Here is a 144179-nt window from a genome sequence, read left to right as displayed (position 1 = left end):
CATAGTGTGTGTATTTGTGCACCACACGCAACAAACACACACACTTACACACTTCAGTTACTTAGCTCGAGGCAGGCTATTAAAATTTTCATTTTTATGATAATCGTCTGCGAAAATCCAAAACAATTGTGCTGGTTCACACGGCGTGAAGCAGCGCCAGGACTAGAAGCTATGCGAGAATTGTTCTAAATACCAAAGGCTTCAATACCGAACCAGTGTGTGTGTGTGTGTGTGTGTGTGTGTGTGTGTGTGTGTGTGTGTGTGTGTGTGCGTGTGCGTGTGTGTGTGTGTGCGTGTGTGACAATGTGTACTTTGGCCATAGAATTACATTTAATTTTCAATTACTGCATTTGGCATGGGGCACGGCCAAGGGGGCCTGACACGCCCGCGCACAGAACCTACCACAAAAACGACCCAATTTTAAAAGCGGGCAACCGAAGAAAAGTGGGCAAACTTCACAGGTGACTGCACAGCAACAACAACAACAACAACAACAGGGTAGTTAACTGGGCAGCTGGTGGTTTGCATAATGCTGACAAAATTGCTGTTGCTTTCGGCTATTAGCCGCGAGCCGTTCTCTCCCTCCCTCTGTTTAAAGCCCATCTGCTGCTGGCTTCAATTTGCAGCAGCATCAAAAATTTACTACACTTTGGTGCTGCCAATTCCTTGGCCCATTTCGCTGCGGGCAACACAAGCAGCGGGCTGTGGCATTATCCAGTGGCAGTTGCCACCACGACGAGACGCAGCAGCAGCAGCAGCTGTGTTTTGGCATACTAGCTTCTGGCCCTTTGGCTATTGCTGCTGCCCGAGCACTTTGGTCCTCGTGTTTTCAGGTGTCTTCTAATGACGGTAAAAATGCGCTTTGGGGAACGCACAGGCGTCGCAATGCGCTGCAATGCGAAGTGTTGCAAACTTTTTCGCTAGCCACTTAGCGGGTGAGGGTAATTTACCACGAAGTCGCTATTTCATGTAAATTATTTTTGTTGCCCACTTGCAAAGTAACGCACATCTAGCCAACTGCCTTATCCTTAAACCTCTGATTTTTATTCAACTGCATGTTACGTACGCTTTTCATAGTGCATACTTTCTGGCGTTTTGCGACAAGGCGCAAATATGACGTTATCTGAAGTAAGTTGAAACCTAAGGGAAGTGCTTGGAAACAGTGAAATTTTCACATGAATATTTTATTTAGAAATATTTATGTGTATAATGCACTTTAAGAAAATCATTGTTTTTTATTTTTTATTGGTATTATGTTCCTGTAACTAAAATAATATTAATTTAATAATTGTAATTTCGAGCATTAAATTAATTTTGTTTATATCAAATCTGCTTAAACTTATCATTATTTTTATTATAACAAATCTAGAATTATAACTTAATAAATAAATTAATTTTATTAATTTTTTTCTTGATCCTTAGAAGCAAAGTAACTTTGTGGAATTGCATTTCTTAATCTATGTGTAAAGCAAAGGACATAATTTATTTATCGAGAACGTCAAATCTATAAATCTTTAGAGCAACAGTTTTGCTATTCTGTTGTTTATTAACCAGTAAAATAATATTAGTGCTCATAATGTCGTTGGAGCTGAGTTGAAATATTTTATAATTTTATATATCTACTTAAGAACTTTTTGATTACGGCTACTTTTAGTTGTCATAATTTGTCATGAAAGAATAAATGAGGTTCCGTGAAATATAAAAACAAGTAAAACAATCTAAAACTTGGAAATACCCTGTTCCCAGGACCTTTGTTATTTCATAAATTTCTGAATAATCTCAACTGAATTTGTTAAGAAATGTTTTTCAACACACATATTCCGTAGAAAAGGACAAGTATGTATGAGTAAAATAAAATTGCTATTAAATCTATGAATAAATTCTGCAGAATATTTATTTTTTACATTATGCAAATGTGGCATATGTGCTATAGTATCTGATTTCTTATGGACAATATATTGTATATTGTCTATTAATGCAGATAATTTATATGCAGATAAATTATATAATTATTAGGGCAGGCGGCAGTGTCATCTGTCTGTTATATTTGCATAACAATATTATACAATTATTAATTCAGTTTTGATGAGTTTAATTATGGTTTACTGCCAGAGTTCACGCATGAATTTTATATTTATAATGTTACTGTTGCCGATGTCTGAATACTTTAGTAATGCCATCTCTTATTTAATGCTGTCCCCTGATTCCGTATTCCTGCTGACCAACTTAGCGTATTTCTTAATGCGCTTAGTGAAGCCCTGCAGCTGTCTATATCATCATCATTATTGTTATTATTATTGTCAGTCCGCCGCAGTCTAAGAGCGCCAAGCAGCTGGTCATATGCAAAGTTTTCAGAGCTATTAAGTGGGCAGGCGGTTGGGGTGTGGCATTAAAAATTAAGTTAAATGCGACAATTAAAAATTGGTTCGGAGTTTGGAAAGGACAGCAGCTTGGTTACATGCATGTGGCGTGGTTGGCCCGTGCAAATGAACATGGCTCGCACTGACGCAGCTGTCAATCAACAGTCAGTCAGTCTGTCAGTTAGTCAATCAATTTGCGTGCATATGTAGCTGTATAAATGGCATTTCGTAAATATTTTATAATGTGGTCCTTGGATATCAGTGTGCCTGTCTGTATGTAATACAAATATGTTTATATATGCTTAGTTAGCCTTGCCTTATATCCTTACGTATCCTTGCGGACGCCTCGTTTGAGCGCCGCCTACCCTCGCTAAGTGACAATTGTTTTGGGGTAGGTGTTTCTCCCGCTGTTCGCATGTGCCTGAATTTAGCTTTACCTTTGCTGCCAAGTTGGCATTAAGTGTAATTTTTTTGTTGGTAACAAACATTTCATGAATTAAAAATCAGTCGGTGTGCGTGTGCATATATGTGTTTGTGCGTGTGTGCGTGGTTGTGTGGGTGTAGTTCTTTGGGGGTGGCTGGAATAACTGCGTTCGCTGCGTGGCTGTCGCCGCTGGCAGTTAGTCATTCCCAGGCTTTTGGGCGAGTGCCCAAAAAAATGAAATGTTATGCTGCGTCATTGTCACACGGCTGACGTGGGCGTGGCAATCAGCCCACATACATAAAGGCAGTTACGCATGTTCAGGCCCGTCGCCGTTCGCCATGTCATCTAATGTAATGAAGCATGTCACGGAGAAAGAGAGCCGAGCAAAGAGAAAGAGAGAGAGTGAAAGGCAGAGAGTGGGAGGGAGAGAGAGGACCGGCGAGCAAAGATACATTTTTAGACACGCTGCGTTTTACTTTTATTACTAAATACATTTTGTATGCCAGCGCGGTTTTGCTCATATATATATATATATTATCTGGGGATATATACTTTTGATATGTCTGTCGTGTTGAGCGAGTCGCATGGCATTTAAATGATTGCCGTAGGGGCCAGAAGCAGACAAAGGCTAATTGAATTTATGATATTTAATGTGCCCCAAAAAGTATGCAACAGAAAAATGCAAACAAATGGAGTTCCGGCATTCGCTTGCCGTGATTTATCACTCATCACTTGCTAAGTGAGAAATTGGTAAAATGTGTTGAAATCTGAAATAAATTTCATGTATTTGTGTTAATATGGCATATATCATATTACTAGATTTTGATTAAGCTCCCTCAAATGTTACTTGAGCTTGTTGAGTAAATTTTGCTGTCTGCTGAACACATCCTTTTATCGGCTTATCAGTGATCTAATGCCTTAATCACAGCTCCAATTGGATGTGCTCAAAGTGAGTGTACCGCCCCACAGCTCACTCCTTTAATCCCCCAGTTTCATTCGCATTCGCATTCGCTTGAATTTCGGCACTTGTGCATTTTTATTGCTCCCTCGAGCTGCAGTCGATCCCAGTTGAATCGAATGGTCCTTTTTGCCTCTGTTTCTGTTTGCATTCAATTTCATATTGACTGATTTGTAATTTAAGATAAGCAAATGGAGCGTTGCAGTCGCACCGAGCAACTCAGCAGGAAGCTCGCAACGAAAAGCAGCGCAAATGTTTTGTCAATATTTGCCAGCCAGTTACTGGGCGTGCCACTGGGCGGGGCGCCCCAAAGCAGAGGTAGCTGCGTCAAGGTGAGCGACATTCCGCGGCTGCTTTAAGCGAAAAAATAAAAACAAAAATGATTGTTTTGAGTTGTCGACGTTTTAATGCCCTTGTGCAAATGGACTCATTTCTATATATTATTTCGTTACAGAATCAACTGAAATATTGTTAAATATTGTTTAAGTACATTAGATACATTTAAATGTTTTGCCTAAGAAATATTAAAATAATTGCTTTTCTTGTTGTCAGCAAAAGAGGTTTTGATTCTATTCCGCATGGTATTAAATATCAATAGACATAAAAATGATGAAACTTTATTATTTATAATAGCTCTTCGATATAATTAGAAAAACATTTGTATTTATATATATACAAAATATGCTTTACAACCCACTCTCAGAAAGGGTATAAAAACAGAGGCAAGTACTTGGTTAAATCATTTCTCTGTATCATTCCCAGTTCCCAGGTCAGTTGCTGGTCTGATTGATTTTTTGTTCCTTAAGCTACCTCGTCTGATGGCTGCCGCAGCTCGCATAGTCCATTTGGAAATGTCAATATGTTCTCATACGAATACAATTTTAATGAGATTACCATGGACAAACAACTGCAATGCATTATAGTCTGCTATAAGTTAACAGTTATGAATGGAGCCAGAGTTTTATAAAGTTTTCTCTTTCTATGACGCTTTTGTTGTTCTCCCACATCTTGGCAATGCGGCGCACTGTTGAGCAGAAATCTGTGTCAAGTTGACATTTTGACTAATTTAAATATATAAAACCAAGGCGAGACACAGACTAAGTTGCGGCGAGAGGGATACAGAAAACAAGAAATGTTGACGAAAAAGAAACGAGGTGCACAAAAGTATGCTACACTTCTTAGCAGAAAGCTACACAACGCAAGACACATACCTACGCACACAATGATATGTATATGTACACTAGCCTGTGGCTGCTACCCATATTGTGCAACTTTGTGTAGCATACTTCGAAGCGCAGGTTAAAATCTGTCGCCGGCAGCAGCCTCTCTTACTTCGGCAATGTATGTGACTGTGTGTATTTGTGTATGTGATTATATGCGGTGTGTGTAGTAGCATTTGTTTAGCTGCGCCACATTTTACGGCATTAACCCAAATTAGCTCTTAACATAAAACTCATTTGCAATTGGGTTTTCCTTGGAAGTCCCTTTAGCCTCGTACCCCGTATTCCAACAAGTTTAACTCCAACCCGTAATCCCGTTAGCCTCAACCCTCGTTGGTACCCACGCCATAGACAAACATGTGGCAGGACAATGCTTGTCTGCACTTTGTTCGAGGAGCGAGCATTAATCAAATGATTTTTTGATTATCATGCAAGTGAATTAATTATGCTGGGGACAAGTTTACCACAAACTCCTAAAACCCCAGAAGCCCCATAGCTTCAACCCTAGCCATAGGTAACATAGAAATAACCGGCAATATATTTTATTGATGACTGTCGCTCTTTTTGTCCTTGTGCCTGACGGCCAGCACGACTCACTGCTTGCCCGGCAAAAGGTTAGAGTTCCATTGTTTATATTTTCAACACCGAAGTTGAATTTACTTTGACGTTTCTCCGCGTTAGGCCCGCCTCTATCACATCTAACGCTAGGTAACGACCTCCCCCAGAACTGATGTTATGTAATAATTAATATAGTTTTTAGGGCTATATAACCAGTTGTTGAACATAATCGTTGTATCCTGGACAAAGGTATCGCCGCATTGACAACCCATTTCACATACCATATGCTTACAATCAGATCGAATTTTATTACTATTCCAAGCATACATTTAATTAGCTGTGCTTGAATGACACTTGCTAAAAGACTCTAACCGTTGCAGATGAATGAGAGTGGATATGTTAAGGAAGTCGGAGTTTGTGAGGTTGTGAATTGAAAAATCTCAGGTTTCCTTGCAACACTTACTTTACTGTAATTTAACTTTACTCAACTCTTTTATTGCAATTCCTAACAAACACTTTTTTTGTTAAAGATCTAATATCACTTACTTGTGGAACAAAAAGTGTTGATAGTGTGCGTTTTTGAAGAAGAACAAAATATTTGTCTTCCCACACTTGCTTAAATTGTAATAGCTAGTTTAATTCACAAACAGAAAACAATTCATTTACTTTTTATACGAGCTTTCCAACACTTTATGTAAGTACTGTCATTTTTAATTTTTTGAAAATAAATATTTGTATATTATATTATATTATATTATATTATATTATATATTATAATTTGTTAAGGGCTTTGTTGTTCATATGTGGTTGCATATTGTTTTTAAAGAACTCGTAAATTTGATAACTTTTTAATTGTATTTTAAAACAGAAGTGTTCCCCTTGCTGGCTATTTTTCAAAACTCTAAGCCAAAGTTGCGAACACGTATGAATTCTAAAGATTATAAATATATAAAGTAATAACTTTAACTATAAAATTGAACTAAACTATTCAAATGTAATTTGGCTTAAATATAAATGATAAATAATCGCTATATTTTTTATATCGGAAACAGCTTGGAGAAAGAATTTAATTCTTTTTGCACACGCTGCATGTTTCACGTTATGTGCTTTTATGCAAGATTGATCCACTGTTTTTTGTTGTCTCTTTGAGCCAGTGTCATTTACTTCGGGCCAAGGAGGGTATAAGAACTTCCACGTGCCAGAAAACTGCTCACCTTTTGTATTATTTTTTATGTAAATTATCGACCGCATTTCATGCGGCGTAGTGGGATGCAGGAAGAGGCCTGTCACGCAGGCGATGTCGTTGGCTGCCGCCATTGGCCGCCTTGGTGGGCGGTAAGTGGTTAATTTTATTTGCCTGCTGGCCATTTGTGGGCCAGACTCAGACTCAGACACGGGCATGGGCACAGAGCCCATGGCAGACGCAAGGATACGAACACATTCAATACTCGCACATAGAGTCTCATGCGTGCCATTAGCCCGCAGGACATGCGACTGTGCCGCCTGTCTCTTTGACTATGTATGAGTGTATCTGTCTGTGTCTGTCTGTGCGGTCACGTATTCATTACTATTATCTTAATGAAGCGTTATGTAAGGTGCATTATAATTATGGATTTTTTGCGACCAACTAATGAAGAACTCTTAGTGCCTCAGCTGTTCGTTGTGGCGCAGAGTCAATAAAATAAAAGTCATTAAGTGGGAATTACGTGGACCAGAAGGGGCTTTGATTTACTCGACACACAATATACATGTATATGCGTATATATATCCTGACTCGATGCGTCTTCAATTGTGTCAATAAAATGTCGGGATATTACATGGGCAGAAGCCAACTCTCTCTCTCTTTCATTCACTGTCTCTCTCCTGCTCGGTCAGGTCAGCCTTATAAAATGCACATGTATTGAATTATGACAACGAAACGAGCGTCCTGTCATTTGAGGACTCATCGTTATGTGTATCCTTGTGAACAGATTTTGCCAGCGCATTTGGTAAACAATTAAAATTAAAAATTCATACACATTGGCAACTTTGCACAGGACACACGCAAAATGTTTGACAAGCCTGACACAAAATACAACAAAACACACACATACACACAGAGAGAGAAATAAATAAAAAATATAAAACAGCCAAACACACATATACACAAATTTATATCTCAATTTGTTCCCCTTGCTGAGTGCACTCTGGTATTCCATTTAAATTTTTAATAATTTTCAAAATTGATGAGTGACAGACAGTCGGACGAACAAGACAGACAGACGGACAAAGTCCGACTCGGTTGTCAAGAAAAGCTGGACGCATGGCATGCTTTCCTATTTGATTTATTGTGATGTACGCAGGCGGGCTGGTGGAGGGGCGCCAGGGCTGCAAGAGGAATGCACACAAAAACGCAGGAATAAATAAATTTGATTTGCTTTCAACTAGATACGAAATCTCAATGGTCAGCTCAAGCAGCTGCCTGTGCGGGAGTTTAATTTTCGAAAGTTCTGCTTGCTGTTGAAAATACAAATAATTTAAATAATTTATGGCACAAGGACATGCGCCTGTCCCTCAGCCTGTCAGCAATTTCCGCTTATACGCTTTGTCAAATTCAACTTAAGCTCGAGTTCTGTGAAGTACGGGGCCTGTCGTGCACAGATCCCGGGAGCTGGCAACTGGTAACGGGCAACTGGCAGCGACAGGCTCAGCCTCAGCCCCAGCCTCAGCTGTCAATCATAGTTTTCCGTGACAACTTCGCCATGTCGCGCATATCCTTTAAGTGCCGGCAAATGGCAAACGGGTTAAAGAACGACAGCCGTTCGCCGCGCTTGGTTTTATGGAAATTCACGAGCTCGTCACGCGCTCACCTCCTTTCATGTCGCCTAATGAAAATTCAATTCGATTGGCGAACGCTTAAGCTGAATTTGATTTTCACTTTGAAGTTCGCAGGGTCCTGCAGTTGACACTCGACACACGACACTCGACAATCGACAGTTTACAGTCCACAGTCCACCGTCAAGGCCCGTAACTGTTTGTTTATCAATTGTAATTTATGCAATTAGCACGATTAACAGGTTACGGCATCGGACAACAGCCGCTGGCCACGTCAATTTGTATAGGCCAAGTCGAAGGGCATGGGAAACGGGCCACCCATAAGAGATCGATATCATCATCATAATCAACTGACTAGTGGCTAGAGGTGCCATTATTTTAATGAAATCTATTGGCAAAGTGAAACTTGTGGGCGACTAAATTAATTTTTTTAAGCCCTGTACCCATTAATTTATACTTAATTACAATTAACTTTGCAAATGTATTTATTGAATAATTAAATAAATAAACCCCCACGCATTAGCTCAAAATTTTTATATGGATTTTTTCGCATGGAGCGAAGATTTTACTTTAGATATTCGAAGTTTTAAACGGTTTGAAAAATAAGTACAAGAGTTATTTAACAACGGAATAACTTTAGTGTGTAGCAAAGGAGAGAAGAGCTAGAGCTAGAGCTGGGCACAGGGTATCTGATATTCAGGCATTCTCGACTAGAGCCCAGTTTGTCGCTTGTTGTTGCCATGGCAACAGCCTTAACGATTTTTTGTTGGCCAGGCCAAAACAAGTTGGCGGCAACGCATGCAGACGAGGGCTAGGCTAGCTCAGCTCGCTTGAGAGGACTCGCTCGCTCGTTGCTAGCACGAAGGACTTGTGACTAGGCACGCAAAATTCCACGACATTGCTAGGATACGCGTCCGCAGTGGGGCCCAAACAATAACACGCGTTGTCCTGGCACGACAGTTGGCAATAGGACGCAGTGGCAAATGGCAGCAGTGGCAGTGTTTGAGTGTTATGTAAAACTATGAAAATACCAAGAAATTACCATTTAAATACCAACACCAAAATACTAACACACAATAAACAAAATGGTGACGTAATATTCAGCGAATGACTATGGCAAAATGTCCTTGGGCCAAAAAATTTACAAAATCAAAAATTTTACGCAGAAATTTTGTCATCAGCTCGCCAGAAAATTGCGCAAGGATGCGCACCTAGCCGTCCGATTTGACTAAGTGAAAACAAAAAAAAAAAAAAATGAGAAAATAAATTTAAAAACCAGGAGAAGAAACTCGGCAAATTTCATAAAACTTTCACCGAGCATAGAGGGCAGAAGCTGCGAAATTAGGTAAATAACATTTGCATTTCCGTGGAAGCAGCACAGAAAAAAAGATATAACGCAGCAGGAAAAGTATATATATATAAATATATCATATCATATATATATATGAATATGAGTACAGAAATTAAAGTGAAACGACATTTTGTGTGTCCTGGTACAACGCGGCGTATACGTGGTTTATTGACGCGTCGCCTGGCAACGCGTCGTGTGGCCAAACAAACACGCGGCGTAAGTAAAAATATGGTACGAGCATATAGCCAGCATATAATTATAGACAGCCCCCAGGACATGGACATGGACATGGCGTTCCCACCTAGCTGCTATACTATGTACATACCATATACGCGTATGTACTGGGTAGGGTATGCGTTGGATCCGGTGGGCTGGGTGCAGACGCTGGCAACAATTTACTCGATTTGTTTAATCGATTTTTACTGCCAGGCGTTGGCTTTTGCTCGGCTCAAGGGTCGAACTGCTGTGTGAACAGCAGGCAGGGGGTGTGGACTGGTTTTCCAAATTGCCTTTATTATAGATAAATATGGGCGATTTAGTGCCGCACGCAACTTCCACTTGGCCACTTGATGCCGGAGAGCCAAAGCTAGCGCCAAAGCCGTAGTCAGCGAGTCCAGCGAAGCGTCATAAACCATGCGCCGCTGGCTCTCAGATTTATAGGCGCCACGCTCTAGACTATTAATAATAAAAACAAAATAAAGGGAAAAAAAACAACAACAAAAAACGAGCAGAAAATGCAGTAAGAAATTAACATAATTGCCTGTCTGTTGCCTTTTGCAGCAGACCCGCACAGTCAGGAGGGGCTCATCATGGCCCGTTTACGGTACTTGCGAAAACTTGCGCTTCATTTTGACGGGCTTTAGGAACTTTTTCGAAGAACAACAACAAATTAACTTCTAAAAGAATTTAGACTCGAAGTTATTATGCCCTACTTAACATTAGCTCTTAAGCAAAAGCATAAGAAACGATTTCGGTCTTTAGCTGATGAGTACTAGGAATATTTAACACCCGCACAGCTTTTAATAAATTTTACTAATTACTTAAGTAACTATTTCGATTTTAGCTTATCACACATTTAAAATCCATTTTTTTATAAATACTTTACTTTCATGCATTTAATGAAAAGCTTTTGATTATTATATTCAATTATTTTCTTTTATTAAATATGTTGTCATCCCCTTGTAAGAGGTATTATAATTATGACATGAATTGTGTAACGCACATATGTAGACCTCTCCCAACAAGTTTATATATTTTTGTAAACGGTTTTGGTAATGAGTTTGTTATAGTCAACACATTCAAGTGTATACGTACCAAATATGATCAAATTTAAATGAATACACGTTTTTAATTACTTTTACAATTACTTCAGTAATTAAAGATGTTATTTATATATATATTATATATATATAGTATATATATTTCTATGTATATATATAATATATACATACATGTATATTTATATAGTATTTATTTTTGCTGAAGAATTATATTCGCATTATTTAATCAGTGTATTCAGTCGTATATTGAACCCATAAAATAGAGAGGTTTTGCGAACTTGTTTGATATTGAAAATATTTGTATTTGGAAAAACAAATTTCATTGCTAAAAAAAATAAAAATTTGTAACAACTAAAAAAATTAAAAGCTGTAAGATGTTGTTATATTAACTGTATATGCAAAACTGGAATAATAATTAGCCTTACTGATAAAATTAATTACCAAAGTAATTAATGGCTATAAAAGGCAGTTGAAAGTCTTTAAGAAATTAACATGCGAACAAGCTTTTAATTTGGGTTATCAGACTAATTGCTGGAACATGTATTTGTATTGTGCAAATTAATTATTAAATTAAACATAAAAATTGTTTAAATAGTGAAAGTAAGATGGTATACATAACAAACTAGTTAAGGCAAATATCTGATTTTAATACGAATGTGCAGCATATTTAAAGCGCCACGTACTCAATTGCTTGTTAAAAGTATTTTATTACAGCTAATATACTATATTTCCACTTGAGGTGTGAGTGCAAGCTATGAAAAGGGCAGCGGAACGCAATGCGAGTTTGCAGAGTGTGTTTTCTTGCCACCACCCTCTCTGCCCTCCCCGGCTACTTTTCACCTGCCCACTCCGCACAGCACTCACTGTTCGAGTTGGACTGCAATTGCAGCAGCTGTTGTTGCTGTTGCAAAATATTTTGTTTGTGCTCTTCATGGTCTGTCAATTAACACGCTTTTTGCATTTATTCAATACAAATCGGCCGGTGGCTCGGTACGGCGCGGGTTGCAGGTCGATGGAGGTAGCAGCTGAGGCACGCACACCTGTGCATAATATTAGTTTTTTAAGAATGGTCAGCTTGGTAGAGGAAGAGCTCGTTCTCTCTCTCTATATATATAGAAGCATTCCATGCTCAGTGCCCAGTTCATGGCGCATTGTAAATCCTTGAAATGCGCCTAGGAGCAGCGGCCGAGCTGCAGCCATTTTCATAAAAGTAAACGAAAAATGTAAAATGGGGAAAAGTGAAAAATGCCTGCAAGAAAATACAGCACAGATGGCCGAACGGTTTCCAAGAGATCTTTGTATATTTAAAATCCCAGCCGTGAAGGGCTGATGTGTGTGTGTGTTGGGCATAAAGTGCTTTAGCCAGGCCTAAAAGAATACGAGTGGCTGCCTGGCAACGTTTGTCCAAATTGCAGCGCACAAAAAAGGCACGTAGCCACCTATACCTGTGAGTGTGTGTGTGCGTGTGTGTGTGCGCATGCAGAAGTAGACATTTTATAGAGTTGCACATAGAAATGGAGTCTCTCGCAGCAGTCGCTCACACACAATGTGATGTGCATTTCATGTGGAGCCTGGGCGCCAAAATTGGGCGGCACACAAAGCTTAAACAAGCTGCCAGCTATTAGCCATGCAACTAGCAAATCATGATAGGAGCATAGAGGGGGCGGGCAGTACTAGAGGCTGGCAGAAGCAGCAAATTCCTTTCAACAGCAAAGCGAAAACTAAATACGGAATACGAAATACAGCATGCATGTATATACATATGCATATGTATGTGGCATATGTACATATTATACTCAGGACACGTATTCGCGCTTGCAGTGGAGCAAGTGAAAGACACTACTAGACTACTACTCTAGATTTCGTGACTTCTGGCTGAAGACTTCAATTTGTGGCACAAATATATCTACATGTCTGCCTCACTGTCTGTCTGTCTGTCTGCCGCTCTATCTGTCTGTGTGCCACGTGCAATCAGCGTGGAGTTCGACTTGGAGTGGCTGCTGCTGCTGCAGCTGCTACCACTGAAGCGACAACGTTGCCAGGGCAATCCCGGCAACGGGATGACAGCACTGGGTAAGCGCTCCCAGCTCCCGGTATTGGGAGCCAAATTGGGTCAAAGTTCAAATGTGATAAAAATCAACATGAAAATGCAGCAGCAGCAGCAGCTGGAGAAGCTCAATCAGAAGTGCACTCGCTCAATGGTTGGCTGCCTGGCTGCCTAATACCCGGACGCTCCTCTAACCAACTCTGGCCAGACTGCTCCAAGAATGGCTTTTTTGGTTCGGCCAAACTTAAACATTTCCATTTTAATTGACAGCCTGTCGATGTCGGCTCAGAGCTCGAATGTTGCCCAGCACTCAAGTTTATTGTGACTATGCACAGGAATATTGCAGCAAATTATGGGAAGCTTTTTCTCTTTTCTTGTTTTTTATTTCCTTTTTTCTTTGGCATCCATGTGTTGTGTGGCTTGCCGCTCTGCTGTGGACCTTAACTGGCAGACAGTTTGCTACCAGCACGCAAAAAAAATACCAAAGCATATAGCACTGCATATAGATGTGTGTATAGGTATGAATAAAACCAAATATAAATATCTATCCAAACAACTCGCTAGCTGAAGACTCGTAAGAGCTAAAGCTTTGGGCTTTGTCCAAGATTTTAACAGCATTCTGGACAAGAACTTAAGTGCAAAGTTTAATTAACTAAGAGAGTTTTAGGTACGTGATTTTGCTAGCTCTTTAAGTCTCAGAACTTGTAATACTTAATAGGTAGATCTGTATAATTTGATATATTTGTCTTCTGCCAGTTAGTCTGCATTCACTTTATAAAAAGTGCATGCTAAATTAAATTATTTAACATTTGGTTTCAATAAACAACCACGCTAATTATGTTCATTTTGTATTTAATTTCAATAAACAAAATTATCTCGCCTTTAGCTGCGCAATTACTTTGAGGAATTTTTTGTTATTTACTATTTATAAATTGTTTTTTTTATGTAACTAAATTTTTATAATAATAATGCATTCCTTAACAATTAACAGACATATTTATCCGAAGCTCGTTGTTTGGTTGCCTAATGTAATGTAAATAAAATCATTTGATAAATAACACATTTTATTTGTATCCGTCATAAGGCCAGGCTCCTCCCCTACTGCACCTGATATAAATAGTCGCTGCTTTATAAAATAATGTGATGCTTCTATTTGATTGACAATAATATATTTAAATCTATTTTATAAATTTGCACTTGCCCCAGTTGCATTTATTACATTTTCCGACCCTCAACTTGTTTTATCTCAAGCTTATCGGAATGCTTTTTATATTTATTGGGGCTAACTTTCTCCTTTTCCCTGGCAATAAGAATCAATTGCGAACGACAGCTTTGGTTATTCCATGAGATTCCACTTTGCATAGTACACCACACGGGTTCCTAACCACCTCGCTCCGTCCCTCCCCTGACACCTTTTGTTGTTTGTTTGTTGTGCTTGAAATTTTGTACATTGACAGCGTTGTGCGACTAAATTGGCTTAGAAAATTGAGCCTCCACTTCAGCAGCAGTAGCAGCAGCAGCAGCAACAATTGCTGTGGAGTGTGCAGAGTGTGCAGGGGGTTCGGGGTACTCCCCGCGGTGGTCTTGCTTTAAAATGCAACTCTGTGTTTGCCACTATGGTGGATTTCATTAAAGATTTATAAAACATATGGTAAATTTTGCTCAGTGTAGCAAACAACAAGCGAGTGGCCAACAACTACCTGGCTAAAAAGCAAAATGTCCGAGTGTAAAAATGACATTGTTTTCAAAGGGTGGTTGGCGGGTTGTTGGTCGGAGTCAGCTCTATTCAGTTGGGGGCTCTTTGCTGTGGCGCTCTAATAAAATTAGTTACCAGCTCGCTGTTGTAGTTGTTGCTTTTTGCTGGGCCAGCGACAAGTTGAGCAGTTGAGCCTTTGCATAAATGCAGTTGGCAGCACCAAAGGAATTTAGGAGTGCCAAAGCGAAATTTACAACACTGCAGCAAGAGGAAGAGCACAACAAGTTTAGGCATTGTTGAGGTTTTTCACACTGGACCCATTGCGAATGGCTAAAAAGGGTATATTAGTTTTGTGCACACACATGTAACAGACAGCAGAAGGCTCAGTCCCAACAGCTGAGTTCATCTAGCCATGTCCTTCTATATGACCGCATCGATCTTAGAGCATATACGAGCTACAGATTTGAAGTTTAAAATGTAGCGTATCCTATATCCCATGCAAATTATCGATAAACTTTGCTGTTTCCATTAAATCAATAATGATCGATAACGAAGTCCTGTTTGTGAGCATGTCTCGGAGGTTATTAGAGCTAGAGACACAAAATTGCACTTTGCCGAAATAACCTGTTTCCAATTCTTAGGCTTTGGTATTTACACACATTTGGATGTTATATGAGTGCCCTAAAAGTTTTATAGAGTTCGGACAATAAATACCAAAACTATTCAGGAACTTATTTCGCATATTGTAGGGCTGAGGAGAGATGGAGTGCGTGATGTTCTTGAGCGCATGTGAGTGTGTATGTGTGTGTATAGAAGGAGGTTATTATGATTGCAAGGACAGCTTGGCGCTAGATTGAGGGTATCTCCTAGTCGACTACTCTCGACTAGAGCACTCTTACTTGTTTTGAGCTAAGGATGTGACAGAGTGGGCAGGGCCATTGAGCTTTATGTGTGGTGCAACAAGCGAACAAAATGAGCTTTGTGGCTGCGAAACTTCACTGGGGCACACAAAAAGGCAAATTGAATTGGCGGCCAGGTGTTTGGCATTGGTGGGCAGGAAAAGAGGAGCAGCTGCTAATTGCCAAAGTAATTTAGCAAAGAGTAGCCGGACAATGGCAGCGGCAATTGCTGCAATTAGATGGCCCATTGAGCGAGACTGGAGAAAATTTAAAGCTGAGCTAAGCCAAAGTGCACGATGCGCCAAAAACATACAAAATTAATCAAATTGTGTAGGTGGGCAAGGAAGGGGGATGGGGTGGCGTCGATGGGGTTGCATCAAGCGAGCAAAATAAGCAGTGAAAATCAAAGATAAATTGAGTTGAACTGCAAGAAGCGCATTTTGCAATTGCATTGATATCAAACTAAAAGCTAAATAACAGAAGCTAGCCAGGAAGATAGAGAGAGAGAGAGAGAGAGAGAGAGAGAGGGAGAGAGAGAGAGAGAGAGAGAGAGAGAGAGAGAGAGAGAGAGAGAGAGACAGAGAGTGAGTATGAAAGAGGGGGCGTTGATAGCCGCCTTCTAGGGTTCCTTGGGAAGGGTCGACAGCTGCTGCTGCTCCTTGACTGGCTCGTACGTTCTTATATGGAATGCATAAATTTGAAACCATTGCAATCAAGTGTTACATTTTTTTCTTTACTTTAATCAAGGATATGCTGTTAATACTAAAGCTCAATATTTATCTCATGCTCGTATTCTCTGTCTCTCATTTACAGACTTACAATTTGCCAGAGCAGACGATAAGTGACAATTTGTTTAGCTTTTTGAGACAAGGTAAGTAACAAGTGATTGAAGTACATTATACTTAAAAGAAAATTAAGGTCTTAACATCTCATTTGTTCAGCAAATATAGTTAATATGAGACTCTTGCCCAAAAGCCATCCAGCAAAATAAAAATAATCCGATAAATTTGTTTAAATAAATTTCCTTAATTAATTCATTTATTAATATACTTTTAACTAGCCTTTGGCAAAAATGTCTCAGTTCTGGTTATTTTTCCACAACGTTTACATATGGCGCTTAGGCTGGGAGTTAAGAAAAGGTGTCGCCTAGGCGATACATTTGCGGTAGCACCTAGCAATTCTATGCGCTAAAACGTGGCACAAGGCATTAAGGCGTCATTAAATAATTGTATGGTGCTTCTTGCTATCGCTAAGATTTTGCTCAGGAAGTAATAAAGGCGTTACTATTATAAATTATTTTCTATTAAACTATATACCCCTTTTACATATACTTTTTGGTGTTGGAGATAATACTTTTTAATATGGGTCGGGTCAATAAGGTAATTGCTGACAGGCAGCTTTCAGATTAATCTCTTCGTTAGTCTAAGAGGCACATTACTTCTGCTTAAATTGAAAATATGTGTCAACTTTGTCAAATCTCTACAATATACTTCTCTGTCTATTATACAAATAGTTTGCGTCACATAGCGACAGCACTCACAGGTATTAACTGCTCAGGAATCACAAAAAGATGCGAACCGTGAAAGTATAATACTTAATGATCCAAATAGATAAAAATATATCTTATTGTGAAAATGCTTCTCACGAAATGGACACGGTATATGCACATTCTGCAAATGCAATAAAATAAAATATTGATTATGCTCGACAGGCCATGAAGAGATTTAAGATTTAAAATGCATTTATAAAACGAATATATAATATACAGTTTAAGTCAAGCAGCTAGTTTAAATTACGAAAACTAAAAAATTAATTAAATAAATATAAGAAACACATTTCGAACTGACCTGATGGCAGACAAAAAAAAGTTTGTATATACTAGATGGAAGTCCAGCAGCTAGTTTAAAATATGGAGAAAAAATAAAAATAATAAATAGAAGAAACTTCTGGTGAGTAGACCTGATGTTAGCTTAAGTCGACGGGTTATTAAAAGTAGCAGACTTACTTCAATAACAATCCAAATATAATTATATATTAAAAGTTATAAAATTCCTTTAGGAAGATCTTATTGATAATGCTGCAGCAATAGCTGCTCATTAATTAATGAAGGTTCCATACAGCGACTCGCAATTATTTTAGCGTGTTTAGCTCTCACGTCTGTCAAGTCTTGAGATTGAAATCATATCATTGACATGCCATAAACTGCACTCAAGATACCCGACATGCGCGATAGTCGTAGGTAAAGTAGCTAACAGGCGCGTCGAGTGCTCAATTAATTTAATCACATTTAAGCAGCGCCAAAACAAATATATAAATTAATTTACATTCAATGGCATTGTAATTAAGCGCAGCGGCTTCGCGTTTTGATATTTTAATCTTGAATGCAAATTGTGCAGGAAATCATAAATTACAAAAACAACCGCCGGAGATACATGCATATGCATATGTGGCGACACATGTGTCAGGTTGAAAAACCGCAAGTCAAATGCATCAAATGACCACCTCAAAAGATACAAGCTAACACGCACACGCTGCATTAATGATGCACTTGAAAAGCTGCATTATTTCAATTGCTGGCAATTAACCATTAAGTGGACATTCGCCGCGACTCTTGGCCGTTAAGTGCGCGGAGCTTAGGCCTGTCAATGGCTCAAAGTCTCTGGCTAAGCCCAAAGGCTAAGAAGAAACCGCTTAACATGGGATTAGATCGGCTTTGCATTGGGATTCGTGTGCTTGCAGCGAGCCACTTAGCCAAATTCAAATATATATATATATATATATAGCTCGCAGCTGGTCAGAGGCCAATACATTGGAGCATAGCTATCCCGTGGTGCAGTTGCCACAAAATTGTTGCACGTTTAGCTGGTCAGTCAAGCGGGCTGCAATTCCGATTCTATTTGCCCCCCGGTGTTGCTCCACATTCTGGCCACACAAAACGGGAACATGAATCAGTGAGCGGTTGCCCAGAAGTGCGTTTCAATCGCATAACAAATTAACCGAACACAAGGCTCACATACGAACTTAAAAGACCTGGGCAACTAAGATATTCTTAGAAGTCTTGGCGTTAAAGTGAAGTTTATTCCTCATGTTACAGCTGACAGACACATTAACAGTAATGTTGAATTTATTTCATAATTGGAATGCTCACAAAACTCACAAGTTGTAATTTTATCTTTAAGAAAGTTAACATCAAGTTCCACCTGGCAAATATGACATCGGAATAAGTACATCAAAGGCCCTATGCACCTAAGCTGATTTTCTCATAAGTGTTTGGCTTTAAAGTGCGGTAGATTCCTCATGCCACAGCTTACAGACACTTAGTGTTAAATTTATTTTCTAATTAATTATTTTTCTCGAACTTGTTAGCTTATCTAGAAAGTATTTAACATAAAGATTCGGCCTGGCAAATATGACATCTGGACGAGGACATCAAAGACCCTATAAGCTAATGATTAAAAATTGAGACTTGAAAGTTATGTCAAAGTGTGAAAAATTAGGAATTTCATTGATTAAAATATTACATTTAGCTCTTTACTAAATTAAACATGAGTCCTGAGTAAACAATTCAATAATATGCCCAATTCCATGTAATAAATTTCAGTCAAGAGAGAAACCCCTAAAGCATTCGTCCAACTAACTACGTATGAGTGTGTCAATCAAACTTCATTTCATATATATAAATGGAGTTTTTACGCCTAACCAAAGAACGTTCAAAGACAGACATATCGATGGTCAAAGTCGAGCAGTTGGCAGCGCGCGTTCGCTTACGTAATCCACAGAAAGAAGGTAAATATGAAGCGAATGTCCGCTGTAACTGCATGACTGACTGACTGACTGACTGACTGACTGACTGATTGACAGTACTCAGTTGTTGGATAAACTAAGGGGAATACATATCTGCCTGTATACAGTACATAATGTGGCATACTGGTATACGCTAACTATACAGATATGAGTGTGAATGTGAATGTGAGTATGAGTGTGAATGTAAATGTGGCATATAGCGTTTAGAAAAGTGGTTGGTTCGTCGGTTGGTCGGTTCGCTGGTGGCTCAGCCAACTGAGACGCCTTTTTTTTCCAACTGCCTCTGTGTTTGTGTGTATATGCTGCCCGTTTTGTCTGTTGTCTGAGCCGCCCGCCAACTCAGGTGTGACAAATAATTACACATACCTGTCTATATACCGCATTTCTGTGTGTGTGTGCGTGTCAAAAGTATAAAGCCAAAGCGCGCACAAAATGCGCAGACAGTTAAACAGCAACTAAAGCGGGGAATACGACAGCGCGGGGAAGAGGGAAACCTGGCGGGCGGCAGCAGGCGTAAAGTTCATTAAAAATGAGTTGTTTTTGTCGTGGCTGCCAACCCCCTTCATCACCCCAAACCATGGCATAACAAACGGGAAACCTCTGGTGACACTCTTCTGACTCATTAAGTTGAGATTCTTTTCAAGTTCTCAATTTATTCAAGTTGTGCTATCGAGCAAAACAGGAAATTCAACTATATCGAAATCGAATCAAACGATTACCAAAGATCCTTCAATTCATCAGGTTTATTATAAGCAAGTAAGAGGTTCTAGTCGGGAGCTGCCGACTAGGGGATACCCTGAACCCTCTACATCCAACACCAAATGCAAATATAATACTATTCTAGAAGCTACATATCAAGTTTGGTGACTCTAGCTCTTATTATTTACAATATGCCCAAAAAACAGGATATCGATATTGATTTTTATCGATTACTTGGAAACGGATTATCGGAAACAAACTCGATCTGCGCAGGCACTAGGAGCACCTACATCTAAAATTAGTCTTATAGGTTCTGAGATCCTTGCGTTCATACATACGGGCAGAGGGACAGACAGACAGACGGACATGGCTAGATCCACTCGGCTATTGGTGCTGATCAAGAATATATATACTTAATGGGGTCGGAGATGCTTCCTTCTTCCTGTAACATAAATTTACATTTTGCACAAATACAATATACCCTTATACCCATTTTAATGGGTTCAGGGTATAAAAACGACCTAAAAATAAATAAGTAAAAAAGTAGAAGCCAATTCAGGTGGTTTTCGAAGCAAATCGACTATTCTATTTGGGCTCAGCCTTAATTAATATAAATGGTTTTTGTAACTTGCAATTTTTTTCATCACTAATAAGAGTACGAGTAGAGTACAAGGAAAATCTGCGAAATGCAACAACAAACAGGCAGCTTGTCGAAAAGAAACATAATATAAGAGTCTGATTTGTTTGTGTCTTAATATAACCTGCATATTTATTTGGCTCAGATGAAGATTCCACGCATTTCCGCCTTTTCGCACGTATTTTAGAAAGTAAATTGAATCAATCGGTGCACATAACCATGAATTCTTGTTCTTTACTAAACATACAAATTTTCCACCTGTTTTTCACAACTGCATTGTTTCATTAAACTTCTGTGAATCTCCTTGACTGACAAATGTCAGCGTTTCAGTTTTATATTTGTAAGCTATATTACAGATAATACCCGATTACACATACTTTAGCCTCCGACCCCTATTTTGCCGTTCTTAGCCCCATTTAAAATTCTCTTTGCATTTTGCGTTCACCTTAATTGTGCTCATCGTAATTTTTGTGATTTTTTTTTTACATTGTATTTTTTAATTTTTTATGTTGTGTATTTTCATTCGTGACGTTGTTTTTGCCCTTTTATCAATGCACTTTTAACGCTGTTGTAATTCCGTAGATTGCATTTGCTTAATGTTGTTGTTGTGGTTGTTGTTGTTGCTGTTGGGTGCTGCTGCCACCGTTGAGTAAATCACAATAAAGCTATTAAGAACGGAAACGGAAGCATTCGCCGCTGCGCACGCATTGAAGCATAGCCGTCCCCATCGCCTGTCAATCTGCCACCCCCAGTGCCCTTCCCCGCCCGTGCCCCAGCCCCTCCCCTGCTGCTGGTGACTGCCTTTCCTTTGGCAAGCCCTACCCAATCATTCAGCCTGTTTGCTGTTTATTGCATTATGGCGGGATTGCGTCTCGGTCGTGGCAGCTGCAGTAACTTCTGCATAATTCATTTCAGCTGACCATATTTAAGAATCGTATTTCTTGGATGCTTCGTCCGATCCGGAGAAACGGTCAAAGTGCATTGAACGTTGTTCCAAGTAATTCACAAAAAATTCACCAAGCAGAACACGCGCCCCTCGTCGCCCCTCCGGCTGCATGGCGCAATTGTTGTTAGCTAATAATTTTTTAATCTGCCATGCATAATGCATTTCTATGATTGTTTATATGCGCCGACATGGTCATTGTCTGGGATATATGCATCCACTCTGTACGCACAGTGGTACGCAGTCAAAAAACCGTGAATATGCCGCATAGAATATTCTATTCCAAGTATTTATTGAATATGTCTGCTATATTAAATGATTCGAACTTGCAGTTTAAAGTTAGCTCGAACTCTTGGTTAAGGTTTTAGTTTTACAAAATTAATTTTGATTTTACAAATTTAGCTGGAATAAATGCATTTTAGGTTTCGAGAAGTCTCACTTGCCCGTTTTAAATGAAAGCGTATTGATTCAGAGGAAAAAAATAATTGAAATAAAAATTCCAAAAAAGTGGAAGTTAGAACAAATAAAATCTGTTGGAAGCATTAAAATTGTGCTCTTGGGAAATGCGAAACGTTCACGGTTCATAATTGGCGAGAAATTAATATATAAGTATGATACATTTCAGGAAAGCATTATCGTTTTAAACAAGTGGTTTTTCTCGTAATATTTTTTCTTTGTAGTGACCTTATTAGTGAATTATTCTTATTGTAGTAGACGTACCAAACATTCCAATGGAATCAAGTGTGAATCGGAAAGACAGCTTTTTTTTTTTTTTTAATAAATTTAATTTGTTTTTATTCAACTTTGAAGTAAATGGAATTGCCTAATACCTAAGTCGAATTTTCATAATTTCTTATTAAGTCGGAAATAAAATGGGAATAATGTTATTATTCCTCAAAGAATATTTTGTCTTCAGCTTCCAGCGGACATCTTTTGTTTGTTTTTTGAAATCAGTTCTGAAAACGGGCTGTCAATTCTTTGAATACGCAAATAAATTATGATGAGTAGAACAAGAGTTTTGTTTACCTCAGCATTGAGCTGTACCTAACCAGTGTACGGAGTTTTTTTCTCCTTAGATAGAAAACAAAAAGCTGGCAACTAGCAAGCTCATGCCTATGGCCAGTAAGTGCCGCAATGACTGGCCTGACTGGTCGGAATTTGAGTTGGGCCTCTGCTCTGCAGCAGGTCACTGGTCTGGGCATGTCTGGGAGGGGGGTTCGAGTTGGACGAACGGACAGGGCTTAGAGGCGTTTGCCATTGTCATTGTCTTGCTGGCATTTACGAGTGCAATTGCAATTGCTTGAATTACTCTAGACTGGTTTTCGAGTTGCTGCTGTTGTTGTTGTTGTTGTTGTTGTTGTTGTTGTTGTTGTTGGTACCACTGCCACCAGCCGGTGCATTCACCTTGCCCAAAAAAAGCAACCCCAAAAAAGGTGCGCAAAGAAACAGCTGAAACACCTGACTTTATGCCGTTCACTTGTGTATTTTATTATAAGCAGCAGTTGGCCAAAAGGCGAGCAGAGGGGGTCTAACAGCAGCAGCAGCTGCTGCCAGCGCACATGTCTACTTGGCCAAGAGTGGCGAGCCCGGCCAAGAACTAGAGTCAGCTACCTGTGCCGCTATGCTGTTGGGCACATTGAGTAGATATTGTTGTGGATGCCATTTGATAGAGACAAAAAAGAGTGCTCTTTCTGTCTAGTTGACCAGAACTGTTACGGGTTTTGTTTTTGACTTGTAAACAAGAATTCGTCTCTCTCTCACTCACTCAGTCAATCTCTCACTCTCTGTTTGGGCCATGCAAATGTGAGGCAATAAAGTTAGCCAAGTTATGACTGCAAATCACGTCAGCTGGGCCAAAACGACACGTGGCGACCTACAATGCAAGCGCCCTCCTCAATACCGCCCCCTCCAACTCCATGCACATGCTGTGCCCACATAGTAGTTAGTTTTCGCCAAAAATTTCCATAGTAATTGCGCTCTGACATGAAACAACAAACAATGCAACAACGCGACCAAAAAGCAATTTGTTTTGTTCACCAAGAAAATATAAAAAACTCAAGTCAAAAGAAATGCCAAATATTTGGGGTAACTGTCAGTTGACGATAACATAACAAACTACATCTCCCTTCCCCCCTCTCCCCACGCACCACCCCCGGCCAGCACCTAAGCACCTAAACGGCGCTTATTATGCGGCAACAACAACACTGTAGAAAAATTGAACAAAGTTATGAATAAATAAATATTGTAAATGGGAAATCGTGACTGCCTGTCATTCTAAGGCAGGCAACTAAAGCACCCTCAACCCGCTGTTTATACCATAACTAGTATTACACACACACGCATGTGTTGTTAGTCAAGGATAAATTATATAAGGACTGGGTTGACATGCAAATTGCATTTGCTCCGCATTTAATATTCGCTTGTTTGATCAATTTTTATGACAAATTATCTAACTAAATTACCAACAAATTTATCGTTAAGGGTGCGGATGGAGTAAATGCCCAAAAATAGACAGTTTCAACAAATTGACTAACTATATTGCTTGCATTGCTCTATTGATTGTCCCCCACTCTCCCCCGTCGGCAGCCGAGCGTTAAGTGCACCATTTGCTGGCCAACAAACATTCCATCGAATAGCCAGCTAATGAACGTTACTTACCGAACGGAGAGAGTCCAGGTCCAGTCCATGCCTCGATTCCAACTCCATTCCACCCCAAAGAGTGCAAGTTGCAGTGGCGGCAAAAAGTGACCAAAAGAAAAACTAAGAGTGGAGTGTTCAGTTTAGCTAGCCGACTGTCTGATGCCCTGCAATCTGATACAACAATTGCCTAATAAACAGGTTCAGTAGTAGGAGTATTAAATTAAATATACTTAAAATACTTTCGTTTCTTGGATGTAGAAATCAAAGTTCTATTGAGTATATATGTTATTAATAACAATTTCTTCATTGCCCAAATATATGCTTATATTTTATATAATTGTTTAAAATTTGTAAGGTTCAGGTTAGTTTTAATAACCCTTACCCAACAAAAATGGGTTAAAAAATGATTCAAATAAAGACAGAATCAGACACATACACATAAAAGCATCGAATGTGCTTTTGGCGATTTCATTCTGCATACAGGGTTTCTTCGAGTCAAGCATTTTTACTGCTCAATACACTAACTAAATGCACGCTAAGGCATATCTACCTCATGCAATTGCTCTTACAGGGTATTACCAAAAACGAAACTAAACTCTGCGCTCAGTTATATATTCGTGGGCAGTTCGAGTCAGAGACAGCAGACGCGAGTCGATGAACACTCGAACTTACATGAAGTTTCAAGTGTTGTTGTTGTTACTTTTGTTGTTGTTACTGTTACTGTGGCTGCTGTTGCTGGCAGTGGAGGCAATCCCAGGCAATTGGCTAGAGCCTGTCTAGGTGGGTTTCAGTTTCTGAATCCAGTTCGCCACATAGCTGGAATTCCTATTCGCAATAGCAATTGTTGTCTGGTTTGGCCCAGTGTGAGGCTAGGTTTAGTTAGTGTTGCATAATCTCGCAACTGTGTCAAGTGGTGACGTTTTTTAAAAATGGCAAATGATTTGTGAACGTTTCTTTGCGACAACTTTTGCTTTTGTCTCTGAGCTGATTGGGGAAAGTGGATGAGCAGCAGCTGTCTGCCTTTACAGGGTACAGGAGAGCCAGTCGTCACTTGACGAAGTTTGAGGCGCACGTGATTTATTGTCAGTGTGCCCATTTTTCATTTTGTTAGATTCGCAGTTGTATTTCGAGCAGGACAGCAGCACTTGCTTTCATATTTCAAGTATCCTGCGAGGCAACTAAGTTGTCCAATTGTGCCAGTTTATGATGCAGCTTGAAGTGTAGCGAGCAGCGCGAGTAAGTCAGCAGCTGCTTAATGCTTCCACTCTCTTAGCTAGACGCATTCCATAAGAGCGTGTCGCCGCTCTTAGCATCCACAAAGCGCGCGCCCTTCGCGCTGCGAACTGCGAAACCAAAACAAATATGATGAAAAGTCTGGCTCCGCCGACGACGAATGTCTGGATCCCGGCGCCGATGTTGTCAGCCGAACTATTTACCGCTACGCTTCGCTACATGCACGAAACCAAAGAGCGAATGCCAAGAGAGCGCGTGCAACGAACCAACAAACCAACCAACCAGACAACCAGTCACTGCGTGTTGCGAGCATAACAGCGCGACAACAGCGCTGTTAACGCTAACAGCGTGTGAATATCAACGCGCGCGCTCCCACAACAACAACGACAACAACTGAGAGAGCCGACGTAGTTGCCGAGGCGCGCAGTTAAGTTCAGACCGCCACAGTTTTTGGTTCGGGCCATTCAGTCTAATGTCAGAAACGCAGTTAGCTGCCTCGTCGTGCGCAAGTTTAAAAAATCGAAAGGCACAGCTAATACAACTATCAGTCTAACAACACAAACAACAACAATAGCAATAACAATATCTACAGCAACAACAAGAAGCGCCGTCAGTAAAAACTTGGGGCACTATAAATCAAAATACTCACTCAAACACACACACACACACACACAGTTAACGTTTTGGCTATCGTATTTCGCAAGCTAAACAATAACAATTTCAAATAAATCATAACAATAATAAAACAACAATTTCAACAACAACAATTGCAAAGCGGAAACCATTTCCAATTAGTTCGTGTAATAAGTGCATAAGATATTTAAACTCGATTTGTATCTCAATATTTTAATTACAGTAAATACAACCAAACGGACAAAGCACAATTAATTGTTTATAGAAAAATATAAAGCAAATTACAACAATTGAGGTGCGCAGTTACCAACAGCAAGAACAACAACAACTACGTCTAAAATTACCGATCGTTGCCAATGTAAAAGTGCTTGCGGCTCTAGCTACCTTATTGTATCTATCAGATACAAATGAGTCACGAGCAAAAGTCGTTTAATACTTGACAATGCCAGCATAAAAAACTGAGTAAAATATGCAAAAAATAAACAAATAATTGACAAAAGAAACTTAAAACCTAGAAATTGGGTTAAATGGAAAGCAGTCTTCAATAATACAGCTCGCAAGAACGGGTCACAATTAATTGCGAACTCCACCAAAAATTGACAAAATAAATATTTAATTATGCAAATGCCTATAAACGAATGGGCAAAACATAAATAAAAGATTGACGAATATTTATATGGTGTTATACGCTGCATAGTTGACTTTGTGTGGTAGTTGGAATTCCCTCAGAAATTATGCTGAAACAGATTTCAGAAAATATTTAAATTATGCTAGAATTAATATCCATATGTATCTCATTAATAATTCTGAAAATCTTGCAACCCGAGAAGCTTAGTTGGACTAAAATCTGACATTCGTAATAATTTAGGAAAAAATATCATTTCACAATATCACAGTATTGATATATTGTAGAAACAAAATAATGTTTTTATTATAATGTATTTGACATATATGGGAGATATATACATATATGCAACTTTCATTTTTTGAAAAAATATTATATTCTCGGTAACTATTTTCTGGAATCATGAAATGGTTTATTCTTTAATAAGAAATGTTCAGTTGAAATATGAAATATTTCATTTGTAAATTTACAGTATAGATCCTAAATTCATGCTCATATGACACAAATTTTCCATTAAATCAGATGTTGCATAGTACTTAAAGAGCCCGGTCCCCGGGTTTTATGTACTAAAGTTAAGATTCAATTTCTGCACCAGCAATATTTAGCTCATTGAAATTTATATTTCTAAATATATTCAATTATATTTTGAGTTCTAATATGATGATATTTTATACAAAATTAACACAATTTAAATCAAAGATATCTTTGCCATGTTGTTTCACATATTTTCCCTCTTAAGATTGTCCATAACATTGCAATTCGATTTAAGGGGAAATCTGTAAATTCCAGCACGTAGTCGGAGTTCGTTGCAAGTCTTCAGTTCGGAGGCTCAACTGCCAATCTGTTAAGTTTTGCCACAAATCTTACACGTGAACCGCAAACATTTTGCCATTACGGCGCACAAATTGAAATTTCAGCCCAGTTAAGTTGCGGGCTAGAAAAGCAACTGCAACTGCAGCAGCAACAGCAACAGCCACAGCAACAGCAGCAGCAGAAGAAGAAGAACAGTCAGCAGCAGAAGCTGAATATCGCGTGAAAAACTGGAAAGGTCTCGTGCTAGCTCAACACAAAAAGTAAATAAAATGAAAAATGCGAATGCGAATGCGAATAGTTTTTTCTTGTTCTCTCCGCTTGCAAACATTTAATTGCGAGCCAAATTGCGTGCCAAAAGGGAATAGCGCCCATAAATTGGCCAATAGCTGGCCCCCGGCCCCCCGGCCCGCTCCAATTTGGGGGCTGTTCATTAAAACTGCTCGCAATTAGCCGCAAATTGAATTATGGATGCGTTCGCTGCCCACAAAACTATTTCATTTTCATTATATTCGCTGTTAACTATGGGCCAACACCCCAAAAGAGAACCCCCCGCCCCGCCGCCACCCAATCAAAACGAAGGAACAACTTTTTGTGACACAAGAATTAAAGTTGAACTCAATGTCGTAAAGTTGTCGTTGGTGTCGTTCGTTCTTGTATGGCTTTATTTATTTTAGCCAAGTTCAACCGCTAGTTGCCGGCTAGTTCTTGGCCATCCATCCACTTCCACTTCCATTCCCATTCCCGTTCCCATTTCCACTTCCATTGCCGTTTCCATTGGCCGTTCTCTTTGTCTTCTGCTGTTGCTGTTTTTTAACATTTATTCTATGGTATTGCCTTTCGACTGGGGCTTCTTCTTGGCCAGTCTTCGGCCAGAGAGCCTCTCCTCTCTCCCAGTCTGACTTACCTTACTTTACGATTATTTCCGCTGAAGCGTTGCGCACTGCCGACTGCCACTTACTTTGAACTTTTTGTTGTGTTGGGCTGCGGCTGACCCTTTGACCCCCGACTCACGCCCCTCCCTGCCCCAAAGGTCGCGACAGCCAGCTGTTTGCGGTCCCTTTCCTGTTTTTTATTTTTATTTTTTTATTTTTTGGGCGTGTGAAAGTCGTTGCCCGCTGCGCCATATGGAGTTGCAGTCGCATTAAAGTGCTGTTAGCTCTGCTGAGGATTTCCCACACCCGCAAATTCTATACATGGCTAGCAAATTGTATCAATTGTGCCCCCTCGTCCGGGTCTGGTTCTGGCTCCAACTGGAACCGGTTCGCTAGGCCGTGCCTGCAGCATAAATCAGTGCCAGCTCTCTGACCACAACTAACTGGTTTATTTGTTTATGGCCAAGTCGAGCCGCACACATTTATATGTATGTGCAGACCAAGACGCTTGTTCCGTTGTTTCCCAAGTATCTGCATTAAATCTCATAATGTGCTAACGACAGTTTGGCGCCCACATAATCATATTTATATTGATGGGGCACCACCCAGCACGACTGTGTGTGCGCGCGTGTGTGTGTAGGTGGCTCAAAAGAAGAGACATTTGTACAATTTTGTAATAAAATTCTGATCAAATATAACATGCGTCAATTGCAGCGCTTCGAAAAATTACGAAATATATATCGATATCTATTTATATATGTATCTATATATATTTTGCGAACAAAAAAATTGCAACAATTTTATGTGGGCGTGCAAGCAATTTTTGAAATGTGCCGCAGTCAACAGCAATCACAGTTACAACAACAACAATTTCAATTACAGTGCAGCTGAAAAGTAAGGCACCAGCAACAACAGTAAAAACCAGTTAAAAGTGACGGGCAACAGGCGAACCCCACCACAAAAAAGTATTATATATATATTAAAAAATAAAAACAATTTTAAAAGCACCGTGACAAAAAAAAAGAAAGAAAAGTAAACAAAAAAGGAGAAAAAAACAAAACAAACAAATAATTGAAGAAAAAACCAAAATCTATCTGCATATTAAGTGAATTGTAAACCGATTTACAGAAATTGGAAACTCATTTAAAGTGCAAAGCGAATATTTTTAAAGCGGATCAACAGACTCTACCCGGAGATATACAATTCAAAAGGAATCGAGAGGCCCCACCCGCCCCACCCAGCAACAGATCCTATAAAAATGGTAAATAATTTCTTTTTAATTTCTACACCCTCTCCAATTGTACTTGACCCACTAATTATGCATAGCCCCAACCGGGGAGGGGATAGAGCTGCACCACATAAAATCAGCAGCATGCGGCTCCACTTATCAGAGCCGAGGCGGCGGCGCGGAGGCACCCGCCCCGACAAAGCCGTCGACCCATTATATAATGTTTTATGGCGACGACGTGACGATAAAAGCGAAAAGCAACACAAAACTGAAAGCAACAAAAGTTCGGGTCTAGTTTGTAACTGTTTCTAGGAAGTGCGAAATGTTGCCTCAACTTGAAATTATTGAGCGATATTTACCCCATAATTTTGCTAGGCTTAGAAACTCGAGAGTTGCGGCTTGGGAATAAACATTAAAGCACTTGGGGGAAAGATTAATTAATGATTGTGGATAGCTACAAGAAAGTTTAGTTTCCAATTACATTAAATATACTTTAATATGAGAAGAGATTGGAATAGTGGGGAAAGGGCTCATAATAGTAAGTACCATATATAGAGATGCATTAACATATAAAAATCAGCCTTAAGTGTCAGAAAATATATAATGGATCAAAGAGAAAATTGCGAGCAAATCAAGATATATAATTCAATATGAAATAAAATATGTACACAGATATATGAGACTTTGATCCTAAAATAACGAAATATATATACATAAATGTGTGTACTTACAGTTTTTCAATAAATTCAAACAGAAAAATCTAAAAAAAAAATATTATTATTATTCCACAACTAGAAAAAAACCGATAAGCATATAATAAAAAATAAATAATAACTCTATAAAATAACTAAAATAAAGTCCAGATGAGCAAAGATGTGATTAGTGATATGTAGGATATAAATAGAGGATTTCGTTTAAAAAAGTAAAAAGCTGAAAGATAAAAGATTAGATTGAATTTTAAAAAGGAATGAATAATTGTATGCAGTGTGGAGTGTTATTGTAAGTAAAAGAGATTATAAGCTGAAAAATAGGACTAATGTATTAAATATTAGTTATTTTTATTATTAATCATTATGACTGCAATGGGATGATATTAGTAATGAAATGCAAGTTTTTATTAGTATTATTAATTTATTTACAAAGTTTGATATCTTAAAATTTTAAAATCAAATCAAAATCGGAATGAATTTATACCAGCATACAAATTTTATACAAATTATATAATGTTGCATATAGCTCCCGTTTGATAAGAAATACATACATATGTGATATATACATATATGTATGTGCTGCATAGTCTGGAATTTCTAGCCGGAACAACTTGGTTGGTGTTTGGGTCATGGCGAGTGATAAAAGCGAACAACATGTGCAATGCAAACAATTCAATTAAAAGCGCGTGCTAGGGCAACGATAAGGAGACAGAGAAAGAGAGAGAGAGAGGGAGAGAGTCAGGCAAAGAAACGAAGAGAGAGCTAACTACAAAGCTTATCTAAAGTTGTCTCGTGTGTTGAGCTACCTAGCGAAGCAAACAGACGACTCATAAAATATTTATCAATCGACTTATAAGTAAAGAACTCACCCAGTTCTCGAGGCGGTGCCTGAGAATCAGAGAAAGAGCCTGCACTGATTGAGGGACTACCGTTTGGCATAGATATGGGCGAGCAGGTGGTAAAAGTTTATTAATTCATAGCAAATTGCGGGGGCGAGTTGTGGGTCGCCTTAAGTCAAGACCTGAGCTGTTATCTGGTAGCCTTAAGTGGCAGCCACTTCACGTGGCTGTGAATGTGACGTAGCGACGGCCTGGCTCGAACCTTGTCTGCCCCGGAAGCATGACAAAAGGGGCCACTCCAAGGGTGCCAGAGTGGGACAACAATATATTTGCAATGTGTGCAAAAAGCTGAATATGAAATGCGAAGCGGAAAAAAACTTAAACAGAAAATAGTTTTTAATTATCGATGTCAATTAAAATGAACTGAGCGCTGAATTGTTGTTTGTGTTTGGCTTTGGCTTTACATAAGACTTTGCCGCTATATACGCAGTACATGCACACACACACACACATACACACGTACACACATGCACAGCAAGTAAAACAATAAGCTCGAAGCATAGTAACGAGACAGCGCATGGAACTTTGGGCAAAGTCGCATGCAATAAGAGGGCCGCGCGGGAGGGGGCCTTTCAGACAGCCAAGCTGCCCCTGTGCCCCCAATCTAAATACTCCTCGAATGCGCTGCTGGAATGCCAAGCGAGCAACGCCAGCAATTTAGCTAGAGAGCCACAAACAGATACAGATACAATAACTAACACTTTTAAAGATACATTTACAGCAACAGCAAAAGATACAGATACAGCTACAGATACATGCGGCAGTTGATCGATGCTTTGAGTTATGAATGAGAAAAGCAGCTGCTGGGCCTAGTCTTACCCAGCCTGGTAGGCTTTGCAAGTGGGGGTGTTGCTGGCCAGCCCCTAAATGAAGCTAATCTCTCTCTCTATCTCTGTCTCCCTCTGTATCTTTCTTTCTTTCTCTCTCTCTGACTCGCTCGCGCGCGCTTCGCTAACGAGGTTTGCTTACAATATCGATAAAATATCTTTTTTCACACAACGAAGCGTGGGGTGAGGTTACATACAGACAGATAACATGAGCCGGCAGTCATATGAATATTTCATATTTTATTTGTTTTACGCTGACAGCAAAGGAGTATAGCTACATACATACATGCAGGCCAGAAAGAGAGGCAGCTACAGTTGTGTATCAATAAACTGGTCTCTAAGTGTGTGTGTGTATTTTTGTTTGTTTGCTTGCGATTGCACAAATATAACTAAAAGGCGGAAATATTACCAATAAATATATGTATGTATATACATTTATATTTATTTATGCGGCCCCTCAGATACACAAATGCGAATCCTAAATTGTAACTTTCCATAAATAGGTTTTCCTACAAAATTAAAGTTCTCTTCAGTTGTCAGCAGCTTAATTGAATTAAAGACAATTTCATAGCTCGCCACAACAACTCTCAAACTCGCACAGACGCACACACAGAAAAAAATCAATCATCAATAAAATCTAATTGAATTTGTGCGCTGTTATTGCCGCGATCACTCTGAGAATTGTGCCACACTGAGTGAAAGACACAGAAAGATAGAGAGAAATAGCGAAAGAGACGCAATAACCATCATAATTTGTGTGAAAGAGCCTATGATCATTAGGTGGTCAGGAATGCGTGGCAAATGACTCCATGTGGGTCATTTACAGCAGGAGCAGCGGCTCAATTGCTCGTTAGGTACAGGGGCAGGGGCAGGGGCAGGGGCAAGGGCCGCGCCGGGCAGCCGTGCGGGTTGTTGTAACAATTATCAGAAACATCTAAATGGTTTTCGGAAATGTTATTTGAACTTTTCGGTGGAAATGAGTTTTCAATAAAAAATAAAAACAACAACAACAAAACAAACTAGAGACTTTGTAAGCGACAGAACTGTGACGATGTTAAGGTTCATATATGCCAAAAGCGAAGGGGCATGAGGCGGAGGAATTGAATCGAAATTGAACTTGGGAAGTTTCAACTTTACTCTGCATGTGCGCATGTATGTGTGAGTGTGTGCTTGTGGCCAATCGACAGACAAATGTAATTAAAGTTTAAAAACTTTTTCGACTTTTAGTCTGTTTGGATTTGGCTCGAAATATTCATATCAAAATAAAGTTAATCCGGAATGTTTATTTCTTAAACGGTATTCAAAAATTATTATTTTTATGTAATTTGTTTTTAAAGTTTATAAGCAAACATAGCATATTTTAAGGAAAAATGTGTGTTTTTTATATCTGAAACTGAATTCAATTAAGTTAATTAAAGTGTTATTTAATGAAATAATTGTGTGCTAGTTGCTTATTAGATAATGTTTTAATTAACTAACTAAAGCTGTTATGTTCAAATCGATTTTAAAACTATTAACACTTAAATAGACTTTTAGCTCAATTCAATTAACTAAATTTAAGCAAAAGTAAACTAAACTTTAGAATTGAAAAATGTATCGGAATAACATCATATTTTTTATCATACGAGATTGTTTAAAAAAACGAAAAGCAGCTAAATATTCACTTATTATAAGTATTAATTATAAACAGAACATTTCTTAAGAGGTTCGTTTTTATAAAAAAACAACTCAAAGTCAAGGTTTGCCTAGACTTTCAGAGAAAAAGATTAGCTTACTTTTGTTCAATTCATTGCAATTTGTGATATATGAGCTGCTAGTTAGGTTTCTATTTCATATTTTAAGCCTCTTATGGAGCATTAAATCGCACAGCTTGCCGGCAAATAGCTTAGCGTGCCAGCCCCTACCGACGCCCCCCTCCCATAATGCTCAAGCGTTGCACAGGTGTGTCAATGACTTGCCAGGGGATCGCGGATAATGAAAACGAAATGCAGCCAAAGGGACTCGTAGCAGTCACCAGGGCAATGGCAATGCGAGTGGTGAATAATTTTCACTTCCGACACAAAAATAATGACAAGACACAGTCCCAGAGACAACAGCTGGACAGTAGAAGCAACAACAACAACAATAATATGAAGAGCAGAGGAGGAGAGCAGGAACTGGTAACTGGTAACTCGGAACGCGAACGGTGACGAGGTCAAGCTAAAAACTATTAAAAGCGAACCAGGCTGCTCCCAAGTGTATCTGTGTGTGACCATTTCTCACTCAAAGTGTAGCTGTGTGTGCGAGTGTGAGTGTGTGTAGTTTTTTTAATCAAACCGCCGCTACAGTTTACTTTTGCGCCTTTTTTAAGGTGCGGTTCAGTGCCCTTTGGTGGCCATAAAACAGACGACGATGGCGACTCTGTGGGCCAAGTGGCGGAGGCAGGAAACGCCATCAGCTGTCGCTTGGCTCGAGGCTCGTTAGAGGCCAGCAAAAATGTTGCGAGGGTTGCTAGCAGCCTTTTTTCGGGGTTGGGCCGTAAATTACAAACTAGCATTGGGGCGTGAGTGTTTGCGTGTGTGTGTATGTGTGTGTGTGTGCATGTGTGTGAGCTGCACGCAAGCCACAAATGAACATGCAACCTCCATACAACCACTATGCTACAAGCGGCACTCACTAGAGCCGGGGTAATAAATTCTCAAATTTATTTTTGTAGGCGCACGTGCTGGCCAAAAGCGTAACTCTCTTTCTCTCTGTCGATGTGTGCTCCTGGCTAAGCTAAAACCTAAAATTGTTAAATAAATTATTGCAATTGTTAGGAGTATTCACATGCAGTTGCTGATTGATGACCCCAGCTACACTCTATCCATGAGCTACATTTGTATCTTGCTGTAGTAGATACATCTGTGCCAGCCGCGCATTGCGATTTATCAAAAGGCTTAACCTCAAATTTACCAAAATATGATCAACTATGCAAATGTATCTGTGAAAAATTGTATTCAAACAGTTGTCAAAGCTTGACAAATTGTGAATGAAGTTGCGGCTGAATTGCATTTGATATTGGCCATATAGATTAGCCAATTCCAGCCCGCAGACAATAACAAGCAACAACAAATAACAACAACCACCTACATTACACAATACTTACGGCTAAATGCGAAATGTGAGACGAGACGCGACGCAGTGCTTGAAGGAGCTCTACAAGTGCACAACAATACGAAACCAGATACAGTTACACTCACAGATACAGCTACAGCTAAAGATACTTTAGACTGCCAAAAGATACTTACACGTTGCAACCATCACGCGCATGACGCAAACGTCATTACAATGGCAACAGAGCCGGGGCCGCGGGCAAGTTAGCGGAATGGGGCAAGGAGTGACTTAACCATGGGCAAAAGGCAGCGACTCCAGGTTGCAAGCTTCAGGTTGCATGCACGAGTTTCCCCGGCACACAGACGAAACAAATCCAACTTGCCGCTAAAGTTGCGACTCAGTCAAAGACAATGGCTAAATCAGCGCATAAAGTAAAATTCCAATAACTGTTTCCACTTGCAAACGGTGGCACAAAATGGCAACGTGCGGCAGCAACCAGCTGAAGCTTGAGCTTTAGAGATGAGCCTGTGCATATGTTGGGGATTAAAAACAGATAGAGAATGACAGAGAGCGCGATAGAGCGTGAGAGAGAGAGCGAGGGTTTGTAGCTAACAAATTAAAACTACGTTTTTGATCAAGACTGCAAATCCCACACAAATGTTTGCTGCTTCGATTCGTGAACTGTATTTTTCAACTTGGCTCTCACATTTATTTACTAATTTTTAATAGTGCACTTTACTTTAATTTATATACCTATACGTATATATTGTTTAATTTATAGAAAGTTAAAATACTTAATAAAAAATTGTGAATAAAAGTGAGAACCAAGTTGTAAAATCAAGTCGAGTACCTGTCAAATTTAATTTTTGTAAATGTCTTCTACATTTTATCGAGTAAGAAACCCAGACCCTGATTTAAAAATTTGGTTCAGGGATTTTTCAACTAACAATTAAAGTGTTTGTATTTCGTGTGCGATTTCTTAATTAATTTATATTCGATTTGCCATTTCTTACCATGATACAGTGCAAAGCTCTCTGGCTAGATAACAGTTCAAGATAAAATTTCCGCCCAAGAGGGGTGTCTACCTAATTGGAGGGGAGTTTTCCCTGTAGCTGGCTTATATATGAATGATCATGTATTAATTGTACTTCAAACTGTGAATATACTTTGAATGATAGAACTACAATTGCATAATTATTATTTTTGCCTTTCCCGTGCATTGGCATTTGCTTTTGAAATGTATGATGCTGACATATATCTTATATCAAATGTTAGAAAACTGCCCTTATAATGTAACATGTATATAACAATATATTTAAGCATATTTCCTGCTTGCTTCGTGTCACGCGCACATCTCTAGCTTCGATATGCATTCGGCTTGCCATTGACTTACAGCCATGTCATCATTCCAACCCATTCCATCACATCATCATCAACAACAACTGCAGAGTGTGTGTTTGCGTGTGTGTGCTTGAGAGTTGTATTTTTTATTTTTATTTTTTTCAGCTGTTAGTTGAAGATCATTACAGAGCGACTGACAGCATTTGCCGGCGAGGCATTTGTTTGCCTAGCATCAGCCGCAGCAGCAACAACAGCTGAAGACCCTGCTGCCCGGGGGCAAGAGCTGGAGAAGATGTCTGTGGCATTGCCGATAACTGGGTAAACGTTGACACCGCTTGGCTATACGTATTTTCTGCTGAGATTGGCGTCTTTTGGGGTCTGCGCTGAGGTTGCATCACTTTCTGTTTGTTGGCCATCAACACAAATACTGAAGCGAACCGCGACGCACCGAGTTGAGCTGCATTTGCATATTTTAGTCAATATGAAGTGGGGATTCATCGTTAAAAATGGAGTTAAGTGGAGTGGAGTATAGCATAAAGCTGGCATTTCCTCGAGGTTGCCAATAGTTGCAAATCGGTTGAGCAATTCGAAAATGAACATGTTCAAGTTGAAAACAAAAAAAAAACGGCGCCACAAACGATACAATTAACTGAGAGACCGAAAACAACAAAAAAGCAAGTAGAAACGTTGCAATCGAGTGCAACCGACTGCAGAATATCCGCTCAGAGCGAAATGTTATATACTTGGAGTACAGAGAAATCTCTTCCATTTCCTTAATTCATTTTGTAGTAAATATGTATTTGAATTTCAATAGCAGCAAATGGTCTGGCATATGCTCAGACACCACTCCGAGAAAGTAAAATCATTTCCACAGATTTCTGTGTTACAGCTAATGTAAAATCCTTTCGATTTGCCTTGACCACTTAGATGGCATAGTCAACATATATTGTTAGATCAATCCCTTGAGCAGCTCATCAGTAGTTAATTATCCGAGAAATATTCATACCAGCTTTACAGTTTATCTGTATATATGCCCAATTTTCAAGTATCATACTTTAATAAAAACAAATATACTCGCTTTTCACTTTGTGAGCGAGTGTTAAAAATGAAAATAACAAAATGTGTAACTAAATAAATAGAATTCGCGCTATTGCTGGGAATGGAAATGGGCTCGCACCTGTTGACGTCGTCTTTTGTGCAAATTTGCGCAACTGTTGCCAGCCATGAAATGCGACCCCCCCACAACACACTAACTGCTCCCCGCCCCATCCCTTCCCCTACTCCATTTCATAGACATCAGTCCCTACTAGCGCATGGCTGAGGTTCTGGTATCTGTTTACACTTGAGCTGTGCTTTTTTGGAGCACAGGGGAGCGGGCGCGGGCGGGTGAGTATTGCCTCATTGGGAAAGCCGCCGTCGCGCTTCGACTGCAGTTGAATTTTGCTTGTTGTTGGCCAATTGACTCCACAAAGTTCATTAGCCAGCCCTGCTGTGATGTGCCAAGTGGACAGCAACACTTTCCACTTTTTCTGAGTTGAGCAGGGCGGGAGGAGTGTAGCTGATTTACGGGGGGTCATCCTAATTATGCAGCTTTGCTTTATTGACTCGTCATCTATAATTTGCATAAGCCGCACAAATTTATCAACTGCGTCTAATGATAAATGCCAGCCCTTGGCATGCCACACGGTCAACTTTGGGTCGCATCTTCAGCTGTGGAGAGCCATCGTCAAGTGTCAAATGTGGCTCCGCGTTGATTCTTTTGCGGCGAAATTTGCCCTTGAGGTCGCGCCACAAACTTGTTTAACTTGTTTAACGACGATGACATTCATAAGACTTAACTGTGCGAGTTATTTTAGCGTCTGCTGTAACTAAATTAGTTGTTGGAACAAAAAAAAAGAAAAGAAAAGAAAATGAGGAAGGAAGAATGAAATTTATGAACCAACTGTTCCTAGAAAGAACTAGTTAAAGACAGGGGGGCCCACCAATTATTTATTTTTAATCGCTTTTTAAATGAAGATATTTAAAACTGTGCGGAAGTCGGTTTCGTTATCAAATTTATGTAAAAGTAAAATGTGTTAAAAAAATTAAACTAAAATAAATGAAATAATTAATAACATATTTTTGACGATTTAATGTTGATATTAAAGTTTTCGAAAATACCTAATTGCTAAATCGAATTTATTTATCTATAAAAGTCATTAACAAGAAAATGTATATAAAATGAGATATAAAGGCATTTTTAAAGATAGTTCGAATAAAAAGTCTGAATCTGCTGGAGAGTAAATAAAAATTGCTGAATTTTTAAATTGCAGGCTTTTAAAGCCTTTTTCAACATTTTTGAAGTTAATTCTTGCCAAAACAGACATTGAATTTAGGGCTTGATGATGTTTTGCCAAGAGAAGCAGATGTTAGATCTTAAGTTAATTAGATCTTCACAGTTTTTGTTGACTTTAATTTGAAATCGACGCGGACTTGCCAGCGATTTATCAAAAAGCTCTCAAAAATTTGTTTGCCAACGTAGTTGCTGATGCTTCCGCTTCATCTTTGCGTTGAGAGACCTTCAATGTGGGCGTCTAACAAATTGTCTTTTGCTTTTTCGGCGTGGGCGTGGCACGCCTAAAGATTGTGTTGCACTTGCTGCGTTACTTTTCTTGTTGTTCTGGTTGTTATTGTTGTTGTCGTTCCAGTTCCCAACTCGAGCTGCAATTTTTTTCATGCCAAACAATTTCACGGCTCAGACTTGACTTCTTCATCACCTCGCTCCCCCCTCCACTCGACAGCTGCCCCCACTCGCAGCTACCGTTTGTTGCATTGTTTTGTGTTGTGGCCAGATTCTCATGTCTGCCTCTTACCCTCCCCACCTACAACCCTAGCCACGCGCTTGGCCAAGTGGTTGTTAGTCCGACACTTTGTCTATGTCGGCGAAAGTCTCGTCGAGCAATTGATGAACATGTTAAGTGTAGGGCGAGGGCTGGGAATTCGTATCTTTTGGTTTCTGGAGCTCCATCTCTTACATACTTCTGTATGGATGTATCTATATATGTGTGTATATACATTTTGTTTTTGTGGCAAGCTGAGGCGCCGAGCGACTCTTTAAGTATTCGCTGCTGTTGGTGTGGGCGTGTGGTCGTGTGGTTGTGTGTGACTGCGTGTGTGCGTGTGCTGCTGGGCTAGAAGTCAATTATGGCAAGGCTTTGTTCAAGTGGCTCTGATGAGCTGGCAGGAAGTGGAAACTGGAGCACACGCCGCTTAAAGCAGCCCAGTAATTCATATAGACAGATCTACATATATTCATAGCTATATCTCACTTACACTGCCCAGCTGATTATTGTTGTTGTTGGTATTGCATTTAATGCTTTCTGCTAGCCAAATTCATATATTAATTAAACGCTAAATTTAACAGACAGCCAATTATGCTAATCAGCTCGACAGTGAGACGTGCGCATAGATTAGCTGGCCCACACGCACACAAAGCAGGCATTGTAACAATGAAAACAAGCCAAGGTAGAGGTTGTACACTGAGAGAATTTGGTAGCTAGTAAAATGCCTCCTTTCAGTCATGCTTTTTCTTAAGCTTTAATTAGCCCGAAATAACCTAAAGGCGATATCTTTTCAGAGCTAGTTGAAGCTTTTAGGCTGAGAGAAAAATGTGTCATTCATTCAGCTAGGATAACCTGCCTCTTTGAATGTGCATTGCCAAATTGAAGCGCTATGAAATTTTGAACACTGTATCCATTGTCTTGAGCGTAACCATCGTCAACGTTTTCTCATTTTGATTGCCAATAAGCCACAAACGCACCCTAGGCGAGCATTAGCTTTAAAGCAGCCTCCCACTCTTGCCCCACCGCTCCCCGCCCGCCCACACACTGCCCACCTTTAGAGGCAGCCTCCCTTCGCCTGTCGCCCGCTTTTGCTGTAAATTGTATTTACTGGTTCGAAATTTTGTATAGAATCCTGAAATCTCGTTTTAACTGCAATTACAAATTAAATCAACCGCAGGCATGCCAATCAAATTGCGTGACGGATCTGATTTTGAGCTATACTCGGGCGGTGTAGGACGGGCCGATATAACAATAGATAAGCTAAAATGAACATTTTTTTAACTTTGATCTAAAAACGTTATAGCACTTAACTATGTTATGTTTTTTTTTTAATCAAATATTTTGAAATTGCCGCTTATCTATGAACTGGTCTTTATGATCAAATAAATTTTTTAAAAAAGAATTCAAAAATAACAAATTAAATATATTGTGAGCATAAAACATATATTTCGAATGCCTTGAGCTTACAATTAAATAATATATACACATAAGTATGAAAATAAACAATGGATCAGATATTTTCATATTTAAACACATTTTCCATCAATTCTGTTCAGTTTTTTCTCTCTCAAATAATTAATTCTGACCCGAAACGTGTTTATATACATGCCTTTATATCTTGAGAATTTTAGTTTTGACCATAATCAGAAAAAAATGTAAAAATTATTTTATGATATTTTTAACAATTTGTTGCCCAGCAAGCAACTATTTTTGGGCAGAGTGAAATGTTCAAAAGCTTTTATTAATCAAAGAAGAAGCGTGATAATAATGCTTGGAATTGATATTTCCATATTTAAACATGTTTGAATTGCTCTTTCAATTTTGTTAATTTTTTTTCTCACTCAAACAATTACATTTTCTGGTTTGTGATCTGTCAATATGTATTTGCCTTTACGTAGTACACAATTATTGCTATTTATTATAAAAAAATATATATAAATTCAATTTAATTAAAGATGTTTTGGTAGCTCAACATTTTTAATATTTGTTTTTTTGGTACAGATTTTTTTCTCTCCCAAAACAAATATTTCTCGGCTGCCACCTGTTTTAAGTCGCCTTCACATATTTCTAAACATGCCGACAATTAACTTGTGTGTTTCTTTTTATTTTTCTTCTGAAACGGCCAAGTCTTTCTGTTTGACGCGACTTTGCCAGGGCACCTTTCGCAGTGATTTTTGTGTGACTTTGCGCCTTCGCTTTTGCGTTCGGCGTTGCCGTTGCCATTGCCGTTGCGGCTACCTGTCGTCACCTGTTTGGCTGGGAAGCAGCTGTTTATCTTGCGTCTTTCTTCGGCGACGCAACGTCGGCTTCGACGGCGGCATCTTGGCATTAAATCAAAACCACTTCCGTGCCGACTGTTGCTGTTGTTTTTGTAATTGGCACCACACCCCTTGGTCACACTCACACATGACGCGGCTCGGTGGTTCGGTGCTGGCGACAAACAGTTTCTGTCTCTCGCTCCAAGGTAAATAAACGAATCGACTCGAGTTGAGACGTTGGAATTGGTGACGTGTCGCCAATCCTTGAGGAGGGCCAAACGGACTGACGGAAGGGGGTTTAAGTGCACCAGCATGTAATCTGAGACTTACACTTTGTGAGCAACCCCCGGCTAGGCACTAACTACTTGTCAGCCTCAACCCCTGAAGCCAATGCGTGTCCATTGCACAGGTCTTTAGGCAGGCCATCAAATAGCATGTGTAAATAAAAGCGAAGAAAATAAAACATGGAGCGAACAGCCAACAAAGGATGTGGCACAAGGTACACATACACACACACACACACACACACACACACAGAAATACACATACAAAGGGATGTGAAGGCGGGCTGGGAGCACAGCTGCTGTTGAGGGGTAGAGCTAGGACATATCAACATATCGCATTTGTAAAAGGGGTAGTCGCATGACGATGTGTGTGCCTGTGTGTGTGTGTGTGTGAGTGTGGTTGTGTGCGTCTACATCCCAACCATAAGCTAATTGAGGAGTCTTCCAAGTTCCGTTACGCTGCACCTCTTCTTCTTGTGTTTCATGCTGCCAACAACTGAGCAAACTGAGCCACAATTGTCAAGTGCTTGCCGGGCTCTCTTTTGTCGCTTTATATCTTGAAATATATATGTATAAATATATATATGTCGTCTGTATATATCTTCATTTATTTTTTTTGGTCGTGTGGGCGACTATTTGCACATCATTAGCGGAGGAGGCGACGGCTCTAACTAAATAAATGCACACAGCAACTAGAGTTTACTTTATGATATGCATGGTCGCAGAACAACAGAATAGTAACGACCACGTATATTAAGGCAGACTAGGAGACAGACTAGGCAGACAATCGGGTCAGTGCAAACCAAATTAGAGCTGAGAATGGAATGCGTACAACGAAATTATTCAATAAACTTCTTTAGTTATGCTCTAGTTAAAGACTTTTTCACTAGGGCATGCCTGGTACCAAATTATAAATCGGCACAGACCTTTAATACGTATAAACAAATATACACATCATATGCACAACATGCATAAATTATGTGTTATTGAGACATGCCTTCCTACATAGATATGGGAATTGGACGTACTTAAACTCTCACATAAACACATTTTGTTGTCCAGTAGATTCCAAATGGCTCGCAAGCTTAAAATAACGCATATGAATATCAAAAACCAATTCATTTTGGTTAGTTCAAAGTTTTAGAAACAAGAAATCTTTTAAAATGAATGCAAATTATGCCTTATAAAAAGTACAATTTCATAAATTGTGAAACTTGTTAAGCCCACATACTAGGTTTAGATGGATATAGATCTTTGTAGCCACCGGTAATATATATAAATTAAATATACGCGTATTTGCTTCAAAGCAATAGAAAATACTTTTAATCAAATATATTTAGAGGGTATATAAAAAAATATAAAACAGAGTCTCTCTTAAAAAAACATTTGCTTTTGCCAAATATGTAAATTCCAAAACCCATGTTTGTAAATAATTGAATTACAGCAATTATGCCATATATAAGTATCCTCCCTTTAGACTGTTTTCAGGCAAAGAAGCAAAAATAAATAAAAATTTTACACACAAATAGCAAAATGAATAATGCTCGATGAGATTCCGAAGTGTATGTGTTGGGCTGGGCCGTGTCTGGGGCAAACATAATTGAAATATACGTTTGTGTGTTCCACAAGCTGAGCAGCACGATGCTCGGCTAGGTGAAAGGCTTTGACTCTTCAAAACCAAATGCTGGCCACAGCATTCGTTGGCTTACAACCTAAGCAGATTTCGCCTTTCGCCACATTGAAAAAATATCAGAAAAAACAACAACAAAACAATCATCCATCAACAAAGTGTAGCAACAATTGGCAAACAAATCGAAAAATCAATGTGAACGTTTTTTTTTTTTTGGGCCAACAGGGCACTTTAAACAATACCAAAAACAAAAAGCAAAATAAAACTAAAACGAAAAGAACTAGAAAATAAAACCGGCACCTAGCTAGATGTTACCCATACCCGCAATCCATACAATTTGCGTTTTGGTGAGGGGGCCTCCTCACGGCTCAGATCATCGGCCCGGTCATCGGGTAGAGTTAGGCTAATAAACTTTCAAAATGGGCGGCACATAGGAGAAAGAGTCCGACTGAGGCAACTGCTATTCCCTGGTCTGGTCTAAAGCTTGGCTAACCTTCTATTTTTCTATAAATCTACAAACAGACTCTTTGTGCATCTGTGAGATGTATCTGTTTCTGCATCGGCATTGGCATCTGTATCTGAAATCTGCAATCTGCATCTGTAGCTGATGCTGAAATTTAAATGCATGTGCTCGTAAATTAGACTTTATGATTTATAAGTTGCCAAACAGTTGCTCGATTCTAACGTATTTTTCCATTGTCTTTTGTTTACTTTCAGGTACGTAAACCAAGACACAAACCAAGTCCACAACTCGAGCTGTGCGTAAGTTATGCTAGTTAGTAGATGGGTGACTGGACTGGGCGGGAGATTAGCCTCCAACCGAAGTTTTACCTGCTGGACCAGCAAATCCCTTCAACGCATAAAAACTTTTGTCACTTGTCTTTCCCCCAAGCACTTTATCAGCATAATGCTTTCCTTTGCTTGTGCTTTTCTTCTCATTTTCTTATGCTTTGCTTTTACTTTGCTGCTTTGGGGCTTTTTTCGTACTGCTTGAAGTGCAGAGCAACAACAATAAATCAAACACAATTTTCCCAGTTGGATTTTCATTTTATTGCATTTACTTATTATTATAATTCGCATTTTCTTTCTTGCGTCAGCTGTTGTATGCTCTGCTGGGCGTAAATGGGCGTGGCAAGCAGTCAGTTTTAATGACTCTGCTTAGTTTCATTTCTGTTTCTGTCTCTGTAGCTGCTTGGGAGCTGCTATTCAAATCTCCAAATGCGAATCCGACTGCGCGTACAGCAGAGTCTTAACTATTGTTAAGCACTTTCAAGCAAAAGTTTGTGCACATTTTGGATATTATGATAAAGATTTCAAGTTTTGCGGACAAAAGTCCCAGCAGTAGCCCCTCGCAGCCAAAGCGGCGGCAAGCTGTCCGTTCATATTCCAGCTGCCGCTCGTGGAGGCCTCTCAATTGGAAATGCTCATAAAATATGACCATTGCGTGTGCCTTTTTGTGTATATATATGTGTGTGTGTGTGTGTATGGTTGTATCTTAAAAAACATCAGCAACGAGTTTTACAACAAACTGTGCAGTGCAGCGCCGTCAAGTGCGCTTTCCGCAGCTAATTGACATCATACTGAACTCATTCACATTAATTAATGACATCATACTCCAGAATGAATGGAGGGGCCAATCCGGAATGAACTACGAGTACGAAAACCTAATAAAAATAAAAACAAGAGAAATGCGAGAAACTCCTCGTTAATGTCGAAGATTAAATGCTCTTCCAGTCAAACGCATAATATGCGATACCTTCATTTCAATTTAAGTTTGGCTGTTCCTTACTCAACTTAACTGGTTTAAGGCTAAGGTTCACTGTGCTGGCATTCCGGATGCAACCCGAGTCGGCTTAAAGAGATAAACAGGTATCTTTGTACAAATATATAATATCACATATTGTACATATATTATTCGAATATTTAATTCTCATTTTATCATCCTATGCACAAAAGTTTTTCATACGATGCCAGATTTTTCAAGTGAATATTTCGCATTATCTCTTTAGAATTCCATTTAGATCGTTCTAAATTTTGGAATTCATGCATGAATGAATGATTTCTTTAGTGTGTTAAGCGATTATCATGTCAGAACTAAATACGACCCTCTGGTAGGGTATATAAAAGAGAGAACAAACGGACACGCGCGTTTTGCGCTATATTTAACGCAATTTTCATAGCCTCCTACATATATTTAATGAGTGCTACTTGCACTGAGTTGCCTCAGAAATTGCTCTTTTCATTTGACCAATATCTTTTTAAATTTTAAAATTTATTAGCAAGTACTAACCACAAATTGAGTTGATATTGATGGCTTTTGGCTTGGCCATTTGAACTGTCCGTCTCAGGTTTTTGATTTTTTGGTATTTGTCAAAATTTATTTGCATCTCTCAAAATCCTTTTGTGGTTACGAAATTCAATAAACAGTTTGCCATATTGCCTGTCTCAGGCACTGTTGTGGTCAATAGTAAACAGAGAAATTGGGAAAACTCTTAATGAAAATAGAAATGGCAAAAATTAATTTGCTTTGGCTCAAAGGATAGGAATTCTATTTTGAAATATGCTTCAATCTATACAATATTGAATTTTAAACAGCCTTTGAGCCAGCCTTTTTATCTGTGAAAATTTTTTGGCAAAATTTCTTAAAATATTTCCATTAACTCTTGCTCAAAATCATTGCTCTTCATCCACAATCTGAGCTTATGAGTAATTCATTTTACCCTTTGCATATAATAAAACAAAATATAAGAAATGGGTTCGGGGGCCAAGCGCAAAATGCTGAATTCAACTTAAACACAGTCCCTGTGGTTGTTGTTGCTCTTTTGAATAGATAGATTGTTCTCTTCTTCTTGCATTTGTTGTGGTTGTTGTCATTGGGGCCTTCTGTTTATGCAAATAATTGAGCAGCTGACAGCTTGGTGTTGGACTTGACTCTGTGACATTGGGCCTTCATTTTGGGCAACGAGATTGTGGGCTTTTGCAATTTTAATTGCATGCAGATTTACTGGCCCACTGAGAATTACCAACAAGTTACATAGAATGAGTTATTCAAGAAGCTTTTTCATGTAAAAAAAAAAAAAAAAAAAAAAAAAAACAGAAATAGAAATAGAAATAGAAGTAAAGCTGTGGCCATAAAGCATTTCCATGCGGCATTACAAGAGTTTTAATTGAAAATGAGTGGCATGACCCTTGACACTGAACCTGAGAGAGTATCTAAAATGTGAACCCAACCAGTTTCCCTTGTCAAAGATTATGAACTCGACCCCCTCTGAACTACTTTCCAAGCTGTTGAGCTGCTGGCCTTTCTCTCTGTCTCTCTCTCTCTCTCTCTCTCTCTCTCTCTCTCTCTCTCTCTCTCTCTGGGGCTGACGCTTTAATTATGCAAAATTAACGTTAATTAATCTCGGTTGAAGCAATAAAAAATAATATGTATAGAGAGAGAGAGAAAGAGAAAGAGAGAGAGAGACTGAAACACATTGTAGATATTCATGCCTATGGCAGAGCTTAGTCGGCGTATATTATTCTGTTATTTTCCAGTGCTTTGAAATTTGCACAAATTTGCCAGAAATGAAAATTAATTGCAAATGCTAATGGACCTCACTGAATTTAATGGCAGCTCGCAGTCAAGAGGTGCCATATCATATTTCCTCTAGTATAAAGTATAGAGACTGACAGAAAGCTATTTGAATTGTTTCGTTAACGCTGACTTTGACATTGATGCTGATGATTTGTCATTTGGCTGTACTTTGATTGTGGTCTGGTCCTATCCGATTTTTTTGTTGCCTTGATATAAACGATAATCAATGACAAAATCAACTACATTTCAGCAACGAAATATATGTACACGTACATCAAACGTGCGGTCTATGTGGTTTATATGCGTAACTAGCCGAGTACTTGATGTGAGAGGCCATGGGAAAGCATGCCAAATGTGGTTGTATGCTGGATACGATAACAATGTAAACCACAAAGCAACAATTGAAACGATGCCCGATTCGATGGCAGCTTACGAAGGCTGATTGAAGTAGCGCTCTGTGGATGCGACTCTCCACACCAAAGCACTCGAAACTCGATTGGGCCAAGCTTATTATGATTGCCATTGAGCTCTATGGCTATTTATAGCCAACCCAACAGAAAAGCAAAAGTTCGAAGAGAAAAATTGCTGAACTATCAAACACCCTGTGGCTATGCATCAGTCTTTAGCATGCGAGCATGCCTTTGCCAAATGAACGACTGTAATGTACCCTGTAATAAATCATCTCGTTAACAGAGTATCATTAAGTTACTAACAGTCAATTGTTCTTTAGCTTAAACAAGAAATCCACTTTAATTATTTATTTGCATCATATCATACCCTGTAAAACCAACAAAACTATTTGTTATAAATCAATGATGGCTTAGAAGAAAGCGAAAGAATGATTGTATTATATATGAAGAATAGGTATATTATTGCAGAACTACCTGTTGGATTGATAGACTTCAATATACCCTGAGGATGTTTCAATTACATACAAATGTTATGTATGGTACAGCTAAGAGATTATTAACATGCATGAAAAAAAAAGACATGATACTCTGTAGAAAAATATGCGGCGTCTTGATATTTTATAGCTTAAAGCTTATTAGTATTGAGCTAAATAAAATTGATATTTTCCAAAAAAAAAAAACGAAGCATAGAGTGGGATTGCTCGCGTACAACAGCTCATAACATTTTTTAGGGTCAATTCCACATAACATGACAACATCTGCAAGACACCCCATTAGTTAACGGCTATAGGGTATTCTCAAGCACCATTAAACACTGCTTTTGGGCTACCTTTCTCTGGGCAACAGATCGTGCCACGCAGGGCACACGCTTCAGTTTCAGCTTGAGCCCCAGCTTCAGCTTTAGCTTCCATCTAACGTTCAGTCACTGTTCGTTTGAACTTTTGAACTAGTTTCGCACACAGTTCCCAACGTTGTGAGTGAGCCAAATCTTGTATTCAATCTGCGCATGAGTTTTAAATTTTCACATCTCGGCTGGTAACTGGCTGCCCGCCTGTTCTTTTCGGTCGACGTCTATTACATTAATGGCCACAATTGCCGTGAGTGAGCACGTCTATCTAACAATCTCTATTCAAATGTGTAGATGTATCTGTGTGTGTGTGAGTGTGAGTATCTTTCGGATGTACGATTTATGGGCGCACTCTCGACCCGACTACGCTCATTGTCGCTATCAGTTGTTGCCAGATAAGTCCCTGATAAACTGATGCGTTTCATGTAATTAAACGCTGGTGATGTTAACAAAAATTTCAGGGCGTAATAGTTCAGATTTCAGTTGAGCAGATTATCGACTTACGAATGTGATTAGGGAGCTGCAATTTTTATTATCACACAATTTGTGCATATTAGTCCCGCAAATATGTATGTATATGTATGCGAATGATCCGCAAATATCCATTAAGCAAACGGAAGTGCATTAAATGAGATTGACATTCACAATGGCAAACAGTAAAGTCGAACTGAACCAACATTTATTGATTGCATGCTGGAAATTTGAAAGTATCAAATGAAAAAAAAAGTGAGAAAAAAATTATATGCTGTCTGCTGGCACAAAAAGTCAAAGTCGATGGCTGATTGAGCCCAGAAGTTTGCCAGCTAGCTGGGAAATTAAATAGAAAGCCCTGCAAGACGCGAAAGACCAAGACGATGATGGAGTTTGAGTTGGAAACGTGGACGTAGACGCAGACGAAGACGGGGGCCCAACCTACTTACCTAGTCGAGTGTCTGAATGTTTGTGCATTGAATATGCCGTGTATAATAAAAACCAGCAGCTAACGGGGAGGCGGCTAGGCGTGGCTACTACCCTCACCAAATGTGTGCGTGCGTCTGTGCATGTGTGTGTTTGAGTGTGCGCTACATGGCGTATGATGGATTTATGTTTAAGTTGCGTGCAAGCAACTTAATGGATTTTGTAATTTTCAAAAAATGCTCAAACTAAACAGCAGCAAAGGGGTAGGTGGGAGGGAAGGCAGCGCCAAAGAGCAAGCGCCGCCAGCAGGCAAGTCACGTTGAAAGAACTTCTGCTAGCAAAACGCAAAACTAACTATCTTGCAGATACAAGATACTCGTGCTAGTACGTACTCGCAGTTGCCATCATTTCGAATGGCTGGCAGTCCCAGCAAATGGAGACCACCAAGAGCTGCTGCCTGCCGTGTGTCTATATCTGGCACTGCCACCGCCTTGCGCCAACGAATTGGAGCATGCCAAGTTATAAAAAAAAATATGTTTCTTGAGCATTGTATTTAATATGCGCACATAACCATGGCAACGCAAGCCGAGCTGAGCTCAACTGAGCTGAGCTGCCAGCCCCCTTCTTGCTGTATGTTTCATAGTAAAGACAGTCAAAATAAGATACCAAACAAAAATAGCTCGAAATGAAAATATGCCTTGTGGCCAATGAGCCGAAACTTGAATACACTTCAGAAGCTCCTCAATTTTTGCTCAAATTGATATCAGGTTGTATGTGTAGAGATTGAAAATATTTTTGCATCGATTGTTTTTTTGCTACATTTCTAGAAATATGAGCGAGAAATATTTATGAATAGGAATAGAAATTTGCTGCTATTTATGCATTTTCTGTTTATTCTCCTTCAAATGCATATCAATTAGTTTTATATGTTAAATCTCTCTGTTGTACATTTTATTATGTGAATGAAATATACTAAAATAATTCTGGCATATTTATGATGTCCCAGAAATTTTCTTTTCTTTATTTTAGGAATGGTTTCTGTTCCTCATTTCAGAACCTTTCCTGAAAAACAGGCTCGCATTTGTGCAATTGGACCTATACAGAATAAAAAAGGCCGCTAATATAATAAATAAACATCAAAATATGAGCAGATTGGCTGAAATTCAAATTTGAACTGGCCTGCTTTGCTGTTTTTTCGTCACTTGGAATTGTCAACAAGTTTAAGCTTCGGTTAAGGGATCAAGATTCTCGCAATCCTGGACTCTATGACAAGGTCTGCTGATGATAGAACAGAAGACTTCGATTTGAGCCTCTCATAAAGACAAATTTTAGAGTCATGCTTCCATGCAACGTTCCTCCATGGTCACAATTTAACCAAGTCATGACGATTCCCTTCTTTTTGACTGACTAACATATTATAATACCCATTTTATGATTGTGCACAACGTATTATGTATACGTATCTGCCGCCTGGGTATATCAAAGTCAGTTTTAAGAAAAGTTGTCTGGCTTATTAAATATTAATTATGATACAAACAGTGAGCACGATACGCTGCGCAGCAACAATAACAATGCCAACAAAAAACAACAGCAACATTTATGGCCAAAACCACTTTAAGTATTTTGTAGTCTAGCGGTGTCGGAGCCACTGGGCGGATGCCATCTCGCATTGAAGCCCCTGCTCAAGCTCGAGCTCATCTCCTCCCAGAGCCCAGCTGACGAATTTGGTCATAGATAGAAAACTAGCTACGACTTTAGGTATCTTTTGGATGCGAGCGAGTATCTGTAGCAGGGTCAAAAGATGCGGGGGGCATCTACATATATATAACAAAGGCTGAGATCACGTGGGCGGGGTACACGTAACGTGCACTTGCGTTTAGTTTATCTGCCGCCATTAGCAATGCTAATTGTTGTTGTTGTTGCAGCTGCAGTTTTTGTTGCTGTTGCAATTGGCAATTGCGCGACGCCAAACTGCTGACAAGTGATCCGCCGGCCCAAAATCATCTTTATTTTTATGGCAGCAGCAACAGCAGCAGCTGAGAAACTTGTTTTCCGCCTCTTTACAACGATCATAATGATCATTATGATAATGATGATGATGATGGGAACGTGGGCGTGCATCGATTAGCGTCTGTTGCTTTACACAACAGACTGTATCTATTACAATAGATCTGTTTAGCTACAGCACAGCCCAGCTAGCCCAGCCAGACCATTTTGTATGTAATCAGCGCCGCTGAAGGCGTGGCACCGCCCAATTGACCCAATTCGAGCGGCAGGAATCGTGGAGATAATTATGTGCCACGATGGCAACTTTCCGATTGCCCCGCACCTTCCAAAAATCGACAGAGATATGTAAATTTAAGGCCAAACTTAAGGTTCAAATCGAGAGCAAGGAAATCGTAAATTGCTCCAATTTGCGACCAATATAGGTAGGTTTTTAGGGCGTGGCATTTGTTGCTACTGCCTCCGAGTTTCGTTTCGCGTTTCGGTTAGTGGTTGGAACAACAATAAAACGCATTTGTCATTATAAAAATTACATTTAATTATATTTGCTTTGCGCCAGCCCCAACAAAAACGCGCCCAACTTCCGTTTCAGGGTTTTTTTGTTATAAATGTGTATATAGAGAAAAAATAGAAATAATACAAATTATAAAAACAATGCAAAATGGAAGTCGATTACAGAGACGCGACTTGGCTGGCTGTGAGCTCAGCAAGCGTGCGGGAAATTCATTAGCAATATGTGTGACTAGTATTTTGCTGGCTGTTGTTGTTGTTGTTTTTTTGCTGCTTTTGTTGTGCTGTACTTTTGAGTCTCTACTGACTAATTTCCAGGGCAGACCAACGATAAACAACAACAAAGGCTGCGTCATTATTGTTGCTGTCAGGGCTTTTGTTTGGTAGAATTTGTAACGCAAATTCACAATTGTTGTTGTTGTTGCTTTATCGCTGCTGTGCAAATTTCACAGCACATATTATACATAACCCCACAGTAGAGGACAGTGCAACAAATAAAAACAAACGAACGAAATATTCGACTTTTAGAGCACGATAGAGAGAAAAAGCAGATGTTCTGCGGAATATCATAAGATTGGCAATTCTTAGTTGGGAATTGATTTATTTTTTTTTTCTTTTTGCAATTACTGACAGAATTGTAAATATCGATTACAAATAAATGATGTGATCATAAAAACTTTAAGATGACCACATATATAGACATTGGCATGAGCTAATAAAAAAAAAGTTAATACAGGCAGTTGAAAATGCAAAATTATTATAAAAAAATTTCAAATGTATTTTTTACAATTTATAGAACTTTTTATACTGAAAAGCTGCTTTTGTAGGTTGACACAATGAAACCTTATCAATTATAAATGGAAATGTCAACTTAAATGAGAAATGTAAAATATAATACAATGAAACCTTAACATTTATAAAAGGAAATGTCAACTTAAATGAGAAATGTAAAATATAATGTTTTAGTCCGACTATCTAATACCAGTTTCCTAATAATTGAGCTAAAAGATCAAAGTTAGTCCTACATTATCTAGCATATAGCATTGAAGCTGTTCCCTTAACCAAGAAGTCTCATTATTCTTTGCCAGCTTTTATGTTGCTACTGAAATTTCAGTAAAAATAAGTTTTCGACCACCGCAGATTGCCTTTCATATAATATATAATATTGAACACGAGATTTTTGTCCTCAGCCGCTGCAACATGTGGCTTTCATGCATTTAAATTTAATGGAAAATTGCGATAGCTAATTGTTTGTCATCGAAATCTACAACAATTGACCGAGTTGGACACCTAAATTTAAACAGAGTTAGTAGAAATGTATGCATATTGCGCATACGCACTGTCGGTCGCTGACATTAAATTCAAAATTGTTCGCATTTCGGCCATAAATCTAGCATGCGTCGCTGGCACAGCAGCCTATTTAAATATTTGCCATCTATTATGTATCGTGTATTCTTCCTGGCGATTAGTTTTTGCATATCCATTAATTATAAATGTTAGGGGATTAAAGCAACTGACACCGCGGCAACACCCCTTGCTTGTAGCTAATTCCTCATCCCACAACCCGACCAAGGTCTGCCTAATCGATTCAAATTTGAATTATGAGTAGCAAGCGTTGTGTGCAATTAACTCAAGTGTTGCCAATAGCCGCATCCCAAATAAAAGCAACACATTTGGGGCTAGCAAGCTTTTGCTACTGGAAGTTGCGAGGAGAGAGGGTGGTGTAAGAGGATACTTATATATTCCCCTGCTCCCGTATTTATTGTCTGCATAATTTGTCGTATGTAAAGTGAGGCGATGTATCGTATCTAAGATGCTTGACGTCGCCAAGCCACAGATACAGATATAGATACAGATTCAGATACACATACAATACTCGGGCGTCGATGGGCGACAGATTCGAGTCGCTTGTTGCCGCTCGCCGTGTGTCCTTAGTGCTTCCCTGGCGCCATTATAATCCGCATTCATAGCCCTGTTTGTGTATTGTAGTCAAATATGTGCATATATTGTACAATACGAACACTCATATCTACAGCATATACATATAGTATCTCTCTGGGATCATAGCTTTAGTTATGTGCATATTTTTGGAGCGCCCGTTTGTAATACAATTTCGGTTTGTTGTCAGCTCAATTTTCAAGTTGTTTCGCATATGTGTTTATATATGTGTATAAATTGTGTGTGTGTATATTCGATTCCCATTCTGTATGTCCAAACTGTCGGAATGTCTGTCTTTTCGTTTGCTTATTTGCTTTGCGGTTGCTGTTATTCTCATTCAGCTGTATTCAGATTCTCTTCTTGACTGCGCAATTGGAGTTGCCAGCAGCTGCGGATACTGCCGATGGCTCTTGGCGATAACCGAAAGCGAAATACAAACGGAATATAAATACACAGCGCGAATTGTTGGCATCGTGTCTGGGACTGACCTACACAATTTGCATGCTGTCTGTGTTTTCTTTCATTTGCTCATTTTCTACGAGCGCCTTCCTGCTTATCATTATTCTATCACAGGCGCGTTCATTGTTCATGAACTCTGTTTTTTAAATCGGTCTCGTCAACTTTTACATTTAATGCATTTAACTGGTACGCTCACATAAAAAAAATAGAACTGGTTCAGTAGTATGCGTATTTAGCTTGTAGTTTTTTATCGAAGGCACAATGTCATTGTTATCGATAATAAAAAAGAAGCCATGATTATTTAATTTGTTCTCGTCAACTTATACACTGAATTCAACGGGTTCTTAAACTATCGAAGGCACAAGTTTATTTTATCGATAATAATAATCGAAGTGCAATAATTATTTTCATGAACGAGTTTTTAAAAAGTTTTGTGTTTTGTCGTTAAATATAAATTTTTCATCTGGTCCTCAGATTCGTTTCATTGATAGCAAAAATTCGACACCACGCTAATTGGTTTTCGAATTCGAAACATGGTGTCTCTTGTTGCAGCACATAAAGCTGATGAAATTTCAGTTTCAGTTGACAAAACAGTACGAGCACATCTCGAATGTTGCCATTGGTTCACTCGAAGCATTTAACAAGTTTGGATGCTCGGATTTCGCTCACTGTGTTATATTTTCTATTGAATTGTCGCCATGTTTGCTCTTGAATTATGCAGCTTTTTCAAGCGCAGCCTCTTGCGTACCCCTCTCTCACGGACCACCACCCACACATCTTGTGGGGTGCAAGCATTTGTATGTATGTATGTCGTATGTCAAATAAACTTACAAGTATTATTGACAATATGGAAATATTATTTGCAAATTTGACTATATTTCTAAAGCAATAATGAAAGAGCAGCTCAAATATTTGCCCAGCAAACCAATAATGTGGTTCAATCCTGCTTTTATTGCCCTCTTTCAGCTTAACTGAGTCGCCAACATAGCCAACTACCAGAATCAGAGCCTGTTGGGCAGCCATCACCATCTGATCCACATCGCCGAACCGCAACTGCAACTGCTGCCCGCAGTGACGACAACGCCGACGCTGACAACGCTGACGACAGCAACACCCATAATACCCAACACCAACACCAATACCAATACCAACACACAAAACCAGCAGCCAGTGTTTGAAAAAGCCATCACCATTTCGTCGATTGCGATTAAACGCAGGCCGACGCTGCCGCAAACGCCAGCGAGTGCCCCACAGGTGTTGTCGCCGTCGCCCAAGCGCCAGTGCGCCGCCGCCGTATCTGTGCTGCCCGTGCCCGCAGCAGCAGTCACCGCACCCGGTGCCCATTTGCAGTACGCTAGCTCGCCGGCAGCAGCAGCAGCCGCCGCAGCCGCAGCAGCAGCAGCAGCTGCGCTCAAGGGCCATCAACTGAGCTTTGCACATCCCACACAGTTTGCGGCCGCCGTTGCCGCGCACCATCATCAACAGCAGCAGCAGCAACAGCAGCAACAGGTCGCCTACGCAGTCGCTGCCTCACAGCAACAGGCAACCCATACACATCAGCAACATCATCAGCAACAGCAGCAACAGCAGCAACAGCGTTTGGCGCAGTACAATCAGGCGGCCGCCGCCGCAGCTCTGCTCAATCAGCATCTACAGCACTCAGCCGTTGCAGCTGCCGCTGCGCATCAGCAACAGCAGCAGCACGTGGCTGCGTTGCAACAGCAGCAGCAGCAGACACCTGCCCATTACAGCGGCTATCAGCTGCGTCACGCGCACGCCCAGTACGCGCCACAGCATCAGCATTTGGTGCTGAGCAGCAGCAACAGCAGCAACAACAAGCACCAGCAACAGAGCGTCAGCAGCAGCAGCACATCAGCAGCAACTGTTGCCGGCAACACCCAATCAGGAACAACTACTGCGCTAAGCGTTGCCACAGCAGCAACAGCCACAGCAGGCAACAACATTACAAATAGCAATTCCCCGGGCAGCTCCGCGCACGAGTCACAGTCGCACGAGTCAGCGTCCATCTCAGCGCCGACAACTCCCTCGCCGGCGGGCAGCGTTAGCGCCGCGGCAACAGCAGCAACAGTCGCCAGCGACAGCAACAACAACACAAACACAACAGCAGCAACAACAACAGCAATAACCGGCAACAACAGCAGAGACGCCAGCATAATGGAAAATCAGATGGCGCTTGCCCCGCTGGGACTATCACAGAGCATGGACTCCGTAAACACGGCCAGCAATGAGGAAGAGGTAAGTGCCACAAACCATTTTCAAGGGAAGGAGGGCAGACAAAACTCGAGTTTGTTGCGGCCAACTTTTGGAGTCGCCAACTAAGAGTCTACTTTTTTTCCAACTAAGTCACCACATCGATGTGGCCAAATGCTGCTCAAGTGATCCAAAATATAATTCGAGTAGAGGCCGTTGCGATAGAAGCCAAGAAATACTTTTAGTTTTTGTTTAATATTATAAAAGTGGCTCAAAGGTAGTTAACTGCAAGGGAGATCAAACCAATTGTTATTTTAAAAAAGTATCTGCAGAATGGGACCACAGAGAATACACTTAAAAATGATAAATTGCGTTTCAAACTTGAAATCAGAAGCTCTTGCAAAGAAAAATTTCCGTTCTTCTGTTTTATTAACTAGAGTCTTTTAGGAATATAAACGTTGTTAAAGTAAACGTTACAACAGCGGATCTCTGTTCGCACCTTGGGCGATTAAATTAATGAGTTGTATTCGAAAATAAAGTGAAAAATAATTCGCGGATAGTTAATATTTAGAACACATACATAAGAAAAAAAAAAATTCTAATAAAGTTAGATAAACCCTAGAACATCGAATATTTCAGGCCAATTTAAATATAAATGCATGCATAAATATCATTAATAAATCTTATTAAAAGTAATCGGCAGCATAAATTTTTTCAGAAGTACATTTAGCTCTGATAGAATTGCATATGAAACTGTTTTTCACATTAAACAAGCATAATATAATGAGAGATGCGTCATATTATAGTAATACTTATTAATATTATCCCAGCAACGTTAACGTAACATATTTGCTTCAATTTGGTGAATATTTGAGTTGCATGGTAAAAGTCCAAGCGCAGATAATAAGCCGTTCGCAAACAGACTTATGATTGAAATGTCAAGTGCGTGTATATGAACATTTATACACATAGACACACGCACACACATAAACACTCACCCACGCACACACACCCACTCACAAGCACCGACACATACACCCACGCACAGCCACACAGACATTCTAATCTCTAGCCCATTACCAATGCCACTTTCATGTGTAGAGCTCTGCGCGCTACATCAACCGGCAGCTCGGGCGTAAAATTTTTTTGAACTGGCTTTTGTTTTTTTTTCCCTTCTTTTTCGATGGAGTGAAATATTGTGTTATAAGAACCAAACGCAGCAGCTCGCCTCTGCGCCCCCAATGTAAGCGGGCATGTGCATCAGGCAGCTGAAGAGGCTGGCGGCGCTGGCTCGGCCGGCGGATTCGGCCAGCCTTTGGTTTACTTTACTTTTGATTATGCGCCCTGTCATATGCTACACATTTTTCACGCTGCTTCTTTTTCATTTGGCGGCGACTTCCCACTGAGCAACGGCGCGTTATCCGACGGCACGTGCCCAAGGTCCCCACCCACGCCCTAAATCATACTTAAACGCCCTCCTGCGAGCCCTCTCAGTGCATGTGCGAGTATATGTGTGTGTGTGTGTATTTGTCTCCGCTCATGTCAAGTGCTACGTGGCCTTTCTTTAAGCAGCCCAGGGCGCAGAGCCCAAACTCAAAGCATTCAGCAAGCGAGGCGCATTCACAAGATTCTCCTCCTTGGGCAACCTTTGCACGAATGGAAGCGATGCGTTAAATTTGATTTTTTCCTTGATGCATAATGCTCTACTGCGCTGCTTTTGTTTGCGTCCTCAACCTTTGCCCTGATTATGTTTCTCGCAAAATATTTATAATGTGATGCAAGCGAGATGTCAACTAAATTTATTTAAAGGCTTAATAATGGCGCGCAACTCAATTGCAATTTTCAAACGAATGCGCAATTCCAACATCAACAACAAAAATTGCGGATATAACCACTGCGGGCCCAATTCCCAGTCCGCGCCACCGCTCTTCACATCCCTTCCGTCAACCCCTTTAGTGTAATGCATTAAACTGCTACCCCAAAATGCGCATTAAAAATGCATCAATCACGTGCTTCCACTTTGGGCTGCAGTTGAAATTGCCAAGAGTGGAGCACAAGATAAAGATGAGCACGAAAATGAAAAATATTTGCAGCAGGAATTCAGTAAACCGAAATAACTCTGCTGTCGCTTCAAATTAATCAAATTAAATATAGGGCGAAATGGCTGAATACTGCAAAATATACTTGCAACAATAATATAAGCCATCTTAGCATAAATGTAACATATAATAACAACAGTCATATGATTAATGATAATCAATAAAATATTCACCCGAACTTCCACCTAATTTTTTACCTTTAACCAACACGCAAATAACTTCAGAATCGACCCATATCTTGCTCAAAGATATTCTGGTTTAATTCCACAAACTTTCGATTGAGACTCAGCTCTAATGATTTCATAATTTGGGCCCCAACCCTTGGATTTATCTAACCACATTCGGTAGATGCCAATTCAAAGTAGATAAAAAATTTAATCTTCAACATCTATATGAAAATATCTAAATTTTAATATGAATTGCCTTATTAAAGCTCTGTAATCATATGGGAAACCAAAACTTGGGCTTATGGGATGATTAAAATCGGATTTATGAACCGAACTCAAAGGCAGGAATTTTATTCTTACCTTAAACAAATTTGGTTTATAGACTGGGCGCTATGCTAAAGTGTCTGCAATAATATATATGAGATGAATGAAATCTGCTGAGAATCTAATGCATAAGATTTTGTAACGATTTTTGGGTTGAAAAATCATCCGAATATTTATTTTTTGCACTCATCCGATGCAACCCACCTACCGTTCAACCTACTCCCCAGTCTTTTTAGTTAAAACAAGTCAGAAACCAAAATAATATTTTTGTAATATATATTTACATAAAAAAATAAAGCCGCTATTTAAAAATCTTATAAAATTTATTAAGGCTTAAGTTAAAAATAGAATTTTTTGCCGTATACAATGGGCACATTCCTGACTGCTACCTTGCATCACTCGGCGTGGCAGGGCGTGCACAGGACATACATATGTGTATAAATATTCCAAGTCGTCGACCTGGCCAACAGCTCGAATCTCTCACACTTGTCACACCTTTCGCGTTCGCGCTCAGCCGCTGACTTCATTTGTATTTATGAATGTGTGGCGTATGTCCTGTCTCCTTCTAGCTTACCCTTTAACCCGCTGCCTCGTGTGCATACGTGTGTGTTTTTCGCATGAATTATTGATAAGTCAATTAAAAAAGTATGACTGCAACTGATGGCACTTAAATATTTTACACACCCGACGAGCTACCCTCGAGGATATGCATTACCTGCCGCTCCACCAGCTCCTTCGCTCTTTCCCCGACTCCCCACACCCTGGCGCTTGTAACCCTTAGCTTTTCTTTCATTTAAACGTTTTACGAGTATGCGAGCGCTTTAAGTGACCTTTGTCCGGCATGCGACAACTTCAGCTGAAGCTGACTCTAGCTTGCAAAGGCCATTGAGTCAAGTGTGTGTAAGCAACCTGCCTAAAAATTGTATGTGAAAGGCCAACACTCACTATGCCCCAGACTTCACTAACTTCTATTTATAGCATCCACATTTGATTTTATCAAAGTTGCAACAAAGCATCTCTTTACCCTGCTGACCACACGAACTCGCACACACAAACACAATGCAAGCCGACAAAATTGTGATAGCACGTCGTTAACCCTTTTCCTCTCCTCTGCGCACACCAGCAAATGCGAAAATATAAAATAAACTTAATAAAACTTGTCACAGATGTTGCACTCACAGCACAAACCTGCAACTTCCTCTCCCCCTCTGTCTGTATAGCCTTGCATTTTAAGCGTTGCGCACAATTAAACCTTTAACTTTTTGTTAGAGTTTGGCCAAAAAGAATTTGCCTTACTAACGTACGGCCGCAGCACCGCATTCACCGCACCACCGCATCCGTCCTGTGACATACTCTACAATTTTTGTCATGTGCTCTCGACGGAAATTGCCATGTGCCCAAATGGCGTGCTGTCAGAATGCTCTTTCTTCTGTTTCCCCATCTCGCTCTCTATCTCTCTCGCTATCTCTATCTCTCTCTCTCTCTTCCTCTCTCGCATCCTTGTCAGTGACAGTGCTCTTTTTCATTTCCTAGTTGAATGTATTTTTCAGTTGGACATTTTTGCATTTGTTATGTTGTTGCATGCTAATAAAGTAGTTCCCCAGCCGTAAAATTGCCTTTTGCCCAAGCTGACCGGTAGGTGGCGTCAACACTTAGTTAAAATTATACAAATAACAAAGAAATTTTAAAGGGAACGACTATCTTCGACACGCTGACGATTAAATATACGTGTGAAAACCTCGTTGTTGCTAATAGTAAAGATATCTTAAAAAACATAATACTTTTTCAAACATAAACTCATATTTCGACATATTCTTCCGATATAGCTTTATAATATAGTATCTCTGTATATGATAAGATATAACTAGAAGGTCCACAGTTTTGTAAAGATCTCACAATAACTTAATTTTCGACCGATCGATCCTATGACAGCAATATGATATATGGGTCCGATGTTGTTAAGATTTTGCATATATATAGAGAGCACAGTGAAACTTTTAAATACCGATTTCGCTCAAGATATATTGATGAATAAAAAAGTATTCCACACAAGAACCAACTTTTCGACAGCTTATTCAAATAGGAGCTATATGGCTTAGTGATCCGATTCGAACTATGTACTGGGTGCACCAGAAATGCAGACCAGATGACAACTTTAAAACTACTAGTTTTCATAGAAACCAACAGGAGGAGAACTCTATATCGACACGGTTGCTGATATTGATGAAGAATATATATAATCGATGGGTTGTGGGTTACACCTTTTGTGTAAGAATTAAAAAGACATCTATCGAATTAGCATCAGTAGACAGCATATCAAATAAAACTTAAGCATTAGTCTGTGTTTTAATCACACTCATTGTAAGAGCTGGTAATGCCGCGTCTAACGGCAACTGTTGCCTGCATGCGCAGCTGGCAAGGCCGCTGCCATATGAGACGGGTCGCATCTTCTCGCTTAGTGCTTATAAATAAATGCAATGTGACTTGAATTGGTTGGCGTTGCTTTTAAGCTTGGTGGTTTCCGCCACTTGCTTTCTTGGTGTGTGGCAAATTCAAATCAACATTTTCGTTCTGCTTCTTATTTTTTTTCATTTGTGCCTGGCACGTTGCATGAAATTGCTGTCCAAAAATTTATTTGTCGTCTCGACACACGCTATAACTATAAATAAACAAGCAAGCGTATGCGAGCGACAGGGACAGTGAGCGCGTGGGAGATAGAGACAAGAACATAGCAGATACTATAGACGGAGCAGGCGATTGGGACAAGCGAACAACTTTTAGCCCAATGAATTTCTAAGCAACTTTTGTGTGGTCCCCAGGGGTGTGAGCACACATACACATATATTAAAGGGTGTTTGCACACCCCCACACAACCCCCTTGATCCGTTTCGCTAAGTGAAATGTCAACGTTGGGTATTTTTTTTTGTTTGCCATTTGCGTTTTTGTTTGTGCTCAGTTTAATGCCAAATAAAAAAGAGTTTGTGACAAGGCTTTTAAGCCATTTTCGGCATCCGACTGTAGTTTCTAAAAAGAAACAAATGCCGCCAAATATACTCCAAACCCAATACCCTACTAGACGCCATAATGGCTGGGAATTTGCTGCTCAAGTGCAGGCGCCGGAAGTGCCGGCAAGTGCTTCAAAAAATTTTGAGCGCCATTAGCCGGCCACAATTGGCAGTCAGGACACAAGAATTTCTACGATTGCTTTGTGCGATAGCACACCCCAAGGCAGTCCAAAAGGTGTGTCCAGCTAGAGATGAGCTCGTGAGGTAAGTCGTGAGCTGCAACTGTTGCGTAATAAATTATAATTATTTTGGCCTGAGCTCAAAAGGAACATGAAAGCATTGGCACATTTTATGTACATTTCGCAACACTGATTGAGGGCAATGTTTAAGGATATCGCACAAAGCATAGAAAACAAGAAAAGATGTCTAAATGCGCCTACTCAAGTAAGAATTAAAAAAAATGTTTAAGGATACCGCATAAAGAACAATTGAATAGCATAAGATATTCTTTAACACTCTCTATCTCTCTTAAGGGAGCAATGGTAGTGAAAATTTCAAGACAAAAAACAAAAAAACCTAATTTGAAACACAAAAAATGAAATTGAAAAGCCAGGAACAATTTTTTTCTGCTAAGCATTTGAGAGCTGAGGGCATTCTATAAAATGTCTTCGTGTCGTGTTGTCTGACCCTCGTGTCCGCTACCCTTCTCTAAGATTTGCTGCTTCACCTTGTGTCCTTTGTCTGCGCCTTATTTAATTTCGCTAAAGACAATTTTGCGTTAAATGAAATTATGAAAAGGTCACAACTGAAAGATGTTATCGGAAATAATTTGTGTAAAACTAAGTTAATTGCGCCAACTGCTTGAAACAAAAGTGCACACAGTTTAATTGTGAACGAAACTTGCGCAGTGCCTTATCGTTTCAAGGATCAAACGATTTTCCCATGCAGTTGGTGACCTTTTGGAAAATGAATATCAACGTTGAGTATTTCAAATATATATATGTGTAGAGTACGTATGGCAGCTGTCGTTGATTAAAGTTCAATTAATTAAACAAATGCCATATTGAAATAATGCGACCATATTACAGTTGTCTCTTACGCCCGGCGCCACAACGAGTCACCTGCTCGTGCTCGTCCTCGTCCTGGCACCTGCGCCACGCAGTTGGCTCTTCCAATTGCATGCATTTAACATGCATTAACCACACGCCGTGTAATGCAATTAAAAATGCAAACTGTGCACATAAATTACACGCTTAAATAATGCAGAAATTAATAAGTTCTGTTTGCCCAGACCCACAGCACGCGCTGTGCCCCCACCCCCGCCATGTACACCCCCCTAGTGGCCATAACTCTTAATTACGAATGTGCACAATGAATTTTCCACAACACGTGTCTGAGGTGAAAACTGAGAAAATGCAGCAGAAATTGCAGCTGAAATTGATGCAGCTGCAGGGCCGCATCATTAATATCCCTTGACCCGGTTTAGCGTTTAACGTCGCCCTGCGGCCACATTTAGCACCTTTGCTATTATCCTTTTTGTGCTTTTCGTCTCCTCAAATCATCGTCATCGGCGCCAGCGGCTGTTGCGCTTCTACCGCTCATTAAGTCGCTTTTTCACTCACTTTTTATAGCTCATTAGCTGTTGCTGTTGCTCGTCTTGGCCAATTGCTGAGCAACAAAAATTTACGAGTTGCCATCAAATCGATAACATGCAAACGGCACATAAATGAGATCGCCAATGAATGGGAGGCGGCATGCGAAATAACCCAAAAGACGAATTGTCACAACTAATTAAGGCTACATCCTTTGCCTAAATTTCCAAAGGTTTCATAGCAGGCGACTCTCAAGTGTTTGCTATTTAAATGTAAAAATTACGCATACGCAACGTGTTACATAAAATACCTCAACTCTGGAGTTAAACTTGTGCCCACAAGATGAGTAAATTGTCATTTAATTTAATTTAAATTGATTTAAGGAAAGCAAAATATGAATATTATTATATCGATACCTAAACCTACATTCCCATTGATAATATTATAGCCAGCTTTTTGTCGTCCAACTATTATTATATTTAGTTCTGTTCAACTTGACAATGAGAATTGGCAGCACGCTCCATTAACCAGTTTGAATGAGCCAAATAGAAATCTATAATCTAAACACATTCACGACAATTCAAATTATTCCAGCCTAGGCAAAATACATAAATCTATTACTGAGTTTAAATTCGTTGCTTTCACTCAATGCTCAGTCTGCCTGCTTGTTGCTTAACTACAATTGAATTTAAGCGCCCTCAATTGCATTTCCATAGGCGCACGCTTCCTGTTTCCTGTATCCTGTGTGTGCTTAAATCATCAGGCTGCCCCAATGTCTGCTCTGTGCGTGTGAACAGCGTGCCGAAATTGCCGTTAACTGGCAACCCGCGTGCTTGCCCTTTTGTCCCTTCGCGCCCATTGTCACATGCAAGCTACGTATACGTAATATAATAAATAAAGTAAAATAAACACGCATACGCGTCAGGAAAAGAAAATATACCCAAAGCAAAATGAGAAAGAAAGGCTATCTTCGGCACGCCGAAGATCTAATATCCTTGCAGACCAAACCTTCTAATAATGCTCATAGTGCCTTGCCCGTATCTAAGAAGCACAGGGAATCCGATCCAGGTTTTGACTAATGTGCTGCGTGCAACAGAAAGAGGGACTTCTGCACAGTTTCATTGAGATAGCTTTAAAACTGAGAGACTAGTTCGCATAGAAACAGACAGACGGACAGACGGACATGGCTCTATCGACTCGGCTGTTGATGCTGATCAAGAATATATATACTTTATGGGGCGGAGATGTCTCCTTCTATGCATTACACATTTCACGACAAAATTATAATACCCTCTGAAAGGGTATAAAAAGAGCAACATTTTTTGCTGACATTTGCAACAATTTCCGCTTGGGTCAGTTGTTGATTCATTCGATCCGCCCCAAACAAGAGCCGCCCCTGTTGGTATGCAATGCGACGTTGACCGCGTGCTGCCCTTTTTTTATGATTATTATAAGAATTTTTTCTCCTTGGCGCTTTGTTCAGCTACCTATATTTTTTTGGCTTGTCCCGTTGGTTTCCTGGTTTACAAACGGAAATTTTCTGTTACCGATTTGCCGCTGCGGCTTTAGTTATACTTGTTCTTCTTCTTTTTTTTCTTCTGTTAAGTTTGCCTTGGCGACCGTCGACCGGTTGCTGTTTTGTGGGTTTGCTCACTTTTTGTGTTGTGTCATCATCGACACGCAAGTCAAACAAATCAGCAAACAAACAAGTGCCTTACCGGGAGGGGGTCTGCGCGGGTGTACCGGTGTACAGGTATGAGCAAGTACAGAGACACGTTGCTTTCAGCGTGGACTACTAAACGAACCAGGTTCCAGTGTGTCCCGTATCCCATGTAAACAGCAGATCGTGACCAAGCAAATGCCAAAGGAACCAAAACTACCCGTTTTCAGTTTTCTTCTTTTGAATTTTTTTTTACACGTTTTGGCCACGCCCATTGTGGCTTGCTTATTTTTTACGTGGAATAATTGAAGTTTCGAGTTTTGTCTCCTTTTTTGTTGTTGGGCGTTTTCTTTCTTCAAGCCAAAAGTTTTGCGGTCAGGAAAAAAGGTTAAACGTAATTAAATATTTATAGTTGAATGGCCTGGCCAGAGCAGAGTGGTCTATCAATTGAAAATTTATAGGCTGCAGTCTTACTCCCCGACCAACGTCTGATTTCTCATTTGAAATTTAATTTACACGCTGCGGTTAAATTTGTTTTTATTTATTTTCACTCAAATTGTAAATGTAAAGAACGGCTGTGGGTGTGCGGTAATTGAAAATTGTTAAACAAATAATAACAGGCAACATTCGTATTTTATGTGCCTTCCGTCGCCGACCCAAATGGTGCCCACCCCTCAGCTGCTAATGTGCTGAACATGTTGCCTCGTAATGCGTTGACAACACGCTAGGCACATGCCAGTGGAAGCATAGAAAGGACACACACAAAAAGAGCATCACTAGCCAATCCCAGCACAGCAACAGCTGCTAAGACAAATGACAATGTCGCATGCCACCCAGGCGTGGCGAGGCGAGTTAAGGCGTGTAGACCATGTGCTGCGTAGGCGCCGCAGATTTGTGGCCATTGTTTGGCCATTTACCAAACTCCAACTCTACAGAAACAGAGAGAGAGAGAGAGAGAGAGAGAGAGAGGTAGAGTAAGAGCCGCCTGGCATAGAATCTCTTTCAGCTGCTCGCCGTGCGAGCGAACTGAGCGTACTTTGCTCATTAGTTACGGCCCCGGCGGCCCCAAAGAGGTGATGGATTCGCAGGCATGCGTCTCACACAACACCAGGCTCTCTTCCTCTGCTATGCACCTCTCAATTTGTCTCATACTTCTGTTTAACACAACTTTGACATGCTTACATAAATGATTCGTGAAATTTGTTATATTTGCTTTGGCAATTGTATTTTGCCAATGCGTCGCCAATTTGATTGGCTGTGGCACATTTGGATCATTAAGCACTCTTCCCCCTTGCCATGCTCCCTGCCAGGGCTGCTGTTTTAAATCTCAGCTAACAATTGCAACCAACACTTTATAACGAATTCCAGCGCGTATATGTTGGTTGTGTTTTTTTGCAGGCAGTCAATCATAAAATATAAAAAATGTACACACACACACGCACACACTGACACACACACAGTTGCTCACACACGGACACCTACAGTTAGGCTGCAGGCAGCACACAATTCTCACACGAACGCGCAGGCGGCGGCCATTTGAGCGGAAACCGGAAATCAACTTTAGGGCGCCTTTTGTTTATACGATTTTATTTCACCCTCAAACCAAACAGCATGCGCCACAAACAACACCGAAAACAACAATGGAAAAAACAACAACAAATCGCAGCTGAGCTCGCTGCATGCCAAAAATAGCTGAGCATAACTCTGAAGCTGCAGGGGGCGAAGCTGTTTGAGAAAAAGGATTGGGATGGGGGAGAGGGGGGGGGTATAGTTTCAGTTACTCTTTGTTTTTTAGCGACGTATTTTTTTATACCTCATGCTGCTCTTATTTGTTTAGCATGCGATTTCGCGCTTCGCTGGGGGAGTGTTGCTGCAACCAGCTCGGGCGTGGTTGTGGGCGTTGTTGTGGGTGGACTGCGCGTAGGGACCTTTACATTTTGGCACAGCGTTTGATGTTTTATGCAAGCAGCGCTGTTGTTAGCGGCAGCAAGTTTAGTAAAAATATGCAAAGTTCAGCTTAAAGTTGGTTAAATCTGTAGAGCTTGAAATCCACAAAGAGCTTTAAATTGGTAGAGCATGTATATCCTGCATGCAGTTAATCTATTCTATGAGTACCATTCTCTAACATAAATGGAATATTTATACCTTAAAACAAATCAAGTTAAAGCTTTAAAGCTCATTAAAGCTACTATTGGAACAATTGTGGGCAGTTAAACTAAATTCTGAGTTATTTTCTCCAATATTAATAGAGTACTTCATATTTAAAACGTAACGGGTGCAAATTCAACAAGTCAAACCATAATAGGATGCATGCAATTAATAAATTTTATGGTTACTTCTCTTCAATATTAATGGAATATTTACAATCTAAAAACGAACGAAAGCAAAGTTAACAAATCAACCTAAAGTAGTATCTGACTTGATTGAATTGACTTCAATCTCAACTTGAGTTTAAAATTGAATGCTGTTCCTCTGGACGGAAAAAAAAATTTAATATTGAATACAGAATTTAAAATATATATATATATATAAAAGCCTAAACTTACACTATTTAACTTCAACTTCATACAATTATTTGCTTTTATACGTTAATAAATTAATCCGAGAAATCCTTAATTATTAAGCTGTAACGCTCACAATAGCTAAATGTGAGCTTAATTGTATTAACTAATTGCAGTAAATCGTAAAAGACAAAACTTTATGCATAAATCGATAAGTGGAATGCTTCCACTTGTGCATCCAAGGTTCCCATTACTTTATAGCTACCCACCTTTAGTGCTGGCCACGCCCCCGCAATTAAAACCTAGCAGAAGAGGGCTTGTACAGTCGATCAGCGATTCAAGTGGCTGATGCTCTGGTTATGAGAACGCACATAAATTATTCAGTAGAGTGTTTCATAGTTCATTTACCTAGCTAAGTACCTGGCGGGCAAAGGCATGTAGAGGCTGCAACTTTTTGCTGGACCACTTTCCAGTTGGTTAATGGAGGCTGCGGAACAACAACTTCCGAGCAGCAAACAAAAAGCTGGTCAAAAACCATTGAAGCATGTTTTTAATAGGGCGCCAAGGGGCCAGCAGTCGGTGAAGCTAAAAAAATGAGCTTACGGGTTGCTCGACAGCCTGAGGAGGGATGTGCGCGTTGAGCAATTCATTTAATTTGAGTTGCATGTAAGTTGCCAAATCGCAGGGCACAAGGGGCAGGCGGAGCGGTTGGTAGGAGTTTGGGTGCTGGCACAGACGTTTTCGGCTCTAATCGGAGTGCAGAACTGCCGTTTGTCCCACTGAGCGAGGGCAGTCGCGAACAATGCGCCTGGGTGTATGCCATAGAAAACCGATTTCATTCTATCCACTTTGCGTAAACATAATTTTCTTTTCCGCCTATTTACACCACAAAAGGCGAACAAACTCCAAAACAGCCAACCCCCGAACTCGAACCCGAGCCCAGCCCGGGGCCAGCTCCAAGCTCAAAAGAGCTGTGGCGAAAAGGAATCGTTGCTTAATTTCAAAATGTGGAATGCATAGAAAACCATTCAGCATTGTGTTGCATTAAAAAGCAGAAAAGGCATATGCTGCACGCCTTTTTTTTGGTCTGGGAACAACCATTGGGAAACGATTGGTTAGGCAGTGTTCAGATGACATAACTGTATTGGACAACAAGGGTTAAGTGCGTTAGCCGCCCATTGTATAGCCACATGCTCACAAATGATGCTGATTCGGCATTTCTCTGGGTGACAAAAACGAGTTATTTAAGGACCACCCAGCCTTTTAGCCCCTTAAACGTAATCTCGGTGTTGCCAAATAGCAGAAATGTTTGAAAAATACATGCACTAACACATAAAACATATAAATATATGATGTGGCTAGCGGGTATTGCTAGGCCTTTCCCGTGGAACATTTTGTGCTTAAACTTTAAGATATTACCTTTCCACTGAGTACACGCCCGTGGAAAATTGAAATCTACCCATCTTGATCTCCATTTCCGCCCTTGTTAGACTTGCGGTGAAAAACCTGGAAGCTTAAGAATAAACTTTCGTTTTTTAAACCTTATTAAACCTTTTCGCCACCCAAGAACGTATTAAATAAATTCTCACAGCGATCTTTGAAAATGATTTCGATGGTAAGCAAGAAACTTACATGCAACAGCTGGGGGTGCAATTTCCCAAATCGCTGCATCACGTATTCATAAAATTCTTTTGTAGAGCTTTGAAACTAATGTTGATGCAAATACGGAAAAACTTAAAAGCTTCGCCCAAAAAATTGTTAAGTCGCAATTCTACCGAGGAAGTCGGGATTCCGCGAAAAGTGTGTCAGTCAATCACGATATACAGTTTTATGTAGAAGATTTCGTTCCATGATTGAAAATGGGAATAACATAATATTTTTAATGTCTAAAGTACTTTCAACAAGTTTCATAATTTATGTTCGAAGCACCGAGGGTGTAGGGTTAGCTGGGTATACAATGTCACTCTTAATAGTTGTTTTCTTTTTATTTGATTATATTTTAAAATATTTAGGATCATATGTTTTCTATTCTTTGATTGCAGGTATGCATCGTAGCACTTATGTCATCAAACATTATTATTTGCTTATCTATCACGCAAGTATTCACAATTTCAAAATTACACCTGAAGGCGAATTGCAGTTCGGTCTGTTGGAACTATCAAGAATTCAATCAAAATGTAATTAGCTTAGGCAAAATCTGGGTCATAAAATGTCAATTAGGAATCGCACACAAATTATAGAGCTCATCCGCCCGCGAAATACATGATATCAACTGATTTGCAGCTAAAGCGAAAAACCGTGTACCACACGATAGATATCCACGATGAGTATCTGGGCATTATATGGAAGGGAGGGTCAAACTCCACAGCGCCATGGCTCCGATATCCGCTGAAGCGGTCAATTTGGTTCGCGTTCAGCTGACGTGCGTTCGCGTAATTACAGTCCAAAATGGTGACATGACGTTGCCCTCTCTCAGATTACGCCCCTTCCATGCTTCTAGGCATTTCACCGCCACGTTTCGCTTAAGTACATGCAAAATTATCATTTGTGCGAGCAACGCAGCCGGAGAGCGTCTGCTGGCAGGCATTTGGGCGGGGTGGGAAGTCGGTGATACACACTCACACACACACACACAAGGAAAGAGACGGAGATGTTTCGTGTGCAATTTGGAAAACTAAATTATTCTATTGTATTTAAGTTAATTACTCATGCTAATTTGGCTTGTCGACATTGTTGACGCTGTTGACAATTGCCATGACGTCCACAGTAATACAAGATTTTGCACAGCTATTTCACTTGAGGTGTTTTTGTTGTTGGAGTAATTACTTGAACAACCCGTCACACAGTCTGGGATATCAAAATACCTTATTTAAAATAAAATACAGGATTGAATTATCTAACCAGATATTAAGCAAAATGTATTGGTGTATTCAATGTATTGTATTGTATTCATCAATTACTTAATTTATAGCAATGTGGCAATTGTTATTTGTACAGAATTCACAGAATTCACAATTTTCATCTATTCGAAGAGCCGGGATACAATTTATCGCATAGTATAAATACTTTTGCACTACAAAAATACTCAATTCCATTTTTGAAAATGTTGATTATCCACTTGGAAAGCTTGTTGATGCCATAAAATATAAAAGTTACTCCAAATCTGCAATATTGTTCAGGCAAAAAAATGTTGGCGAAACTCTCAGTTAGACTTATTGTTCTAAATTTGTGATGTTGCTAATTTTAAAGCCAAAAAACCCGCACTAATTATAAAGCCGTAAATATGTTTACACTTCTTTACCTTATAGCTTTGATACTAACCAGAATTTTTATACCCTTGCAGAGGGTATTATAATTTTGTCGTGAAATGTGTAACGCATAGAAGGAGACATCTCCGACCCCATAAAGTTAATATTCTTGATCAGCATCAACAGCCGAGTCGATAGAGCCATGTCCGTCTGTCCGTCTGTCTGTTTCTATGCGAACTAGTCTCTCAGTTTTAAAGTTATCTCAATGAAACTGTGCAGAAGTCCCTCTTTCTGTTGCACGCAGCACATATGTGAAAACCAGCTGTATCGGACCACTATATCATATAGCTGCCGTAGGAACGATCGGTCGAAAATTAAGTTTTTGTATGAAGAAACATTTTGTTTATCAAGATATCCTGACCAAACTCGGCATTTATTAGTTTTACTTTACTCCTCATATATATGCAAAATCCTATTAAGATCGGACCACTATATCATATAGCTGCCATAGGAACGATCGGTCGAAAATTAAGTTGTTGTATGAAAAAATCATTTTGCTTATCAAGATATCTTGCCCAAACTCGGCATTAACTATTTTACCTGTGCTTCTTAGATGCGGGCAAGGGTAGATGGGTCTGCAAGGGTATTAGATCTTCGGCGTGCCGAATATAGCCTTTCTTTCTCGTTTTGCATGTTTTCAAATTTTTGTGCCGAGAAATGGTTATTATAATGTCAATTAGCATTTTATTTGCCCAATTACTGTAAATGTTGAAAGCTATTATTAGATCTTTTCCTACGCTTCGAGCTATCTAAATGCATTCCAGGTAGATCATGCGAGATCCCAGCTATAAATATTCTTTACACATATCCAACATACGAAAATTGCAAACCTCATGATTGTGTTGGCCTTTTGTTCTACCGCAAACTCTGACGTTGTTTTCCACTCCCACACCAACGTACACACCTTTAGATGTAGTATATAGCACATAGTATATATATATATATGTTCGTACACAGTCGTTTGTACTGGGACTTTTTATATAACCTTCACGCTCGGCAGCACACGAAAAACAGCAGCGCCAAATGTCAAAATGTCCAAAGTTGATTGTTATATTTACGACTCTTTTTTAATGTTTGACAAATTAGTGGCAAGAAGCATTGCGAACAGAAGCATTGCGAACGACAACAATTCGAGCAACAACAATTAAACAGTAAAAAACAACAGCAGTGAGCACATAAAGAGCAGGAAGTTAATGGCATTTAGCTGCTAAAAAAAAACAATGTCTACAAAAATAAAATAAAATAAAACTCTGAGGCCTCAGAAAAAACCAAAATGGTAAAATGTTGTTGTTGAAAAGTGAGAAAAGTAATAATGTGAACATAAAGCGCGGGCTTTCGAATGTGGTTAAGAGCACTCTTGGGTGCTCGCATTTCACGTCAAGCCACGTCAGGGAATCAGCCCCTGCCCAAGCTCCACGCCCCCATTCAAGCTAGATCTACAGATGTAAGCGCACTTGAATATGCTTATTAACAGACTTGACTTGACTTATGCAACTCGGACTTACCACAAAGCCTCGCCCATCTCGAGTTACCAATGCGGCAATCGTCATCGTGACTGCCTCGCCATACGCTTCAGGCCCTGCGCTCGGCTCTCCAATTTGCGGTAATGTATAGGGCACGCGGACTCAAAGCAGCCGCAGCTTGCATTAATACAAGTAGTAGCTAGTCTTGAAGTAATCAGCTTTAATGATAAACCCTTTCGAGCCACAAACAAACTATCTTTAATTAAATGCTAATTAAATATAATAACTTCTAAGTTAAGCACTTTATGTGCAATTTTGTACATAATGTAAAAAGAATTAAGTACTTATGTACATATATCGAGTGGCAATTGCAAATTTATCAAATATCGATCAGCTGAAATTGCATACATTTTATATAATTCACTGTCCTATTTAAGTCGTAACAGAATTTAGTTTGCTTATAATATCGATGTGGGATTTACATTAATTATATATCACATACAGTTTGAACCGCTTAAATTTACGTTTGTATCTTATTTTCCAAACGTGTGACTTTTTCAAAAAATTATACAATTTTGAATTTAATATACCTTTGTTAGCTTTGTTGAATACCGCATGTGGCTTGACTGTGGCATATCCGTTAAATTAAACAACTGTACATTTCAGCAAAGTTTGCGACTATCTACTTTTTAAAACTCTGAGTTTAGTTAAAAACATTTAAAAGAGACAGCGCAGACGCTTTAAGGCATAACGACTAAGCTTTTGGCAACAGTATCGATAGATATTGATATCGCATGTTGCTTGTTTGACTTTGACATTTGCAATGTACTTAACACATTTTCTCATAATTCTGACAACAAAACACATTCAAACTCATGGTCAGGCTCACTCACACTCGTGACTAGTGCTTAATTGAGCGATTAATTGATAGAAATCGTTGGCGTATCTTTAATTGATCTAATTAATATGACTGTGGAAATGCCTTAGTCCAAAATATACGAATGTGGGTGTGACTAAACATGTTCGCCGGCATGGAAAACACAGAATTTTCTTCAGTTGTGCTCAATCATTGAAAGTTTTTAGCATTTAATTACAATAAATACGCAAATGCATTTGGTCAGTAACTTTCGCCGAAAGAAAAAATATGTATTTATATGGGAAAACAAAGAGAAAAACAAAAATGCTTTCATGTTTTTCCCTCCATGTGTATTGTCAGCGCTCTCTGCTGGGAATGGCTGACGCCTCTGATTGCCATGTGTGCCAGTTCCCAAGGTACTTGTACTCAGTGCAATTCAAAGATCTGCTACCACAACTCCCCCTAGCCCAGGGGGCTAGGGTTTCAATGTTGATTTATCTGCTGGCAAATGGCATTTGAATAAAACCACGAGTAAATTGGCCAAATGAATTAGAAATTGCAACAAAACACTCGCATGGCCACAATAAACAATATCGAAGCAATATTTTATAGAACAAGCAGCCCATTTGAATGCAAATAAATTGCGCAAATGAAATAACAAGAATTTTCTCAAATGAAAATTGTGCACAAAATTATCAAATTTAAATTATTTTTTGTGGCTGATTGTTTGCACATGAAATTATGTGCAAGTATGTTTAGTTTAAAGGGGAGTTTTATTGAACTAACATAAAATTGGAATTTAAAAGTGTGTAAGTTGAAAGCTCATGAGTTGACCAAAAATATGGCATGAGTTGTTGCTGCCCAGCCCCTCAAAGATTCACTATTTATACTTGATCATGAGATGCATAAAATAATTGGCATAAAAATACATTGGCCGATTTTGCGATTCTGTGCGAATCTTGGCAAAAGGCAAGACAAGGCCCACTTAAAATTCCACTTGCAGTAATTTGATTAAATACACGAGAAAATCATTTAGAGACAGTGGCGTCAACTTGTTGCTAAGTTTTGTGTGTTATAATTAAATATTTCATTTTACAAACGTTTTTTTGCAAGCCGCAAGTCTAGTCTGCTGCTGCTGTTGCTGTTGTTGCTGCTTGTTGTTGTCTGCCTGTCATTGGGCAAACAAATTACTCTGTGCCGCCAGCCGAGTGAACGCTCAGGCAGATTGCCCAGTTTAAGATAAATCTGTGTCGCCCAACTGTGCGCTCTCGCTCCCTCAGACACTTTCATCAAGCTTATCGCGGCATCGTTAAACAAAAGAAAAACCAAGTTGACTGCCAGTGCCAACAGATTTTCCGACTATATATATATACATACTACATACTTCTATACATACTATTGTTTGGGCTTGGACAGCTGCAGCCGCATAGCCTCAACTTAAATCGTATTAGAAAACCATTTTCGTAAATGGCTCTCTAAATGCTACAGCTGCAAAGTTCCGCGAACAACACCTTGGGAAAGTACCCAGCAATTTGAGGCCCAAAAAACTTTTCCTTTACCGTAATGCGCCGCCGTTGCTGCTGCTGCTGCTGCTTTAAGTCCTGGCAGTTAAATGCGCCACAAACCGCATGCTAATGCTCATTAAAATCAAAACACCTCCATCAATCGCCAAGTTTTCTGGCAAACTTCGCATACAGTTCTCCGGCCTTCATCCGCAGCAACCTTTTGATGTGGAGATAATTTGCTGGCAAATGTGGTTACATCATTAGCGTGTGGAATTAACCCAACCCCTCACTCGTGGTCCAACACCTTACCATCTTGCTGCGTTGCGTGTCCTGGCTGTAATAAATTTATTAGACTGCCGCAAATGATGCATGGCGCCCCAGTCGTGTGTAGCTGCCCTGCCGTATATATATTAACAGAGCCAACTTTTATAAACAAACCGCAATAAACAAAAGGCGCAGACGTGTCTCCACACATCCCCACATGCCCAGTCCCTCGCACCACCCACACCCTCTCTAGCAGCCAGCCAGTTCCTTGAACTTCAACGTAGACAAATTATTTAGCATCGCGTGAATCTTTTACTTCAGCTGCCTGCGCACCTGGAGCAGGACATAGAGAGAGCTTCTCAGTAGCTCAGCGTCACAGCCAAGCAAACGCCCAATCCCCAATTTACATGAGATTATATATATGTATATATATATATATATATATATATATATATGTATGTATAAAAACTGGCAATTTTAATGAGCTTTGTGATATTAATCTTTGTCGTCGGCATATGTACGGACGGGCTGAAGTTGAGCAACTTTGCCTCTTCATTATTTTTGTGGCTCTATTCTATTAACTTTGGCATTTATAATTACATACTATATGCTGACGCAAAGTTTTCCATTTGAAGAGCAATTGCAAACTGACCCGGGGAAAAGAAATTACATTTCTCTGTTTACCTTTTTATTAAAGAATTGCAAATTTTAAAGATGAACGAAAAAAATTAAAAAAAAAAGAAAGAAGTGTGGCAATATTTTTAATGCAGCACGTGAGAAAGGCCTGTCTGGCAGCATTTGCGACTAATGGAAAGTTCGCGTAATTTGTCAGCAGACCATAAAAATCCAACACACACACACACACACATGCATGTGTGCAGTTAGCAGAAAAATATTAAATGTTAATGGCAAGGATTAAGCTTAGACGGAGAGAGAGAAAGAGGGAGAGAGAGCAAGGCATATGCGTCTCATATTTATGTATTTTCACGAGTGCCACTTTAGCTATGGGGTTAAAGTTTTTTGCAGAGTCTAGCCGCGCTAGCCCTGCCACAGGTAAGTGTTTAACTTGATAACGAGCACGTTATGCGACCATCAACTGGCAGCTGGTGTTTACTGTTAATTAACGCCGGAACAACTTTTGGCTAACCGCAAAAGTTGCAAGTGTTGAATGGAATATATGCAAATGTCACCTGCTGGCCAACATCGGCTGCTGTTGCGGTGAGTTCTGGAAATTGATTAATGATACCATGAAAAGGGTAATGTTGAGGCGGTCCCTGCTCGGGTGGCCGCACATGCACAGCAGCTCGCAGCGCGGAGTAGCTCAACTAATAATCGCAATGCAAATATTATGTATACGGAGCACTTGTCAGCTAAGGAAACTGCCAACATAAATATTCATTTCTTGACGCACACACAGCTTGTGTGTGTGTGTGTCATTTTGCCACATTAATGGCCACAAATACATCATGACTTTTCATAAGCGGCTACCTCTTGAGGCTGCTCCTTGCGCTGCTCTACAGCTTGGTTTCGCCCTCACCAAGGACATCATCTAAGCCGGCTGCTGCTTTCCTTTTGGCCCACTTCAGGCACAACTTGTCATTTTTTTATGTAACTGCGTTTAAGCCAAATTACGAGAGAGAGAGGGAGCTCCTAATGCCAGCCCGTCAGCTACATAAACGCTTCAATTTAACGGCAATAGCAAACAAGCAGACCAGAGATAAATGCCCCTCGCCATGCGGAACGTAATGGCTTATATACATATATATAAATGTCTATGTGACTATACTTATTTGAAATGTGTATTTCCGAGATGACGTCTCTATTTCCCACATTTTGTATTGACTAATGGGGGATAAATGTTATTTTAATTAGTGAAAGAGACTTCGTTGAGATACAGTTCTGAAGCTCTGACACTGAAACTATGTTAATGAAAGCTTCAGATAGAGTTTCAAATGAATCATAGGTGTGGCACTCAACATGGATAAGATGATTATAAAGATTGATATATAACATTTAACGTAATGAAAATAATATTGTAATTCAATTTCTCAAATTAAGTATCTTAGAAATTACTCGATAAATAATTGTCTTCTAATTACAATTAAGTTTTTCGCATATTCAGAGCTTCAGATTTTATGTGATCTTATAAATTGTATATGTATATTTTAAAATGATTATAAGGGAGGCTACTTTGATCCTCATTGCCCTTTAGCTTCGAGAAAAAATGATCCTCCAACTGTCTTACAATACAAAATTTGGATGTAAAAGTAGATGCATCCTTATTACAAACACCTTGTTAGATTTATCGATAATTGTCGACGCAAACGCCAAGTATAACTAGACCTAAATAGGCACAATTGATAATACCGAAAAGCAAATTAAAAAGGGGTAAATAACATTGGAGCTTAAGCTGTGATATCAACTTAAGTATTTTAATATAGATAATTAACTTAAATTTTAACTAAGATAGGCACTTAAGGCATATTTCGATAACAATAACAAACTTTTGAAACAATAATCGATACTGACACTCGGATGAGCTCACAGTCGACACAATAGGTATATATACTGCTGCAGTTACAAATACGTTTTCTCAATTTTCATTAGAGTAAATGACAGGCAGTCAGCACTTCGAATAGGAATTTTCATTCTGCCTGCCCCAGATTGTGGCACAACCAGCTCCAAGTGTGCAACGAGAGTAACTTTTCGCATTGCGAGAGCAATTACAACCACAAATTCGGTGGGCAACATCTGTCAAGTGCATTTATTTAATTACTCCAATTTATTTAATGATAGCAAAGACTGTCGTGGTAACAGTTACTTTTGCCGCAGCTTCTTTCGCAGCCAGCAGAAGTTTTTCCTGGGAAACATTTAGCAAGTACTTGAGGGAATTAAGTGGGACTTCATGGAAAATCAATGTAACGTTCTAGGCAACCGCATTAAAATTCAACTCAATACAGCGTAGTGGGAGAGTTGCGGAGCAAAAGCTATGCATATTTCATAAATCAAAGTAAAATACACGACATAGCGACCAGGATAACAACAAGGATATAAGTACAATGTGAGCGTCACCAAGAAGGAGAAAAGGCAGTTCATGCAGAGAAAAAATAATGAATTAAAGTTGACACCAATACGCACACGCGCTATTTAATGACCCAGCAAAGCATCTGCAAGCTGGTGCACACATAATCCTGCTCTGATTTGCGGTCATTAAGTGGACGGCAGATTAAAAAATAAAATAAAAAGAATGCGCCTCTCTGAGCGAAATAAGTTCAGAGATTTTTATGTTTTGCAGTGTGCAGCGCAACCGCACATTATGTTGATGAGAAGATTCTGGCCTGCTTTACCAGTTGCTTTAGGTACTTGTTAATGATGCCACCGGCTTCAGTTCAGTTGAGGTCGGGCCTTTTGTTGTGCGGCATCTCCCTGAAGACCGTGCAACAAACGTTGCCGCTGAACTGAACGCAGCATTTTTTACACCCACCGCATTCCAATCCCTTGCCACAGTCGCTCCGCCCGTTTTTTTTTCTGTCGGCGACCCAAAAACAAACATTTTCCAAGCCCGCTTTTGTATTGCCACGCCCACACGCCCGGAGAATGCCCTTTTAATGGTTGGCAAAAAACTGCGGTTTAATTATTTATATGTTTTCATTTTGTTGCATATTTTTAGGCATTTTAAATGCCTGTTTTTTGCTGCTAATTTAATAAATGCCAAAAACAGACAACAAAAGAAAATAATTACTAAGCCAGCAGAATTGGGAATTTTTGCGGTAATCAAAAAAACCTAAGCCATATCGTTAGCAACCATTAGGCGGCAGCTATTTGGTGAATCAAATTGCGGTAGTGTGTGTATGTATGTGTGTGTGGTTTAAATAACGTTAAAGGCTTAAAGAAGAATAATCCCAAATATTGGATATGCAACTAATCTCAAAAGACTTAATCGTATTAAGCTCCTTATCCTCATATTAAATTCGCTGTTAACGATTTTTTTTTAATAATATATTTTGTTTATTACAAAATCTGGTATCCCGTTACGGCAAATGTTAGAGTAAATGCATTCAGATTAATGTTAATTTTGTGATATTTCTAGGTACTTTTGATTATTATGGGCCGCTATGCATATGAAGAGAATTCTATTACTTACATATAACAGTGCGTTTCTACAGAACGTATTCTATTTCTTTACCACAGCAAGAAATATGCATTAATTGCATTTTATGGAGGGATTATGTAAATATATTGATGTCATCCTTTATATGCTGTATTCAGCAGTTTAAGGATACGCTTTGATTCGCATTAGTCCAGCATTCAGAACATTATTCTCTTATAAGCTCAGATAATAGATCACCTTAATTCACTTATGTTATGAAACTTCGATTTTCTGCTTCAGCTTTGTTCCATATTCTCCATAATACTGAAATCAGCATATCTGACAGCTAGCTCTTGCTATACCAATAGCATGTTTTTGGCATTTTGGCTTTATTGAATATTTAGTCGAAATAGCTTCTCGTCAATAAATTTGTGATTTTCATTTGAGATGGCAACTGAATTTGTCTACAACTATGCAAAACACATTGCGAAAAGCCAAAAGTTTTGACCATAAACTAATTTTCAGACTAACTACAAAAAGCAGATGACACGACAAAAACAGCAGCTAAAACCACTCGAAAATCAATGGAAAATGCAGCAAAGTTTACGGTTGTTGTTGTTGATGTTGTTTCTGTCTGTCAACGTCAATTTGGAAACAAAATAGCCCAGCGTAGCACTTGAACGTGGGAGGTGGGCTGATAATAAATTTTTCACTAAGCTGCAAACACATGAAGCGAAGCAACCGCGTGACATGCTGCAAACGGCCTGAAACTAATCGGAATTCATTTACAGGGATTTGGGGGCGGGTCTAAATGTCAATTGGTCGCTAGGCAAGGGCACGTGTCCTTGCTATCCGTTCTCGCTAATGTCGGCACAGACCACAGGCATAATTAAATGATTTGGCAACGTGATCGGCATGCCTAAACCGTGGGCATGGCAACCGCAACAGCAGCACGTTGCGTATGCGTAATATTTAAACTTTTGCAACGTTGATCTGTTGCAGCAGCATCAGCTATCAATGTCATTTCGATGCAACATCAGCAGCTGTCCCATTTCTTAGTAGCTATTTGAATGCCCTATATCAGTACCGTGGCCCTCGTCCTTTTCGACCCCTTGTCGCACAGCCTATTTGCTCAGCTGTCGCAATGAGCTGCACTGAAAATTTGCGCATGCTATGCAATTTTTCAATGTCCCCACAGCGCAAAATGTTGCTTATCTCACGTGCAGCAGCTATGCATATACACACTCGCACACTCACATAAGCTGTAAATACGTTTTCAATGTGCTCTGCTGCAAATAAAAGTCGACGCTGAAATTGCAATGCAAATCAACACAATGCCAGCAAACAAAAGTATTTTATAGGGGCAAAACGGGGGGCAAGGCAGGGCCGACGTTGACGTTGACAAAAGAAATGAGCCAAAAAAAAAATAAATAAAAGAAAAGGAAATTAGGTCTATGCAAAAGAAAATCCTTTACAAGCAGCGCAAACATCTTGCCAAAAGACAATTGAGCGGAAGAGAACTTGAAGCTAAGTAACAAACAGCAACACAATTGGTACAACAAGAACAACAACAACAAACATATTTTGCAGCATCAGCTACACAGTAAAAACTTGCCGCTGTTGCCGCCGCCTCACTTGATTAACCAAGCGCAGATATAATTGTAATTGCAATTTGTTTTATTGTTGCACAGCCCGTGGCATAAGCAGAAACACAGGCATGTTAGCTAGGTGAGAGAGAGCATGAAACAAACATCAGACAACTTCGAGAATACAGCTTTGAAGAGGTATCCATGTATTCATCGACAAGACAACACTTTCAATCTAATTTGAGAACTAATTTGGATCAACTCTTCAACATGTATTTAATTAATAAATTAATTGTTATTAATAAATTATGCATCCGTATAACACGTTTTAAGTTAATAAACCTTTTTCAAATAGTATTTAACCATTTAAAAAGCAATTTAAGGGCCTTGCAAATATTAAGCTTGGCAATATCTAAATTGCGACATCTGTTTGTAATAGAATATTGTCGATTGTATTAAGAGGTTATTCTGAAAGTCAATACTCTAGACCGTCCTTTATAACGGGCTAAATTTGAAAGCAACTCATCTATGCATTGATACACTTGTTGGAACAAGCTTTTATTCGATCCCAAACCAAATTTTAAATAGTTTTTAAGTGGATTACGGATTTAACTTGCGTATCTATTAATTAGGGCCAACCAATTTATTTAATTTTTAACACAAAGTTAATTTTATTTAATTTATTTAAGTAGTTTTACAGGCGACAAAAGAAATGCTCTAATTATATAACCACGGTATGGGTTGATAATATAAACAGGGTATTATTTAGGCCAGTTATGGGTACTGCACCCCCTTTTCATTTTTGGGAAGCGCATTTGGCATTTGCCGGATCCGCTCAAGGCGCCACCTCGCTAACTCTGCACCTGCCCCTGCTGCCGGCACCTGGCAGAGCCATTGCCAATGCCACAGCACTGTCTACACTCGTATATCAGCCCGTTAGCCACAATCGTTGCCGCTTGTGCGAAAACTAATTAGCACATATTTCACGTGGTCGACCAAGGACCAGCAACACTCGCCCCAAAAAACGAAATCCACTCAAAACGAATTCCTTTGCCGCGATTTTCATTTGCTATGTGTGTGTGTGTGTCTGTTGTATGTGTAGTTGTAATTACAATTGTAATTAGTATTGTTGCTCACTACAATCTAGATTGTTGTTGTAGCTGCTTGGTGTGCCGCATTGCGTCCGCAGTTTAATTTTGATTTGTCCGTTTCGTCTCATTTTGCGTTTTGTAATGGAATTTTTAATGCACCAACGGGGCAAGTTCCAAGCTCAAGCTCTCTCTTTCTCTCATTGAAAAGTCTCTCTCTCCCTCTGGTTCGTCTGTGCCTGCCTGTTTTTGGACCCCTTATCAGCTTGCGACAAAAATGTTTCAGCGCTTATCACACAACATCAAAAAAAAAAATATATATATTAAGCTGAAAGAAAGCCAAACAAAAATTTCAATGGACAGCAACATACCACAAAGAGTCTGGCAAACCCTACTGCACTGAGCAAAACAGGCTTGCACAATTAGTGCTTAATAATAAATAGTTAAATAAATAATGAATCTAATATCTTTTTAGATATATTTAGCTCGCCAACTCTGTGTGTTGACTAAAGAAAAAATCTTTAGAAAACATATGTGAGATAAATATGTTAAACTTGTAATTCTATCTATTATGGCCAATTTATTCTCTACCTTTGAGCAAATTTTACATTTTTCTCATTTTTAGAAACAGATAAAACGTTTTTAGATTCAAAAAGTTTATATAAATGTTCACAGGGCTCAAATTAAAAAAAAAAATATATATTTATATATAAACGAATATAAGGAAAGAAATATATATATTATTTGTACTTTTGCTAATATGTTTCGATCGCACGCTTGTAGCCTTCTTTTGCATGAGTTAATAACTATAAAGTAAACTTATTAGGATCTTTAGAACCTTAAGCTTAGAGTTCTTTTTATTATTATTATTATTATTAAGTTTAGCTTTATTTTAATTTTTCTGTTATTATCTGGAACAACTTAAATTAAATTTGTATGAATATTTACAATCTACTTATTCTACTGGTAAGTCTTATATACAAATTTACAGTGTCAACTATATAAATCGATCTGGGAGATCTATTGGGTGAGACCTTCGTAGTCTCCTCCGCGTTCGGAGTCCTCCAATTCTGCGCCTATTCAGAAGACGCCTAGCCAGTCGATTAGGATGACTTCTCAGTCGCGCTATATAATTTGCGGCCTGTATATTTATTATGTCCCCGACTTTGGGCACTCCTAAGTCTTTTTCCAAGTCGGAGGTTCTCATATACCAGGGGGCACCAGACAGATATCGGAGCGTTTTTGCTTGGAGCACCCTGATTTTTGAAAGACTGGACTTTGCAGCAATGCCATATACCTGGATACCATAACGCCAGGCGGGAGCTATGCAGGATTTATAAATGGTGACTTTATTTTTCAAAGATAGCGCATTTCTACTGTTCAGAAGCCATCTTAGTTTTCTTATTCTGTTCTTTAGGGTTACTGAAACACTTGTGATGTGCTTGTTAAAGTTCAAGCGTCTGTCTAGGTGCACACCTAAGTATTTGTGGCTGTTGAAGTGCGTCACCAATTGGCCGCGCAAGAAAACTCCCGGACACATGTCCCTCCGTAGCGCATAGGTCACATTGGCGCATTTATTTAAATTAATGCCAATATTCCAGCGCTTGGCCCACATTTCAAATTGGTGGAGATATTGCTGCAGGACGTCGGTAGCTTCGTAGACACAATCGTTTCTTGACAAGATGGCTGTGTCATCTGCAAAAGTGGCGATTGTAAGGTCGTGGGGGTCCGCGACTTCAATTGTAGAGCCAGTGGGCATATCGTAGGTAAAGAGGGTGTAGAGCGTGGGCCCTAGCACACTCCCTTGAGGAACGCCAGCCCCGATGGCCTTCATGTTTGACTCAACTCCATCGAGTACTACCGAAAATGACCGGTTTGTCAAATAATTCTGCACAATTAAATATAGTTGAGGTGGCAGTAAGGGCTTAATTTTGCAGAGTAGCTTAGAGTTCAGATCAGCATATTTTTGCGCGGTGTATTGGAGCACGGAAATGTCAAACTCCGTGCAGCTGCGTGTTTTATGTGGCAGCTTCAATGAATTCCAGCAAGTCACACACTAGTGCATGTTTGCCAATGTTTTGTCAATGGGAGCTCTTCCGCATTATCACCGTGTACCTTTGGCTGCTGGCCTAAGTCATTACTTTGTGGCGTACTTTTATGCGCCGCTTTTATTACAACGCATAATGAAGTAAATGCTGCACGATATTGACTCCCCGCCGGGGCATCAGTTTCACCTGCTGCTGCAGCCGTGACTGCTGCCTTTGCCTCAGCCTCATCCGGTTCCTGCCGGTTGCTTTTTTAATTACTTTGCGTTTGATTGAAGCGCTTGAGCGCATAGGATAAACAGGAAGCGGCTGCAAGGCAGCTTAATTAGGAGAAAATACTTGTAGATAAAATGTCAGGAAAAGCAGACGCAATTTTCACTTGAATTACGATTTTCATGCGAAAAACGATTTAAAATTTTACACCGCAGCTCATTAATTAAATAATCCGTAAGCGAAATCCATTTAATTAAACTAATCAAATAATAATAATTGATATTAGAGTCGAATTTGTTGTCATTATCAAAAACTAACTCATTATATTTATACATTGAACCCATTAAAAATGGGTATAAGGGTATATTGTATTTGTGCAAAATCCAAATGTATGTAACAGGCAGAAGGAAGCATCTCCGACCCCATAAAGAATATATATTCTTGATCAGCATCAATAGCCGAGTCGATCTAACCATGTCCGTCTGTCTGTCCGTCCGTCCGTCCGTATCTATGTATGAACGCAAGGATCTCAGAACCTATAAGAGCTAGAGAAATGTTTGAAATTTTAGATGTAGGTGCTCCTAGTGCCTGCGCAGATCGAGTTTGTTTCCGATAATCGATAACTTACTTCATTTCCAAGCAATCGATAAAAATCGATATCGACATCCTGTTTTTTGATCAATTTTCGTAAATATTAAGAGCTAGAGTCACCAAACTTGACATATAGCTTCTAAAATAGAATATATATATGCAGTTGATGATGGAAGAAGAGGGTTCAGGGTATCCCCTAGTCGGGAGCTCCCGACTAGAACCTCTTACTTGTTTTTAATAAAATGCATTCCACACACATGCAGTGCAGCCATTGTTTTACGTGATTGTGCAACAGCGTGCGGCATTTCAAATACATTAGGAATAATGCACTAGTTGACAAGTGGGGCACACGGTACTTTTGGCTTTAGTTGGAAAGGTGCGGCAGTCAATTAAACCAGCAAAACGCCCCATCCCTCGCGCTTTTACCTATGCCACAGCCAAATTATGTCACGTTTTGCTTCACTGATCGAGTGATTTCACAGTGATTAGCTGTGCGTCATGCGTGTCCAAATGAGGCGTGGCATTACCGCCGCCATCAGCCCAACTCGGTTTATTAATCGCCATGCAATGAGCTTTTTCCCAACCCTGCACTCTTCTTCACTTTTGTGTGCCATTGGGCCTAATTAATACGTTTGGGAAAACGCCATCTCAAATGGTTGGAATGTAACGTCAGTGCGCTGGAAAAAAAAAACAACATCAAATGCGCATTTTGGCAAATTGATGCGGCTTGACATTGCGACGGGATAGAACAAATATGTTTTTAATGAGCTTCAAACTAGTTAAGCTAAAAAGCCGTTGGCAAACTTAATGAGAGGTAGCGCTATCGAAGAGCGAATACCCTTGCGATTGTATTAAATGAATGTGAAGAGTATACCCATCTGATCTATACTAAAATCTATCAAGGCAATGTTATAAATAATGATAAAAAAAAAACAATTAGATGTCTCTGGTTCAATATTGATAAAGTATTTTCTTTCATATTGTCAAATATTAGCAAATTTCTAGCATATATCAAGAACTATTCAACGATTGGTAAAAGAAATATATTTTGTAATACTGATCTTCTATACATAATAATAATTGGGAAATCTGACAAACACTACAAACACAAAATACAATTTTCTGAACAAGTCTACTTTTAAGTGGAACTATATATTATTATTGAAATACTGAAACTTGATCTGAAAATTGTTGCTAAGCTCTTCGACTATTTTAAGTCCCCGTTTTGTGTAAGCTTGGGTATTTTGGTATTCTGATTTGCATTTGTTGATTTTTAGAATTCATCACAGAAAATATGCCACACGAAATTGTTATAAATATTTAAATGCATAAAGTGGTGAGCCATAGGACACTGACAAATATATATGTGGGCCCCGAAAGAGATAGCTATATGGCTTAGTGCGTTGATTTAAAGCAAACACGCAGCGGCTGGGCAAGGGCAACAATATTTGATTCGATGATACAGAAGGGATTTATAAAGCCATGTCCTTTTTCCTGCATGCCAAAGTGTGCGCAAATATTTGCAAATTGTTTCAACTGAAGCCAACAAAAACAACATATTTACTTAACAGCAAAAAATATATTTGTGTATTGTATAATTTATGTGGAAGGGCTGTCAAAAATATTGGCCAGATATTTCTGACATTTATGCAGAGCGGCAGCTGTTGAAGCTTTAAGTCCAGCGCTCCCAGTGAGCTCCTCATGATTCATCGTTAAGGACGGCCAAAATCATTGCACTGACAAATAATTTCATTACAAGGACAGCGCAGTCAGTGAATTAAGATGTTAAGCTGAAGGACCCCGAAGAAAAGAAGAACAAAAACAAAACCTTTGCGGCCACGAAATGCCACACGCGAAAAGTAAGAATTATGCATTCGCTGTGGTCCCATGTAGGAGGAGAAGGTGCCGAGGCAGCTCGTATATCTGAACGGCCAAGTATAATAAATTATTCCCAATGCGCGTCCAGGTCCGAATCCTGCTGCGCTGTCCAAAGGTGCAAATCGAAAACGGTGCGGATGAGAAAAAAGCGCATGAGAAAATCGAATAAAAAGCAACCATAATGTGCTGCTGCCCAAGTGGAGGGTAAACAGCAGGGGGCTGGCAGGGGAAGGGAGGGGAGTGGGCTTCCGGCAAGCAGTCGAGCATGAAAACAGCGTGCCGCTTGCATCCTGCGTCGCCTGCTGCTGCTGCTGCTGCGACGCTGCTGCCGGGGCAGTCAACGGAATAATTTCTCATATACATGTCACGTGCCCCAACGAACCGAGCCAAATGTGTCGAGACGCCACCAAGGGACAGCGGAGTGGTGCAGCAGCGGCGGGCAAAGATGGTGGTCAGCAGCGGGATCTCCGTTACAGTCAGAATGCTGTCTGCCGTTGTTTGTTTGCTTGTTTCATGTTTTCAACAACAACGACAGGACAACTAAGTGAGGAATTCTATAGAAACAGAAGGCGACACCACAAAGCCCGACTAGAAAATACTACGGGCTAGCACTTAGCAAAGACACAAACCATTAAAGGAGGATTTACATGTAAATTTATATGGGTTAAGTTGCATAGTGAACAGAATATAGATTATTTAAAGGTTGATTATCTTATAGGAACGATCTGTTAAGTTAGTTAGTTTGACTCCTGAATGGGTATTGCTTTTCCAAAGACTCTTAAACTTCGCGTGTCCCCATGTTTGGCCATATATGAATCACATCTTGTTCCTGCGCTCAGTGGGATGTTTTATACCCCACTCGGAGGCAGACAAGATTGGACGAATATTGACAGCTCTACCAGTGATGCATTATCCAAGCTCATAAACATTAAGCATTTAAAGAGAAAGTCATACGACCTGTATTGTATTTCCACATTACCACTTCTATTACAATTGTATATTTATAAACATATATGCTTATGCTAAAGACCTCTTGCAGATAATCATAGCTTATAGCTCATATCTATTCATTTTCTAAGTAAACTGCAACACAGCTCTTGCATGCGATTGCGTGGTATTAAACCCGCAATGAACAGTGACGTAATTCAAAGTTTTATGCGTCGCATTGCATAAAACACAAAATATGTTCAACTGAGAGTTAAACAGAGGAGAACACAGAGGACTTCCAGGACTGCTGACAGCCGAGCTGTTATTGCACAGCTCCTTAGATGCAGCTACATGATTGTGTTCTGGCGAACGTGAGTGCCAGAAGTTAACTTGAAAACTGTGCTTATATAGTTATCCAGACTCCCTTTCAACACCTTACCTCCCCCTGACAAATTGTCGCGTGTGTGTTTAAGTTGTGACTGCATCTTATTTATGGCTATTTTAGATCCCATTTGACATATTTCAATGCATTTGCGGAGAACTACAAATTTATGCAGCCTCTTAAATAAATTTGGCCATTATTGCATATAAGTGTATATTAGTCTAGTTTCAAGTTATACCCAACTAAGCTACAACACTATCAATATTAATCATTTCTAAATTCCACACTCTTGCTCTCTATGTCATTTCAGGTATGTACAACCGCACGTAAATTTCATTATTTGAGGACAACTGCAAGAGGACAAAAAATTGAATTTGCCAGCGAGCAAGAGGAAAACATCTTACAAAATGTCAGGCAATAAATTAACGTAAATTATTATTAATGAGTGAACATTTATCGCTGTCCCAGCTCCAATCGCCCCACCTCAGACCCTTGAGCTGTTGAGTGCTCAGCTGCCCTGGCCAAATGTAGCGACAAATCGCCGACAAGTGCAAATGTCGCACATATGCGACATAAGGACGGGTAGAGAGAATTTGATCGAGAGTCTCGCCAGAGATTTTGCTTGGGCCACATTCGCTGATTAATTGCAATTTGATGCTAAAAATTGCGCTACATTTTGGCATCAAATACTGATAGCACGGCTGGCCAAAGAAGTTGTCTAAGTAAATGGACAGCTAACAAGGCAAAGAAGATTTTGGTCGTCTTTGTGTCTCCCAGTTGCCACCTTGATTGAGTTCAATAACCCCTTTCCCGGCGATTTTAATGTCAAAAAAAGTATTAAACGCTGTTTTCCACTTTATATAATGTTTATATCACGTCCCTATCGAAACACTGGCCGCTTGACGCCTTTTTATTTAATGACATGCTGTCACGTGTGCGCAGCACCACGCGCAACACGAAGCTGGCTACACAGTGGGAAAGTGGAAAGTATTTGGAGTTAAATTTTCTTAATGAATTATTCTTTATTAACAAAACAAAGAGGTAAATTATTTTTGTAATTTAAAACTGAAAGCTCCACATTTACAAGAACATATCATATGGGAGCTATTTTACTCTGTCATAAATAGAAGCTTGACCTTTCTGAATAAGTTTTGCATTTTGCAGTAAAAGAAACACGAGCTTCTCTCAGTGCATGATGCCTTTGCTTCACATGTTGCGAGCAACTGTTGACAGTTTTTCCTCATGCCGCGGCTCCCGCGCTATTTGGGCCATGGTCCCCCGCAACCAGCTGTTCAGCCAGCATTTTGGACATAAGCTTTCGTGACGTTAGTGTTCCGTGGCGCTATTAAAGTTTAGTGGCTGCATTCACTCTTCTTCTGCCAAGGCTCATCGTTGCGCAGCGAACAATGCTTAAAATTTGATGTGTTCTTTGGCGCCTGTTGGGTTTACATTGGGCGCTTTGTTGTCATGTTGTGACTTGGCAGCATCATACTTTTCCGGCCATCGAGTCCCATCCATGTCCGCTGGTCCAATCAAAACAGCTTGACAACATTTCATCAATAAAATGCGACTGGCAGGCGGACGGTTGGATGGTCGGTGGCAGGGCTGGTCAGGCGGTTGGTCTCCTTTAATGTTTCATGAGCTGTTCGCCGACTTTTGTGGGTTAAGCAAACTCTTTTGTAACCAACGCGACGCGATGCGGGGCGACGCCCAACTCCTGTCGCCGGTCAGGACTAGCAGGACAACTTTTATACGCGTGCGTCTGTGTGTGTGCGTTTCTGCAAAACCATGAACATGTAAGCGTGAGCTAATGACAATGGAGGCGCGCCCTCGGTTTGAATTTCAAGCCTTTGCTAGAGCGGCTGCTCACATAATGAGCTCAATGAGGCGCACGTGATTGGCCCTTGGGGCACGTACTGTTGTTTTTGTTGTTATTGATCGATAAAAATCGATATCGATATCCTGTTTTTTGATCAATTTTCGTAAATATTAAGAGCTAGAGTCACCAAAGTTGACATATAGCTTCTAAAATGGAATATATATATTCATTTGATGTTGGAAGAAGAGGGTTCAGGGTATCCCCTAGTCGGGAGCTCCCGACTAGAACCTCTTACTTGTTTTTTTTTGTTCAACCGCCAATTTCCATATGGCAAACCTTTGAATATTGCAGTGGCTGTGGCAACGGCTGCAACAGTGGCTACCTCCTAATGTCGTTGGTCGCCACCGTCGTTGCAGAAAAATGCAATTTGAATTTTACCTCTTTGCCTGTCTCTACGGATGGTTGCAAAATTCCATGGCGGGTAGCAAACGGAAAAGGGCAAAAAAAAATTAGAAAAAAAGGCAAGGCAAAACATTTCCTGATCGAATCAAAGCAGTAGTCAAAAAGAGGGTAGAGAGCTAGAAAAAATATCAAATACTACCTAGCGCTGCATCTGATAGAGAAGCCGACTGACACTGAAGTTGGTTGATGGGCAAATGCCATTAGACGGCTTTGATTTGATTGGCGTTGATTGGAAAAAAGCCTGTCGCGATGTGGTCAACGGTGCGTATGCTTAATGTCAAGCAAAACCTTGTTGGAACCAGCGAAGGGCTCAAAATAAAAAATTAGCAAAATTTGTACAAACAAAAAAGTACCCGTTTTGGCAGCAGTTAATTCCGCTCGAATTCGATTGGAATTTAATATTGAATGGCTTCTAAATGAAAATTAAGCCAAATATACATAATCAGAATTAATAGCATGATTTTGAAATTTTACAAACCACTTTAAAAAGTAAACTCAACGGTTGCATGTGCTTAATTAATATTAGCTGAAAACAAAAAAGGTCTATGAGAAATATTTCAAAATTAGTTCGGTTTCATTTGCAGCAACAAAGTGTATTAAATTTACAAATAATTCCAGTAAAAAATAATCAGTTAAAAAAACCAAATTTAATTAAAGTTTTCAAAACCTTCGCATATCTATAACAAATTCAGCTTCAATTTGACTTAATTATTATAATTTAATTAAAAAAATTGACCAATTCGAGAATTCAGAAGAAGCACATACAAAATGCACAAAATCCAAGAAGCTTTAAATCAAACTTCAAAACAAGCAGCACATGTAATATAACCTTAAATGAATCTTCATAAATTTCACATCAAAGACTATTCCAATTTGTCTAGTTTCATAATTCACACATTGCGTATACGAAATGTTGCCACTCACACATTTTACATGGCACATTTCTAGCTTTGGCTGTTGTAGTCAGCTGCTGTCTGACATTATTGTGATTCAGATGGCGCACATCAATCGAATCCACCCAGCCTCCCACTCAGTGGGCTCTCGATAAGTGCTAGAAGCATCAATTTGTTTCGGCCTATTGGCCAAAAGAATTTAATCAGACTTGTCAGGCTGTAGAAAGTTGCCATTGGTTACCTTTCAGCTGGCAGTTATTGCCACTGATTGATTTGTCGAGTGCGAAAAATGCTGTTGAAATGTTTTCAGAATTTTCGATTCTGGCATTGTGCTCTCGCTCCCTTTGTCCATCTCTATCACGCTCTCGTTTAAAAGCTCTTTGATAAGTCGAATTCTCAGTTAACATTTTCCCGCTGCGTTATGAACTAATATGATATTCAGTAAGCGCAGACAGGACAGGAGCGAGCGGGAAACAAGTTGAAAGCAATTTCGACACGTTTTTCACATGACAACAGCAGAAAATAACATCACAGAGCGAAAAGGAAAACTTTGACAAGAAAAGTTAACATGCAGCTTACGCGTATGACGACTTGGTTTTTTCTCTTAACTTTCTTATATCCTTCTTTTGAGTTGCCTTTCACGAGCAGCTGCTGCTGCTGCTGCATGTTTTTTAGACAAAAGTCAATAATGCAAGAAAGTGCACCAAGCTGCAGCTGTTGCTTTTCTTTTCTGGCGCCTGGCGACGCTTTTTATGCAACCATTTCCTTTTTTTCTGATGTCCTTCCGCAAAGTGTAAAGCCAAAGGCAAAGCATAAAAACGCATCTCGGGACACAGCTCGAAAATACGCGAGCGAAATGTGATAAATGTTATGCATGTATGGATATACCCCGTAAACACGAGTTAGGAGGATGCATTAGCTAACAGCAGGGTATATTGACAAAGTTACCAATCCCTGAAACGTGTTGTCAAAATAAAATTACTTTGTCTCGCTCTGTCAACTGGTTGCAAGGAAATCTTAACACTTTTTTTCAAATTTAACATTTTGTTAACTAATACGAAGAACAATAAGCCCACGTTATAGGCTGGCGCTACAAACTCAACGGTAAAGCTGTACTTTAATTTTCAAATTGAACTTTATTTTTTTTTTAAATGCATTTAAAAAATTTGTCCGGTAATGGGAACTTTCACTGTATATAAAGAGTTTGTCCTTACTCGTGATCAAAGGACAATCTAAACTGTAGTAAAGTGTTATACATATGTTATATTAAGTGTTACACATATTTAAAAATAAGTTTAAAGTCATCAATAGAGAACCAAAAGGTATAATCAACAGTTTCCGTCCAAATTAGTCTTGTGCTAAGAAACTTGTAGCTGAAAAATAAACTTAGGTTCATAGAACCTTTGATTGGATTTGGATTTTTGTACAATATATAATCAACATGATATTGATTAGTACAGGGTATCATTTTGGCTGTTAGGCTGCAGCAGTTTATCATTTTCATTTGCTGCTGCTGCTGTTCTGAATGTCACTTTTTTAACTGTCCTGAGCTGCCTACTTTTAGGCGTTGCCTCAAACAAACGTTGCCTTGGGGTCTGCGTTTGGTGCTTGCTTTCAGCCGCATCATCAGTGCGGAACCATTTGAATATGCCGACATTTTTGACATGCAACAACTGACAGTCGCTTGAACTGTTTTTTTTGCAAATGTTGCTGTTGTTGTTGCAACTTTTGTGGCAATTTCATTGTCAGTCATCTCGCACACATCGCTCTTTCGCGCATTTCATGCTGCATGCCTCGTTTCCGCTGCTCAGCGATTTATTAGAACGTTGTTCAATCGTTAGCCAAAAGATTTACTGCACCTTTAATTCATATCCGTGGCAAGCGACTCCGAGTCAAGTCAAGTCCAGTCGAATCAAGTCATGAAAACTCATAATATTGATGAGACCCAGTTCGGCCTCAGCACGTGACTGAGCCCAGAGGTCTTGAACGACGAATAAGGGCTGGCAAAAATTTGTGCAATAAGACAGAAATTGCATAAAAATCAAGTAAACTATGTAAGCAGCAGCAGCAGCCAACAATTGCCATAGGCTGCAGCAAAATCTTCGTCACGGGCAGGGGGCGGGAAGCGGAGCGGGGCGTTGAGCAGCACTGCAGTCAACTTTTGGACTGCGTTTAAAATGCTGTTGACGTTGGCAAAAGACTTCACACAATTTTCAAGTTGTTTGGCAAGCCGAAAAGTCGACCGTGCACTGGTGTGTGTGTGTGTGTGTGTGTGTGTGCGCCCTTACTTTTTGAGGCCGGCACGTGCCTGACAGCCCAGCCAGTATTCGCCTGGAGCTATTCTCGTGGAATATGGGTCGCATTTGCTTTTTTGATGAGCACAAAATGATTTCTTGACTTGGTTAGTTGCAGCATTGAGGCAATGAGGCAGCGAGGTTGCATTCAGTTTTTTGCCTGATTTAATTTCTAGTTCATTTTCCACAGCACAAATTGCAAATAAATCGCTTTGGCCCGGCATAAATATTGAGCAAATGCCCACAGATATACATATTAGAGTATCTACGTGTGTCTGGCAGCTTATTTGCGATAAGGACTTCCAAGTGGCAGCCCCGACTAACCGCAGTCCAAATATCTATGACCGTGGTACTTCTCAGGTCTAGTTTCATATCATCGTCTCCTTTTGCCAAGATAAAACCAAAAGCCGTTCAAAGCCAACTCGAGGCGACGACGTCGGCAGAAAACAATAAAAATTGTTACAAAACGTTGCTTGCAGATAAACGAGGAGAGTGTTAAGCAGGGTGCGTGAGGCAACGGCGGCTGGTAGAGCAACTGAGGCACGTTGGGAGATAAAAAAAAATGGCTGCACATAAAACCAAAAAAAAAAGGCAACGATAAAATGCGACAAACAAACAAACAAATCTTCACTGCCAGGATAGAAAAATCACAGTGAGTTATCCTTGAGGGTAGCCCGCTAACATTCCACAGAGAGACAGACAGACAGACAGGGCGATGAAAGAGGGAGGGGAAAGTGAGTGAGACAGCCAGCAACATTCAGAGATATGAAAAGTGCCTTTATCTGTCGTCTGCGCTGTGAGAAATGCAATTGCCATTGCGATTAGTTTAAAGTAGTTGCGTCTCTTCGCCAAGTGGATTTTCAGTTTGAAAGCAAAGGAATTGTTTTCAAATAAGCCTGAGAAAATGTTAAACTATACGAGAATTATGGCTGACGAGCACAAAGGTTAAAAGTTGCTGCTAGGTGTGTGCTTGGGAAATTGCACACCATAATTCTCAAGTGGTTTAAGCATTGGACTTGCTAACATTAGTCTTTGCTCATATATTAAATTGATTCTTAACGATGAAGAAAATAACAGTTTAAAGAATTTAGGAAGTGTTCAGAACTTCATCACGTGATGAATTTAAAGCTATCCAATTTTAATTTTTTCTTCATTTTGAACATCTTTCGCCGAAATGTTTATTAAATTTTACGAGTCATGTTTGGGTCCTCAGCAATTTGTAAATAGTTCTAATTTATTTGATGTCATTTATAGCACACTATGTCATGTCCAGAGGCAACATGTTCTTCTTTTTTATTTCATTTCCGCTCTCTCATTGAAAACTACCTTTCCATTTCCCATGCTGCACTCGACATAATTCTACAATTTTCTGGACCTCCTGCATAGCTGTCAGTTCTTTAGAGCCTAAAGGTCGGCTGTCCGCGACTCACTCAGTTCAACGCAATTCACTTGACTTTTGACTATATTTTCTGTTCGCTTTTATTCTTCCGACTCTGCATTTTTGTGGCGCAATTTTTCGCACTTTTTCTTTTTTATTTTCATATTGTTTGTTTTTCATTTCTGTTGCTGTTTCTTCTGCCACGCAATGCAGCCACAAATTAGGCAAACTTTTGCAACACAATTGCTGGGGCCGCCATTGCTTGGGAAACTTTATTAGCTGTTTGGCAGGCGGCCAGCCGGAAAATGAGCTCCATGAAAAGCGCAAATGCAAAGAAAAGGCTAAAAGAAAAAAATATCTTTAATGCTGCGCCGCACTTTTCAAGGCTCTGCCAAGCGAACACATTAAGCAACTATTAATAAAGTCGAGAGCTGTCAGCTCGGTAGGCGGCAGCTGAGTTGACCCAACGTCGGCTCACACTTGATATAATTACCAACGATTTTCACACTCACTCGAGTTGCCATCGATGCGCACACACACTACCACTCACACACATACGCATATGCTTTTATCCACACAGCTGAGTGTTGCGGCTTAATCCCTTCATGTCACTCACAATTAGCCACTTGGCTAAAAATAAGAATGGCAAAAAAGTTGCTAGGACCAAAAGGGGATGGACGAAGGTGCGCGGGTTCGGCCAGAGCAGAGCAGAGCGAGCAGAGCATTTGCACGCTGTCAATAAGTGCGACTGACTTAGGCCAAAGCGGGTTTGACAGCGTGTGACAATACACGCAAACACTTGAAACGCCCACACACACACACACAAACTGTCTCTACCTCTCCCTCTCACACATACGCATTGCTAATTTGCGCTATAAAAAGGGACAACACATGCATACGCTTTGCATATTTATGCCCTGTAAAATATGTTAGTGATTGAAGCTACACAAATGTAATGTACATAAATAATATGATATTATTAGGCGTAAGGGCAAAATCACAATTAACTAAGTGAATAACGTAATGAAAAACTATTTGACAATTACAAAAGAGAAACAATGTTTAGGTCTTAAGCAACAGCAGACAGACTACAGGGTATCTGTTGCTCGACTACGGCTGCTGTGTAGTCTATTCTTTTTTTTTAATGGTCGCTATGCTGCGCTGTGCTGGGCAGAACAGAGACACTTGGACACAAGGCTTGGAGTGTCCTTCAGTCTATTTGGATACTTTGCATTTTCTGCGTTTTGCTTTTTTAGTGGCTGCTGTTGTTGTTGTTGTTTTTGTTGGCTTCCTAGCTAAATGTGCCCTATTTTTATGCGAGGCTACACACACACACACTCTCAGGCACACAGACAATGCCACTTTGGCTAATGAAATGCAAACGCTTCTGTGAAAATCGTGCACTGAAAATAGCTACAGACTTTATAACTGCAAAAAAAAAACTCGAAACACAACAACAGAGTCTATGGCATATTAATATTTATGCGTTGTGTTAGCAGAAGGCTAATGAATGCTGGCCAGAACGTAGCCTCCAGTTAACGCCTTGCTCCCGAGTACCAGAGACAGGAAAGTAAATAAACTCAGTTTAAACATTGAAGGCAGAAGTAATCCAATTGCTCGCAGTGTTTAAATACCAATTTTTCGTTATTTGCTTGTCAAATTGCAAACATCTGTTATTCATATTTAAACAAATTTCACAATCGGTTCTGCTCTCCTTGCCCTTTAACTGCCGCCTTTGCCAGATTGCTTAATTTGATGAGAAATGCGCGCGGCATGGTAACATACAAGATGGCAAAAACGTTTACAAACTTTTCAAGACCAGTTAGCATTGCTTTAATTGCATCCGGGTTGCCCTCCTGCTCCTTCCTACACAAACTTTGAATCAAGGCAAATAAAATGAGGCATCCGCGTTGAAAGGTAAAATGTTGGTCACGACTTTCTGCCCATTTCTCACTGCTCTTAAATTGATTTGCAAATTAAAATGTGTTGTCATTCTTAATGCCGAGGGTTATGCCCATGGCGCCCTTTACAGGAGCCTTTGCCGAATTTAATTAGCGTTTCGCGCGGCAACACAATACAAAAGTCTTCATAGATGATTTCCAATGCCGATCTATTCATAAATTGAAATGGAAGCAAATTATTTACGAACGTTGAAAATTGGTCGAACAGAATCCGATTAGAATACAAACTACATTTCAATATCATCAACTATCGCATATATAAATTAATGCATGTGAATCAACTGTATCAAAAGGCCAATAAGTTTCGAATTATTTCATTACCTCGAGCAGAAATATATGTCCAAAATGCATTAGAAATGTAATAACCTATTTATCATCTACAATGTATTACATTTTGTATTTATTATCCAGTTATTTTTCGCTGAGCTGTTTTGTTACATTTTAATACAAATTAATTCAATTTGATAACTTTTCTTGTTGTGTCCAGCAACAACAACTAAAATTGTTGCATCAATGATGGCTGTGCCTCTTTTTTTTTATGTAGGTTAAAATTAAATTAAACAAAAATAATTTTTAAAAACGCGCACATTCAATGCTTGTAAATAACAAATGCTCTGAAATGTTTTACCAAAGGCAAAATAATATAAATAAGATTAAAAAAACAGATGGCCAAAATAAAATGGAATGGGGCTGTCAGCGACAGTTCTCACTTAAAGCCAACAAAATTTGGGTGCTTCTTTTGTCTGTTTCGGTGTGCATGCAATTGAGTTTTCATTGCAGAAACTTCGGCACAAACAAGCGCGTAATTGAGTCTGGCTGCCAGAATTCACACCCTTACCCCTAGCTAAGGTTGTGCCTTCCACCTTTCTGTCCGATGCAGTTAAATTTGCTGAACGGCAAATCAAACAGCATAAAATGCACGGACCGAAATACAAATTAAGCGACAGTCCTGCCAAAAATTGAAAAGGTGTTGTTTGCATGGGCAGCAGCAACAGTAAAAAAAGGGAAATATGTAAAAGCAGAAAATATAAAAATATAAACCAGTAAAAATATATAAAATAAAAACGAATACCGGCATACTCTTTTTTTCTAGACACAAGACACTAGACACAAAATTAAATTAATATTTTTTTAAATATTGCAGACAAAAAAAATTATTTAAAATATAAAGTAAATAAAATTCATATAATTCAATGAGCATCTGCTTGAAAGTCCCTTTACTTGATTCTTCAATTATCGTAATTTATTTCAAAAATTTTCTTCTTGCGCCACCGTCATCAAGTGTGACAGTTAACAGTTTCATTGTAATATTTAAAAAAATAAAGCTATTTTGAAATATTTGCCTATTTCTCTGTTTCTCAAGTAACTACGAAGCGGATGCCAAATTCTGCATACCCTAGGCATATGTTCAGCATGCATCAAGAATTACGACGACAGCTACAAACAGTTGTATTCTGTGCGCATTGCCCGCTAGTCTTCTTCGCCCCTGCCCAACATATTGCTTTGTCAATAGACATCAAAAATGAAAATTGTAATGCGAACATTTCGGCGGACGAGCAGAGCCAATGTCATCGTCATCCTGTCATCCTGTGTGGAAATACGGGAATCCACTGCTGGATGATGCTCCGCCCGTTTGTTGTTTTTATGCAGCTGCACTTTTTTGTCGTACCCCGCCTCACTGTCCATTCATGGGTAGTTGGCTATATTGACAGCAGCAAATTCATTAATGTCAGGCCAAACAGACAGCGAACCTGTATTGGGCAATGGCGCCAGTTTCTCTCCTGGCACCTGTTCGTCCTGTTCCTGGTCATGTTGTATGTGGCCCTTGTTTCGGCCACCCACTCTAGTGTTCCCTGACCAAAAGTAATAATACTAGTTTATTCCTGGACGCGAAAATATGTCCGCCATTGTTAAACGGGTTGCATAGAGCAGGGACATAGGGCAGGGCGAGACGTGGTCAGTTCTATGTGAGTTATTGGCGAGAGGAGCCAGGACAATGGCCGTAATGAAGTGACAGCTTTATTGACAAATAAATTTTGTTTACCAACACTCAACGAAGCGTCGACTAGCAAACAAACAAACAACGGAAAATACTACTCAGCGACAAAGAGACCAGCAAATAATACCAGCAAATACTGCAGCTAACAGTGGCCAATTGTGCAATTTGCTTTGATCTTTGGCAATAAAATAAATTGCGTAAATATAACAAATGACGAGATAACAGACATAGTGCAACAGGAAAAGAGCGAATATTCTCTACATCAAGCCAAGTAGCTTCATTTCAAATTCAAATCAGACACACAGACAGGCAACATCAGTCAGAGGGGCAAATATAAGTACGTATGTGTGTGTGCTTACATGTGCGTGTGTGTGTGGCAACTGCAACAATGCGACAGCGTCATAAATTATGCAACAAATGTGCAGATTAAACACAAAATGCCAAAGCACTTAAAATGTCCGAATAATCAATGAGGCCTGGGCACACACCGACCAGGACGGAGAATGGGAGCTAAAGAGCGGGCGTTAGCGAGGTTAGAGCGGGTTGATAAGTGGAATCGATGATTCCTTGACTTTCTTCTGCCACGTTTCAGAACTGTCATCAGCAAACTTCTACTGTCAACGACAGAGGCAATTATAATTGTTTAAATATTTGAACATAATCAAATTAAAAGCGTTGACATGTACGAATGGGCTGTAATAAGAAATGCAGATACAGGCGTATATATCGTTATAGAGTATGTATGTAGTTACACATTCATACTCAGACCTGATTGAGCTGCAAGTGCGCTCAACCGGAAGTCCATCTACAAATACTGAAAACCGAGCACAAAAGCAAAGCAAGTAAATTAATAAGTTTCCGGCAAAGAAAGCAGATAATTATTCTTATGGAAATAGAAATGTTTACTTTGCAAGTACAAAACATATGAGATACGACACGACGAAGAAATGTATAAAGACATTTTAAGGATAAGCGAAAATAAATGACAGTTGAATATAGAATTTCATATGCAAATAAAATTCATATTTAATATTTATTATTACCTCACCAGTTTGACCGACCGAAATGGAAGTTCATTAAAAGCAAAGGTTGCATATTGAGATGCATGTATTTACTCATTGCTAAAACAAAGAGATTGCTACGAAAATTCTTGTTTTACCTGAAAGTTCAATATTAGTAGTAGTCGTATTTATTTACACTTTGCACTGAAAAGCTTAATAGATTAAGACAAGAATGCTGCTAGAGGCGGGCAAATACCCTAGATACAATATTAAAATATAAAATATGCATACATATACATTTATCTCACATTTCTAATATAAATTGTAATTAAGAATTTAATTAAAAAAAAGCGAGGACCAATACATGGCAGCACACTTCACTTTTTACAACAATATACAAATTTATAAAAGCGACTGAGTAAACTTATATTTATGTTATATTTACTATGAAAGCATTAGAGAAAAATGTGCACAACATTTCAGATTTGATGGAAATTTAGCCAAAATTAAAATGAAAAATTACATTTAATAGGCACTTTGTGGCTCTTTCCTGATGTTAGTTGACGTAACAGCGAATTGTTTATTTCTGTTAAAATTTATAAACTAAATACAATATTACATTGATAAATATTTGTCTAAAACTCCTATAAATGACATTTACAAATATTTTCATTAATTATTAATTAGCACATTTTACAAGTTTTCTATGCCACTGGCCAATTGTCGGCTGGCATGCGCGAAAATTGGCCAGGTTTCAATTATTCACGTTATTCACAAATGGTATGCGGTGAATGGGAAATTATGAAATGAACATTGTGATGCTATGCGAATTACGAATTGTGTATTGGTTTTGGGCAGGGCAAATACATTTTTGCATTGCAGGTGTCCCCTGCGACTTTCTTATAAATATTAAATGGCACCAAATGTTTGTGATGTTTTTGCTTAATACTCGCAAGACAAGCTAATTATCAACAATCAACACAAATGTCATGCAGCAATTTGCTGTTCAAACAGCTCTACAAGCAATAAATAAAAATAATATACAACATGCAGATGCACGGCAACGCCGACCCAATAAGTATGCTATAGAAAATGCAACAACTCATTTAAGTGCCGCATCGAACGCCAACAACGAGAACCGACACACAAACGAGTGGAAGGAAGATGCGAAGGGGAGGGGTGGGTGCCAAGTGTCATGGCGCAGTTTTCACTTACCCGTCAAGGGTTTCAAACGATTGAAAGCGAATCGCAGCCCAAAAGCCGCACCACCAACATCATTTATTTAAGAATATAAGAGCTTAAGAGTGGGATAGGGGCCCAGGGCTAGGGACTGGGGCGTGACATAGTCAGCTTACACAAGGATTTCATAGCTGTATTTGTATAAAGCCAGCTTCATGTTTAATATGCATGCCATGATGTCTGGTCAATCGGAGCAGAACCTGCCGAGTGGTTAGTCCTGGAGCTAGCGCTCGTTAGAGCTGGTGACAGAAGTGAGGGTTAGCCCAGCAATAATAGAAAGAGAGTAGAACATTTGGCAAAGCCAAAGGCAAAAGCTGCAAGCGAAGCTATAGCCAAGCTATTAAATACCCTATAATTTTGTTTAAAATAATATTACTTCAGGCCAATCACAAATATATACAATTAAATATGTATATTTTTAAATTTCACAGCGATTCCTTAAGATAGTAACTTTTACATAACATTTAATTTGTACCTTTTAAGTCTCACTATTATTTTGCTGGTTTAAAAATGGGATTCATAATATCATATAACGAACAACTCACATGCAACAAATATACCCGTTTTGACATGTGCTGGGTATGAGAAGCATAGCCTCTGCACGTAAATCATGTCCTCTGTATGTGCAGCGTCTCGTTCTTTCGTTTCTGTGATTGACCCAAAAATGCGCTGATTCGTTTTGATTTTTACTGTCTCCTTTCTCACTTCTGCCTCGTGCTTGGGATAATTTTTGTGGTTCTGCGCAAATGGAAAACAAAACAAGTAAGAGGTTCTAGTCGGGAGCTCCCAACTAGGGGATACTCTGAACCCTCCTCTTCCAACATCAAATGCATATATATATTCTATTTTAGAAGCTATATGTCAAGTTAACAAATTGCCCAAAAAACAGGATATCGCACCTACATCTAAAATTTCAAGTCTCTAGCTCTTATAGGTTCTGAGATCCTTGCGTTCATACATACGGACGGACGGACGGACGGACAGACGGACGGACGGACGGACGGACAGACGGACATGGCTAGGTCGACTCGGCCATTGATGCTGATCAAGAATATATATACTTTATGGGGTCGGAGGTGCTTCCTTCTGCCTGTTACATACATTTGGATTTTGCACAAATACAATATACCCTTATAACCATTTTTAATGGGTTCAGGGTATAAATATGCCACAAATCTATTGAAATTCTTGCCGAGTGTCCCCCCATTCCGACATCGCATAAATGCGCAGAGAGCCTGCCAAGCGTAAAAAATAATATTTCGAAATTGCTTTAAGTCCTGGAACTTTTGGCAACACCCCAAAAGTTGTTAGCAACATTTTGCTTGCATTTCGTTCGAATCGTGTTTACGGTGTGTCCTTTTTGACCATAAGTGAAAGATGGTAACCACAGCAACTGCAATCTGCAGCGAATTCTGCATCAATTGGCTTCCAGCTAACGTTGCTCGTTAACACCTGTCAGCACAACACCTAAGAGCAGCTGCTCACACACACACACACTCATATACCCCGCCTCTCCCAGGGGCAGCTGCAGTTTGTACGTTTGGCATAATAAATTAACTTGGCTGCCTTTTTGTTGCCATTTCTGGTTTTGCGGTGGCTTTTGGTGCCTCTGTTGCCTGTGGCGCTGCTCTGCGGCAGCTTCAATCTTAATTAGCTGCTGACGCAGTTTGCAGTTACCCACAGTGGGGAAAAATAGGTCGAAATATCCCCCCATCCCAAATATATGAATGTATGCACTTTATTCGGCGCCAGCCGCCAACGTTGCAACTTGTTAGTTACCTGCGGCAAAAGTGTCATGTTTGCCTAATGAGCACCAGAATACAAAGCACACACACACACACACATACACATGTATTCGCACCTGCTGACACAGTGCCACAAAGTTAAAAGCGAAGGTGAATGTTGCACTTAAAACCATTTTGGGAATCAAGTTAATTAACCACGAAACAGGTAAGAAGCTGCCAATCAAAAGTGCATCACAAGCAGATAAGCTCTAGAATACGTAAAGCTAACAGATTACATTCTTATTGCATTATAGATAAGAAACACATTTAGATGCTCTCTTACAGAAATTTATAGCAATAAAAAAGAGAATATATACAAAAAAATAATTATAAGTAAATAATTTGTTAAGTTGTTGTGCGAGAGTTTTGGTCAAGTCTTTAGCAATTATATTGTGAAAAGTCAATTGAAGCTCTCATAAAATTTATGGCCCGATTTTACAATGTTTAGATAAGGTTATACAGGTTTTTAAAGCCAGAATCCCTTTATCCCTTAAATTCAAATCCTCAGTTTGCTCTTCTATGCCATACTCTTTTACTCTAAGTTCAATTCATCTCCATCAGAATCTTTCAAAGTTCGGAGATATGGCCTTAAAGGCCATATTTGTGCAACGGGTGCCTAATCAGTTTTTTCTATTTGTCTGACACAGATCGACTATATATATATAAGATAAGATAAGATAAGATAAGATAAGAAAGACCACATGGCGCTAATCTAAAATGGCATTTCCTGTATCTGACAGTTTATCTCAGACATAGGGTTTATTGGAAGGTACATTGAAAAATCAACCCTTACAGAAATAATAAGATTTTAGGGAATTATGAGTATTTATAATGAATAATGAGCTTCTAAAAAGTTACGATTAATTAATCAACAAAATTTGCTTTTTAAGTTATGTTTTTTTTCGAGGTCTTAGAACGTCTTTAGGAACTTCGTTTAGTCAGTTGATAAATAAGCTTTTAACGTGCTTAAGTAAAATAAATATTTGCTAATTATTGTTGAAAACTGCCAGTTCTTAAACTTTAAATTAGTATGAACATTGTGCATCATTATAAAAAATTATAAAAACATAGTTTCTAACAAATAAGTATATTATTTTACCCTAACACCTGCAGATTTTGGGGCCTTTGTCCAATTGTAGTCTTTGTGCTTCCCGGCCAAGTCTTTGTTTTGACTTCATACAGCTGATGGGCAAATCGTGTTTTAATAATGTGGACTGTCAAACTGTCTGACAAGTAATAGAGGAACAGGAGCGAGCAGTGAATGCGCAACCCTTTTGCCATTGTCCACATTCGGACACGTTTTGAGTCCAAGGCTCACAGCTCTATTGTTTTGTCATGGCTCGCAGATTCTTTGTGCTTTTTTTGTTTCTAAAAGTTTTGTATTATTTAGAGCCGGAAATGTATTTGCAGCCTTGGCCCAAACGTTTGAATTGTTAATAATATTCCGTGTTGATGATTGTTTCTTTTGGACTTGACATGACACGCGACTGAAAAATGTTGCATCTATGCATTTTGTGCCTGTTTCGGGTTGTCATGATGCAGCCTTGCTCCAGTTACGTGTGCCCAATCTCCATAATGAAGTGAATGCCAAATGTTCATCACATATTCAGTTGCATGCAATTTGAATATGCCATAAATTACAAACAATGGCACCAAACTCACAAGATTCTTGAGCTTTCTTCATCTCTCTCAGTCGGCCTCTCTATTTGCCTCTCTTCTACTCGACTTATCCATAATTAATAGGCGCCCAAGCTGCCAGCACTAGACTCAATTCATTTGCCGAAACCCCTCTTCAAAATCTCATTTATTTGCAAGTCACTCAACAGGCGCCGCAAACACACCCTTGAAAACCACACCCCTCCTTTTTCCTAAAAGTATGCTGTAAAAAGTCATCGCTCATTTGTTATTTAATCTTCGTCCAGTGCGTTAGAGACAGGCCCCAACATCCTCCTACATCCTCGGCACCCCTCCCCACAAACCCTCTAGGCAACGTGTTAATGAGATTTAATTATTAAATTTTGAAATTTGTTGTTGCTGCTGCTGCTTTTGTTGCATTTTAAAATTGTCAAGTCTCATATTTCCATGCATTGCTTAGCAGAGAGTACACCCCCACACATGACAGCAATACGCCCACTTTTCACAAACTAAATACATTTATGTATTCGCTTTCTTTCTGCCTGCCGCCTTATCTAGTTACATCATTTTTGTTTGCCAAACTGCCAACTAAATTTTTGCTTAGCAGCAGCAACAACAACAACAAATAACAAGTTGCTGTTGCTGCTGGCAACAAACTTTTGGCGAGCAGTGTGTGTGCGTGTGAGTGTGTTGCAAATAATTTGCAATCAAAAGTTGCAGCCATGAAAATTTCCTATTCTGTTCTGAACATGGGCTGATGGCTTGCGAGTTGGCCAAACGGGCGTGCACACAGTCGCAGCTGTTTTGCATTTGTATTGCACCTCCCGCCCCCTATCACAGTTTTTCTCAACTCTGTCGCAAGTGTCTCGAAATTTTGGCTAATTTGTAAAATAAGCACAACGAGGCAAAAGTTTTCATCTCTGTGACTGTGTATGCCAGTGTTTGCATAGCAATTAAAATATTAGTTTTATCTGGTTTTTGTTGCAACTATAGCAACAGCAACTGATGCAGGTGTTATTGTCGGTAGGCGGCTTTTTAGGTGATTTAAAAAGTGGTTGGGGTGGTGCCAAGTCTTTAATCAAATGAGAGCCAGGCGACAAGCGTAACTCTAATTACCTGTGCAATTGTGCTGTTGCTGTCCTGTTGTTGCTGCTGCTCCTGCTGTTGCTGCATTTGCAGTTGCTGCCGAGTGAGATAAGAGCCAAACAAGCAGCAAGGATCAGACTAAGGCAGCAAGGCGAAGCCAAAGGCAAGGCATGAACAATAGCAGCAAATACTTAGGCAAAAAAAAAGCAACAACTGCACAGACAAATAGAACAGCAACAACAGTGACAAGGACAACGACAACAACAAAGAATGGTAAGCCAAGAAATTAAAGCAGAACAGCAACGACAACAACAAGTTTTAATTGAGCGCTGGCCGCGACAACGTGCTGCTTTTTGGGGGCGTGGTAGATTGTGGTGGGTCGCGCGCGTGAGTCAAATGCCAAACGTGCAAGCACGTTTTAGCCAAAGAAAGGCGCAACATTCAAACAAAACATTTCATTTAAGCCCTAAGAAGTTGCCCAACATTGTGCCAGCCGCTGCGCATTGCTATTGTTGCTGCAATACACACGAATTGCTGCTGCTGTTCCTGCTGCTGCTCGTGCTGCCGGTGCCAAAGCGAAAAGCAATTGTCTGTGCTGTTGCTTCGCGTGCTGCAATGCATCCTGAGCTTCATTTTCACAATGGCCGCAGTCATTTTGTATGCAAAATGCGGCAAAACAACAAGCACAACAGCAGCAAATATAAACAACAACAACAACAACAATTGCAACATTTAGTATTCACTCACTCACTTGCCATACACATTTAGTAGAGCACGCTCCAGCTCTACATTGAATTCACAATGCTCTAAATACAGAAGAGAAAATGAGTTTAACCACAAGTTGTGTGAGCAATTTACGCTGCAGAGAGTTGAAGATTGGAGATAGAAGTATTAAGCAACAATACGAACCGACACCTAAGATTAAAGTTCAGCTTAAGCAAATATATACTTCCTAATCGCAATAAGCGATAGTTGTGACAATTTCCATCACTTGCACTATCGATAGTTAAGGGTGTTTAGTTCCATACATTTTTATCTTGGGCATAGTTTCCTGAAATGATTGATTAAGCAACAATATATGTTGGTATTGCAAAATTTGTATAGCAGTGAAAACCTATCGATAATCCCTTTTTTGTAAATCCAGTGATATCTTTACTATATCTGAAAATATATAACAAGAATTGTTTCAATACACATAAAATTTGATCCTGATCAATCGAATATTTCAGGGATGAGGTAAACTCAAGAATAGGTCGGGCAACGAGGGTTTTCTCCTGTACGGATTGTCAAACTTCTTGCATCAAGAATGATGAATAAATTCGAATATATATTAGAAACTACCGGGCTTAGCTTATAAAATAGATCTTAAATATAATCTAAACAGAATTGAAACTCAGAAGAACATTTTAATAATTGAACTAAAAATATGTGTGTTATCAACTTTCAAATACGAAGAAATAAATTTTAATATTAATATTTCTCTCTCCGTTTTGTCCCCTGTATATTGTTTGGCACAGCGCTTATCTATAGTGTAGCTATAACAATTGCCGCAGCATGAGCGACTTTTTGTTGCAGTGTCCAGCCCGAGGGCTTGAGTTCTTTTCAATGCTTGTTGTTGCACTTCACGATTTGACTTGCTACTTGGACCGAAAGGAAAAGAAACCAGCAAAGCAATACACAAACTAAATAAACAACAAACTAACATAATAACAACAATGGCAACTGCAGCAACAACAATGCCAACAATAACAACAAAACAGCAACTGCAGTTAACTTCGTAGCTGGCGGCATTTAGTTGACTCGACGCTCGACTTAATTGGCGTTAGGTTGGAGGGAGAAGGGTAGGTTGGCCCAGCTATCCGCCAACAGCTAGCTGATTTAAATGCATTGTTGGCCAAGACTTTTGCAGTAAAGAAATATTTACTTATTGCGGAAATTGCTGACTATTATTATGCATTATGCCAATTACTTCGACATTCACTTGACCAACGATGGGCAGACAAATTACGCACAAGAATCTTCAAGAATTGAAAACTACTAAGCTGCTTAGGTAAACAAATTTTTGAAATAAAATAATTGCCATGCTGTATTCACATTTTAAATTTTTAAAATAAAATGTTGGCAAAAAAATGTGAAGCTGGAAGTAGTCTGTTTTACTGAAGCTCTCTTCTAGAATGTAGGTCTTAGAGAGCGAGACATAAACAAGGGTATTTTAAAGCAGAGTACACGAATTGCGGATATGTATATATACTTGTTTTTAGTTGCTTTTTACAGCTGTCTCTAAGCTCTAAGCTTAAGGCATTTGCTACTTAAATGAACAACTCGATTAATTGGCTTTTTACGTGCATTACTTTATCAATTAAATTTGGCGGCCATTCAGACAGACACACTATAATGCATTTATAAATTAATTTAATTGCCAATTATTTACATAAAAATATTTACGCAAATACTTTGTGCAAATGCCGCCGAACCGATAAAAGTCAAACAACAAAAGCTGTTTCAATGTTAAATGTTTGATGTTGGCGTTGACGCGCAACAAATGCAACACAAAACAACAACAACAACAATCCCTGCAACTATTTAAATATTTGCGAACGCTGTTCACTTGCGATTTGTGGCTGACTCTATAGCCTCTCTATTTTCGTGTCGTTTTGTCAGCTGTTTGACAATTTACAAGCGCTTGCAATTTAACGCCTCTCAGCCGGCGCTGCGCATACCAAGACTCAGCCGGGGCAAGCCCACAACATCGACTCGGCGATTATGATCGCTTTATAAACAGTTTATATTTGGGTGTGTGTGCGTGCATGCGTGTGTGTGTGTGTGTGTCACGCTTAATTATTGTAAGTCAACACTTGACTACTGAGTGATTTACAATAGGCCAAAAGACAAGACAAGGCCAACAACTAGCTGTTTGGTCAGTTGATTTTCGACCGGAAAGTCAATACAGCAACATTGCGTATGCGTGATATTTGCATATGTGCAATTTGATATTAAGTATGCGTAAGAAACTTTTAACTACAAGTCTGCTGAAATGAAGCGCCTAATTACAAACAAGAATTGTAATACAACCAGAACATAAACTGACTCTGAAACAGAACCAAAGCAAGCCATTGTGGCTAAACGCAATGCGAGTGAGGTGTGGGTGGCGAGCCCAAAGCAACTGCCAACTTCTTGGCAATAATAGCAACCGCAGCAGCAGCAGCAGCAGAGCCAACAGCAGCTACACAGCCACAAAAACAAACAGGCACGAGAGGTAAGGGTTGGAGTATCAAAATCATTGCCAAGCGCAGGCAACTAAGTTGCAAGGTTGACCAGCAACACTTACAACTTCCACATATAACTGCAACTTCATGACATTTACTGTATTTAAATGGATTTTGGCAACGTAAGCTGGAAACAAACCCGAAACACCCACACAACCTCAATTGCAATATATAGTTGCCAACATATGTGCCATATAAAAGAGCGGCCACTGGCCTGGGCAAATGGTTCTTAGGGATAGCATTTAGGAGCTGGCAAATGGGAACTGGGAACTGGTTACTGCGCTGGATGTGTTTGCCAAAATGTTTAATGTGCATCCGCAGTGGCCAAAATACACACAAGACAAACATACGACAACAAGATGCAGAGATATAGTGTATGAGAGAGAAAGAGAAGGACGGGAGGGCTTATACAGCCAACTTACATGTAGCCACGTCTATGGCTGATTTGGCTCTGGCTAACTGACTTTTGTGGTTGGCAATGCAACTGAATGTCTAGCAGAGTTCCATTTCTTCTCTGGGCGTCTCCCTAGCCTGTTGTTTGCTCTTGGCATATTTGTGCAGCGGGACATGCCACCAGCTTGAGCTGTAGCACACACACGCACACACACCAAAGATATTATAATTGCATTTCAATGCCATTTGCAACAGAAATTGTAACCGCAATTAAATTTCAGTGGGCAGCCACTGCTTTCTAATTAGTTGGCTCAGTTTGCTGCAACTTTTTAGGTCTATTCTCTTATCCTTTATTGTTTTTTATTTTTGGTCGCGACTCATCCATCGGACAGGGTACGGGCTCAGCTCATTACCCGTCCAATTAGCGGACCCGCAATTGCAGGAGAAGCGGGAAACTTGCAGCCACAGACTGCGCAAAAATTAATTTTAATTGCTATTTAACTGAGCGTGACGTTTGCAGATCCTTTTTGGCAGCTTGGCAGCGCCAACAACGTCAAAGGATTTCACTTCATTTTCTTGCCTTTTTTATTGTTTTTCATTGTGCTGCCCAGCCTTTGAGTGGGTTAATTAATTTGTAAATTGCGGTTGGACAATTTTAAGTCCGCAACTGCAGCAGCTTTGACTACTAGGACTATTAATGTGCTACATGTACAAGCTTAGCTATTTCTATACACCTGCTCTGGCAGCCGGCTAACATGCAAGATTTAACGATAGAACACGTTTCAATTTTAAAACAGAATAACACACATACACACAACATCTGTCAGTCTCTGGAGACGAGGGAGTTCAGACTAAAACTGTTCGCAATATATTCATACCCAATGTTTAAAGATAAAGTTCATTCGTTGGTTCTAGATCCAACATTTTTCAATTTGGCTTAATATTTTTAAGGCTTTTTTTATTTATTATTAAATAGTCAATTCACTCACCAAATTAAACTGTTCCATTTAAACATTTTTTTCAATTGAATATAATTTTTATTGAACGCAATAAATATTTTTCCTAGAACATAATATCAAAAATTGCTACATTATATTTTAATGTACATGAAATTAACACTAAAAATAAATTTAATATAATATTTTAATATATTATGTCAATTAAGTATAACTATATTTAATAATAGTTTTCCAACTTTGGCAATAATAGTTGGAAAACTATTATTAAATATGGTTATATATATATACGATAATAATTTTATATTGTGTCCAATTTAGTTTTTAGTCATTAAATTTAACCCTTTGACTCTAAAGTTCAACATTAAAAGATCATTTAATTACAAAATAAAAAGGTAATTCCAGGGTCAGCCTCTAACTGTGTCGTACACCTATATTTAAACAAATTTTAACTGCTTTACCCTAAACCACACAAAGCTTTTTATGGAGCTTTCTCTAAATTTCCAGTGCGGGTATAAAAAAAAAGGAAAAAAAGGAAAGCTAACCAAAACAGCTCACAGCTTGCACAGCTCGTCCCTTTACAATCTGCTTGCCTAGGTGTTAAAAATAAAAAGGGACGAAAAAAGTGCGACAAGGCTCATTAGTCCACCCCCTCCCCCACCACACAAGGCCCCTTTACTCTCGCTCACCCCTCTCTCCCTAGCACATCTGCTATTCCTGCGCGTCACGTCGTTGCCTTAATGAATTCAGCGTTTATGGCGCTTATTCCATTTGCTTTCATTATCACTATACAATGACACACACACACGGACACATATACACCCGCACACACATGCAAGCTGGTTTGCATATGTATTTGGGTGTGTGTGCGTGACATGAACTTTTTGGCTTGGGGCGGCAGCGAAATTTAAATATTTGACACATTGAAATGGAGGCCGGAGGTTTTTGGTCCGTTTTTGTATCCTCTCATGCGACGTGACAGCATTAACTTAATTACGCAATCATAGGAAATTGGTTTCTCTCAAAAAACTGAAAAAAATCATTATATAGATTTGTTAACTGTATCTCTTCACACTTATCCTCTTTCTCTCTTGTCTCTTGCAGGTGCGCACACTTTTCGTCAGTGGCTTGCCCATGGATGCCAAGCCACGTGAGCTATATTTGCTTTTCAGAGCATATGAGGTGAGTAATCCGTAAGAAAAACTTTCTAAGCGACGGCCACATTTATATACCTTAATTGGATTCAAAGATACGTAGAGCAAAACACTTGAGGGTAGCCAATTTCTATTGTTAGTTCTTCAAGCTGTTAACGTGTTATGATGTATCGTTAGGATTATTTTATAAATAATAATTAAAAAAAGTAAATCAATTTCAATAAATTAATATAGATATTTGAATTTCCTAAACTTAATATTTTTGAATTTTTTTTATTTCCTTTCTATATTTTAATTTCTATTTTAACAATTTAATAATGTTTGCTACAAATTTTTCATTACTATAAAAGTTTTTATATTGAAATAGAAAGAACTGCTAGGTAGTAAACTAGTATAGTATAAGAAATCAAAATGTATGTGAGCCTATTAAAACATATATCTATGTTTTTCAAGTATCAATTATAAAATCAAAAAACATTCCCAACTTTTTCTAACAGGGCTATGAAGGATCTCTACTAAAAGTAACTAGCAAAAATGGCAAAACAGCATCGGTAAGTAAATGATACACAAAAAATATAGAGAAGTAAGTTGTTTATATATTAAATCCTTCATCTTCAACCACAGCCCGTTGGTTTCGTAACATTCCATACAAGAGCCGGTGCCGAGGCAGCCAAACAAGATCTGCAGGTAACATATAATGGCAAATTTGCCTACGACTATATATATTTATATTACCTAATATTTTCCCTAACTATATACATATATATATATAAAATAATCGATCAACACCAAAAATTCTTAGCAACGTCTGCAAAATAAAAAGACCTTCCCAAACGGCAATAAATATACAAACTTTTCGGCGTTCCAAAAACGTTTACACTTAGATTGTAAAGCACAGAAAACCAAAACTTGTACTTATATTATTGCCTGGCTTACACTGAGCGTTAAGAACCGTAAGGCCCTCAACAACAACAATCGTATCTCAATCAATCCACAGTAACAACAAAAACAAAAACAACAACAACAACAGCAAGATGTACTTTTCACACGTGCTTGCATTTTGAAAGATCCCTCACCGCATTTACATTTAAGTCTTTCCTTACTTGATTTTTCTATCTTATTATTTTTGGTATTGCATCTCAATCTCAGAAAACATCTCTCTCTCTCTCCCTCTCAATCTCTCGCTCTCTCTCTCTCTCTCTCTCTCTCTCTCTCTGTCACACCATCACACACATATACACACTACACTCTCTCATATGTATACTAGCAACTGCAATGAGGCAATGAAGCACCAAAAACAAGAACCTTTAAAAAAATATATATAAAAATAATATTTCTAGCCCACAATATATTTGGCTGGTGCATGTCAATGCCACCCCCCTCTACTCAATAGGCAGCACCTGTTGGCACTGAATTTCCTGAATGACGCTTCCCCCAACGTTCCACTCATAGGTGCTCTTCCTATGCAGTTGCTGTACTCATCTCCTGCTTTTGATTTCTCTGCATATCACAAGAGATAAAACCACACACACATACAACCACACACACATACTCAATTGGCCCCTAACCCATTCTAAAAAGAGCAGCCACACAAAGGCAACACTCAAAGCAGCAGTTCAGCGTTTTGTAAGCACCGCCCAAGAGCCAAGTTGGTTTTTATGTCCCCAATCAAAAGACAAAGGGAACAAGTTAAGAGAGCGCAAATTCTTCTCGCTCGCTGTCAACTCCATATCTCTTTTAACACTAGTTATGCGACATTCAAACTTATTTTTGGCGAATTGTTGCAATTTAAAGAATTATATAATAGAAATTAAAAAAGTACGAAAAGTGTTGAATAAAAACCAAAATAAAAGTAAAGAAATTCAATCCAAAAACACTTTTATTATTCTTGCAAGAGTAAAAAATGTAAAAAAAATTCAAACCGCTGTATTTTGATCTGATCATTTACAGCAGGGTGTACGCTTCGATCCCGATATGCCCCAAACAATTCGCTTGGAATTCGCCAAGAGTAACACGAAAGTGAGCAAACCCAAACCACAGCCCAATACAGCGACAACAGCCTCACATCCTGCATTGATGCACCCACTCACTGGACGTAAGTAAAAAAAAAAATTGAAAAATTAAAAAAAAAAAGAAAAGGAAAATCTCAACTCAGCAACTGCTAGTTTTCTTTCTTTTTTCTTTTGGTTAATCTATTCTTTTGGTTTATGTATGTAGTTAATAGTTAATAACAAAAAAAAAAAAAACACAAATACTTCTTCGAGCTAACGAACCGAAGGCGTACTTTAAAGCGTACGCAGTGCACTTCCTAATTATCTCGACACGTACACACACACATACATACATATAACAACAACAAAATCCAACAATTGAACAGTTGAAATTTGCTTCAAGTGCACACTCTATAATATTATACATACATATATAAGAATCGAATATATTGCTATATATATCAAATGTTATCTATTAGCGTACGCCCGAACTAAATTTCGCTATAAATATTTACATAGGTGACAGCAACACCTCAACAACTACAACAAGAACTACAACAACAAAAACAACAACTATGATATTATGTAACGCACTTTGATCACTGTAACACTTTGTTTGAATTACACACCACTAAAAACACACACACACAAACACGCACACTCACACACGCAGCCACACACAATCCGTGAGATACTTCACAAAAAGCTCAGTCAAAAGAAAAATAGCGTACCGAATTCTCAAATTTAAAAGAAATTTGCTTGCAAGTTTTCAAGCCCAGAAATATCTCTAAGAATATGTTCAAGCCTTCTTAAGACACATTTACGATATTTAAAATATTTATTACGTTTCTTATGTTCGACAAAATATTTAAATTCCATTGGTTTCCATCGCCGACAGCCGACAGCAAAACAAAAGACTTAGGTAACGAACTCGAAAGATTATATACATTTTTTTGTTGTCGATTTTCATTTTGTAAAGTAAACTTTTTGTTGGTCACTCACAAAAAATAGGTAAAAAAAAAACAAAAACCAACAAGAACAAAAAATGATTCTAACAAAAACTAAACACAAAAAATTGGCGCTGAACTGATTTCTCGTTTCTCTCTTTCTCTCTCTCTCTCTCTCTCTATCTCTTGATTTCTACTCCCTTTTCTCTTAGATCTGGGCGGGCCGTTCTTTCCGGGCGGACCCGAGCTATGGCATCATCCGTTAGCGTATTCGGCCGCCGCCGCCGCTGAGCTGCCCGGCGCCGCTGCACTGCAGCATGCAACACTCGTGCATCCGGCACTGCATCCGCAGGTGCCCGTCCGCTCCTATCTCTGACTAAATACAGACAAAGTAATGGAGCAGCCTATGCATCAAGTGAGTACAGAAGAGCAGCTAAACCACAGTCAATCACAGTATTAATTGCTCGCTTGTTGCCCACTGTTCCATGTTGCAGACTCAAATGGCAATGCCACATCATCAGACAACTGCTACCGCTTTACATCCCAGCCAGCAGGCGGCCATGGCGCACATGGTCGCTGCTGCCGCTGCCGGCGGTGGTGGAGGTGCAGCTGCTGCTGCGGCGCCTCAAGGCGCTGCGGGTAATGCAGCAGCTGCAGCTGCTGCCGCCGCCGCCGCTGCTGCTGCCGCATCGCATCATCATTTTTTATCCAGTCCCGCGCTGGCTAGCCCCGCCGGCTCCACGAATAACGCCGCACACCCGGCCAATCCACAGATAGCCGCGAATGCGCCCTGCTCCACGCTGTTTGTGGCCAATCTGGGCCAGTTTGTGTCCGAGCACGAGCTCAAGGAGGTTTTCTCTAGGTAAATGAATGGCTTGAACTATGATTTAATAATAGAACTATTAGCGGTATAAGCTAAAGGATAACCAATAACAAAATAAGATTCACTCACACACACGTAAACACGTTACAAAGTTTGAGTTGTTGAGCGAAAACTGCACCACTGTTGACCACAGCAGCCACCCACTAAAAAAAAAAAAAATTAAAATATTAGTAACACTAAACCACCACCACCACAACCAATAACCACCAACAAAAAATGCACCACAATTTTTCTTGAAATTCTAACTAATTGCAAAGACTAATCAATAAATTTTAATGCGTTCTTTCTTTGGTTTGTCGTTTGTTGCCCAACACTTGTATTGTACATGAAATATCGATAACCGACTACTCATATACCTATATATCTATATATATCGTATATCGTATATCGTATATATGCAAACCAAATATGTTATCAATATGCACAGTATGCCTGGCTTTTGTCGCCTACGAATGCACACAAAAGGTACGCACAATATCACATCTTCTATGCCTCCAACTTTGTCTTCAACTCTGACTTCTCCAACACCAACTTCAACTTCCTACACTGCAACTGTCAACCAATTGCCTACGACAGCAGCTACAAACTGCAATACCAACACCAGCAGCAGCAACAGCAACTCTGGCCAACAACAACAACAACATCCGGTCGCTTTTATTGAGTTCAGCGATGCAACAAGCGCTGCTCAGGCCATGCAGCAGCTGCAGGGCAAGTATTTGCTCAGCTCGGACCGTGGCTCCATACGCATCGAGTATGCTAAGACGAAGATGCTTAACGAGATATCGCTCATGAATAGCAGCAAGACAGCAACGGCAGCAGCAGGCGCAGCAGCAGCAGCCGCAGTAACAGCACATCAACAACTTTTTTTATTGAATGGCGGCTTAAAGGTGCCACCGCCACCGCCGCATTTGGGGCATGTTACCAACACCAATATGCTCGTCACTGCACCAACAAACAGCACCACAGCACCAGCAGCACAACCAAATGCACCAACAGCACAACAGCAGCAGCAGCAGCAGCAACAGCAGCAACAACTTCATCAGCATCACCAACAGCAGCAGCATCAGCAACAATTTCAACTACAGCAACAGCAACAACAACAGCAACTGCAGCAACTACAGGCGACCGCAGGTTGCACCAACACCAGCACCACTAGCGTTGTTGTTAACTCACTACAGCACCACCAACTTCATCCAAATCAGCACCACCAAAATCATCTCTTTAGAGACGTATGTATATGATAAAATAAAAAACAATCAATGAACAGTAAAAGTAAAAGTAAAAGTATATCTAAAAGTAAAAGTAAAAGTAAAAGTAATTTGTTGTTGCCCGTTCTAGCTTAAACCGACTCAAACTAACACTCACGCTTTCGCACACACACACACACACACACACACACACACACACACACACACACAGACATGCGCACACTTAACTATCGCTCAGCAATTCCTAAACCTGTTTTTATACCCTCTTAGCTTTATAAATAGTTAACGCAACAACTCCCACACAAAGGGTTTGTCTCATAATTCACAACCTTCCAGCTTAACACAAGCACATGTATCATCCAAGTAAATTGTATGCACGCTATATATATACACTATAAAATGAAGCCCGAAAAAGCAACTCATTAACTATTTATGAAATTGCAAACTGTTATTGTTTAGCTCGGCTCGTTTACTTTGCATGACAGCAGCAGCAGCAGCAGCAACAACAACAACAACAACAGCAGCAGCAACAGCACCACAGCAACAGCAGCAGCAGCAAAAATTGCTACCAGGCAGGCATTTAAATACAAATTATAACCAACAAATGGGGCCAGACTGAACCCCCGACCACACACACACCCATACACACATCCACACACACATACACACACACACACACACACACACACACACACACACACGACAATTTATGGCCGCCTTATTGCACTTGACTTTACTCTACACACACACATAACACACTTATACACACACTTGTGCAGATTTTAATCTGGCCTCGGTTCGCTGCGAGTCTCGAGCTTTAGACGTCCGCTAGTTTTAAATGCCAGCTTCCGCTTAGCCGCACAGCACAATTTTTCACCTCCAGCTTAAAAAACTCTCACCCTCACACAAAAACATGTATGTATGTGTGTGCCGCCGCACGTATTATAAATGCTAAAAGACCACATAAATTTATTTTTTCAATTTTCGTGATCACGCCAGCAACAACTACAAACAATAAACACAGAGCCAAAAGCTAACTTTATAAAAAATGCAAAATATACGCGTGCCACGCCCACAGACAAGTGCCGACCCGCTAGTAGTTTTAAGGACAGTAGTTCGGGTGGTTTTGGAAAAATAAGTACGATAAACGAAAAATCGCAAGAAGGTAAACGAACTCAAGGTTTCCTTTATGAGCTTAAACGCAAGACTTATTCAGTTCTTATAGCTATCGATATTTTATTTAAATATATAAATATACTCACTTAGGGGCATGACTTTTGCTGACGATTGGAGTGAGCGTGTATCTGTAGGCAGGGGAATACTCTTTTGACAGCGAACTTGGCCATTTAAGTGTGACACGGTAACAAAGCAAATTGAGTACAGTTCGAGCTGCAAATAAAATGGAGAGTATGTTAATGTCTTCACAGAGAGAGACTGTTCTATAAAGGAACCTAGATATGTTGGATTACAATTAATATGACCATGAAGGGATTATGAATTTTTAATGGGAACGGAGCGGGAGATGCTGATAATTATATACTATATTGGAAAACATTATAAAATATATTATTTAGCTGTACATGATGATTAACCGACCTTGGCTATATAAAGACAACAGTTAAAATGACCATGGAAGACATATGAGTAATATGAGTTGTAATGGGCACGAGATGATGAATGAAATGAACACAGTGAATACTTATTTGTACATGAATGTTGTTTGAGCTCGACTAAATATAGACAAAACTAAAAGTGACCATGGAAGACATGCGGCTTAATAACGGAAATGAAACTCAGCAAGGGGATCACATCTCAAATTTGTTTCCTAGTTTATATATTATCTACTTTGAAGACACGCAATTAAATACATCTCCTGTCAAAGGTGATAAGAAAGACTTAGATCATTTTAAAATATAAAATTAAATACTATTTTATTGGTTTCTTCAGTTTTATTTGCAATGAAGTTTTCACTTGGTTGTAAAAACTTTCTGGAAATAAATTTTCGTGCTTAATTTTTAGTATGTGTGCTGTTTGTTAGTTGATTGCTTGTTCAAAATCAATTTAAATCGTTTACAAGCTGTGAGAATTTTCGGCAAGGGGGCAAGCAAGAGGGGTTGCTTTTCTGTTACGGGCACAGTAATGAATGCTCAGCCGTGCCGTCGTAAAAAGTTTCGGAGCAGCCGTCGGGCGTAATTTGCGCACTTGCGTTTAGTGGGCAGGCGGGTGTTCGGCTGGGCGGTCGTTTTTGAAAGGGGGTGCTGCTTCAAGTTGTTGGTCGAATTTTTTGTTTTGCATGCTGCTAACACATAAAACATGATTCTTATGGCGGTTCAGCCATAAAATGGTAGCTTAAGGTTATGTTTGTATGTGTGTGTGTGTGTGTGCTGATTGTGTGGGTACGTTTGGGGTATGCCCAGGGGAATCAGTCCAAGAGCATAAGCCACCCACACACACAGACGCACGCACAGCCACACAGTAGTGCATGTCGAGTCCATTTAAAGAGTAATGCTTTAAGAACTAACCAAATCACAAGTGCACCACTAGCCCATTAATGAGACCAGTGTCAAACTCAACTGACAGCCATTTACAACATCAACTGTTCTACCAACTACTTGCAGAGGAGCGGGTATGGAATCAAGGCATGATTTGCTCGCTAAGAAACTAGAGCGTGAAATGCAGCAACAGCAACAGCAACAACAACAGCAGCATCAACAGCAACAACAACAACAACAGCAGCAGCAGGCACACCACCAGCCGCAGACGCATCATCAGCATTACCATCAGAGCCACCAGCCGCCGCATCATCATCATCACCATCATCTTCAGCACCACCATCATCAACAGCAGCAGTTCTTGATGACGCCAACAGCGACCTGACCCGGCAGTGCTAATGCACCACTAACGCCGCTGCCCCAATACCATCATCAGCAGCAACACCACCATCTGCAGATGCAGCAGCAGCAGCAACAACAACAACAACAACAACACCACCACCATATCTACTCGTATGTGTTGCCAGCGGCTACACACATCGCCGCCTAAGTGGTGCCGTGGTGCAGTGGCACGGGACGACAGGCGTACATTTTGAGTTTGAGCGGATCCCCCTCCGCCCAGCACAGAGCAGTGAAGCTCCGCATGTGACGGATTCATGCAAAGGAGGCAAAACTTTAGTTGTAGCATATAAAAAAAAACTTTAAAAAATTCAAAAAAAAAAAATAAATATATATATTTATATATATATATATATATATATATATTAATTTATATGGAAAGCCTAACCCAGTTTAGTGAAATTTTTGACAGGCCGATGAAATGTTGAGCGAAAATTGTAGGTACCAAAAACAAAACAAAAAAGACAAAACAAAACAAAAAAGCTTAACAAGAAAAACAAAAACCAGCAAAGGGAAATCTTGTAGTAAAATATACAACAAAAAATAGATCAGATTAGATTGAGAGAACTTAACTAGACAGTTGATATGCCCCAATAGATATATACATATGTGTATTAATATATATATTTACATATATATGTCTATAAGAGCTGCTAAAGATTTTTGAACCATTTTTAACTATGGTTGTTCCGATAATTTCCATTTAGCCTTTGTTTACGAATTAGATCTAGCCTAAACTCACACTGTTTTATCTTCATTTACCCTTTCATTTTCGACCATATTCATGAAATGGAATTGAAACATTGCAAGAATTTGATCTGTTTTTTTCTTAACAACCTTTATCCATTCATTAAAGACATTTTTAAAGCATAATAACAGTGTTAAGGGAATAACATAAAAAAAAGAGAAAACAAAAGTACATATAAAATTGAATAATAATAAAAAAAGAAAACATAATTATAGCTTAACCGAATGTGCCCTTTAAATAGCTCTCTTTCTAGAATTATTAAAAGACAAACAAAACGTTAAAGAATTACGAAAAACCAAAAACAAAATCATCTGTATATGTGTGTATATGCATTAAAGTAATATCTTGTATTTAGTAATACAGTTTTGATGTGTTATTTAAAGATAATGAAAGCTAATGAAAAAAAAAAAACAGAACAAAAACCCCACACATACACACATAAAACATTTAACAACGAGAACTTGTCGGTGTCATCAAATGTAAAATCTATATTGAGAAAAACTGAAAGCTGGTTTCGAAATTTATTTGTTATAAAAACGTACATTCAAATTGTGAATTCGACACGGCATTGGGATTGAAATGCGCTGTTAAGACTCTAGTATACATACATACATACTTACATTCATATATAAATATATATATATATTTTAACTAGCTAACCAGATAGGGGAACCAGGAACTGTAGCTGGATCTGGCACTACAGCTGGTATAATTAGATTCAGACACTCTCGACACACTTTCCGCCCAAAACAAACAAGCAAAAAATGAAGAAACTGAAATTTCTGCAAAAGCTCTCTCAACCGCATAAAGACTAGAAAATTGATAAGCTTGTATTGTTGATAATCCAACAAACAAAAACATTCCTAACTCAATTTCAGAAAAATGCTAGAACAATCAACACACACATTTCTTGCTAAAAAAACAACAAAAACAAAAACCAACGAACCAGAGACAGCGGGGTAACTACAGGCAGAAACAAAGGCAACAACAACCTAACAACCAACACAAACAACTTTTGATTACGGGAACGACGAGCACTCGTACTTTACGATTGCAAAATCAGTAACATATCATCTTACGTAGCAGCAGTAGCAATAATTATGGAACTACTTACATCTATTGTAACTAAATGAAACAACTACAAGTACACTTATGCTAAAGCAATGTAGTTGTTAAAAGCTAAAACAACTATTAGGCAACCATCAACAACACCAACACCAACACCAACAACAGCAACAGCAACAACAACAACAACAACAAAAACAACCAAAAGAAAAGGCAAGACATAGGCTTTTAAGTAGCTAATTAAAAAAACGGCAAGCTCTAAATTTTGAAAGAAAAGAAAAAAACAAGACAATTATCATTCATATGATATGATATGGCAGCCGTTGCAGTTTCTCAGCATTGTTTAAATTATAGGCATACACGTATATTATTTAAAATTTACATTTTAAATTAAATTTTATATTTACCAAAGTTGTCCTTACTAAATAACATAAACCCGAATTACGTTAACCATTCCCCACATTTGTTAAACAAACCAACATCAAAATAATTCAATAATAACATAAAATAACAATATAAATCTATTATATTTAATTTACTTAGTTACGATTAAAACAACTAGACATACCAAAGGCATATTTGAAACATTTGTTAAAGCAAAAAAAAAAAGAAAACAAAAAAATATGAAAAATATGTTATGGCAATTAAAATTGGCATTATTGGTAATGGATGTCCAGCGCATATATAAAAAAAAATAATAATAATAATAATGTTGAATGTTACAGTTTCGACTTCTCATTTTGTCTACTTTCAACACTTTATTTCATATTTAAAATTTCAATTGACTTTAGTCAAATGTAAAAGCATACTCCGTCCAATTACATTTCTTGCTTACTCTTGCCTATCATTATAATCATCGCCATTAGCATTGTTATCACCATCATAATAATGATCATTATATTCGGGCGTTTTGGTACATCATCTGTTTGAAAATACATGCTATTGATAACCAAAATCTATTCATTGGTCTGTAAAGAAACCGACAGATATACACCAATTCACTACTACACACACACACGTACACACACTTAGGATGATCTAGTTATAAGTGAACAAGTTTAATTATATTAATACTAATGCATATCATAAAATTGCGCCTTTAACGAAATTAAAGAACAAAAACAAACAAAAACCAACAAAATTAATTATGAAGCAAAATATTTACAACTACAACTAAGCGTATAAATACATAATTATTTAAACTAAAAATATAAAGGTTACCAAAAAAAGGAAAACAAAAGGAATAGAAGCTATGCCTAATACAAATATTTTCGAAATTAATTTTTAATGTTAAGGAATAAGAAAACTTTTCAGGCTTGACGCCTCGAAGTATGCAAGCATTTTAGCAAAGAAAAGCAATGGAAACGCGTTCTTAATGACTTGTCTAAGACGCTGCGTGTGTGCGTGTGTGTGCTCGTGTGGCAACCAACACGCCTGCATCAGATTAAAAGAAACAGCCAAGCAAAACATGTTCTCATCTAGCATAGATCATCGACAACTTCTCATGTATCTATAACCAAAAAGAATAGAAAAACAAATGTTGAAGACAAAAGCAGTTGCAACATTAGCTACCTTCAGGCTCTTATTTCAAGACATTCTCCTAACTACATTCTCATCAGGAAAAAAATAATAAAAATATAAATAAAAAACAAAATTGAGTAAAACAGTTTAGAAAGTGTGAATGAAACACTTTTGAACAGGAATATCTAATGCATCATGAAATTAGTTTGTAAATGTAAAACTAAAACTAAAACTAAAAAACTAAACTAAACAATATGAATTATGGGAACATTATATGAATATATAAATACATTTTTGAAACAAACAAACAAAAATTATATATATATATATATATATATATATATAATACTACACGCAACTACAACGGATACATATCAGCAAGATGAAAGATTTACCAGATAGTAGATGCAAAGTAAAAAAAGAACAAAAAACTTTTACAAAAAATTGATAAGCGATATGTTTTGATGTGGTTTTTAAACATTTTTTGACAATGTAAGCGTAAAAAAAGAAAGCAGTTACCAAAAAAAAAAAAAAAAAACAAAAACAAAAACAAAAAAAGAGTCGCTGAATAAAACACAGACGTGAGAAGAACATGAGTTTTGTGCATCTATAGAAGGGCAATTAGTAATAGATTACATACTACATACATATGTAAATGCATATACCAAGTAATGGCATAAAAGCCAGTAAAGGCAACAGTAATAGCAAAGAAAATTTGTATTTTATTGTATTTATTATTGTATTAGCTTTTAGCTAAGTATTTGTACTTTATTTTTCGTGCATCTCGAAAATGTTTATATATTATGGCGAAACTGCTCTTTTAACTATATTTAATCGTATACATATCTCCGATTCGGTTTCCAATTGCCTTTTGTTTGCCTGCCTAAAAGATAACTAAAAACGTGCATTAAATGATTTGTTTTATAACCATACTAATGCCTAAGTACTGTATTGTATACCATTTATATACTATACTATATATACATACATACATATATACATACATTATTTTTCCAAACTTGCGTTTTTATATGTAGCGTTTACTTAGCCTTTTTTAATTGACGGTATTAATTATGCTTAATAAATTCATTATGTTCGTTAAACAAACAAAAACATTCAACTAACATTTGTTTTACTTTTCAAATCACTTTACACAAATTTATTTGGATTTTTCTTTTTAATTTAAACATCATCTAGCAGATGCGCAGAAACCTTAAAGAAACGAATTTTAAATTAGAGAAAATGTTTGCAACAAGAAAAAATTCATAATATACAACAAATAAAAAAATGCATTGACATATATTACGTTTAAAACCCTGAATATTAGCTTAAGTAACTGGGAAACATATGATATGATTATCAAAATGAAACATAATAGGAGGCATTCAAGCAAATATAAAAATATATGGCATGCTGTACAGTTGTTAATAACATTTCCAACTGCGATGGACTCGCCTGGCAGTTGCATTATATACACATACTATATACAGGCATAAATATACAAGCATACGCGTATATATATACATATACAAATATACACACACATATACACGAAGACACATTTACATATTTATATTAAGTAGAACAAATTGATATTGAATATTTAAAATATCAATGAAAAATATCAAGAAAAAGAAAACGAAGAAAAGCAACAGCAGCAACAACAAGTGAAATGAGAAACATTAAAAATTAATTGAAAACATATCAAACTCGTGCCCGATATAAAAAACTATATATGTGCATACATATATAATATTATATCTATATATATATACATATATATATATATATATATATATATATATATATATAAAGCAGCAACAAATTATGCGCAGCAATTTTGAAATTATAAAACAAAAAGAAGCAACAATTATATTAATAATGGATTCATCTATAAAGAGAATGCAATTTTTAATTGCATATTATTCAACTTTTATCAATATAAAAAAAATATATATAAATATAATTCAATATAATATTAACTACAACAAATGGCAAATATTTGTCTATTTTGAGGCTCATTTATTTGACTTTTTTGCAAAACATTTCACATTTTAGCAATAGAAAAGAAAAAGAAAGGCATTACAAAATAAATAAATAAAACCCTTTTGCTAGTATTGTAAAAATTTAATGATTTTCAACAAATAAGGAAAAGTATCTAACAACAAAATGAAAACTAAATATACAAAAAAGCGCAAGCTAAGGCAAAAATTAGCTAAATATTATTATTATAAACTTACATGAACAGTAACAAAACAAAAACAAATATGAATATCAGCCTTGTTCTTTATATATATTTCAAAGTAAACAAAAAAGAAAGTTAATAAAAAAAAGCATACAATATATTAATAAATTATTAACTACTATATTAAAAGTAAACTAAAAACAAAAAAATTTACAAAACAACATTACAAAAAAACAAAAAAAAATTACATAAATATTTAGCGAAAATATTGTATTGTGAGTTTAAATGTGTGTGTTGTTGCATACGATAAAACCAAAGAAATAGCAAATCGAGCGTTAAGGCAATAGACAGGCCAAAGGTCAAGATTGGCAGAACAGAGTGCGGTTTGGCTGAAAGAAAACAAAATATTTAACGAATTGCAGAACAGATCGTGAACATTTTCACATCATTTACGTGAAAACAATAAACAGCAACCAGCGATAAGGTTTAAACGCAATTTATTTTAATGACATTATCGTATTATCAGAATCAGATTATTGTACTACAAATTATTAATAAACAGCAAAAAAAAAAACAAAAAAAAAATTCAACACAAATTATACAATTTGATAATATTTCCCCTCCCAAACCATCAAAGCGGTGCACAAAGACCCTGCCTGACAAAAAATAAACAAAAACAAATGAAGAAACCAGGGTCCCGGCACACGGCGACAGTCGCAGCGCAAACTGCAGCAGTAGCAACAACAACAGCAACAACAGATAATATGTAATACAAATAATGAATAAAAACTTTAACAATTGTTTTGTGTAATTGTAAAAAAAAAAAAAAAAGCGAGCTCGACTTTTCTTTTCTGGAAGCAAAAGAAGTTAAAGGGTTTTTAAGTAGCGGGCAGAGCAGTAGCTGATCTTAAATGTTTCTACTGTGACCGGGTATTCCCCGGTGCTTAGTGCTTAACACTTCAGATCTATGTTTTTCAACCTGTTTCTGTCTGTGAAATTTAAGACTGCCTGAAGATTCTTGAACGCTAACTCTACTTGAAAGTATATTTAAGGTTTATTGAATAAAGGTTCAAGAGTTGAAAACCTTGAGAATGTTAAAACCGAAAAGTAAACTTTCGCTAACTAAACCCTTGCGACAAATGTATCAAATATATTTTCACAAAGATCTTGGAAAATGGGTTTAAGACCAAACAAGCGGATGGTAAACAAAAAGTTGCATACAAACTTTTTCGCGTGTTTTCCACACTTGCGGATGGAATTTTACAAATAAGCAGTCTAAGCGTGCACCTTCATTAAATAAGATTCACTGTACTTGAACATTTCAGCTTCTTATGGCTTGGGCTGTGCGTTTATTACTCAGTTGATCAATTAGTCAGTCCGTCAAACAATCAGGGCAAACAGTTTTATATATTGAGATATTGAGTTGTATTTATTTATTATTTAAACTAATAATCAAAAAATATTTACACCCGCATCAGCATCAAACAGAAACTACCCTATTAAATATAATATTTCAATTTGAAATATAATTAAATTGTTTTTCTGCTTGCGAAAAATCTAAAGAGCTGGTTCTTGTTATCGCTGGCGTCAGGGGCGTCCGTTAAGGGTCAGCAGAAATTCAGTTCCATAAACCCCGCTGAATTGATAATGGTACTACGCCCCGCACGCAAATCCAGATGCCGGCTATGGCCCGGGTTCGCGCTCTGAGCTGATAAGCTGAGTATTGAGCTCAGCCAAACGGGTCGCTACCATGCCAGTAACTACTGTACAGGGTTGTTGTGTCAAGAGGGAAATCCCTTATATAAAACAAGTTTGTCTACCTGGCACAGGCTGTTGCCTGCATAGCGTGGATTATACTTGGAAAAGGCACATAAGCAAAAAGACGGAACACCTCTACACTCGCAAAAAAAATGGTTGACTTAATTATTATGGAATGATATATTTATTCTTTTTGAATTATTTATTATTAAAAATAGCAACAAAATATTAATGAAAATATATTTTACTCTAACTTGCGGCGAATTACCCAATTAAAATCAGTTTTATATTTGAATTAAACGAATGTTTCTTTCAAAAAGAAATAAATAATAAAATCAACGAATTAAAAAGTGTACAAATAAGAACTTATTTTAAGAAATAAGTTTCTTAAAATTATAAATTTTTAAAACATAATTTTCATGCTTTTTAAAAAAAATATAAATTGTTTTAAGATATTAACTTTCTAATATGTAGAAAACCTTTGTCAAAATTAATTTCAAAATTTAAAGGCGATTTCGGTCCGTCTTTTTTTTCTGAGTGTATATACCTAGAATGTGCTGGCAACCTCCAGTCGATGGTTGTACTTGATGAACTACATTCAATCAGTAGAATTTGGACTCTGGGACGAGACGGTTTAAAAATGCGCTTCATTTGTTTGCTGGTGATTTGGGCAGCTGCCGCGTTACAGGTCTGCCTGGCGGACAACAAGGTGTCCTGCAAGGACGAGCAGGGCCACGACGTGGACTGGTAAGTGGCACTCTACAAATATAGCTGGCAATGGATCCCCTGCTTATTGTGCACCTCCTACAGGTGGTACATCTACAAGCTGCCCAAGCACTTTAGTCACAGACCGCACGGCCAGGACGTGAGTGGATTGCGCTATCTGTATGTAACCAGCACGAACTACGACAACTGGCAGATGTCGGGACGACGCATAAGCGATGCCAACTCGATGCCAGCCCAGACTCTGAAGCCGCTCTATGCGGACGAGCATCGCGTTCTACTGGCCGCCTACAATGATCAGTTTCCGAATGGCACCGTCGCCAGCAATGGGGGCCATACGAAGGGTGTGATTGCCACGGACGGCGCGAAGGGCATGTGGCTGGTGCACTCGGTCCCTAGATATCCCACTGTGCCGGACTACAGTTATCCCACCACGGGCGAGAATTACGGACAAAGTCTGCTCTGCATGACAATTGACGCTGAGGGCGTTGAGAAGGTGGGCGAGCTGCTCGTCTTCAATGAGCCGCACTTCTACTATGAGCGCAATCCCTTGCTTAAAATCGGCGATCTGTTTCCCAGTCTGGAACGGGCACTAAAGCGTCAGTGGCGCACCGAATCACCCTACCAGAAGGAAGTGGAGCTGCGCACACTCGACGGCAAAAAGTTTCGACTCTTTGGCAAAAGCCCGCGTGCCAATGTGGAGCTCTATAGCGATGTTGTGGCACCTGCTCTGGGCGTCAATCTTTTCGTGGAGGCGTGGCGCGACGGTGCTGGCAATTTGCCCGACAGCTGCGACAAGCCCAACATGATCTACAACGTTGAGGACATTGCCAATAACGATTTTGCAGTAGATTTCAAGACCACCAGCGATCACTCCAAGTGGGCCGTCTCCGAGGAGACGGGCATTATGCTGCATCGCTGGCGCATCGGTGGCGGTGATTGGATTTGCATCGGCGACATTAACCGGCAGCAGGAGCAGCACAATCGCGGCGGCGGCACTGCTTGCCACAAGAGCTCCCGCGTATCCAATATTTATCGCCAATTGGTAGCCCGCTACGAAAAATGTAACTAAAAGCTGAGACGATGATGCCTAATAAAACTTTATTTCCCCAATCTATATCGTAATCTGGATAAACTTCATATATAGGAAAAGCTTTAGCATTATTTTTCTGGTAGTGCCTCTATATATAAAACAGTTTATCCTAACTGACGGAATGACTGATCGGTGATCAAGTTGTAGTTACCTTATATAGTGAAGACGGGGTAATTTCGGGAAATTCAACCCGCGTGTGTGGAAAAATGGCGAAAAACTATTGTATGAAACTTTTTTGTTGACCATCCATTCGATCGGCTTCAAACTTATTTTCAAAGATCTTTCTTCAAATTCATTTGAGGAGTTTTTCACACATTTTCCTTGAAATGGAGATCAAAGATTTGGTGGGTCACGTTTAGCGCTCAAACTCATTTCCATGGATCCATTTGAAAAATCATTTGAGACGTGTTCACATTTTTCGCTAAATCATAGATTCCTCGGTAAAAGGAGCTCTTTAAAGATATTTTTGGTAATGTTTTAAGTGAGTCCAGGAAATATTTTCAAAACTATACATAACAAGTAAGAGGTTCTAGTCGGGAGCTCCCGAATAGGGGATACCCTGAACCCTCTTCTTCCAACATCAAATATATATATATATATATTCTATTTTAGACTCTATATGTCAAGTTTGGTGACTCAAGCTCTTATTATTTACCAAAATTGTCAAAAAAAACAGGATATCGATATAGATTTTTATCGATTGCTTGGAATCGGAGGAAGTTATCGATTATCGGAAGCAAACTCGATCTGCGCGGGAGCTAAAAGCATCTACATCTAAAATTTCAAGTCTCTAGCTCTTATAGGTTCTGAGATCCTTGCGTTCATACATACGGACGGACGGACAGACAGACGGCCATGGCTAGATCGACTCGGCTATTGATGCTGATCAAGAATATATATACTTTATAGGGTTACATACATTTGGATTTTGCACAAATACAATATATACTTGTACCCATTTGAAAGGGTTCAGGGTATAAAAACTTAATGGATATGTGTTTGAGCGATTTGAGAAATTCCACCCACAACAGTGGTAAATAGGCGGAAAAAGGTTGTATGAAAATTTGTTGTTTATCGATCGACCGATCTCAAGCTCATTTCCAAACATCTATGAGAAATATTATTTTGCACGTGCCAAGAGCCAGCAGGGGTACACCCGCTACTGTATTAAATAAAAAGAAAGTTTTTATCAAATGAGTTCTGTCTATCAATAAGGTAGATATAAAATTTCCTACATTCTTCAAACGAGGTGTGACATCGAGATTTATCGTTCGTTTAAGTACACGACAAGACATAATTATTTAACATAATTTTTAATACTATACTATGAAGATTATATCCGATTAACTCACTGAATTAACCCATCATTATTTGTATTTGCTGTTTACTTCGAAATATTACCCATTTCCTGAACTTCAACTGTAGATGGCTTTGTGGCGACATCTATTGTAATTAGATGCAGTCACTGCTGCACAGCAATGACGTCATAAGATGGCGTCGGCGCGCAAAGCGACTGCCAGGGATGGAAAACAGAACAAAACAGCTGTTAATAAACGAAGCGGATTAAAGCACACAAAAGAAAAAACAAACTGCATCTGGAAAATATTCAAGCTGACCCAAATATAATAAAATAGCAATTAAAATATATTCATAACCCTTTGTGACATGTTCTGCTGCCTGCGCACATGCCTCAATGGGGGGCAGCTGCGAAAACCAACGTCAGCTGCGCATCGTCTCAGGGAGCCCGAAGTGCACCTGGATGCGGCACATATGGGTAAGTTTACTCCCACATATTTGAACTAAAGCTAAGGTAATTCGAATGCTTGGCAGGCCCCGATGTCATATTGCTATCGCATCAGCTGCGTGTAACGGGCACAGGCGGTGTACTGGCCACAGCGCCCCTGGTGCAGTCCAAATCCTACTTCGAGGTGAAGATCCAACAGAGCGGCAGCTGGTCAATTGGCTTGGCCACGCGTCAGGCGGATCTGACACGCAAGTGGGGCGGCGGGGATCGTGAATCCTGGTGCCTGTGCTCCGACAATGCGACACGCCACAACGACGAAGAGTTCCGACCCGTTGTGGCCAACTGCAAACAGCCAACGGCGGCCGCCAAGACACCCGCCGCCGCGGTCACATCCACTGCCAATGGTATATTGAACAATAGCGCTGCCGCCGCAGCGGGCCTGATCGCCATTGAGGATCTGCAGGAGGATCTGCTGATGACCACTGGCGTAGAGACGGCACCCGAGCTGAGCCCGGTGGATGCTTTGATCAGTGCACCGCAGCGTGACTATCCCGACGAGGGCGACATACTGGGCGTGGCCTTCGATCATGTCGAATTGAATTTCTATTTCAATGGCAAAAATCTGGAAGTGCCTTTTCGCAATGTACGCGGCTCGGCACTGTTTCCGGTCATCTACGGTGAGTTGCTGGCGCATTAGTTTCCAGCTTTGCCATTATTAATTTCTTACTGTGTATGCCTTGCAGTGGGCAATGGCGCCATACTGGACATTATTCTGGATAATTTTACGCACGGTCCACCCTCGGGATTTGAGCGCATTTTACTGGAGCAGTCACTACTTTAGAGCATCGGCTTAAAGTCACATGCCATGAACAAAATAGCAGGCTAAGGGTTTTCTACTGCCAGCTCCTGCTTCAAACGTATTGAAAATTATTTCTAGTCTCGCAGCTGCAAATGTTGACGCCATGAATCGATTCTCAAATCAAATCAAAAATCAAAGGCTCGTTTTATCCAAGTCCTTTAAACTTTAAATTCTTATCTGATTGTTCCCACTGTTAACCAGCACCCAACTTGCGGTTAAATATCTGTCGAACCAACTGCTAATTCAGTCCTTTTCTACTATGTATTTTGTTCTCTGGCAATTCGGTTATTTCCCTAATTAATCGGAAAATACAGCAAACCTACAGCTATACTCTCTTAACAACACAACTTCCCTCAAGGTAAAATATGCATATGTAAAAGTCATGTTGTTTGACCCCTTTAAAGCAAGATATTTGGTAGTATCTTATAAATACCCACGTCAGCTAGTATTAAGTCTCCGTTAAGATGATTTCATTTATCGAGCATTAAAACAAATTCATAGGAGTACATTTATATGGGTCAGCATTGATAAGCACGTGCTTGATCTGACTGTTTGAACTTTTCGCAACACAAATCTTGAGAAAACGAGCCTAGAAATTAGAATGTCCAATCAATCAACAATTTCAAAGCAATTCCGACACATTTCTTATTAATTAAGGCGAAAATACTTTAACTATAGCATATGCAAAATTTATTTCATGTCACATTTGTGGTTGACACAATGTTGCGTATTATTTCAATTTTTTAATGTATGTTTTGTAAATTATTAAAACGTAGCTAGAACTTGCGACTGCTTTGTATAATACACCACTCTATAGACCATATATTAATAAATATTATATTTCTTTCGTACATTCCCATTATACAAAAAAAAATCTATTAAAGTTATTGCACTATAGCCTAACTTTATGCACTCGAGCACGGAAATTATCTAACTATATATGTACACTACATTTAAGGATCTGTACTTAACGCTTTGAAAACTGACTAATCCGCGCGCGGACAATAATGAATGTTATGTATACTTGTATTGTGCGTATTTACCTTATATATGCGTATATATAGATGATATACCGTACATATGTATATATATATTTATATGTATATATATATATATATATATATATATATATATATATATACATATATATATATATATTATATATATTATGAAGCATATATATATATATATTATAAAGCAGAGCTTAAACAAAATATTGTTTAGCTTGTCATTAAAATCAATGTAAATGAAATTATTTGAAAAATCACAGAAAAAATCCTAGTTTTATATAATTAATTATTTCCTGGCTTAAGGTTGATTAAAAATTGATAGGGCGCATGTCGAGGGTTCACAGAGCAGCAGTTGCTGAGTTGAAAACCGGCGCCACATGGGCGGCAAGGGCGAGATTATACAGATCCACATCGGACAGGCGGGCGTGCAGATTGCGAATGCATGCTGGGAGCTTTATTGCCTGGAGCATGGAATCCTGTCAAACGGTCGGCTGATGAGCAAGCCGTGCGATGATTCCTTCTTGACGTTCTTTGAGTTTAGCGGTCATGAGCCCTGCGTGCAGCCGCGTCTCGTCATGATCGATACGGAACCAACGGTCATAGGTGGCTGCCAATTGCATCGCATTATGATCTTCGGCTCATCCTCATTCACATTTTCTCTGCTCCAGATGAGATACGCACAGGTGCCTATCGCAATCTATTCCATCCGGACACGCTGATCACAGGCAAGGACGACAGCGGCAGCAACTTTGCCCGCGGCTACAATCTGATGGCCAGCGAGCTTCTGGATAGGGCCATGAATGCCATACGCCGTGTCGCCGATCGCTGCCGCAGCCTGCGTGGCTTCCTGGTCTTTCGTGCCATCGGCGGCGGCACTGGCTCTGGCCTGGGCACACGCATCATGGAGAAACTGGTAGAGGATTTTGGAAAGAAGATGACAGTCATAGAGTTTCTAGTGTATCCATCGCCTTCGTAAGTTGGTAAATGCCAAAAACATTTCCCGCCCATCTCAGGCGACATTTGTTTTCGCCGCAGCATTTCGCCCGTAATTGTGGAGCCGTACAATGCCCTACTGGCCACTCACTTCTCCATGGACTGTGCGGATGTATCGTTCATTGTGGACAACGAGGCGCTTTATGACATCTGCGCGAATACATTGAATGTGCCTGCGCCTACGTACACCAATCTGAACCGGATCATTGGACAGGTGGTGGCGGCATTTACGGCTACGCAGCGATTCTCGGGTCAGTCGGTCAGCTTTCAGGAGCTGCAGACAAATCTGGTGCCATACCCGCGCATACACTATCCCCTAATTAATTACGCTCCACTCGTGCCCGTCACCCACTCGCAGTTCGTCAACATGAGCACCGCCCAACTGACGGGTCAATGCTTCCATATGAGCAACCAAATGGTTCGCTGCAATCCGGCCCATGGCAAATACATGGCCTGCGTGCTGCTCTATCGTGGCGATGTGGCGCCCAATGAGATCAACTCGGCGCTGGAGAACATAAAGCGTGCCAAGTCCTTCAAGTTTGTAGACTGGTCCCCGACGGGTTTTAAGATTGGCGTTAGCCAAATGCCGCCCGTTTATGTGCCCAACGGAGATCTGGCGCCCACGAGTCGCGCCTGCGTGGCCATATCGAACAATACGAACATACGGATCGCCTGGTGCCGCCTGGTCAACAAATTCGATAAGCTTTATCAGCGGCGCGCCTTTGTTTATCATTATGTGGGCGAGGGCCTCGAGGAGGGCAACTTCAACGAGGCATCCGAGAATATATGCCAGCTGGTGCACGATTATCTCGAGGTAGATGCCTCGGCGCCCGTCTCCAATCGCGGCTCCGATCGGGAAGACTAGCCCGGCAGTGTGTGCCTTGTCTTTTAATGCCTGGAATAAATCCAAAATTTGGTGTATTTATGCGTAAGTTTTCGGTCAAGTGATTTGGAGGTAATTGCGCAGCAATTGACGTCTTGATGACTTTATAAAAGTTGCGGCGGCGCTTTCGCCAGGTTTTCATTTTATCCTTCCTTTTTTCCAAACCAAAAAACCGTTGGACAAATTAAGTATTTATGGCCCGGGCTTAAGCAAATATTGACCCAGCCCACAATGTGCGTTGCTTGACCCCGACTCGCAAAAACGGATGATGCAAGGGAGGGGAGCGACGATGGCGGTGGAGAGCTGGGTCGGTCTCTTCTCTGCTGTGCTGCAGCTGGTCCAGGCTGGCCTATAATTAAAATGATCGCAGGCAAGGGTTTAGCACGTACCGAGCCAAAAGTCGCGCTTATCGCGATCACACCCAGGGCAAGGTCTCTGGGGCTGATCTCGCTCTTCGGGTATCTGCCTTGCGGTCTTCCTCTTGCTTCGGGCCGTGACGGGACTTACGCACGCTTAATGCGCGATTATCGATGGAGCCACCTGGGGCTCCCCTCGCAATCTGTTTGGTAGATCTTGCGCACGCAGCTCTTGGACAGGGATGCGGTATCTTATCAGCGCCGTTTGGTGGTCCTTGCTGACCGACCGACCGACCAACCGACTACCCGGACCGGACCGACCCGACCCGTCCCGACCGTTGTTATTATAAGCATTATCATTATGATCCATGCCTTGGCCATGCCTTTGTCTGTGTTAACTGTTGCTAATCTTAAATTGCGCGCACAATGCTTTTGTTTTGCAGCGTGAGAACCGCTGCGTGTGGGTTCCATCAACGCCAGGCAACAATCTGCAGGCTCCTCCCCTCCGGCCAAGGACCGCAACGTGTTAATGAGCTAAAGGAAATGCTGCGTCGGGACCACCTTAGGCGGCTTCCCGGCCACCAAATGAAGTTGTTATGTGTTATAGGGTACCGCGCACTGCTAATAAAGCAATTTGGTTTATGCCCCGTAAAAGAAAGCGATGCGACGGTACAGTTTGACCGGCCAACAGCATCGGAAGTCAATGACAGGACGACGGGCAAAGGGCGGGTGGGTGGAGGGGTCAACCTCTGTCATAAAATTTGAAATATCTAGTTAGCTTGCCAGTGCTATGCGAGCAGCGCTCCAAACACAGCTCTGACCTTCTTTATTTATGCACTAATCCGTGGGAAATGCGCGCCCAAACACCTGGGGCCGATTTATGCTCCTGCCTGTAATATGCGCATGCGCACCCGCACTGGCCACAAAAAAAGTCCCAGCCTAGCCAATGGTTACAGACATTTAAGCTCAACATCTAAATGAAACATGTCAAATTCTTGATACACTTACAGAACTCGAGATTCGCTAATAAAAAAGATTTCAACTGATTTTCAAATCCAAATTCTAATGCTACTTGGTAACAAAAATGTTTCGGATTGCAGTTCTTCTGTTAATACTCCGGAATACGGTCTTAGTCTTGCATGTTCACTATATTGATGCTGATTAATAATTTAATTCGCCCACTAACTGAATCTAGTTGATTTTAAACGTATTTATATAGGTTTCTATTAAAAGTTAGATATTGTTGTCGTCAATAACAATGGCATACATATTTGTTGAAATTTTCAACAATAAATATGTAAAGGTTTTCTTAAAAATAAATAAAATTACATAGATAAATTTGAATTTTTAATACTTTTAAAGAGCTGACGACAACTTGCTTAGCATTTTAGCATATACATTCGAAGTTTATCCGTAAAAAAAACGTATTTTAAGAACTTTTGAAACGTTCAAATATTTCTTGAAGCTTATTGGCATATTACGAAACTTGCTAGTTTGTTTTTAATCAGTAAAGTCTCAGCAATAATTATGTCATTGTTAGAGTCAAAAGTGATGGGCACTACATTTTGTTCAATTAAAAATTCCCGCTGAACTATTTATGTAAAAGAAACAGTAAGAAACTTGAAAGGTATGTACATTTGCATTTAAGCGAACTTCTACAACTGGCTGGCATGCTTTAAGTTAGAGTATTCATATGTACAAAAGATGCAAAAACATTAAGCAACCGTCGAGTGAATTAATAAAGCGCCTTAGCATCGCGAGGCGGCCACGCATTAAACGACACACAACAACTGCAACAATGCAACAGCAGGCAGGCTGGCTGGATAGCTGGCTGGCAGGAAAAGCACAGATTGTACCGAGCTATGCCACATGTGGCCTGGCCTGGCCCAATAGATGCCACCACATGACTGACCAAGCAGCGTGGAGAAGAGTACAGCGTGAATCGGTTGAATCGTCAGCGTCACCCAATGCAGCACTCCACTCCACTTTAGCCGAGGGCAAACATTTTGGAATTGCAATTTTCGACTTGATTTCAAAGTGGCCTCTGCCCCAGCCTCATCCCTGGACACAGCACAGCACAGCGCATTGTGCGCCTTTTTTTCAGCTGGGGCAACACCTACCGAGCGCAAATGGAACCTGCTGCGGGTGGGCGGTACAGGGTTGAGGAGGTGTGGTGGGGTGGGGTGAGCTGTGTTGGTTTGGCAGTAGAGTTGGGGCAGCGACTGTTGCCCGGCACACGCAGCAAGTGTTTCGATTTATGTTTTTGCGCCTCGACTGCAGTCAAAACACAACGTGCAACGTGCAACGTAGAGCGCGTCGCAGTCGGCGTTTCACTCTTGGCGTTTTTCATTCAAAATGTTTAACTATGCCGTCTGTCCTCTGTCCGGAGTGTGTCCATGCGGAGCGGAGACCACTTGTTGCTCTTTTATTCATTCAATTTGTCAGTTTTGCACGAGAGGCGCAAGTCCCAGGTCCGACTTCAAAACCCAAAAACCAAGATGCAGTCGCATTTTCCCGCTTCCCGACCAGAGAGAGAGAGAGAGAGATAGAGAGAGAGAGAGTCAAAAGGTTATCGCCGCACTTGCGCAGCATCATCATGATGATGCTGTTGATGATGATCATGCGCTTGCAACATGACGCCGCATGCAACAACAACAACAAATTATTAGTGGTAATATTTGTGAAATATTTGTTTTCTAATCTGTAAACACCAATCATATTAGCAATTTGAATATGACAGCAGCAGCAAACAGTAACAGGCCGTTGTTGCAGTTGCAGTTTCAGTTGTTTTTGTTGTTGTTGCTGCTGCTGCAACATTTTGTTGGCTTGGTCAACGGTCAGTCGCTTGTGGCTAGGCTAGTTGCTTGGCCAAATGTATGTGGTGGGTGGCTGGCTGCTGGGTAGGTGGGGCTCCCGTGAGTTATTATCTATTCAATTGTTGCACTTGGCTCTCCTCTGCTGGCTGCTTCCTTACCTCGAGCCATTTTGGGGCTGGCCAAATTAATTGAACAAGCGCTGCATTTGGCTCCCCAGGCCTAAACAGTTATGCTGGGGCAGCAGTGCGCAATTCTCTGATTGGCAAGTGTAAAAAAAAGAAGAAATGGCAGGAAAGCTCTTTTGCATTTATGAGTTGCCGTTTATGATAAATGCCGTGTGTATTTGTGCCGCTCGTTAGGCCCGTCGCCTTGCCACATCGTTTACAACACTTTAAGAGCGTCTATTCCACTGCCATCCGCCCCCTCCAACCGACCAAGCACATCATAAGCTGATGCATTGGCAGCCATTAGCAAGCCAATTGACATACTCCTGACTGACAGCTCGACAGACGGCAACAGGCAACAGGCATCGTGCAACTGGCATCTGGCAAGCGGCAACGTCTGCAGCTAAGTGCTGTAAATTTATCATTGGCCTCATCGTCGTCGCAGCTATTGCCAAAAATGGCACAAATAACGACATAATTTGGAGATCTCAGACACAGACACAGACGCGGACCACGTCGAACTGATTCCGAGACAACAACAGCAAGCAACAAACAGCAAATATGCAAATTGCTGCTCGATCTACACGCAGCGCCCGCCAAAAATGGTGGCCAAAATCGTTAGGCCACATTCGAGCTGCATCCGTGTGCCAGTTGCAGCTTCTTTTCTGCTGTACTCTACAACTGGAGCATAAACACTTTACAAAGCGCTTTGATGAAACTAAAATGTAAACACCTGCCAGAACGTATTTCCACGTGATTCCCAAAAATCACAAATGTTTTGTACACTTTTGCGAGATGTTTATAATGATTGCCAAGCAAACAGAATTAAGAGTTCTAATCAGTTTCTCAGGCCTAAAAAACCGACAGTAAATTAATTTTGTTATGCTAAATTGCATTTGTCGCCTCAACAAATATTTAATTGGCAGACAATTGACGTTTTTGTTAGATCAAATGTTCGATTCGATTGTCGGATTTGGTTAATTTAGTTAATGTTTTTTCCTACAATACTTTTCAATTTAGTATTGTAGCTTTTCAAACAGGAACATATTTTTTGTCCGATCATGGTAGCTTATGATGCAGTGGTCCGATCCGGCCGGTTCCAGAAATGCCTATGTGAAGTTAGCATAGAAACAGAAAGAGGGACAGACGGACGAACGGACATAGCTAAATCAAGTCACTGTTCTAGAATATATATACTTTATGGGAAAGGAGATCTCACTTTATGACACATTTAAAATGCCCTATACCAGAGTATCAAAATTATAAAATTAGCTATTATAAATAATTTGAGAGTCCTTTATACTACTAAGCTCTATAAGGATTCGGTGTACGACTTAATTTTAATTGAGAGTGTTTGGCAAAAATCTGTTATGGTTATTTAAATAAAATTTAAAAATCACAAGTAAAACAAGAAAATTTAAAAATTCTAAATCTAAATATAAACAGCGTTAATAAAAATAATGATAATAATAACAATAAGACAGAAATAGCAATCATAATAATAGTAGTAAAAAAAAGTGATTAGAACAATAACAATGAAATTAATAATAGAATATCAATTTTAATAATTGAAACAATACTAATATAAGTAATAATTATTACAATAATAAAATAAAACAAAAATAAATGTAATGGGATTTATAACAACAATAACAAATTAATAAAAATATGGATGTGAATAATAATAATAACAATACTAAATATAGAAATATTTATAAGAATAATAATAACCACAATAAAATATATATATATAAATAAATAACAAAATAAATAATAATTTACTGAATTGATTATTATTTTATGGTGTAACAAAGTTAAAAATTAACTGATTAAATGTGATATATTTCATTGTTTTATTACGTTGCTTTTGCACAATAAAAAGTGTATAGAAAATGCAAAATGTTGTTTAACAAATATTTTCTTTCAACACATTTGCAGTTGCAGTTGTTTTGTACCTGTTGCAGTTAGTTTGAAAAAAACAAATAATTAAATTAACTGCTAAAAACTTAGCAGCTTAAACTTTGTGGAACTTGCCACAGCAGCCGAGCCACTCACTTAATTGGCAGCCTTTGATCTGCTGCTGCTGTTGCTGGCGGCATGACATCATCAATGGCCAACAGCATTTAGCCACAAGTGTGTTAAATGGCAGCTGAAATAGTTGAAAACAGCTCAAAGTGTTTCGGCCAATACACGGTCAGATCAAATGCATTTTTTTCGCAATGAATATATCAGCTGGAAAAGTGTGCAATATAAATTTGAACTTGAAATGCGCACGCGGCGCATTCAAAATTCCATATTAAGTGCAATTTGAAATAGAGTCTCTTCGCTGGTGGACAACCCCCCCTGTGGGCCCCGTGGCAAATGGCATGGTAATTACTCTCGACAGCGGCGCATTGCAATTTGAGCAACAAAAAAGTCAAATTCTGCACCGGGTGCAATTAATCAGGCGCTGGGTCGTGCCTGGCCAAATGTTTTTTGTCTTAATGATGCCGGAGTCGCAGTTGCTGTTTAACGGCCAGCTTAGCCGACTGTCTGACTGTCTCTTAGACAACAGACAGACGAAGGCGCTGCTCGCCACGTTGCGCAAATATGGCCAAAGTCAAAGGTCAAACGACTGCAACTGCGCCTAATGTCTCACTTATGGTCAGCCGAGTTGCGTGAGAATGTTCCAAGAGTTACAATTTGGCACTCGGCTCAGAGAGTGTGGCAAGCGGCGGGAAAACTCCAAAGCCGACAGCTAAACAAAGACCTTGTCAAGCTGTGTCAATTTTGGCAACTTAGATAGCTTTATACGTATATATTTATAGCGAAATACAAATTGAATCCGGGCTCGAATCTAACGCTAGTGCGAGGATGTAGTATGGCTCTAACCAAAGATCATAGTTGCCAGTGCTGTTAGTGCTAGCTATATTCTATAATAATAATCATAAATGATAGAATACAGAAATTTGTTGTACTTCTTTACTCATATTGTTAGTTTAGATAGGAAGTAAATAAAATAGAAGGGAACCCAGCAATGATAACAAAATAAGTGAAACTAGGCTAACACTTATCTACGATATATGCATTGACATTTATTGACATCTATACCACTCTGTTGAAAAATGTTCAGGGTAAATAAAGCAAGTTTCAAAAGAAGTAAAGGCACCCTTTAAACTTTATGAAAGTAAGTATTACATAAAGCAGCAAACGGATATTAAAAATCTTTAAAGTTTAAGTCGTAATTGTGAAACACTTTCACTTTCTTCTTTCACTGATAGTCATCGGCATCGACTTCTTTACAAGGACCTTAGATTTTATTCATAAGCCCCGTTGTTTAATGTAGTCTAGATTCTAACAGACTGCACTCTAACGTTAAAAAGGCTCCTAATCCTTGTTAAATCTACAAGATAAAATCACAGATTTTGTTTTACAGTCTTTTAGTGAGATTAGGTAATCGCAAGGAAGTCGTGGAAGAAACTAGAGAATAGTCCGACAATCCGTGAAGCAGAGTAGCAGCTGAAAGAGACTCTTAATGCAACAGACATATAATGACAATGTCTTCAGCTTTCTACCGATATATGAACTACCTTCATTAAGAACGATCCGTTGGAAATTGAACAAACAAACAAACAAATCTTCGACAGTTCAAACTATTCTGAAACTTTGCCTTGTTATTATAGACAGAAGCCATTGAAAATGGGCAACAATTCTATATTTTTGAAAAAGGAATCATTTCCGAACCCATATAGTATATACAGTTTTAGCGGCGTCGATTTAGCCAATTCCGCGGATCTGCTCTTGTGTGTGGCTTTTTAAACGCTTAACCACTTGAAAACTGATAAGAAGGGTATAATGGTTTTGGGCGTACGTATATAACAGGTAGATCTCTGGCTCCATTAAGTGAATATATTTTTGGTTAGCATCAATCGTTGAGTCAATTTAATTTCCATCCGAATTGTCATTCGTATAAATGCATCTATTTTGGCTCAGAAAAGAGCGAGGAACTTAAAAAGTCCAAGCAATCGATAAGAATCGATATCAAAACTTAATATCAAAAGTTATTTGAATATATTAACGAGATTTATGAGATAGATTGGCCAATTTTGACTTGTAGCTAAGCTACTCGTAAAGTAGATAAAGATCAGAGTAAACCTCTGCTAAAGGTGGAGCAATCAAAAGCGAAAGCTGCTTTTGATTTTGGTAAATAAATGCTAGAAGGTTTAGGGTATTTGCCAGTCGGACAACACCGGCTAGAGAGCTTTTACTTGTTTTGGACAAGTATAAAGTACTGTAAACTAAAGTGGAAAATAGTGTAGTGTGCAGTTTGACGGAGCCACAGTCTATTAGAGGATGTCATATAAACGCGATTAAATAACTATACATATATCTGTACAAGAGCAGTCTATCTGCTTGTCTTGGTGTCTCTTAATCCGGGTATCTGGACTTAGATGCAATCTTGATGGATCGCTGCATTTATCGGGCCGTAAAGTGTAGCTGGCGATTAGTCGTCGCCTCTTGTGTAAATGTAATGCCGATAATTTGGCTTGAATGCGTGGCCAATTGGGGACTTTCGTCTCTGCGCATTGCCAGCTAATAACTCCAGTTGAGCACTGACCACTGCCTGTTAATGGTTGTCGTTGTTGTTGTATTTGTTGTTGTTGTTGTTGTTGCTCGTGGTCGTGGCAGCCGCTGGCCTAATCCTAATCAATTTTGAACGCCTGACGAGGCGTCATAAACACGCTTTAAAGAAAATCATTTTGCATGGGGCTCGACGCAAGGCGCGCAAACATTTAAAACATTGCCAAAGTGTTACAATTTCCATTAGTTACAGTTATTTGGCTTTGGCCAAGTGCGGTGGTCGCCAGTGGCGCAACCAGCACCCAACGCAACGCTCTCGGGGCAGCACAATTATCAGGCAGTCGCAGCAGCGGCACGTTGATTACGATGATGGATTATAACACTTTGTACAGGTGCTGCCAGCCAGAGAGCCAGGCTGCCTGCCAGTCCGTTAGACTGTTTTGCCTAGCCAAACAGCAACTGGACTCTGTCCGGCTTCAATTGAATCCCCAATTGGCTGCACAAAACGTGCAATTTTTAGACACAGCTGCCGGGGGAAGTGGGTCTGGCATAAAGGCAAATAACAATTCGGTCCAGTGTCATATCGATGAGTGCTTGGCTAGGCTGCTGTACAGAATAGTGGCCAGATTGTGGTGCAGCCCTTGCCCTGAGTCACGTTTTTGCCGTTAGCGCTGACAGAGCCGAGATGCTGATGCTTATTTGCTGTACAAATTATGCACGAAACGGGCCACGAGAAATTAATTTAACAGCTTGACAGGATTAAGCGCAGCCTCTTGCCAAGGTGCTACAAATTCCAGTGGCATAACCAAACGCTTGCTGATTGGTCACAAGCACAAGTCATAATCAAAGATCCGGGCTGCCCTGAAACCTCAAGCCCTCGGGCCGTGTCGGATGCATCCAATTAGCGGCAGCCGCAACCGCAGCAACAGCAGCAACACGTGCTTCGTCCACACCGAGTCGTTTGACCTCAGTTGAAAGATGCGGCTGCAACACAAACACATACAGGTGCATAGCTGCATCCATCGATCTGCGGCCGCTAATTGAGCTAGCCAATGACAAACACAAATGCCCCGGCCCAGCCCAGTTTGGACTGCAACTGGTCTCAAGTCGGCTTAACGATCATTGACTGGCCCATTTGCTGCATAAAGCGAATATGCAAATATGCCGCCGATTAGAGAGAGAGCAGACTTTCCTACACTCAAAGAAAAATAGCCTAATTAATCCTAAGGTAAGTTGTCTTACTTTGTTTCCTGCTTTTGATCATTTTACAAATGGAGCTCATAAGTAAAGTATTTTTGACTGATCATCTCTATAATAGCTCACATAGTTATTCGATTCGCTAAGTTTAATCTTCACCAAAAAACGAATCTGTGCACAGTTTCGACAAAATAACTGTAAGTCTGAAAGACAAGTTTGAGAGAATATATTCGCCAAGAAGAGTGTCCGAGAGTTGCCACTGTTAACAATAAGATTGCAAACACACCTTTGAACCAAACTGTTTCGAGCACGATCATTTTTTACTATGAATCAGGTCAGACCAGTTATTTTTTCAAAAATGGTTCAGTTAAAAAGAAGAGAGTCCATCCTTTGCATTTATTTAACCAAATTTATTATGGACATTTCAAATATATTAATATGAGGATCCAAGGTAAAAGCCAATACACTGATTTATCTATTGGGCAACTTTGTTCACGAACCGAACCTTAGTGCAAGAAATTATTTGACGTAAAATAAAAATGTAGGTTTTTATTTTATTCAGTCTTATGGGAAGAATAATTTGAAAGAATAAATCGGCTATCGAAGTAATCTATTATTATTATTATTTCTCACAGTGTATTAACTGGCAGCCAACTGGCGTCACACGCATCCAGAGAGTCAGCCCGCTGGCGATTAATCAATGATAAATCCGAAATAGATAAATGATGCAGCACTGGAAATGTCGCAAATTTGTGTGGTCCCTGCCAGCAACTCACCTGCTGCTGCTGCTGCAGATGCTGCTGCTGTTTGCCACTGGGCATACTATCTATAAGGTTCAGACCCTGTAGCGGGTGCAGGCCCGCAAGATAAATGCCCCACTGATGATGCTGACAGTGGTCAGCAACACAATTTGACATTGTCAGTGGTGCAACACAATTTTTCATGTGGCAAGGAATTTCCCAAATGGAATTAGTTCGAAATGCGGGCAGTTTGAGTTTTTTTTTCGTTTTTCTTTCACAAGCTTTTTATGGGCATTGTTCGATTTGCATCGTACGGTTAATTGTGGCCGCTATTTGTGGCCAATTGTGGGTGGCAGTCGGCCAACCGAATTGGGCATATGGTCATGCTAGGAACTACCAAAACTGGTTTACTTCCAGGGATTTGCATAGGTAAACGGCCACAGGTGGCAGACAGCACAGAAAGAGAGAGAGGGAGAGCGGAGAGTGGAGCTGGTGGTCACTTGGAGCACTTGGCATTTGGCTACCTTTTGGCATTCGTTAGCTGTGC

The 144179-nt window shown here is 39.4% G+C and overlaps 4 protein-coding genes across 4 annotated transcripts; all 4 read left to right on the top strand.

Moving 5' to 3' along the window:
• Positions 1 to 55197: 55197 nt before the first annotated feature.
• Positions 55198 to 119044, top strand: LOC115765629 (protein couch potato; the record flags this gene model as incomplete). Its single annotated transcript, XM_030709280.1, is given in 10 exon segments — positions 55198 to 56478; positions 111248 to 111325; positions 111795 to 111848; positions 111922 to 111984; positions 113248 to 113392; positions 114448 to 114650; positions 114730 to 115097; positions 115546 to 115583; positions 115695 to 116347; positions 118945 to 119044. Coding segments are annotated over 10 exon segments (2910 nt in total), but the record flags the coding sequence as incomplete, so codon positions are not given.
• An 8062-nt stretch (positions 119045 to 127106) lies between these two features.
• LOC115765664 (plancitoxin-1) lies at positions 127107 to 128327 on the top strand. Its single transcript, XM_030709321.1, has 2 exons — positions 127107 to 127241; positions 127305 to 128327. Exons 1-2 carry the CDS (start codon positions 127135 to 127137, stop codon positions 128287 to 128289), a joined length of 1092 nt encoding a protein of 363 aa, XP_030565181.1. The 5' UTR covers positions 127107 to 127134; the 3' UTR covers positions 128290 to 128327.
• A 1557-nt stretch (positions 128328 to 129884) lies between these two features.
• On the top strand, positions 129885 to 131975 carry LOC115765659 (SPRY domain-containing protein 7). The gene is made up of 3 exons (XM_030709318.1): positions 129885 to 130084; positions 130141 to 130731; positions 130798 to 131975. The coding sequence occupies exons 1-3, from the start codon at positions 129976 to 129978 to the stop codon at positions 130893 to 130895; spliced, it is 798 nt and encodes a 265-aa protein (XP_030565178.1). The 5' UTR covers positions 129885 to 129975; the 3' UTR covers positions 130896 to 131975.
• A 200-nt stretch (positions 131976 to 132175) lies between these two features.
• Positions 132176 to 133847, top strand: LOC115765756 (tubulin alpha chain). Its single transcript, XM_030709419.1, has 3 exons — positions 132176 to 132526; positions 132592 to 132895; positions 132959 to 133847. Exons 1-3 carry the CDS (start codon positions 132301 to 132303, stop codon positions 133779 to 133781), a joined length of 1353 nt encoding a protein of 450 aa, XP_030565279.1. The 5' UTR covers positions 132176 to 132300; the 3' UTR covers positions 133782 to 133847.
• The last annotated feature ends 10332 nt before the right edge of the window (positions 133848 to 144179 follow it).

This window comes from Drosophila novamexicana, unplaced genomic scaffold (assembly GCF_003285875.2).
Source record: "Drosophila novamexicana strain 15010-1031.04,08,12 unplaced genomic scaffold, DnovRS2.1 tig00000986-arrow-arrow-pilon, whole genome shotgun sequence".
Classification (NCBI taxonomy): domain Eukaryota; kingdom Metazoa; phylum Arthropoda; class Insecta; order Diptera; family Drosophilidae; genus Drosophila; species Drosophila novamexicana.
The sequence above is the reverse complement of the archived record's forward strand: the minus strand, read 5'-3'. Positions and strand labels throughout refer to the sequence as shown.

Excerpts from the sequence above, each read along its gene's own strand:
- LOC115765664 (XM_030709321.1), top strand. The coding sequence starts at position 127,135 with ATGCGCTTCATTTGTTTGCTGGTGATTTGGGCAGCTGCCGCGTTACAG. Across the intron at positions 127,242-127,304 it reads CAGGGCCACGACGTGGACTG|GTGGTACATCTACAAGCTGC; the intron begins GTAAGTGGCACT and ends CACCTCCTACAG.
- LOC115765659 (XM_030709318.1), top strand. The coding sequence starts at position 129,976 with ATGTTCTGCTGCCTGCGCACATGCCTCAATGGGGGGCAGCTGCGAAAA. Across the intron at positions 130,085-130,140 it reads CCTGGATGCGGCACATATGG|GCCCCGATGTCATATTGCTA; the intron begins GTAAGTTTACTC and ends AATGCTTGGCAG. Across the intron at positions 130,732-130,797 it reads ACTGTTTCCGGTCATCTACG|TGGGCAATGGCGCCATACTG; the intron begins GTGAGTTGCTGG and ends TATGCCTTGCAG.
- LOC115765756 (XM_030709419.1), top strand. The coding sequence starts at position 132,301 with ATGGGCGGCAAGGGCGAGATTATACAGATCCACATCGGACAGGCGGGC. Across the intron at positions 132,527-132,591 it reads TACGGAACCAACGGTCATAG|ATGAGATACGCACAGGTGCC; the intron begins GTGGCTGCCAAT and ends TCTCTGCTCCAG. Across the intron at positions 132,896-132,958 it reads CTAGTGTATCCATCGCCTTC|CATTTCGCCCGTAATTGTGG; the intron begins GTAAGTTGGTAA and ends TTTTCGCCGCAG.